Below are 144,179 nucleotides of genomic sequence, written 5' to 3'. Positions count from 1 at the left end.
TTTATTGGTGCGATTCATAAAAGTTCAGGGTTTTTAATATATTGTGGTGACCCACTCCTCTACGCAGTCCAGGTACAATTATTGGTGCGAATCATAAAAGTTCAGGGTTTTTAATATATATTGTGGTGACCCACTCCTCTACGCAGTCCAGAAAGATACCTTGTTGCAACGTTTTGGACTAATAACTATATTGTGAGGTGTTCAGAATACACTGTAAATTAGTGGAAATGCTTGTTATTGAATGTTATTGAGGTTAATAATAGCCTAGGAGTGAAAATAAGCCCAAAAACTTGATTTTTAAACTTTTTATGTTTTTTTCAAAAAAAATCCGAATCCAATACCTTAAATCCGAACCGAGACCTTTCGTCAAGTGTTTTGCGAGACAAATCCGAACCTCAAAAATAACGAAAATCCGGATCCAAAACACAAAACACGAGACCTCAAAAGTCGCCGGTGCACATCCCTAATCTCAATAACCACCAACCACAAATTGGCAACAGTGATAGAAATTTGAGAGTCAGAAAGCAGTGCTCTCTAGTTTGTTTCATGTGAAATAGCACCATATCTGTAATGTCTGCATCAGGTGCCAAAATAGGAAAAAAAACCAGTAAGTAATCTTTATAATCTATTAACCTCATGGCTTTAGTGCAACTGTAACTCCATTACCAAACTTTAAAACAACAAGCTCTCTGGACCAAAATGTGCTTTTAATTTGTGTATTTCTTTTTGTACGGCTTTCTGGCAGGAGATATTAAGACATTGCTACCGGGAATTTATATTCAAAAATAGCAATTCCTTTATGGGAACATCATGACCTATGACCTAGCATCGCTATCATTTCTGTTATTCTGTTCACCAGAAAATATAATATGCTATGATTGTACATTAACCCTTAAATTATTCCTTCCTTCAGATGTCAATCATTTTGTGGCACTTACATGTGATCTGGCAGCCACAGGACTACACAAAATAGCTCCACTGATTGGCTACACCAAAAAGAAGGCACTGGGCTTCCATTCCTGCCAGCATACAGTCTAGGCTGCTGGGAAGAGGGGAGAATAAATTCTTTATTCTATCTATTGTCAAACCTTTTTCTACTGAGAGAGATTCCTGTCAGACAACCAGGTTTAGTTCGACTTTGCATGTTGACTGTCAGTGATCAGACTGTAGGAATATATAATCTGTATAGTAAGAAGTGCTTCATAGTAGGGAGCTGATTACTAAGTTGTATTATTACCTTGATTGAGAGTTGTATTGAACTGTATATTGCATTTGTTACCTGCTAAGTTGTGCCAACAGTTAGTTTCAAATCTACTTTGCAATTACCCCTACCCTTTAATAAACGGATCATGGTGGTTTTAATTGTATGCTGTGTTGTGTTACATCTGAGATGTCTTTGTCAATTCAAAGGGGTCTCCCAATTCGACCCTGGAAAGGCAGGTTACCTACATCCGCACAGAGTGCAGTAGAGAAGGATCGGTGGAGGCACGGCTCCATCAAGAGTGAAAGCGAATAACGTGAACACAGAGAATCTGTAAAACCCTATCATGGAGTGTATTGAGGTGGTGCTATATACAAAAGTGAAGTAAATGGACTAGGCTTATACTGATGAGAACTGATCAATTTAGCCCTTTCTGTTACTCCTTTGTCCTTAAATTACTTTGTGGCACTGGTAAAAGTGCAGTTCATGCAAAAGTAGGACTACATTATAACAGGTGCAAGAGAGTATGATTGATAAGGTGTTTAGAACGTGCAACTGTCTACATTATAATAATCAAAACTGTGTTTTAGATCCTTTTCAATAGGGCCACAGCCAGAGATGGAGCACACTGGAACTTGTGCTGAGGGCACCAGTAACCCTGGCCCTGGAGGCTGCATTAACAATGGGGCTTTCTGGTGGCTGGCCCATCCCCAGGGACCAGCCACCCTATTAAAGTGCCATGGATCAGCCTTGGGATGATCCATTCACCTCCACATAAACTCCCTGCTGCTGGCTTCTGTTGCAGTGCACCAGGGGCAGTATATGCACTGCCTGCAATGATGCTCAGTAATTATGTGTGCTGAACTACTCTGATTGGGATCAGCACACACTTCTCTTAGCCTCAGTCTTGGAGGAGCTCAGCACATGTAGTTACTGAGTGCCGGGAAGGTACAGTGCATGTACCACCCCAGCTGCACTATGAGTCAGAAAAGAGGAGAATAGAGGAGATAAAGGGGGAGGATAGAGGAGAAAGGAGGGAGTGGATGAATTAGGAATTTTGTCTGCCACCTTTATCTAGATAGTTTTGTCTTTGAATATTTTTAACTTTTTTAAGTGTTATACAAATTATCACGCTCTCTTAATCACTCTTTTTGTTCACCTCTACATGTATTGTATTGTGGAATAGAGTAAAGATGCAGCAACATCATATAACATTACCCATCTGCAGCACCATTGATTATACTAAACATCTGCCATCAGCTGCGAGACCTGGGAGTAAATGTATCAAATAGTGATTTTTGCAAATTGCCAATATCCGGTGACTTTGCATGGGAAGTTTAAAGCGACAATAGCTTTAAAGGCAAGTTTTTCCCTTTAAAGCCAATCAATACTCACTAATCTTTCCATATGCACATATGACCCCCATTTGAGTCTTGTATTATTGTGAGTGTAATTCTGGTATTTCACGCATGTTGTTCTCAGGTTCTTAAAAATATGGGGAACATGTATCCTATACTATAAATTATACAGATATTATATGTCACAGAGGTGACCTGTGACAATATAAAGGCACAAGGCCACAGGCATCAATGGGTCTTGATGCCATTATTGGACAATCTCATTATCATTACCTAAACACCTACACACCAGGGGTGATCTGAAAGGTAGCTGAGGAGACGAGGGAATGGTGTCTCTTTTAAATGATTTTTTTTTATATGTAAAACCAGTAGTGATTTGTTTACATTTGGGAGTCTACATCATTCATGAATTTTAGCAACAATTTGGCCTTATCTTGACAAACATAATTCCTGGGGTTTCATACGACTTTAGTTCTGAGTGACTCACTGACATTCCTCTCTAGAAGTTAATTATGTCTGGGAATATTGCTTCTTCATGTATCTTGAGTTTAGACTGAAATAATGAATGTCTCACAACATCTCCTATTGTGTAAACACATCTAAATGTGTCCAATGTGTTCAAAAAATAAAAAACAGGTAATACCCCCAAAACACTTTCAACATCTTTATTGTGATAAGAGCAGGTTAGTAAGGTGCCAAAATAGGAGTGCTACGTTTGAAATACAGTATTAAGCCATGGAATAACTTAGCTCACATAGGCAAGACAACAATCAGATATAAGCTGACCCATAGGAGCTTACAGTCTAAATTCCCTAACATACATACGCACAGACCAAGGTCAATTTAATAGCAGCCAATTGAAAAAAAAAATTTGAGTGTGCGAGGGAACCAGAGCACATGGAGAATACCCATGCAAACACTGGGAGAACATACAAACTCCACACAGATAAGTCCATGGTCAGGAATTGAACTCATGACCCCAGTGCTGTGAGGCAGTAGTGCTAACCACTAACCACTAACCACTAAGCCACCATGCTGCCGTGTTGAGTTTTAAGATTGCATGAAACCATATGCATATAATTACCCACAAAAATTACCTGTAAGACATGATAGTTAGAGAAATAAGTGAGTTAATTGCTAAATAGAATAATTGTATGCAAGCACTTATCTGCTTCTAGCTCATTGCTATACCTTATTCTGAGGTCTCCTCTAGCCTCCAGCCCCATGCATTGGGTTGTATGTGCCACAGCAGTCTTCAGTCTCTTGCCCCTGTTGTGTTAGTTGGGTAACACTATTTAGGTATTAGGCTGTCTGTTAGAGAATGGGGGTTTAATTTATTAGATTGTCTGAGATAGGAATGAAAGGTTTCTACATTATATAAAGCAAGGCAATAGTTGTCAGTGCTTCTTTTTACCACTGCGAATCTGCATATGCAGTAACTACCTAATTAGAAATACAAGGTATTGGTTAATGATTTAATCATAACATTTAAGCTTGCAATTCAGTATCAAGTTCTCTCATTTTCTGAAAGTACCTAAACTCACATTTGTGCTGAAACTATCACTGAAATGTGGTTAACTCATGTAGACTGACCATAATACTTAGGAGGTTAAATGGAACAAGAGGGTAAGTTTTGAAATCCTCACCTAAATAACCCTTATATACTCAGTTGACAGCAGCTAAGACAACATATAGCATTATATAAAAACAAAATAGAGAGATACTTCATGATTTCAGTTGCATTTCACTGATGTTTAAAGCATAGATGTGAGTGTAGAAAATCTCAAAACATGAAGATGGTTGATATTGGGTTGCAATCTTAAATATTTTAATCAAATTATGAACCAATGCTTCATATTTCTATTGTGCTACATATGTGCAGATCCTCACTTGTAAGGATAATCTCTGTTATCTTATTTTGTATCCAAAATAGTTCATTTATATCTGCCGTGCAGCTGGGATCCTGAAAAATACAGGTATAAGAAACTCACAAAGAAACAGGTGGGTTAGCAAGTACAGTTTAACAAAGCAAGCGCTACAGCGACAAGAGCTGCCACTTTTGTGTCTGAAGTGCTTGGTTTGTTTGGGCCCCCACAAAACAAGCTAACAATGGGCTTAAGGCAGTTAAGCTAACAGTGCTGTCAATGAACTGTAAGACTGCAGCAAAAAGCTGGTTAGAGCAATGGCACAAACACACAGCAGTTTATATCACATCTAGGAAACATTGTCAGTGCCACACAGCAGTGTCAGAAAAGAAAAGTGGTGCAAGATGAAATTGTCCTTGGGCCCTCACACCCACCCTTATGTTGGATACTAAAAAGGACATGCACAGTTTAACAAACCAAGCACTTCAGCGACAAGGAGTGCCACTTTTGTGTCTGAAGTGCTTGGTTTGTTTGGGCCCCCCACAAAACATGCAAACAATGGGCTTAAGGCAGCTAACCTAACAGTGCTGTCAATAAACTCTACAGTGGCAAGATGTTGTTGTCATCATCCTTAGCCTCATCCTCACCCTCATCTGTGTGTACATCATTGTCACACAATATTAATTCGTCCCCGCAGAAATTCATAGTTACAGAAGTCTCTAACATAAATGTAAGAAACAAAAACTTTTACCTTGTTAAAGAAAAAAACACATTTTTAATAAAGGTGAAACTTTACTGTAGAAAAACATAAAATTGCCAACATGCCATTATACCCTAAATATTAATAAGCATTCCAGCATCAGCAAGCTTTCTTCTCTCAGCTAGCTCCCACCACCTGCAATCTACACTGGCACCTTCCTCACCCTCATCCTCACCCTCATCAGTGTGTACATTATCCTCACACAATACTAATTCATCCCCACTGTAATCAACCATTACAGAAGTTTCTGTACTCTGATGTAATTGCCGGTAAAAGCCTTCCTCATGCAATTTGTAGTTCATTTTGATGAACATCATCTTTTCTTCATTTGTAGAAAGTTGCCCCCTATGCCGATCGCTGACAAGGTTCCCGGCTGTGCTCAAATCTCTTTCAGAGTACACACTGGAGGGTGGACAGCTTAAGTATTGCAAAGAGAGTTCATGGGTCTCCAAATTGTTGTTGTTTTTTTCTTCCAGTATGTAAAGGGATCATCTGACATGTCTAATTGTACGCTGTCATTAAAATAATCCTCACCATTCTTTGGATGTTGATAAGATCAGGTGGAGTTACGGCAGAGGTGTCACGATTTTTGATCAATTCTTTTAGACCAGACCAAATATCAAAATGTTGTGCATCAGTCATCTGCATCACCACCGGGTCTCTTGGAAAAGCTTAGTTTTTTCCTAGCATCAGTAGCTTGAAAAACTGAAGGAGGTGACGCCTTCCTGTCACGTACCCCTACAGCTGTCAATTTGCTCACCAGGAGCTCATTGCAACTATTGTGATCTGGGGCAGTTGGAAAGAAAGAGAAGAAATATTATTATTATTATTATTATGGTAGTGTTGTTAACAGAGATAGAGAGATCAAGATGGGATGAGAATGAGGACGGAGGGAAAACAATGAGCTCGGTATTAGCAATGTTAATTTTGAGAAAGCGTGAAGACATCCAAGAGGAGATGGCAGATAGGCAGTCAGATACATGAGAGAGGAGGGGGAGATCAGGAGAGGAGTAGAGATGATATTGGAGACCGAAAGAGGTGATGAGATCAGCCAGGCCAGGCAGGTAGTGTACAGTGAGAAGGGTAGAGGTCCAAGAACCAAGCCCTGAGGAACTCCTACAGAGAGGGCAGAAGGGAGGGGAGGAGGAACCATAAATGGATACAGAGAAGGAGCGGTTGGCAAGGTAAGAGGAGAACCAAGCGAGGACAGAGCCAGAGAGGCTGAGAGAAGAAAGGGTGTGCAAAAGGAGGGGGTGATCAACAGTGTCGAAGGCTGCGGAGAGGTCGAGGAGGATGAGCAGAGAGAAGTGACCTTTAGATTTAGTTGAGAGAAGGTCGTTGGTAACTTTGACCAGGGCGGTTTCTGTAGAAGCCGGATTGGAGAGGTCCAGGAGGGAGATGTCAGAGAGGTGCCTAGTGAGGCAGTTGCAGACTATCCTCTCGAGTAATTTACAGGCATAAGGGAGAAGCGAGATGGGGTGGTAGTTAGCAAGAGGGGAGGGTTCAAGATTGAGTTTTTTGAGAATGGGAGCGATAAGGGCATGTTTAAAGGAAAATGGGACGATGCCAGTGGAGAGTGACAGTTTGAAGAGGTGAGCAAAAAAGGAGCATACAGTGGGGGAGAGGGAGAGAAGGAGGTGAAAGGGGATAGGATCCAGGTGACAGGTAGAAGGGGGAGAGGAAAGAATAAGGGAGTGGATTTCACCCAAGGTAGGACGGGAGTAGGACCATAGTGGGGTGTTAGAGGAAGGTGGAGGAATGAGAGAGGCAGGAGAGTGATCCAAGGAGGAGATGTCAGATCTGATAGCCTCAATTTTGGAGGAGAAGAAGGAAACAAAGTCAGTAGCAGAGAGGGATAGGAGGGGGGAGGGGAGAGGAGAAAGTTGGCAAAGAGGCGGCAAGGTTTGGAGGACTAAGAACAAATGAGGGACTTAAAGACAGATTGTTTGGTGAGGGAGAGGGCGGAGCTGTAGGAGGAGTGGATAAATTTGAAATGGAGGAAGTCAGTGTTACACTCAGGATATACTCAGTCTAGATTTGGCAGACCTAGCAAGGCGCGGAGTCTAACAGCTCCCTGGTTTTCACCAAGAACCACCGCAAGGTGGGATGGACTTAGCTGCGAGGGAACTGTGGAACTGCAGGTTGCAGCCCTTGGTTTGGCCCCTAGACATGAGCGGATAGGTGAAGCTGACAATACAAAGGAGTGGAAGTAGATACTTTGATGGTGCTGTGGTTTTCACTGGAGGATAGTTGAGAATAAGCTGGGCTGAGTAGGTGGAGAGCTAGATGCATCCCGATAAGGTGCACAGGATAGATGACTGTGGCTCTCTGGAGTGGACAGTGAGTAATCTGGTATACAAGCCAGTTTGATACACAGGTCAGATGACAGCGGTACTCGGGAGTTGAAAGGAGCGTGGTCTGGTATCCCAGCTGAGTCGGTACACAATTCAGATGGCCGCGGTACACAGGATTAAGCAGAAGAGGGGTCTGGTATACAAGCCGATTTGGTACACAGTTTAGATAGATGGCCGTGGTTCACGGGAATTAGCAGGAGAGTGGTCTAGTATACAAGCCGGTTCTGCACACAGTTCAGATGGCTGTGGTACACGGGATTTAGCAGGAGAGTGGTTTGGTATACAAGCCGGTTCGGTACACAGTTCAGATAGCCGTGGTACACGGGATTAAGCAGAAGAGTAGTCTGGTATACAAGCCAGTTCGGTACACAGTTCAGATGGCTGTGGTATGTGGGATTTAGCAGGAGCGTAGTCTAGTATAGGAGCCTGTTCAGTACACAGGTCAGGTGGCGGAGATACTCCGGATAGACAGCGGAAAGCACGCAGGTGTAGTAATTCAGGAAGCCGAAACACAGACGCCAGAACAGATTTCCACAGAGGACGCCAGGAACACAAGGACCTAGTCAGGAGGATTAACCTGTTGATTTGACACAGGTATGATGTCAGATCCTCCCTTTATTTTGGAATCCCCGCCACAAAATCACATGATGTTTTCCAACAGGGAGTCACATGAGCTCCTGTCCGCAAACCCGGAATAGCGGTTGACAGGTGCTGGAATGGAGACAGGTAAGTACTCTTACAGTCAACCAGGGAGCGAGATTTCCTCCAGAGGCATTCAGCAGCACGAGTGCACTTCTGAAGGAAGCGGGTGAATTTGGAGTGCCAGGGTTGGGGAGTAAGGTGGCGCTGACAAACAGAAGAGGCAGGGGCGACAGCATCCAGAGCGGTGGTGAGGGAGTGGTTATAGAGGGAGGTCACCTGGTGAGGGCATGCCAGGATGGGAAGAGGGGAAAGGAGAGTTTCGAGAGGACGAAAAAGAAGTATTGTCAAGAGTGTCAAGATTGCGCCTAGTGAGGGTAGTTGTAGGCAGGGTGGAGCAGGGGAGGAGAACAGGGTGAAGGAGAGGAGGTGGTGGTCAGAGAAAGGGAAGGGAGAGTTAGAAAAGTCATAGATCAAGATCACATTGATGAGAGAATACAAGATAAAGGGAGTGACCAAGAGAGTGGGTGGGGGAAGAGGTCCACTGAGTGAGACCAAAAGAGGAAGAAAGGGCGAGAAGTTTAGTAGAGGAAGGATCATTGGGGTTATCAATGTGGATGTTAGTCACCTAGTATGATGGAGGGAAGATCAGAGGAAAGTAGGGAAGCCAGGCTGCAAAATTGTCAAGAAAAAGAGAAGTTGGGCCAGGGGGCGGTAGATAACTGAGATACGGAGGTGGATGGGGGGAAGAGACAGATATAGTGAACTTCAAAGGAGGAGAAAGAGAGGAAGGGCACATTGGGAATGACCGAAATGTACAGTTAGGTGATAGGAGAAGGCCCACACTGAGCATTCGCAGGAAGCAGGCAGAGGAGCAGGAGTACGGATCAGACCAGGTGAGATCAGAAGTCCAGGGAGAAGCAGGCGAGTCCAGGGGAGAACCAGGTGAATTCAAGAGTCCGGGAGAGAAACAGGTGAGTCCAGGGAAGAGACAGGTGAGTCAAGGGGAAAAACAGGTGAGTCCAGGGGAGAAACAGGGAAGTCCAGGGAACCAGGGAATTCCAGGAGTCCTGGGGAGAAATCAGGTGACCAGGCTAACAGGGGGAGAGTCAGGTCCAGAGGTAACTGAGAGGAAGGGAAAGACTGGAAGTAAAATCAGGAGAGGGCAGCAGAAGATGGTCACAAGAAAGGGCCAAAGAAAGAGGGGAAGTAGGTAACAGGACATGGTAGTAATAGGTCAACTGGTGGTTGGAGGAATGAGGGGCAGGGATCCGGTGCACACATCCATGGTAGGAGAGTTGTAGTCCAACATCTCTTGGGTGCCTTGTCCACACTTAACCCAACTGCAAATACTCCCTTGGCATGTCCTCTGTTTCTGGAGACCATGCTCCCCTTCCCCACATATTCGAGTGAAAACTACCTAGGGGCCGGAAAACATTGGGGCTCCTTGTCCGGTTGTTTCTGGCAAAGATCCAATCTCCCCTCCCCCAAACACTCAAGGAACAACTGCTCAGTGGCAGGCAAATGTGGGGGCTCCATCAATTCTTTGCTGCTGGGGAATCCTCTGTCCCCCTCCCAAACCACATATGGGTGCCCCTGTATGTATGTTGGAGATCATCTCCCCTCTCCCGCTACCACAACCAACTGTTGCACTACTTCCCTCGCCTCTGGTGCATCAGGGTAGTGTGAATCCTCACTGGACCCAGACTTGTCCTCCTGGCAGCAAACCAGATGGTCCAGTGCAGGCCTCTGGTATGGGGTCCTGGGTCTCCAGATTTGGAGCTGGAGTGTGATGCTTCAAAGCTTCTGGGGCTGGTGAATCTTGCTGTTCTGGTGCCCTCTCAGACACCCACTCAGTCAATATCTCTTTGTCTGCCAATTTTGTATAGGGAAAGGTGTAGGAGTAGTTTTCCCAGGGCTCTATTGTAGTGGCCCCTGACAAGACAATTCTTTTATCCTCTCTCATTAATTCTGTCATAAAGTCTGTAATCATGATTTCTGTTGAGATCATATATTGAGCAAGTTTATGTTTCTCTTCTGTCACAATTGGGTACAGCTGTACATCATTTGCACTGGAGATCACACCAGCAATACCCTGTGTTACTTCATTAGATAAAACATTTTCAGATGCAACATGGGTGGATAACTGGCCTTTTCTGTAATTCTGTTCTAACTCCGACACAGTCTCAGGTGCCAATAACACCACCAAATTATCAGAAGATGCTACTACATGGTACTTACATGGTAGCTCTTTTCCATCCAATTCACCAAATGGAGGATTTCTCCTAATCCTTTCTGAGTAGTCAGAGGTACTACATTCTCACCAAGCAGTTCTTCTCCAGTCTCCCCCAAGATAGTAGCTTGGGCAACTGTGTATAATCCACTGGGAAGGACCTCCCCCTGATTAGCAGACTGATAAGCCATTTTTTTAGAGTGTGACAATAGCTATTGTAATTTACATTTTTCAGTATTCAATCGATACCACTGATCCTGCAACATTTCAGTGTCAGTAAGTCCTAGTCGCCATAACTCGTCCTCTGCTTCTTCAAAACTCTGTTGCAAACATTGCATTTGTTCCCAGAGAGGTATGTGGGGACCTAAAGTTTGCATTCATTTCCTATAGACACTAAAGGCATTGATGGGATTCTCCTTATCTTTTAAAAGACGTTTGAGGATATCCTGTGCGTGCAGTACAGGTAAGGTACACCCCAGATCTGGCATTTCACTATCAGCTCCTCCCTAATCATTGTCTCTAGTCTAGTGGATCTGTAGAATCTGCTAATGGGACAGATTCTATTAATACATTTGCAGGGGATTCATCAGGCATGTCCCTGTGCTGTAACAGTCCATTTCCATCTTGTTTGTACTGCTGATTATTGATGTAACTGGATATTTCCTTGGCCAGATTCTGCATAGCACAAATAACTTCATGTGTAAAATCATCCCATTCTGGTTCATCCTGAAAATTCCAGGCACTTGCTATCTCTTTCAATATTAGGAACACATCCAACAGTTTCTCCAATTTCTTTTATAGATTGTCTCCTTTCCACATAATAATTTTGGCACTCCTCATCCCAATAATTCAAAATATTCTGTATTGTGGTGGGGTGGTGTAACACATCCATATCCCCATCCAACAGACACTGCCACAGTCCTTAATCCCAGTAAACCTTTCTCTTGGTTGCACTGGACTGCTTCATCCCTTCCTTTAGGCACTTTTTAAACACTGGGCTGTGATCTGCTCTCTTGTTCCCAGAGCTCACACCCATTTTACTTCCAGGGATCACCTCATTGTGATTTCCCCTCTTTGAGACATGGTTTCACCTTTTGCTCTCCACTGGCGGGGTGTGCCTTCCCTTATCAAATTGGCACTTAGGTGGCATCTTCCCTCGCCTAAAGCCCAGAACACTTTCTACCTTAAAGCCTTCAGGAGTAAGTTCAGGATAATGTGGTAACTGGTTTCTAGTGCTAAATGCTTTGCAGAAACCTGGAATGTATCACAATAAAGTATCCCTGCAGCTCTACCCAGAGAGGACCTGGGACTGAGTGACCACACTGCTTGCCACCAAAAATGTGAAGATACCGGGCTTTCTGGCTCAATGCTACCCACTTCACTCTGGCTGGCCACCCACGGGTGCCTTCCTCACCAGGGAAACCTGCCCAGTACCTTCTAAGGTTCTTACTAGTCACTCAGGAAAATGCAGTTAGAAGAGTACAACAGTACATTTATTGTAATAAAAACAACACTAGAATATTATGTATACACAGTAAATAAATGCCAGGCAGATTTACCACATCATCTGTCCTTTACCCCACTAGCTTAAGGAGTTACAGTCACCTGGATGTCCTGACTTAAAGGCCCATGGATCTTTCTCAGCTGCATCTGTAGACTCTGGTAGAGAATGACAACTCAAAACCCAGACCTTGCACCTACCATGAATGAAGTCCCAGAAAGAACAAAACCTCCCCCCCTGGAGTGGCTTCTTATATCTAGGGTCAAATTTCCACAGTGCTTTCCCCTCCCTCGGCAAACCCCTTGGTCTCTCTCTTTAAACATTGGTAGGTCCTGGATCAGGGGATTGGAGGTGGGAGTGGAGATGAGGGGGTAAATGTATGAACATGCGGGTTCTTCAACACCCGCGTGTTCATCGTGTTCGGCGATTAAATTTCAAGTGGCGCTGCATTGTAAAGGAAACTGTATAAAGTAATACTTGCTTCCTCTTGCAATGGATTGTTTAACAGTCAATTGTTGCAAAATACTAGTAGTCTTCTTCTTGGTCTGCTTCTGGGATGAAGATCCACCCCAAGCAGCAGTAGCAGTGTGCCTAATGGTCAAGAAGTCTTCTGCAGAATTCTGGACATCTAGCATTAGCAACTTGGATGCAAGAGATATTGATGAGGAAGGTGCTGGCGGTGTAGATTGCAGGTGAGAGAAGGAAGCTAGCTGGTGCTGCACTGCTTGTTGTTATTTTTTTAGCATAAGTTTCAGATTTTCCAAAGAGCTTCCCATGAACCTTTTGAATGGTGTAGCATGGATAAGGTTCCTAGATGGTTAAGGTCCCTACCTATACTGACGGTGGTTTTACAACTGCTACAAATGACTAAACAACTGTTGTCAGGATTGGGTAAAAATAATTCCACACAAAAGAGGTGGATTTTTTGGTTTTATGACCAGGATGACAATGTCCTTTTTCTTATCACTGGCAAGAGCTGTTTCCACTGGTGCAGGACTTACACAAACAACATCATCCTCATCAATATACTCATTAGCGCCGTCGTCAGCTACACAAATATCCCCCTCATCCTGTTGCAAATACAAATTGGTATCCTCAATTTGTCTATCACCGGCTACATTATCTTGCACCACTTTTCTTTTCTGCCACTGCTATGTGGCAATGTTTCCTAGATGTGCTAAGAACTGCGGTGTGTTTGTGTCGTTGCTCTGTCGCTTAGCATCCAGCCAGCTCGCTGCAGTCTTTGGCCGACTGTGTATAAAAATAATATTGTGACCTTTGAGGTGGTCAAAATTGTCTGGAAATGACTAGAAATTAGTGTTATTGGGGTTAATAATAATGGAGGAACAAAAAAATAGCAAAATTATGTGATTTTAGCATATTTTAGGAATTTTTTGAAAAATACAGATCCAAACCCAAAACCAAAACACGCGAGGGCGGTTATGCCAAAACCAAAACACGAAGTTAATACAGATCCAAAACCAAAACCAGAATACTGGGGTCAGTATACATCTCTACTGCTAACTAAGCTGGGGCTGATATTGACTATGACAGAGGTATTACACACTCATCTTCTCCATGATATAGCTCAGACTGCCTTGCATTGGGAAAGGTTGACATTTTCTTTTAGGGGGGGGGGCACAGGAATTGCTGTCTGTTTTTATGCTTTGTTTTTTTCACTTAAAACAGTGCTCACACTGGTTTGTTTAAATTTGTGAATCCATGCATATCATTATTGGTTTCTGTGCCATGATGAATGAATTTTTATTCAAAATTTGGCTTAATCTCCAAATTCCTGGGTTTTCATAGACCAGTATTTCTGAATAATTCACTGCCGCCCTCTTGACAGCAAGAACTCAATGTATGAGAATATTGATTTTTATGTTTCTTGAGTTTAGACAGAGAAAAATGATGAATATCTCAACATGTCTATAGTCTGTTTTTTGTGAACACATATTAATATGTTCAGGGTGTTCACAAAGTAAAAAACAGAATAAGTATTGACGACTCCACCCTAACTGGCAATACAAAGATACGTCCAAAAACATTTAAATTTTTATTGTGAAAAGTGCAGACTAGCATTCTATTTTTATATCTAGGGGCATATTCAATTGTGAGCGTTACTCGCAAAAGTAACGTGACTTGCGCACTATTACCGTTATTACGGTAATAGTGCGCGTATTTACCATTATTACGGTACCTTTAACGCCGGCTTTCTGCTGCGAGCTGAAATCCGGCTTCAGAATTATCGTAATACTGGTAATACTTTTAACGTTGCGGGAAACTTGGACAATTGAATATGCCCCTTAAAATCTCAGTCTTTACTGCAGCTAAATATTGTACTGTAGTTTTGCAAACAGGGAAGTCACACATTATATGGTAACGAGGAGGCAGAGAAAAGACAGTGTTACATTTTGCGGTAAATGTAAGGTGGTTCTAGTGGGTACCAAAATAATTTTGAAATACTGTATGAAATGACTTTGCTCTAGACAAAAGCAATCATAAATAAGCCACCCTGCCAGAAGTCAGGATAGGTTGAGGCAGAGAGGATCCAATAAACAAACTGACCAGGTACCAAAGATGTAGTCAACCACAAAAGATCAGTTTTGAGATTGCATGACACCATATGCAGATAATTTGACTAACATTGCTGTGTGACTGGAACATACAGCTCACTAAGCACTTTTTACAATTGTAATCTGGACCATTATGCAATGCATAGAACTTAACCTCATGCATCAAACTCCCATAGTCCCATAGATTGTAAGCTTGCATGCAGGGCCGTCTTACCTCTCTGTCTGTCTGTTTTACCCAGTATTGTTTTATTACTAAGTTTGCTTCCAATTGTAAAGCGCTACAGAATTTGCTGGCGCTATATAAGTAAATGATGATATTAGCAGTGCTTCTTTTTGCCATTGCGAATCTGCATATATAGTATTTAACAAAATAGAAATACAAGGTATTGGTTAACATTTTAACATTTTAATGAAAACAAGTTTGCAACTCAGCATCAAGTTCCCTCATTGTTTGAAAGTACCTAAATTCACATCTATGTTTTAAATACCACTGAAATGCGGTTTACATCATGAGACAAACATCCCTACTTAGGTGGTTAAATGGAATAAGAAGACAATTTTTTCACGCCTATATAACCGTTATAGGCTCAGAGGTCAGCAGCTAAGACAACATATGGAATTAAATAAAAAAAAAAAAAAGAGAATCTACTTCATGATTTTAGCTATATTTCAGGAATGTTTAATGCATTGATGTGAGTGTAGGTACTCCCAAAAATGGCCTTTAATATTGGGTTGCATTCTTAAATGTTTTGATCAAATTTTGAACTAATACTTTATTGTGCTACATATGAACAAATCCTCACCGGTAAGGATAATCTCTGACAACTTTTTTTTGTATCCAAAATAGTTCATTCATATCTGCCGTGCAGCTGGGATCCTGAAAAATACAGGTATTGCCAAGCACTGGCTTATCTGCTTTTTCACTCTTCTCTTTTTTCTAAATCTTTTATCAGTTCATTTCTTTTTGGCAATTGAACAAGTCTCATATATGTGTGTCTATATATAGAGTTCTAATAAGCCCGTTCTGCTCGTTAGAAATCTTTGTTCTAATGTGCGTGGGAAACACCAATGAGGGTGGGGAACACCATTGAGAGTGGGGAACACCATTATTGGAACTCTTTGTGGATTTGCTGCATTATCCTGTGGAAATCTCCTTAAGTGCTGATGTAATCCTTCATATAAGCTTGTTATGTCTTTTTTAACTATGAAGATTATATTATGAAAAAAATGTTCTTGGTATAAACAATAACTGCACCATGAGCACTCTCCTGTGTTTTAATTGTATTTCCAAACCTCAGGTACATCATTTCGGGCACAGGGCTGGAAAAGAATCCTGTCAGGATTCGCTAGGATGAGCAGGATCCTTTTATTCTAACTGAGATTGGTGATACTTCACCCAGAGACGCGGAATATAACAAGGCAGAAGGTTTTCACCAGAGGTTCCCGCAAGGGAATTTGAGCTTTTCAGCTTCCACTCTGCAGGTCGCGGCCCTCTAGGGGAGTTCCAGTGAGCAGTGATAGAGAATCAGGTATAGAGAAGAAGGTAGGCACAGTTATCCACTAATGAGTAGGAGTGCTGAGCGATGCTCAGAGATAGTCCATAGAGAGATAGGAGAGGTGGTCCACAGGACTTACCACTAAGTAAGTGGAACCAATAAGCTATAGTCTGCGGAAGTACACTTGGAGCTAGATTTACTAAACTGCGGGTTTGAAAAAGTGGAGATGTTGCCTAAAGCAACCAATCAGATTCTAGCTGTCATTCTGTAGAATGCACTAAATAAATGATAACTAGAATCTGATTGGTTACTATAGGCAACACCTCCACTTTTTCAAACCCGTCGTTTAGTAAATATACCCCTTAGAGAGAAGACAGCGAAGATCTCCAGTAGTTACCACTAACGAGTGGAGCAGGTAATAGGTGATTTGCAGCAACACACTTAGAGAGATGGTAGCGATAATCTGTGGTAGTTACCACTAACGAGTTGAGCAGGTAATAGATGCTTTGCAGCAGCACACTTAGAGAGATGGTAGCGATAATCTGTGGTAGTTACCACTAACGAGTGGAGCAGGTAATAGGTGATTTGCAGCAGAGTGCATGAGCTGCATCCAGGCCAGGAGTCTGACGAGAGGAACCAGCACTAAGAGGTGCTGGGAGCAGCCTTATAAATGAGAGGCAACCAATGGATGAGCGGAGCAGATGAGCACAGGTGAGATGGTACCGGTGGTAATTGTAAAAACGATTACGAGTATGCCGACATGGACAAGCCCTTGAAAATTAAGCCGAAAACCTGAAAAACGAATGTAAAAAAATCAGACTTACCTTGAAAACGACACAAGTGCAGGCTGACGTCTTTCACTACAAATTTAAAACGGGAATGTCAGGTTAAGTGTTTAAACACTTAACCTTAGGAGTCCCGACATTGCCGCTTTTAATTTGTAGTGACGTCAGCCTGCACTGTCGATCAGTCCTTCAATCCGAAACACGGCATCGTTTTCAAGGTAAGTCTGGTTTTTTTACATTTGTTTTTTCAGGTTTTCAGCATCATTTTGTAGGCCTTGTCCATGTCGGCATAATCATAATAGTTACAACCCAGATGATCACCCGCACATGCGCAGAGCCGTTTGCCGACCTGATAGCCGGGGAAGAAAGCTGGGAATGATGAATGAATAGATGCTCAGGTTACTGGGTGGCAGCAGCGGGCGAGCGGCGTGTGATAGATCCAGTCAAACTCCAGTCCATCAAGGACTGCCCATTGGCGTCCTAGGCTCTCAATGATTCCTCGGGTTTTTAAACTACTACCGGCAGTTCATAAGAAATTACTCCACGATGGTAGCCCGTTAACAGGCCTCACCAGGAAAGGTAGCAGAATCCATACAGGCTTTCAATACACTAAATGAGACCTTCATCTCAGTCAGTAGCCTCAAACAAGGGCATACCATCACCTGCGAGATTGTCAGGAAACTTCATTTGTGACATATTCCATCTCCACAGCTGCATCATGGACATTACATCAGATAGGGACACTCCGTTCACATCCCAGTTCTGGAGGGCCTTCTGCACACAGACAGACATAGGTCTGAATTTTCATCGGCATATCACCTGTTGCCTAATGTTCAGATGGAGAGAGTGAACCAGAACTTTGAAACATTCTTGCACATGTACATCTCAGGCAACCAGTCTCCACACCATTGTTTGCACTCCATGGGTACCACCCCCAACTTCCTCCATGTAGGAGGCGTTTGAGTATTCAGTGAGAAGTTGTGATTTTTTTTATCTAAGGGAGAACGCACCAGAAGATATATGGATGCAATAGAAAAAGAGAATTTTCCTACCAGAATACACTGAAGTATTTGACACTGTAGGCAAAATGCTGATGGTACAGTTGAGTACAAGATGTTTTTGGGTTTGGTAATTGTGACGAAATGAGTGTGATAACCCTGTGAGCATTCGGTTTCTCATTTCTCACATAATGTGGATTATAGCAAGTACTTTTTATAGCCCATGCTTTTGTTCCCCAGCTCACCAGACTACAACTGCATTGTCCAATAACATGTGGCTAAGGAGACATTGTAGTTCAGTGTACATCTGTATATTGTGTATTGTATATTGAAGACTTGCAGTGAGGTTGCTATTCATTGTCTTTAAAGTGAAGCCAGGGGGATTATGGGTAGGGATCAGGTTGCCATGTGCTGGAGAAGGAAAACTAATTAGTGTCCATTGTTCACACCAGGCTAGTACAGACAGGCCTTCTAACAGGGGAGGTTCTCTGGAAGGACAGCTCTTCTTCACTGCCCTCTCCAACCCCCCTATTCCAGCACTGACCAATGGTTAAGTAGAATAGACCCAGGGGTTTGCCTAGGGAGAGGAAAACACTGTGGAAATTAGACCTGAGATATAAGGAGCCACTCCAAGGGTGGAAGGGTGTTCATTCTGGGATTTCATTCATGAAGGTGCAAGATCTACTAGTTTTGAATTGTCGTTTTCTAACTACAGTCTATATACATGCAGCTGAGAGGGATTCATGGGTCGTGAAGTCTGGACAGCAGGTGATTATATCTCCTTAAGCTATTGGTGTAAGGGACAGATAATGTGGTAAACCTGCCTGGCATTTATTTACTGTGTGTACATAATATTCTAGTGTTATTTGTATGACAATAAATATACTGTTGTATTTGTATAGCTGCATTTGCCTGAGTGACCATACGAATCCTAGAAGGTACTGGGTAGACTTCCCTGGCATCGGAAGGCACCCGTGGGTGGCCAGCCAGCGTGAAGTGGGTAGCATTGGACCAGATATGCCCGGTATCTTCACAGTAATGTGCAACGGAGTACATAGAGTTGGTAGCAATTTGCCTATGTGTTAAATGCCTAAGTGTTTTCTGCAGGGACAACCTCTCTTTGTATTTCATATATCTTTCGGTGTGTTCCTGCTTAGATATAAAATCATAAGTTCTCAAATTAAGGTTATCACCCCACCACATTTTTCAATCGATATCGCATTGATCCCATTTACATATAGTTAGCTCTACCCACCTCCCACTTTGCTCCAGGAAAGCTATCTCCACCCTTTGCTCACCATTGCCACCCTCTTGTAAGCCCGACCTTGCCTTTCTATGCTCCCCATCCCCCTTGACTTGCCCCCTTGACCCATTCTCTCTCATCTCCTCCGCTCCCTTTTTCTCACTGCCCACTCAACTTACCCAACTCCTTAACACATCCCTCTCCTCTGGCACCTTCCCCCCCTTTTTGAAGTATGCACTTGGCCTCCTCATAATCAAAAGCCATCCCTTGACCCTGCCTTTCTCTCTAATAATCTCCCTCCTTTCCCTTGCCTCCATTTTTCTGACATAGGTTGTTTACAACCATGTCTCCTCCTTTTTCTCCTCTCATTCCCGACTGACACTTGACCCACTTCAAACTGAATTTCGTTTCCTCCACTGCACTGAAACTGCCCTTACTAAAGTCACTAACGATCTTCTCCCTGCACTTCACCCTTCTCATCCTTCTTGACCTCTCTGCTGCCTTTGATATCATTGACCACCTCCATCTTTTGCAAACTCTCCAATCTTTAGGCCTCTATAGCACTGTTGTCTCCTGGTTTTCCTCCTATCTCATCAACCACTCCTTTTCAGTCTCCACACCCGACATCACCTCACCCCTCTTCCCTTACCTGTCAGAGTTCTCCAAGGATCTGTTCTTCCTCTACATCATCCTGATCACCTCTTCCCAATCCTGCTTCCAGGACTTTGCCCGGGCTGCTAGTTATCTGTGGGACGATCACCCACACCCTGTGAAGTTAGCCTCTACTCTCCAAGGCTTCGAGCATGCCCTTAAAACTAATTTTTTTATTCAATCCTATCAACCATTCTCCTAATTCCTTTTCCTCTGCAACCACCTCAACTCCTCCACATAGTGCTTCCCTATTTTTGTGTTCCCCTTCCCTTTAGGAAATAAGCTACACCAGCAGGGTCCACTTTCCTAGAGTTTTTCTTTGACTGTTGCATCACCCTCTGTACCTTTAGGCCTTCTTCCCTAGTCCTGTTTTTTGAGCCCTGGTCTTTATATAATTAGGTTTAGTTTAATAATGTATTAAATAATGTATTAAGGATTGTTGCTATCTTTGTATTGTGTACTACTGTAAATTTAATGTACAGCACTGCAGACCTTTTGTGGCACCTTATAAATAAAATATGATAATAATAGCAATAAAATGACTAATTAACACCTCTAGCACTCACTGTGATCAGTGTAAAGGATTGTTCCAAGACATATTTAAAACAAATTGAAAATGTGTTTATCCTAAAAGCCTGCTTGGTTTAGTCTTATTTATGGCTTAAAATAATCATATGATTGAGGAGATATAGATGCTATTTGTTTACATGTGTCAATTTGGAGTGTACCTACAAGTGCCATTTTCCACTGAAGTGCAACATGAAGGCATGTAATGGGTCCCATTAGATGCTGTGCATTCCTCACAGCAAATAACGGGGGGTGTACGAATTTCCGACACTGTAACTTGCAATGACAGAAAAACAGACGCGAGAATGCCGTTATGTACAGTATTGTGACAGCTAGATTGTAGACGCAATGAAAAACAGATGCAAAATATGCCTACACATAATATGCCGACATGAAGACATTGGGCTCGATTCATTAAGGAAAGTAAAGCAAAAAATTTGTAATTTTGCACCTTGCTAAAACCATGTTGCATTGGAGGGTGAGCTAAACTTAAAATGTGTGAACAGATTTATAGTTTGGGTAGGGCATATCCTAGATCAACTTTAAATTTCAGTATAAAATATGAGGTTTTCAAGTACTTGTGTGCTAGATGAAAAATCAGCCAGTATTTAACCTAAGTACAAAATAATAAATTAATTTGCACCTCTTGCATTGTAACATGGTTTTTTGTCCAGGAAAAATCGTACTTATTTTTTTTTTTTTATACTTACTTTCCGTAATGAATCAGGCCCATTACCTACAAAACCAAAATCACAACACAACAAATGACTTTCATCAATACCATCAATATTACCGACAGAAGAGAAATGTATACACAGCAAATGCCTACAATCAATAATACCGACATTACAGAAATGTCTACACAGAAAATTCCAACATATACTGTATATTCACAATAAGACCAAAATCTTGACACAATAAGTGCCTACAATCAATATTACCGATACTACATAAATGCTGACACATAAAAAGCCTACTTAAATATATACCCTACAAAGTAAAAATGTCTACATATAAAATTTAGAATCTAACAATCAATAAAACAGAAATAACAACTTTTTATATTGCTAAACTTGAAAAGCCAACACACTTTCCATCAAAATAGGTTAATGAAAATGTCAATAGTAAAATAAATAACAGTAATTGTTATGTAATTCCATATGTACCCGATTTCTTCATTTTATATTTGTCTTATTACACAGTACAGTCTATTTAACGGTTAAAATGTTGTTTGTTTCTTATTAACATTATATGGCCTTTGCGGCCTAATTGTTAAAAGTTTCTGACCATGTTTTTAATTAGTGTATGTTGTAATTTATTCTCTACCTGGGTTTGTTGCTATCCTTTTATGCCTGACTCCAAAACCATTCCTCCAGTTATTATGTCTGTAATTTTAATTATACCTAGGCTGTGCTGTTGTGTCAATTAGTGTTATTGTGTTAGACCTTAATCTTTGGGCTGTGAGGAAGTGATGTTAATAACCAATATTTTATGTACACTGCAGTGGTGTATGATGTACAATTGTCAATGTGTATTGTGATCCTGATGGTAATTAATTACATTTTATTGATGCCTTAGAATATCATTGTATTCAACATTTAAAGTATGTTATTTGTTTGTTTTATTTTGTCCACCATTCTTTAAAATATGTTCGCTCTAACATTATTGTTCAATATTGTTATATACTTGTTACTTAGATTTTTTTTACCCAAGTTGTACACCTAAACAAAGTATGATATAAAATATATACAGTATATATATATATATATATATATATATATATATATATATATATATATAAATATATAATGTATGCATTGCACAGACACATTTTATAGTATATGTATGAATTTATTAATAATATTTTCATGGTTAATAATGCTTGCTTTAATTCACTAAATGTAGGATTCATGCATGTCAACATCGAATCCATTGATTTGGAAGTTACATTTTGTCTATACCATGCTTCTTTTTCACTGTGTTGAGAATACAAAAAAGGAAAGTATTACTATATGTAACTATATTCTAAATATTAACAATATTCAAAACCTCACTAGTAATATAATTTGCATGTTCAATCAAATCCCTTAATTATCCCTAACTTTTAATTGCAACACAAACCTTTTATGACATTTCATTACCATATCTTTTAAAGGATAAACACTTTTTTTTTTTTTTAAAACAAAAGGCCTTAAGCCATCACTCCACTATATGCTAGTTATATTCATGAACAGTAGTGATGGACCCCGTGTTGTCTTTGTATTTGTTGTCTGTATAAAATATTTTACAATAAGTATGTTATTCTTCTTCTTTAGACATTGCATCCTATAAGAAAAAATTTTTTTTTTCTGGAGCTGTAATTTCAGGCATAATAATTGAAATGTAAAAAAAAATACATACAATGTAAGTTGACCCAAAAATAATAACTACTTTTTAACTGCAAATCTAATACATAAACACAAGGTCCTAATCAATTTAATGGTAAAACTCGTGTGTGTGTGTGTGTGTGTGTGTGTGTGTGTGTGTGTGTATGTGTGTGTGTGTGTGTGTTACCCCGCGTGGTGTTATTTAAAGTAATACGTTGAAGTTGAACCTTAGCAGTATTAGATAGTTCTCTTTCAGGTTTCAACACTTCGGATTTTCTATGCACCAAAGAGATAAGGAGGTTTATCCACAGAAATTTAAGATGTCACAAGTGTATTCTGAACTAATTTCCTTTTATTAATAAGAATCACTCCCAAATTAATTTTAGAAGGGCACAATTACTTCTAAACAATATCTTATCAATTTGACTCTATTTACATTTGGCAAACCTTTAAATTCACCATATTAATAACACTAATATCTTTTTGGAATTCTATATCTATGGATGTCTATTAGTGTTATATTAATAACACTAATATCTTTTTGGAATACTATATCTATGGATGTCTATTAGTGTTATATTAATAACACTAATATCTTTTTGGAATTCTATGTCTATGGATAGATGAATTTGTCAATACAACTATAAAACCCACATTATATATTTCAATAACTATTTGTAGTAGTGATGCACGTGGTTGGGGCCCATACGTTTCTTTTTAACGCCAAATAAATGGGTGATCTTTTGGAATACACAGTCTCTTTCTTTTTACTAAGAATACATTTTCTGTTATTTACTTCAAAAACAGCTTATATTTTTATCCTCTTGGACTTTATGAATAGTCACTTTATTAAGTAGTTGCAGATCTTTACAAGAAGAGGTTGGCAAAACACTGTTTCCGTAGTTTTCCTGAAAAAACGGATTATTTTTTACAGTAATTCAAGTAAGCAGTTCAAGTAAATAGGGCTCAGAAAAATGTGTCTAAATAACTGCTGATGTTTTCAGTTGCAGTGCTGTAATGGTGGGAGTTATGCTGAACTGTGTCTGTTTAATTATTATTTTACAACTCCAACTTGTCTCTCTCCTATCACACTGTCCTCAGTACATAGACACAGTCTCTATTGTGTGTGTTTACAGACCTCCCTATTTCTTAGTAGTTTTCAGCACTTTACTTTTTACTCAAGCCTCTCATTTCTCACTTCTTCCACTTTCTTCACTTTTTATCTGCTTATATATCACTTTGTCCGATTTCCATTCTGTCCCTATCTTTTTGCTCTCAGTGTAACCAGATACATTGATCTCTCTCCCCGGTCCTGAGTATCACACTCCTCTCTCTCTGTCACTCCCGGCAACCACCAACAACTCCCAACTTTCACTTCTCCCTACAGGAATTATTATTATTATAAAAAATAATGTAATCTTTATAAACACGACAATTAACAAATGTAGCCACATCTAATTAGGCAGGCAGATGAGCATAGCCATGAGTACACACATATATATTTACATATAGATACACCCCAGATAACTCAAGTTTTGGGGTATCACTTGTGTATTCAGTAATCCTTTTATGAAAATGACAAAAAACTTCCTCCTTTGCATCTTATTTTCTTCCCTATATTCCAAAAAATCAGAACAAAGAATTTAGCATAGAAATAGCCTCAGTAAATCAGTTATTGCCATCCAGGGTATTTTATAGATCCATTTGATTGTTCAAATTCTCATTGGCCTCAAGTAATTATTATTATGCACCCTCCTCTACTTACCATATGTAACACCCCTTTTCCTAGGATTAAGGCGTGCATGAGTATGGGTGTGTGTGGGTGTGTTTCAGTTCCTGGCCCACTAATTTATCTTTATTCTCGGTGCACAGTGCCTCCACCTTGGTCTTCAGACAGTAAGCTCTTCACTGCGTAATGCCCTTGTTCAGTGACACCAGAGGGAGACCAAGAAATCTCCCCCTCCCCCCTTAATCTTTACCCCAGGCTTGAATACAGAAAATAGACACCACTTTGTAGATAGCTTTAGAAACCATATCAGCACGTTTATTTCTAGGCTAGTTTTTTTTGGTTTTTTTTGTAAGTTTGCATAACGAGTGCACATTTAAAATAGTATATCGGCTCACAGGTAAATTAAACAACAGATTAAACTTCAGCTTATCACATAATAACACAGTTTATATAATATCCTGAAGACTAACTTCAGAGGTACCTTTGCATCTGAACATTATTCTAGCGAGCAGTTTACACTAAACAGTAACATGTAAAAACACGGCAGTTCAAACCAATAGGACTTTCACATATAAATATGACTGTCCAATATATAACAATATGCAGCACACATCATAAAGTACATTTGGTATTTGTGTCTATAGGCTCAGATTTCTCCAATGCTTGTCACATGTAGGAGAACTCCAGCCTTCATAACAAAGCATAACAATACCGGAATCTTATAACTAATTTCCTATATGACTCAGTCCATAAGTTTGGCTAAATATTCCTAAACTTACCCTTTAAAATGTAACTCAGTCCTGGAACAAGAGTATATGTCACTAATCTTCGGGACTTTGCACCTGGCTCCTGACTAACTAAGCTAATATGTACATTGGGCTCAGTCTTTCTAGTAAAACAGAATGTATAATAAAACTAAATTGGTACTTGTCAATATATTGCTTCAGATCCAGTTTCAGGCAATCTCCTCAGGATCGGGGTAAACAGGTATTTAAAGTGGTGTGACAGATATCTTATCTCTTGTTTGTCAGCTATAATAATGTACTTTGTTTTGCTTCTGACAATCTGATTTCTTTTTCCCATTCTGTTATTACCACTCCTCTGTCCGTTCCCTTGCTTGTCACTTTCTTCTTCTCCTCCTCACTTCCAGCCTCCTCTCTCTCTGGCCCTATTTCTCTAGACCGACCGCTCTTTTTTCTTCAGAGACTCACAGGATTTTTTCTGCTGACAACATTACAGGGTCCTTCCCTGACTGACCCACAGGTTTTCCCCGCTGACAGGGACCAACTGACACACTGCAGCTGCCAGTTTTAAAGTCATTCCTCTCCCCTGTCACTTTTTCCTCGCTCCCTTGGTCTCAGTGATGTGAACATGCATATTTTTAAAGTTGACTATTATATGAAATGTAGGAAGCTGGAATATATATTACATTTGTTTTTTGATGGAATTTAAGTATATGTATGCCTTTAACAGTTTGATAAACTATCTATTGTGCCTTTGATATTTGATTGGTCCACGATAGTATTTAATAGACAGCATCTGATATCTAACACACCCCCTGATTAAGTCATTATAGATGGCGAAATGCGTTGGGTCCTATCACAGCAAAGCATTGTATCTAGTCACGCCTACTGGCGTCACGGAATTCCCTCTGCCGCCCAGTCAAGCCGCGGCCAGTGAGTCGTGTTTGAACAGTGCTTCACGTGGGCTGGGAGTTTGTTTCCTGACGGAAGGACGCCACAAAGATACCTTTTGAGGAACTGTTATCCATTTCCAAATGTGAGTGCAGTTTTATGTTTTTAAAAAAAATAAATATTTTTAAACTTACTACACTATATGCTGCTTCTCCCTCGCCTTTCTTTGTTTCTCTTCTTATTTCATATATGCATGTTGATGCTAATCAAGGGAGAAGGAGTAGTTATATAGAGACTATTGATACCATCGGAAATACATGTGGAATGCAGGTTGTGTTTCTTGGACTGATTACATTATGGTAGGGATTTATCCCTAGAATCTAGACATTGGCACTGATACATGAAGCATTGATGATTTGAATATACAAGTGTGCATTTTATGTGTACAGAGGGAAATTCATATTCATGTGACCATGTGTTTATGTGTTTATCTACCATCAGATATTACATAACCACACTTTTGTATCCCTTTCGTATCCCACCCTAACCCCCTTGCGTCTAGTCCCATCTTTTTTCTTCAGCTGTCAACATTGCACATGGTCAGACATTGCTCAAAGTACGTAATACATTTGTTACAAAGATGTAGTAAAAGATTGTAGCAGGGCTGAGAGAGAAAGAAAAGAGAGCAATAAAAACTATTAAGATTTTGAAAAATGACATGAGTACAAAATTATTTTGAATAGCATTGACAAGAATAATTAGAATTTATAGATACTTACGTTTAGACCTTGTGATTAATTCACTTGTCTGCTGTCTGTATCTTGTGAGTTGAAGAGGTTATCTTCAGATACAGCCAGTAAACAGCCTTGACTTTAATCTCAATAGTCTGCAAATAGATAAAAAAATATTTAGAAAAATACAATGAAGTAGACATGGAGAGAAGAGAACAACAAGTGAGAGACAGGATTTTGTCTGCATGAGAAAAAACCAGTGGCGACACACACAGTAAAAGTTGGAAAACAAGACATGGAGAGCAATATGTGTGGTGCAAAGTGTACTTACCTGATGTAGTGCAGTCAGGCAGCGCTTTAAGTGCAAGCGCTGACACTTCTGTCTTCAATGATGCAAGCTGTGGCTCTTCTGTCCTTCAAGATGAGGGATGGTTGGTGGCTGGATGAAGGTGAACATGATACCTAGAAAGTGAGAGTGGGAGAAAATTGTTATGAGAGACAGCATTTTTCTTGCATGAAAAAATAGCCAGAGTGGGGACACACACAATAAAAGTTGGAAAAAAAAGACATGGAGAGTGGGAGAGAAGTATGTACAGTGAAAAGTGCACTTACTGATGTGGTGCAGTCACGCAGGGCAGTAGGCTCATCTGTCTATAATCATGTTGCAGTTCCTCTGTGGATGTTGTCTGGTCTTCACCCTCAATTCCATCTGTTTGTGTTGATGCTTCTGAGTTTTGTACCAGAGCTGGGTGGGATGGCGTCGGAGGACTCTGTTGGACATTTCTTCGCATGATATCATTTATGATTAGTTGTAGACTTGTGGAGTCTGCAAGGCTCGCAGCTGACGCCTGTTGCTGTGTGATCAAGAATCAGTCAAAATAGCCCACATTTGATGCTGTGCCAGCTGTACATTCCTGAGTGCTGCTGAATGCTCCATTTGACGCATTCCCTGGGTCAAAAGTGTCTGGGCAAAGAAATTCTGATTGGCCAAAATTTGTCTTTGATTGTCCATAAGCATGTGAATCACAGAGGAACGAGTGACTGGCTCCTGTTCACTTGTATTATGACTACCTCCTTCCTCACATTGTATTGGTTCAGGTGAGATGCTTTCAACTTCAAATTATGATGGAAGAGTGTTCCCCAGTTCTGTTCTTGCCTCTGGATTTTCCGTGACCTCAATTGTGGCTGTGTTCATCTCTTCAGGTTGCACAGTGTCCTGTACCTAAATCGTGGCTGTGTCGAATTCAGGTTGCATGGTGTCCTGTGCCTCAATTGTTGCTGTATGTGTTTCCATTTCCACTCTACTTTTAATGTCAGTGTAAAAAGAAAGCTATCAAGTATTTGCGTCCTACATGAAAAAACAGCCAGTATTTTCCTTATGTGCAAAATAATAAACTCATTTGCACCCCTTGCATTGCAACATGGTTTTGCCAAGGTTCAAAGTTACTTATTTTGTTGCTTTACTTTCCTTAATGAATCAAACCCATAATGTTTATCTATGGTGACATAACAAAAGCTGACTAAAAAACATGGACTATTTTTTAAGAATTTTTTGTTTTAGAAAGCTGTAAAAAATAATTAGGGATTGGTATTTAAAATGCATCAAGCCAATAAATGGTAGGAGTGAAATTACAAATATAAGACATAAATTGGAAAAAATAGTGTATTACAGAGCTGCAATACATATTACACTGTGATTTGAGTAAATAACCAGTAACTAAGAATTTCATGTACAGTGTACATGGCCATGAAACTATAGATATGGGTGCATTAATACAAAAGTGACTGTAAGTATAGGTTTTGCAATTCAAATTTTTAAAGTAAACATAACATTTTCTATGAACAATGTTAACAATGTGGGGGGAAATAAGTTAAAACGATTTAATGTACTTGGTCCCTCGCCAGGATCTTCTGCTTCGTTGGAATCCTGGCCACCCACCCTCATGTCCTGTTTCTCTTCTTCCTTGGAAATGGCAGTTACTGCTGCAGCTGGAATGACTTCAGCCCCCTGGACCACTTCTTCTTCTTCCCTGGAGTCTTGAACTCGTCGCTCTTCCTCGGTCGGGTCCTGTGGGGAGACACTACGCCTATGCTCCCTAGACATACTGGATGATAAAGAAGTACAGAAAAAAAATAAAGTTTTGCTTTAAAAAAACAGTTGTTGGTGTAGAGAATCCAGTCGCAAATCAAGGACAATCCAAAAGAAGACTGTACAGCAGGGTAAGGCAAATTCAGGAACCAGAAATCGGGTTAGCAAAGCCAGATCCATCACAATAACCAGCAAGCTAAGTAAAATCGTAGAAATGGCAGCATGCAAATTCGTGTCTAACTGTATAGGAGCTGCTCTGAGACGCGAAATGTATCAATATTATGCTAACCGCTGCCATCTGATAGAATAGCATTAATATATTCATATTTCAATTACATGAGCAGTGTGTTTGGACGACAACTGTCTTGTCATTTATTTGAACATTTCTGACTTTATTAAAATGACAGTTGTATGGAATGTTCTAGAAAACAGTATTAATTAAAAGAAATTGATCAAATTGAAGTTATATGAAAACAAATAAAATATAGTATTGCTATGTTGAGAATTTTATGTGGGTTTAATATTAATTGCTTGTAAGTTACTTGATATCATTAAAAATGTGGGGGTTCTATGAAAAATGGCCACCATGTTTGTTTTGGCTGATGTGACACATCTGCATACTGTTAAAACATTAGTAGTCACAAATGTGGGTACACAATTTCAAAATATAGACCATTGGAAGGCTATACATTCAATAAACAACTTTAGACTGGGAGGTACACATTCTAAATTGGGGCACGATCAGTGTAAGTATATTAGTTAACATTAAAGTTTGGCGATTGCCTACATTATTACATGTTTGTCGGAATTTTTTTTTATTTTTATCAGTATAGATGTTTTAACGGTGACAGAATTTTATATGTCAGGATTTTATCTATGTCATCTTTAAATATATTATAATTATATGTGTAGTTATTTTTGGTATGTAATTTTTAAACAGATGTAGGTATTTTTTGTTGTAGACTTTTTATATGTTATATGTTGATTGTTTGGTGTTCTAGGAATTATATATATCGCGATTTTATGTATGTCTACTTTATGAACATTTCGAGATTTATCTTGTCGGTATGTATTGTATCCAGGTTTTACATGTGTAAGGATTACATGTGGCGGCACGTATTACTGTCACTGATTTCATAATGTCTGCATTTTTGCTGTCGGTATATCTTTCACGTCTGCTTTTCAGCATTCGGTATTGCCGTGTCTGTATTTTTGGAATCTGCATTTTCAGTTTCGGAAATATGACTACCACCGCAAATAACATCCCTAAAAAAGACTCTTCTTATTTCAGTATATTCGCTCCTCAAGATTAAATATTGTTTTGTGCTTGGTAAATAACCGTGGGTGTATCTCTTAAAAATGTTGCTTTATATAATATAAATAAATGTCAAGATAGCTCTGTACGCAAGAAATAATTCAGAAGTTACTAATTGAACACTGTCATATTTCTGTGAAGGTCAATCACACTCTCCCACTTGGATCAAAAATGTGGGCAGTATGCTACAGCAGCGTTTATTTTCCTCCCTTTACAAATTGTGCTTCGTCTTTCATTTAATGACAAATGAACAATTACCTTTATCTCACAATACACATGTTGCACAGGGGTGACCAAGTCGGTAAAAACTGTGATTATAGAAGAGTGGTATCAGTGATTACTATATATTACACATATATTATTTTCACATATGTGCACATTAGATAATTTTAAACAGTAATTGCAATATTTGGATTTAGTGCCATGCAGAAACATTTTTTTTAATAAATCCCCATCTCACCAATGATGCCCAATGGGGCAGGGACTGATGTGAGTGAGTTCTCTGTACAGCGCTGCGGAATTAGTGGCGCTATATAAATAAATGATGATGATGATGAAGTGGTTTTTATTATGGACACCAGAGTTGACCCAAAAAGAGCTTTCCCATCCAACTCTGCTATGGGACTCAGAAGTAGGGACTGCTCTGTACTTCCTCTACTGACATTTCTCCTGTGCTAGACCATTCCTAACACTCTAATTGATGCATAACAAAGCTACTCACCAAACAGAGATCTAGGAGCTCCTGGCACATCTGGCACTATTCACACTTCACCACTGAGAATTCTGGGAGCTCCTGATACTCTGTTTGGAGGGAGACTGGTGTTATTCACCAATCAAAGTCCTGGGAACGTTCTAGTGGTTATGACCGCTTCCCAGCAAACAGAGAAACCTGAGGTAATGGGGGAGAGGTGGGAACCTATTGCTATCAAAGATCTGGGGTCTGCATTGCATTGCCAGCAGAGTGTTTTAGAGTTAAGAGAGGGCGCATCCTAGGTTAACTCTTATTTGCAGTGTTTATATAAATCTACTAGTATCTGTGTGCTACTTTCAAAAGTAGGCAATCAATTAGCCTCTCTTGCATCACAATATGCTTTGTCTAGGTGCAAATTTGCACCCTTTAACTGGATTTGCTAATAACTCAAAATCTAAACTCTAAGGGGAGTATTCAATGGTTTAGTTTCCCCGCAGCATTAAAATGGTAACGGTATTACGGTAATAGTAAGCTGAAATCCAGCAAGAAAATTAACGTAATACCAGTATTTATGCGCACTATTACCGTAATGACGGTAATAGTGGCCGAGCCGCAAGATTTTTGGCTATAACGCCAACAATTGAATATGCCCCTAAATCTAATTGAAGCCCATAGAGTCTATGTGACATACTTTCATTGCTATTAGAGTGCTCTCTATATTGTACAGTGGTAATTAAGATACTGTACTCACTATGTGGATGAAGAATAATGGTATGGGCTGTTTTTGAGGGTTTGGGCTAGGCCCCCTTTCTCCAGTGTCGAAGTCGTATAATTGGATGAACGAAAGTATATTGGTTAATATTGTTTTATCATGCGATTGCACTCAGTATGCCACGCTACACGTGGCATACTGCGATCGCATGGTAAAATACGCACGCACACACTCGCACTACAACATTTAGTTATTTATATATTTCATATTTATAATGATTCCAATCCACAGTGATTTATGAGCAGATAGTATTTAGTTTATTATTAGTTTATATATTATGATTATATGTACACTTTAGTGTTATTTAAGGTTCAAGTTATAGGAATGTGTCATGTCTGGTATCATTTTAATCCCCTATTCATCAGCAGTTGTCCGGTTCTTTTGCCAAAAAGATCGCACATTGCATACTCTAGTTAGTGATGTTAGGGAATAAATACTTAAAGTTACACTGACTGTAATATGTAAATAGACTAGCTTAAACTGGTTTCTGGGCGGGAGAATCTTCTGGAATGTTGACCCTCAGCCCTAGAGGGGGTTGTTTGAACTAGCCTATGACCTGTTTACACTGGACCCACCTGAAGTTAGGACCTATAGAAGCAAGCCACGTCATCTGCATTGTTCTCTCTGTAACACTGAGTGTATATAATATAGCTGTACTCCCACTGGCTTCAGTCTACTCTGACCACAGTATTCTGGAGTGAAATACTGTTCGCTGGTGCCAGTGGGAGCGCGGTATGTATTTATCTTTTCATATTGGCTGTACTGTATTATCATCATGTATTGAATTGTTAAAATTGCATCTGCTAAAATAAATTACTTTGTGTGTTGGAAACACAACACAATCGCTTGGGCAATGCTTATTTGAAAACGATAGAATTACTTTAATACCAGTGAAGGGCTCTTTGACTAAAGATTGTGCTACCTAAGTCAAGGGTACCAATGATTTTTGTCAGTGTCATTTCCACACAGTATTAAATTCAGAATCAAAGACAAAGCTTCTTTACTAGTGACAGAGAAAGAATTCTAGAGACCAAATTCTATTGTTAAAATCAACTTATGTTTAGAGGAAATTGTGAGTTATTTGAAAAATGTGCAAAGGGGCAATATTTCTGGCCATGACTGTATGTAATTTGTTTTGTATTATGTTATGACCCCCTCAATGTACAGCATTGTTTTTTTGTCAACACTTTATAAATAAAAAGATAATAATAATAATAATGGGCCTGAGTCATTATGGAAAGTAAGGCAAAAAAGGAGCAAACAATGTTACAATGCAAGGGGTGCAAATTAGTTTATTATTTTGCATGTAAATAAACTACTGGCTGTTTTTTCATCTAGCACACAAATACTTGCTAGCTTTAGTTTTACATTGAAATTTAAAGTTTATCTAGGAGAGACATACCCTACCCCAACAATAAATCTGTCCTCACATTTTAAATTTACCTCCCCCTCCAATGCAACATGGCTTTGCCCAGGTGCAAAGTTACTCCTTTTTTATGCTTTACTCTCCTTAATGACTCAGGCCCAATATCTCTATCTGGTGAAGCACTTCCTGTGCATGTGTGGTCTGAAATAAAAGACATGAAATATATGATATATAAATTTTACACAAGTTGGAACCTATCTCAGAGATTGGTCCAGTTCTGGTGTTTAGGCGCCCATTACAGGTGCTTTTGGTGGTGGACTGGGTTCAGCATGGGCACTCTGGCTGGATAACGGCTACACAAACACATACACAGCAAGCTGCAATGTGCTTTGTGTTCTGACACCTTTCTATCATAGCCAGCATAAACTTTTTCAGCAATTTGTGCTACAGTAGCTCTTCTGTGGGATTGAACAAAATAACCTAGCCTTCGCTCCCTACCTCCTCACACTCATCAATGGCGCCCATGACTCTGTCGTAGTATGTATGACTGCATACCTGAAACACCCCTTTAATTGACTGAGCAACCTGTCAATTTCTTATAGGTGTTCCTTAATGATTTGGGCCCGATTCATTAAGGAACATACTTGCTGGTATGGGCCGTATTTTGCATTAATTGCTTTGAGCATGCCCAGAAATTGACTATACACCAGTAAACACAAGAACATCCAATACATCTTCGAACGCAAAGTACACTTCCATCAGCCTGCAATTCCATGGGCAGAATGGGGTGAGAAAGGGGTGTAGGCATGTGGTCCATGTATAGAAAGGGAGTGCCAATCTTGAGTGCTCCAATTCAAGCTTTGGGCACCTCTAAGGTGTTTTTCAGTCGTATCATTTGCACCAGCTACAGGTCCGGTGTAAGTGCCAAGTGATAATGATGACTATCGCGTATGTACAGTAAACATCAATAACATCAGGATAAATGTATTTCATGGAAGAAAAAGAGAAGAAAACGTTTTTTCATTAATGACTATATTATTAACAGGTGACAATATTTGAATATTTTTTTTCCAGTTCATTCTCCTGGGATTTCATATTGCACATATGCATTCTACATATCCTGCAGTGCATTGTGTCTGTCTCAATACGGCAAGTGCCGTATATGCAGAGCGCACCTAGAACCACATTCAACAAGAGAGCTTTCTTCAGATCCGCTTCTAGTTGAATGCTGGAATTACGTGTGTTTTTAAAAAAACGCACAATACGTTCATTTTGTGTGTCTTTATGAATCAGGCCCACTCCAAATAAGTTGCTCTTCCCACCTTCTTTACTATTGTAGATACCTGTGCTCAATCAACTGATGTTTAAAAACATCTAACTTAATAATTAATATGCAATATGAAAATAAATGGATAGTTTTGGATTAGAGAATTTTGTTGTAGGATCTGTGTATGTGATGAATGTGTATTTGATGTATATGGAATATATATGTTATGTCTAATATGCAAGAAGGGTTACTAGATCATCCTTGAATAGTTAGATACATATAATGTACACATGCTTCATGCCTGTGAACTAATCCACTACAGCCATGCAGCATGAATTTTATCTGGAGATGGAACTGGACACCTAAATACAAAATTTGTATTGCAGAATTTCCCTTAACAGGATATTGAACCTGATACAAGGGAATTTCCACTGAAACTTTGGCAGGATGTGTGAACTATCAAAGAGAGAAAAGGAAACCTCTTATGAGGGAATTTATTTTAACCTCATATAAACAAGTGTTACAATTAAGCACGCAATGTGTGTTTAATGCTTTGAAATAATTTTCTTTAATTTTTACACATGGTACACATAACATTGTTTATGTAATTTGAAAATGTTTAAAAATAAAATTACAAGCAATCTTTAGGATAGGGTGTTGAAATATCTTTATTTTTTTTAAAACTTTTTATTTGTAACAAGAGAGATATAACACAGTCATAGTTAAAATGTAAAGTACAATAAATGGGAAGAAAAAAGAAAGTTGGGTTATAGAAAATAGACTGTATACATATTGACAAGAGACGGAAGTTGATCGGAAGTTCAGGGCTTGTTAAAAGTCTATGGACAAATGAAATGACCTAACGGTAGCATGAAGTGAGTCTAAATCATAAAACCTAGGGGTAAATGTATTAACATGCGGGTTCATCAACATCCGCGAGTTCAGCGTCTTCGGCGATTAAATTTAAAACGGCGCTGCATTGTAAAGGGAAGTTTCCCTTTACATGGACCCGCATGTTAATACATTTACCCCCTAGTTGGGGTAGTGACTAATGATTGAAAAACTGCTGAGGTTTTTGAAAGCTTTTCTGGGTGGGTGGGGGAATAAACAAAAAGAGGGGGAAGGGGAAGGCAGGTCACTAGATGATAACTACACAAGGGGATGGAGAATCGGAAAGAGGGAAAAGGGAAGGGTAGTTGTCATAGCAACATGGTGGTAATATTGGGAGAGAGGTCCTGAATGAACATTAGAAATGTCCTTAAATTGGAGTTGTGTAGTAAAATGTTTGACGGTAAAAAGAAAGAAGTTAGACGGTGCCTGGTGGGTTAACAGTGTTGTGTTGTCACCAGGGATCCCAGACTTTATGAAAGGCTACAATGGTAACATGAAGGAGGCTTGTGATGTACTCCATGGAAGCGGCATGCCATATTTTGTTTATAACTGCAGTTTTGGAGGGCTGTACAGCTTTCTTTCAATCGCTAGAAATTTGTAGTTTAGCTGCATTGCATATATGACAAATTCATTTATCAGAGGATTTGCCTACAGAGCTAATTGGTTGACACAGCAATATGGGCAATGGGTCTTTAGGTAGACGGACGCCAGTAACCAGGGCAATAAGGCCTTACATATTGTCCCAAAATTGGGATATGATAGGGCAGTCCCACCATATATGTGAAACGGTGCCTCTGTGCCCATATTCACGCCAACAGAGATCGTATACCCGGGGCTAGATGGTGCGTAGGTTTGCAGGGACCATATACCATCTGGTATATATCTTGAATATGTTTTCACCTGTTGGTAGAGGACTGTGCAACACGTTGACGAATGAGTGACCATCCCTATTTATCAATCCGAGCCCCAAGGTCTCGTTCCCATGTCTGTTTAAAAGTTTCCACAGGTAGGAAGGAGGCAGACTATAGCAAGAGAGCTATATAATATTGAAATATAGCCTCAACGTCCGGGATCGTAAATACAGTGACATTCTAATGGTGTTGGGGGTCTAAGCCTGCATGATAACGTTCGGACCTGGATGAAACATTTTAGTTGGATATAGTAGAAATGCAAATTGTATTTCGTGCACCGGTCCGCAAAGAATTGTGGGGCAGTTTCCCCATGTGTTGAAAATGTTTTAATATCACATAATTGATATTTTATTCTGATTTTAAAAACATTTCTTAGCTGTTTAATCACAATAAATGTATTGTCTGTTGGCAATCACAATTATATAATAGGTACAATGTGGTGGAAATATGAGAATATAATGATATAAATGTCCTGTAAGTCTTAACTAAATGGCTGTGTATTATGAGGTTACAACTGTGCAATACATGGTTTTTTTGCACAGTTAATTGGCGTTATTGAGCGGTTAGTGCCTCCTCCTGAATCTATACTACACTGAGGGTTCTATGCATCAAACTACGGTGAGACATTAAAATAGAGAAAACAGCGGTTTTCTCCGTTAATTGGCCTTCACAGAATGCATCAAGGGCTTATTGCAAGAGAAATCAATATATGGATCGCTAAATAGTGATGCATATTTAGTGACACTGCAATTTTTTACTGCATAGTCCCCTTAGGATAAATACTTGACATATAAGTACCAAGGATGATTCAGAAATCCCCTCCTATAACTCCCTTGTAGTATTTAATCAGAAAAATTCATGCAGACAAACTGAAAATATGTGTTATTTTATATTATAGCAATGCAAAGTATTAATTGCATAATAACAACAGTGGTGAATATCATACAGGACATCCCAATATGAATGTATTCAATGTGTTCAGAAATCATGTAGTTTACATAATTTGACTAATCTTCTGGATCATATCATATTACTCCCTAAATCACTCATTTATAACTAGTCAACCCTAGACTTACACATGACAAATTTGATTGTTTCGCTACTAATACTTTTCCTTTATGAACCATTACTTTAAAACATAAAATGAAAATATATATATACTGTTACAGTATATTTACATAGTATATATCTATATTTCTATATCTACAGCTACATCCTCAAAAAGTCTTTGCCTCACTGTGCGTGCAGAGATGCACTCACACTTGCCTGATGCAATTCCTGCTCTGGTGAGATTGGGCTCACTCACAATTGTGAGTGCAGGGCTCCAGACTGAAAAACATTTTGAAAATGCAGTTCAAGAGAATTTTAAAAATAATTATGAGGTTATGGGGCAGATTTAATTAGCCGCAATGGTCTTTACAGGAAATCTCCACTGATTTTTCCTCGCATCGAGTAGAGGTATAAGGAAAAATGAGCGGGTATTTTACCGTTACTACGCGCAAGTGCATTGAAGGAGGAGTAAGTGATTATTTACTATGGTAATCCTGTGCCTTTTTTTTTTATAATGATTACAATGTTACTTTTGGTGTAAGTACTGTTAGTGCATAATTCACTGTTAATGATGATATCATCATCATCTATTTATATAGCGCTCATAGTTTGTTTAGGGAGGGCCTAGCAGTGATTAAACGGTATTTTTTTGAATTTGTACTAATAAGTGTAGGGTCTAATATATACACCCTTATAGAAGAGCTGCTTTGGTCATTTTTATTAATCTACAGGTCTTTACAGACTTTTTTTTTTCATTTGCACTAATAAGTGTAGGGTCTAATATACACCCAAAGACGAGTGCTCCATTACTAACAGTCAAGAGGAAGACAAGCAGGCTTGTCTGTAGAATGTGCAGGCAAATTCAACAGTGTTACATTGAATAAACAGACACATCGGGGGAGAAGGAGAAGAGGGAGACAGAAAATTAATCACCTTCCTCTTACTCAGGACTGTCATTGGTGTTATAGTCTTTTAGTAGGCTGTGGATCAGCCTGCGACAGTCCTGGATGGTCATCTTCTCCCTTTTCAAGATGAGGCGATTCCTGGCAAGCCAAATAGCGTCCTTAAAGCAGTTCATTAGGCTCCAGGCCTCCTGGATTGCCCGAATGATGTGAGTCCCAGGAAATAATCCATAAAATACTGAATGGTATGAAAGGCAAGTTCTGGGCACACTGTCCTTATGTTCATGTTCCAAGGCATCCAACAGTGCCTGTGCAGTGGGGCATATCGGCACAGGTTCCTGTGATGTTATTGCATTAGATATGCTTAATGTTTGTAGACACTCCCTTATATGTTTAAGCTTGGATCTTTAGTGATGGTCCCTAAGACCATGGGGAATGCTGGGAAGTGGGGGTGGGGGCAGTGTGCAATGTACCTAAGTCTGCAAATGGCTGAATAAAGAGCTCAGCAGTGCCCACCCATGCTTCAGTGTCCTGATGAACTGATTACAAGTAAATTAACAAAACATGGTGTCAGAAGAAGTTTTAACTGGACTGCTAGAGCTCAGAGTGTGAAAGGATCCTGCAGAAGTCTGTAAAGCTGTGACACGCAGTGTCTGAATATCTGCCTCGTGCTCTGGTCACATCAAACAGTGAGTAACTATGGATAGGCTGTCTCCTCCAGCAGGCATGCTCATGTCTGGCAACTTGTCCGAAAACTGGAAAAGATTTAAACAAAGGTTTAATATATATCTTGCTGCATGTGGAGCTGATGCAATGGAGGATAAAACAAAGTCATCCATCTTCCTCCATGTGATAGGAGAGGATGTGCTGGACATTTATAACAGTTTTCAGTTTGCTGAAGGGCAGAATATGGTGCTATCTTCTATAATGCAAAAGTTTGAAGATTACTTTGTGCCAAGGAAAAATGTGACATATGAAAGATATAAGTTTTTCACCTGTGTTCAGAAGTCTGGAGAAGGATTTGATCAGTATGTTACAGAACTGCAATCACTCAGCAAAACCTGTGAATTTGGTGATTTAAAGGACTCACTGATTAGAGATCGTATTGTCTGTGGAATACCTGATAATGGACTCAGAGAAAGATTGCTGAGAGAGCAAGACCTAACACTAGACAAGGCAATGACTATGTGCAGATCTGCAGAAATGACCAGACTACAAGCCAAACAGTTAGACAAGGAATCTGTTACTACTGTACATGTGGTGAAGAAAACAGAGCCAAGCAAACCACCATTCTCTAAAATGAAGCAGTCTAAAATGCAATCTAATAGGAAAATCTGCAGTAGATGTGGAAATACTCACAATCCTAAAATGTGCCCTGCTTATGGTAAAACCTGCATGAAATGTGGTGGACTTAATCACTTTGCCAAATGCTGTAGAACCAATAGTGAAACAAACAAAGTGCATGTCGTTGAACAAGCTACGTCTGAAGATTTTTTTGTGAATTGTATTGAACTTTGCAGTACAGACAAGAAAGAATGGATTGTTCCTTTAACAGTGAACGAGATTGTCATTCCCTTTAAGCTTGATACTGGTGCGCAGGTGAATTTGATATCGTTTCAAGACTATAAGACTTTTAGAGTAAAACCTAAAATTCATCCAGCCAATGTGAAAGTTACAGGCTACACTGGGGAGGAAATTCCTGTGAAAGGTACATGCCTAGTGACCCTGAGCTACAAAGGACAAAAGTTCAAAACATCTCTACTGATTGTGGATAAAGATGTACAACCGATTCTAGGATTAAGTTCATGTGAGAAGCTTAACTTGATAAAGAAAGTTTTCATGGTGACATCACAAGTAGAAGATAAATGCAAATCAGTGTTTACAGAATACAGAGACATGTTTGAAGGTTTAGGTTGTCTGCCTGGTGAGCATAAGATAAATCTAGACACGCAAGTTCCTCCAGTGATACACCCTTGTAGAAAAGTGCCATTTGCGCTGAGAGAAAAACTAAAACAGGAGTTAAACCGCATGGAAGCTTTGGGTGTGATACAGAAAGTTGATGAGCCTACTGAATGGGTGAGCTCCTTAGTAATTGTTGAAAAGAAAAATGGACAACTCAGAATATGTCTGGATCCAAGAGATTTAAATAAGGCTATTAAAAGAGAACATTTCAAACTACCAACCAGAGATGAAATCATGTCACAATTTGCGGGAGCAAAATGGTTCAGTAAATTGGATGCATCTTCAGGATTCTGGCAGATGAAGCTAGATGAAGCCAGCTCAATGCTGTGTACATTTAATGCCCCAGAAGGTCGATACAGATTCCTTCGACTACCATATGGGATATTGTCTGCTCCAGAAGTATATCACAAAAGGATACACATGATTTTTGAACACATTCCAGGTGTTGAAACAATGATGGATGACATTATTGTCTGGGGATCTACAAAAGAAGAACATGATTCTAGACTGAGACAAGTAATGGAACTTATCAAGAAAGTGAATCTAAAGCTGAACAAGGACAAATGTGAATTTGGTGTGAAAACACTTACCTTTATGGGTGACGTGGTCTCGGAGGAAGGTGTGAAGCCTGACCCGAGGAAAATATCAGCCATAATAAACATGGAATGTCCTAACAACAAAGACGACGTGAGAAGATTCCTAGGAATGATTACTTACTTAGGAAAGTTTATTTCTCAACTCTCCGAACAAACAGCACCTCTAAGATGGTTGTTGGACAAAAATAATGAGTGGATGTGGTCACATGAACAAGAAGAAAGTTGGCAAAACTTGAAACGGACCATCACAGAGCAACTGGTACTAAGATTCTTTGATCCTACAAAAAGAATAAGAATTTCAACAGATGCCTCGCAATTTGGCCTAGGCTCAGTGTTGTTACAAGAACATGAGGATACATGGCAACCGGTAATCTATGCATCAAGAGCATTGACAAGTGCTGAAACAAGATATGCTCAGATAGAAAAAGAACTTCTAGCAATCACATATGCATGTGAGCGATTTCATCAATTTGTGTATGGTGAAGCGTTTACAGTGGAAACTGACCACAAGCCATTGGTAGCTATCATGGCTAAATCGTTACATGACTGTCCCATGAGAATTCAACGAATGCTTATAAGACTACAGAAATATGATGTCCAATTGCTGTACTGTCCTGGTAAATACATGTATATTGCTGACACACTTTCCCGTGCTGTGGACAAAAGTGAAGGTTCCGAAAGTCTGATGGATAAAGAGATAGACGCATATGTTAATTTGATTGTAGCTTCTCTACCTGTGTCTCTTGCAAGACAAGAACAGATAAGAAAAGAAACAGAGACAGACATCACAATGAAAGTGTTACAAGACATCATTCTGAAAGGATGGCCAGCAGAAAAAAATGCGTGCCCACTGTCTATTCATGATTATTGGATGTACCGCACTGACCTTACGGTTGTCAATGGTATTATTTACAAAGGCAATAGAATTGTTATACCTGCACGACTAAGAAAAATTATGCTGTGCAAGATACATGAAGGCCACTTAGGAGAAGAGAAATGTAAACGGAGGGCGCGTGAAGTGATGTATTGGCCAAGAATGGACCAGGACATAGCACAGACAACAGCTACATGTGAACTGTGTCTTATGTACAGACCAAAGCAACAAGTCGAGCTGCTGAGTCCTCAAGCAGTGCCAGAGAGACCATACCAGAAGGTAGGCGCAGATTTGTTTGATTGTATTGGAAAAACGCACATTGTCGTGACTGATTATTATTCTAATTACCCTGAGGTGCAGACTCTACCTACAACTACGAATAAAGCCGTAATCAGTTGCATGAAGTCAATCTTTGCAAGGCATGGAGTTCCTATGGAAGTGTTCACCGACAATGGACCTCAGTTTTCCAGCGCTGAATTTAGACAATTTGCTGAAGAGTGGGAATTTGTCCATACAACATCGAGTCCCCACTATCCACAGTCAAATGGGTTGGTGGAAAGTTCAGTAAAAACTGTAAAGAGTCTAATGAAAAAAGCACAAGATGGCAAAGAAGATTTCTACAAAAGTCTTTTAATCTACCGCAGTACACCTTTACAGAATGGACTCTCTCCTGCACAAATGCTGATGGGAAGGAGGATTAGAGCAAATCTTCCGATAAGTGATGAACTACTTAATACGCATAACTCAGCATTGGTGAGACTGAGTAAGGTACGTCAACAGGAGAAACAGAAACTGTACCATGATAGGCGAGCAAAAGGCTTATCTGATCTAAGATCAGGTGACCAAGTCCGTCTCCGAGATCATGAGAAAGGCATTTGGATGCAGAAAGGTATTGTGCAAGCACAAGTAGCACCAAGATCTTATATTGTACGTACAGATTGTGGAACAGAAGTAAGAAGAAATTGGGTCGATTTAAGATCTCAACCCAACCATAGTGATGGCAACACGACTGAAGAATACCCTTCATCTGACATGTATGATGGACTTGATAATGGTGAACAAACCATGATGGAAGAAAGGTCCAACATGGTTGACGAAACACAGACTTTGTGTGAAAGACCCAAAAGAGAAATACGCAGACCTGAGAGACTCATTGAAACGTGTTAGATGATGTTCTTAATGTTATATCGTTGAATTGTTATACTGAAGGATACAGGGCTAATCTTTAAATAAAAGATGTGATGTTATTGCATTAGATATGCTTAATGTTTGTAGACACTCCCTTATATGTTTAAGCTTGGATCTTTAGTGATGGTCCCTAAGACCATGGGGAATGCTGGGAAGTGGGGGTGGGGGCAGTGTGCAATGTACCTAAGTCTGCAAATGGCTGAATAAAGAGCTCAGCAGTGCCCACGTATACTTCAGTGTCCTGATGAACTGATTACAAGTAAATTAACAAAACAGTTCCGGTAGTGCATGAATGTCCTGAGAGGCAGACATCCCTGGATAGCCATTCATGCAATGTCTTTGTGTCTATTAGTCAGCTCTCCCACACGTGTTTTGTTGTGTTTGCAATCAGCACTTTACATGAAAGGTACCTAACTAGATTATAATTTTGTGGGAATTGTGGCTGATTCGAAGCTCACTGATGAACTGGCTTTTTGCTATGAATTTCAATGGCTCTTTTTAGTGCATTGTCTGGCACCCAACTTTATGTTGGCAATGTCCGGGAGCTCCTAGAGGGCTGGAGGGGTATACGGGAGGAGGGGGCGGGCTTCAAGAATTGCGTCATTTTGACCGCGCCCCCAGTGACGTAATGCCTGTTTTGAGGTTTTTTTACAGTTGTAAAAAGACCCAAAACAGGCATTACGCCACTGGGCCGAAATGGCGCAATTCACCAAGACCCGCCCACTCTGCCCATACATACCAGCTCTAATCTAGATGCGGGAGAATTGCCAGCTCTCCCGGGATTCCAGGAGACCTACCCAGAATTCGTCAGTCTCCCGGACATTCCGGGATAGTTGGCATGTATGCTTTTACTGTATTATTAGTTGGTTGCTAAACTGTATTCGATCAAAGGACAATACTAGACAATACAAGACTAGACAATAATTTTCTTCCTGCTTTATGATGGTGGAATACAGATTTGTGTTATGTACAATGGTCCTGATTCATTAAGGAAAGTAAAGCAAAAAAAAGTAACTTTGCACCTTGGCAAAACCATGTTGCGTTGGAGGGGGATGTACATTTAAAATGTGATAGCAGATGTATAGTTGGGGTAAGGGATGTCCTATATCAACTATAAATTCCTGTGTAAACATAAAGCTATCAAGTATTTGTGCGCTACCTGAAAAATCAGCCAGCATTTAACTTATGTGTAAAATAATAAAGTAATTTGCACCCCTTGCATTGTACATGGTTTGTACAGAAGAAAACTTACTCCTTTTTTTGCCTTAGTTTTCTTAATGAATCAGGTCCAATTTCTTTATTGAAGAATAGATTACTTCCCTGACGCTCCACCACTCTAGAAATTATCTGTCACTCTTCAAATGTACTCTTATACAATATTTTAATTAAAAACACATATAGATGTAATCCAATTTCTTTATTATCTACCTCTCCATGAAGCAAACTTCATATGTGTGTTGATGATAATGATGATGATGATGATGATGATGATGATATGTGTTCAGGGCTCAAGATTGAACATTTTGAAAATGCAGTTCAAGAGAATTTTAAAAATGCATATGCGGTTATGGGGCAGATTCAAATAGCCGCGATGTTCCACTGGATTTTTACAGGAAATCGCCACTGATTTCTCCTCGCATCTAGTAGAGGTACGAGGATATTTTACCGTTACTACACGCAATTGCGTTGTAAGAGAGGAATAAGTGGTTATTTACTATGGTAATCCTGTGCCTTTTTTATAATGATGACAATGTTACTTTTGGTGTAAGTACTGTTAGTGCATAATTCACTGTTAATGATGATATCATCATCATCATCATCTATTTATGTAGCGCCACTAAGTCCGCAGCACTGTACAGAGAACACACTCACATCAGTCCCTGATATAATGTTACCCTACTTTCCACTAAGTACAGCATTATAGAAAACATACTACCATATAATTGGAATTAATACAATATTACAAAATGACTGACATGTCGGAAACAAGAAAAAAATAGTCTACTTTCTTTGTATTTCAGTTATTTTTAGATCGCAAAAGGAAATGACCTCAGGATGTGGCATTATAGTCTTACACAACAATGTAGACTTCCATTGTACTAAATTGTATTGGTACAAAACCAACATGAAAGCTGCTTATTTTCCTTATTTACCACTAAAGAGGAACACACCCTTTCACTAGGACTTGTTCCATAAATGCCTAATAAATATTATAGACCAGTGGGTCCCAAACAGTGTGCCAGGTCTCGCGGTGATCTTACAGGGGTGCCGCGGCCAGGGCCGGTGGTAAGCAAGGCGGGGGACTACTTGGTAATAATTTTGGCTTAGGGATGCCTTGAAAAAATTATGGAGACCCTAAGGGTGCCTTGAACTGAGAAAGTTTGGGATCCACTGTTATAGACACATATACGATGTCTTCTTGATATATTCTGTGATGATCTTATCAGGGAGAAAACACTCTATACTAACAGGATCAACATACTTACACCATTTCTTTTGAAAAAAAAGTGTTGATATCCAAGATCAGATTGAAGTTGAACAGCACGTCAGGCTGTGTTTGTGATGATGCCAACTGCGCTGCAAGTACAGAAGGTTTTTAGGAATGGTTGATGCACTGAACTAGCATCCAGGTTTCAGTTTATTAATAAATGGAGAAGTGTGTGTGAATTACTTTTTAGTAATTCTTATATGATATATTTAGTTTATTTCTTTATGTCGTTTAACAGAAAATCAAGTCAGACAAAACCTAGTCAAATGCACTCTTGATTCACTATTATGAAGTTCTTATTTCTCTCTATCTCTATATACTGTTTCATATGTAGTCAGTTCAGACAGAACCTAAATAGCTTCTTATTATAGCTATATCTTTATGTGTTATTTTATTTGAGGCCAGGTCAGATAGAAGCTGGTTGATTGTGTCACAAATTCACTGTTATAAAGTCTCTTCCCAGTGATTTTAGGTATGTATTAGCTGGATCGTTGCTTCACACTCTTCCTCTACCCCTGTGTCACTGGATCACGCTATGGAGTTGATTTACTAAAAATTGTGTTTGGCAAATGGTTATTTATCTCCACAATTTTCCGTGGGTTTAGTGTGATAAACCGTCACATTTACTGTTGGGCGGTTTGAATCTTCAATGGAAAACTGTTGTCAATGTGCGGTGGTTTGTAGATGGCAATTATGGGTCCAAATTTGTGATGCCGTGAATGCAATGGGGCCCTTAAAGGAGTCTGTGCCTCACTGTAGGAAACACTTCTCAGTGATAAAGTTGAGACTAGCTCCAAAAAATATGACAAAGGAAAAAAAGGGGAATACCGTCGCACTAGTAGCCTGGAGTTAATATCCCCACTATTAGAATATACTTTGCAATTATAAAATACTATTATAGCATATATAATGAAATCTATATAATTGGGGGTGCGACCTTAAACTTATAGGAATGAACAATAAGAAAGAAAAAGAAGTTAGTTATCAAAGGTGCTTATTCAGGACTCTTTCTTATTATAAACAGGAGACTGAAAGAAAAGATGGCTGAGGAGAGATACAGCGGGTACAGACAGTGGGCCACCTGTTCGTGTGGATTACACATCATATGAGGAGGAGCTGCGTCAAATCCTTCTCCCTGTAATAATTGAAGGGGTAAATGTGCACCACACAGCTGCCCCTCCACTATAACAGCAATCTGCTGAGTGTTTTAAAAATATAACACTTTTTTTTCTCATGTACCATGAGAAAAAATTTATTTTTTTTCTTTTTACAGCAACATTTTTAAATGCTGCTAGGTACACCTTGTGCCGAAAGCACTTTTCTGCACTGCTGCCACAGAGTTTGCATGTTTTCAAAATCATTTATTTATCTAAAACATTTGTCATTTAACAAAGGATAAGTCCTCCTTCGTCAATCAGTCATGCCAGCCAGGAAGTGCAAGCTAGTGTGTAACCTGATGGTACAAAATATAATCCTTAGGATGTGTTCAAGTAGCCCATTCTTTGTGTCATCTGCATTTGCACACAGTGGCGGATCCAGGGGGGGGGGGGGCGATCGGGGCATTCGCCCCCCCCTAGCAGCAAAAAACTAGGCCCCAGCCGCTGATTAAAACGGGAGGGGCGGGGCTAAGCGCAAGCGGGGGGCGGGGCTAAATGTGGGCCAGCCAATCAGAGTGGTCCCAGCCGGCGATCACAATGGGAGGGGCGGGGCCAATCGCAGGCGGAAGGCGGGGTTAACGCAGGCCAGCCAATCAGAGCAAAGGAGGGGCGTGATTATGCAAAATCGCCCCCCCTAAACATAAAGTCTAGATCCGCCCCTGTTTGCACATAACAAAGAAATACAAAGTAGACACACTGGGAAAGGGGGTATTACATTAACAACTTATATATAACGTAGTTTGCAATTAATCGTTCTCTAATCTGCCTCCCGCTCTGTAGTCAGAGCCAGATGGTACACGGGCACCTACTTGTTCATTGTCTACTGTAATAGTCAATGGGCTATGTTGTTAGAGCGGTTGAGACGAAACATTTGCTCTACCTCCTGATCAGACAGGGAATCCAGGTTCAAACGCATAAAAAAAAAATGAATGAATGTAAAAACACGTGCTGTGCATGGTATGCGTGGCCTCCGCAGGATCTGGGGCTGGTATTCATCCTCATCCTCCTCCCTCCTTTCTGTCTCCACCACATGCAGTAGCATGAAGTCACCATTACCAAACAAGCCCACACCTGCAAACACATTTCTGGCCCTCTTTATAGGCATCATGAATAACTGGAGGTCAATTAAATGTTATTTCTTCATTTTAGCCTCTTACGGCCAACTCTTTTGTGTTAGCTGTTGTGATGGCGGTTTTGCAGCTAATTGGCTAACCTCAGCTTTGTACATATGGCTGTTTGTATGGTCATCAATGTAAAAATCTGGATGCCAATCTGTAAAGTGGTGGTTTTTAAAAAAGTTGTTTCTGCCCATTTTAATGCCCGTTAGTAAATGTGGGGGTTTTGACAGCAGAGAAAACCGCCATCATCCGGCAGTTTAAACAAACCAAGCCCTTTTTATTTCAGGCAAACTGACTTTCTATACACCGTTTCAAATACAGGGTTAAGAGTACCACTTGCTAGGCCAGAACAGGGAGCTCCTGTACATCTGTAAACTGACATTCCAGCTTGCACATGCACACTGGAACTGGAAGCCTGGGCCAGATTTTCTAAAGAAAATAATTATTATACAATAAAACAATTTAAAAAAAAAAGAAAAAATAGAATAAAATATTGTTTTTTAAAAAAGGAAAGAGTGATTTATTTTAATAATAGGGAATTTTTCCATTGCTGCCCTCCGCAGGCTAACTTCATCCTGAGATGGCATTAGCAAATGGAGAATAGCGACATTACTTGTAAATAGGTTTCTCCATCCATTTCCTAGGAAATCACAGGAGGCCAACAAGTACAGATGGGTTCTTACCACAACACAGATGGTAAATAGACGTGGGAAAAATCACAATCCCTTATAGATGACTCCCCAGGGTGCCGGCTCGTGCTGAAAGAGTCTTCGGTAACAAACAGCTCTGTCCCACACGTCCGCTCTCCACCACCTTTTTTAACACGTTTCAATTAGAATAATGTTTATCAAGGCTCGGAGAGAGTATCCGAGAAAAGGTATATAAACAGTTCTAAACCAATCATGAGACGGAGCTTGTTGGCTATACCTTCTGATGTTACTAATGGTGTTCAGCAGTTTTAATGTGGATGTTAAGCCACAGCGCTTAAACAGGTTGTTTATTTAAAGATGCTAACAACAGATGAATGCAGTTACTCACAGTTGCTTGTAGTACAGTAGTATTCAGCAGTAACAACAATTGCAGCCATCAGGCAATACAGATATTTGCAGTACACACTTGTATGTAGATATGCTGGTATGCAGATGTAGCCTTGTAATATGCTTATACACTCTTATGCAGATGATACAGGTAGGTTTTCACAGCAGTGCAGTTTATTGTGGTGCAGACTCTCCTATTATGAGTGTAAATATAGTGGCGAGCCTCAGGTCACTGTAATAATGCTTTTGGGGCCTTATATTATTTGTGGCACGCAGCTACTAATGCTGCAACTTGTCTCTTCTGTTTAGGCTTAGGAGGAGACAGGAAGTGTATTGGAAGTGTGGCGTGAAAAGCCGAATTTCCGATTCGGGAGGTCTGGGCATGCACAGTAGCGCAAATCAGACATTGGAGTCCTGCCCCACTTCCTGTCTCCTCCTAAACCACCGGGGAAAGCAGGATTGCAGGGCCGTAACTAGGGCTGTGTGATAGGGGCGACTATACACCAAGGAGACGGAGCATTAGTGCTCCTATACACCAAGGAGACGGAGCGTTAGTGCTCCTATACACCAAGGAGATGGAGCGTTAGCGCTCCCATACACCAAAGGAGCTCAGGTGTGACACATAGTCAATCAAAATCCACTCCCAGCGAAACACAATTTCAAATCCGTTCTACATGTCATGATGTTACGTTTCCTTCCGTAAAGAGCGGCATCTATATCTGATGCTGAACTTATTCAATTAATCATAACCGAAACAAAATAAAAACCTAAACATATATATTATTATACAGCACTACCGTGTCACATAACCATGATGTTATACTTGCTCAATTAAACCATTTTTTGCAGTGTAACTGAACTAAAATTACTTTGCGCTGTGTTATCTTCTGTAGCAAATAGTTTAATAGTGCTGTAAATTTTACTTCTATTCGAACCAAATGTTTCATATGATTTCTTAAAATCTTAAACGGAACCAGATTCCCACCTCTTTCTATGCATACGCTGAGAACTGTCATTACTCTATAATATCTTCTTGTAAATATTGGTTTTTAAAGATAACAGGATTTTTTTAATGCAAGAATCTTTTACTTAATATTTCACTTCATTAAAACAACACTAAATTCCAGCATATATTGTGTAACATATAAAACACTTTGTACTTCATAAAACCTAAATCTAAATCTGTATAATATTTGTATCATTTTTTTACCCATCATCTTAGTATGTAACTGTGTACCAAACATTCAAAAAAATTTCAGATATATAACTATATTGTTAACCTACATTAGTTACTAGCCAATACAATACTGTATTCCCAGCATCCAAAAAGATGTAACAATGTTGTAAACCTGCATTTGTTAATAACTAATACATAGAATATTTCCTCTCAATAACACTGACACTCATTGTACACCATTACACTCATACATGTTCTTCAATTTGCGCCTTTAAGATTTTTTGGATAAAACTTAAACAATTTGCATTATTGGTATTTCTATACTCACAGATGAAATATTTAGACAATGCTTTGTATATATTTATTAACTTAGTACCATTTATATCTAAAGAAACCATTTTATTTCAAAATCATTATTAAACCCCATGGGAACTAACGTACCCATGGAATAAATCAATTACATTTCCGCTTGTGCCAAAACTGTATTTATATTCTTTTTTCTCCAATCTCCTGTGACTTTTTTTGAAACCCCAAAAATGATGTTATTTAATTTACATCACAATTAAGTACCTTTTTACAGTGTGCAGATGATGAGTGCAACTCATATCCTTCCTTGATATTTCTCATATGCTCACTCCATCTATCTTTTAATCTTCTTGAGGTTCTAACAATATATTGCTTTTTACATTCACACTCCACTATACAGATACAGTTTTTTGAGTTGCACGTCATAAATAATCTGATATGTATGTCCTGTAGAGAAAAATGTCATTTCCTGGGCCTTAGTTAGATTACTCTTGATATTTCTACAAGCTATACAAGATCCACAATGATAAAAAAAACCTTTAGATTTGATATAATCTCCCTTTTAAGGTTTATATATATTACTTCTCACTAAATGGTTTCTTAAAATTAGCTGCCTTCCTGTAAATAAATGGTGGGGTTTTTGGTATTACATCATGCAAGACCGGATCTCTAATTAGCAATGACCATAGCGGTGAAGAACGGACATTTGGGACAGAGGTGTTTCTTACCCCAAGACTCGGGGAGCACAAGCCGGCACCCTGGGGGGGGGTCATCTATAAGGGATTGTGTTTTTTTCACGCCTATTTACCATCTGTGTTCTGGTATAAACCCATCTGTACTTCTGATGGATACTTTGTAAGAAGTGTGTATCAGTGTGTTTTTAATCCAGTGTTTTGTACTGTTAGTAAAATAAAATTGTGATTTTACATTATTCCATGTTTAAATGGTAAAAGGTACAGATTCCATTTCTTAATGGTAAAGGAACAAAAGCACTTTATAGACACACATGAATTTAAGGATTAAAGTAATTAATGACACTAATATATATGTATAGCAAATCACACAGATTTTAAACCAGTTAACATGGGACATGCTGCACTATGATACGTTTTTCATCTTTTTCATATATGATACAGGATCCACAAGATGGAGAATTTCTTCTTGAAAGCACTTTGGGAAAAAAATATGTGACATACTAGTTCTGTATTCTACCTGCTTTTTGCTTTAATATAGTTCTGAACAGTAATGGGGTTAAACATTCTGGACTTGATTTAGGGTTAAATTTCCAGTGTGTTAGCAACCAATCAGATGCTAGCTATCATTCATTTAGTAGAGTCTACAAAATAATAGCTAGAATCTGATTGGTTGCTATAGCCAACATCTCCACTTTTCAAACCTGCCAAAAACTCGCAGCTTGATAAATTTAACCCTTAGAGTTTCACATAAAAATGTAACTCAATTTTACGTGATAATTTTATATTTATCTTAAGATAGATGCAAATTAAAATCCAGTGTATAGATGCTGCCTGAGTAAATATTTGGCAGTCGTGAACTTAATAATGACAAATGCCATATCTGTAGTGTTAAAAAAACATGGAAAAGTGCAGTGTGCGGTTCACCTATGTTAATGTGGACCAGCTCCAGCCTGGTTAGCACTCGATTGAGGCCCATGGGGGAATCTGGGCTGCAAAAATAATACCAGGGTAATACTTGTAAGTAGACATGCTCACTGACCCCCGTGAAGTGGTTTTGGTTTTGAATATGGATTAGCTTTGTGTTTTTGTTTTGGCAAAACCATCCTCGTGTGTTTTGGTTTTTGATCCTACATTATTATTAACCTCACGAACACTAATTTCAAGTCATTTGCAGTCAATTTTGACCACCTCACAGGTCACAATTATTATTTTTATACACTTTCGGACAAATACTGCAGCGACCTGGCTGGATGCTAAGCGACAGAGAAATGACTCAAACACAAACGGCAGTTCCTAGCACATCTAGGACACATTGGCACACAGCAGTGGCAGAAAAGAAAAGTGGTGCAAGATGGAATTGCCCTTGGGCCTTCCCACCCTTATGTTGGATCTTAAAAAGGACATGCACACTTTAACAAACCAAGCACTTCAGCCACAAAACTGCCACTCCTTGTGGCTGAAGTGCTTGGTTGTTTGGGCCACCACAAAACAAGGTAACAATGACTTTAAGCCACCTAAGGTAACAGTGGTGTTAATGAACTCTACTGTGGTAAGATTTTGTTGTCATCATCCTCAGCCTCATCCTCACCCTCATCAGTGTGTACATGATCCTCACACATTATTAATTCATCACCGCTGGAATCCATTACAGAAGTCTCAGTATTTTGATGTAATTGGCGAGAAAGACCTTCCTCGTGGAACTTGAAGTTCATTTTTACGAACATTATATTTTCCACATTTTGAGGAAGTAGCCTCCTATGCCAATCGCTGACAAGGTTCCCGGCTGTGCTAAAAACGCTTTCCGAGTACACACTGAAGGGTGGGCAGCTTAGGCAGTGCAAAGCAAGTTGGTATATGAGTCTCCAAATTCCCTTTTTTTCCTCCCAGTATGTAAAGGGACTGTCTGATATGTCTATTTCTATTCTGTCGTGAAAATATTCCTCCACCATCCTTTAGATGTTGATAGTAGGATCAGGTGGGGTTACGGCAGAGGTTTCACGTTTTTTGGTCAATTCTTTTAGACCAGACCAAGGGGTAAATGTATCATACTCCGGTTTCTTCAACTCGTGGGAGTTCGGCGAGGTGACAGCTAAAATTTAAAGCGGCGTTGCCTTGTAAAGGCAAGTTTCCCTTTACAAGGCAGCGCCGCTTTAAACTTTAGCTGTCATCTCGCCGAATTCCTGTGAGTTGAAGAAACCGGAGTATAATACATTTACCCCAAAATGTCAAAATGTGGTGCAGAGTCATCTGCATCATCCCTGGGTCTCTTGGGAAAGCTAAGTTTTTTCCTAGCATCAGTTGAGTGAGAAACTGAAGGAGGAGACACCGTCCTGTCACGTAACACTTGAGCTGTCATCTTGCTCACCAGGAGCTCTTTGCATCTCTTCCGATCTGGGTCAGTTGGAAACAAAGAGAAGACATAGGTCTTAAAAAGAGGATCAAGCACAGTCGCCAAAATATAGTGATCCGATTTCAAGATTTTGATAACTCTTGGATCCTGGCGAAGTGAATAAAGTACTTGATATACAAGTCCGACATACTTAGCGGAATTCCTTTGTTTCATCTCCTCCTTCAGTTTCTCAAGCTGCTTTTCCAAATGTCTCATTAACGGAATAACTTGACTCAAACTCGTAGTGTCTGAACTCACTTCACAGGTGACTACTTCAAATGGTTTCAGCACCTTGCACAACACGGAAAGAATTCTCCACTGCGCTTGACTAAAATACATCATCATCATCAGTTATTTATATAGCACCACTAATTCAGAAGAAAAGCCTGCAAGGACTAGTATATTTGTATTTCAGAAATGACAATTAGCACTGGAGATTTCTTTAACACTGCTTCCACCCTTCTCTTTCAATTGTTAAAGTTTGCCTGCCCAACTGCTCTACACTCTATCCTACCCCTTCTGTATACCTCTCTCAAATGGCGCCAGATCGCCGTGGAGGGCGGTTTTTATATAGTCCAAAACTCCCGAGATCCGAGATCCAACAACGTCATGATGATGTTTTGCCTCATTTTGGAATCCGAAAAAGCACGGAAGTACTGAGCTGACTCGACTCGGTACTCAGATCCCCTAAGTTCGGGTGTGTTCAGTTTCCGAGGACCCGAGCCTGAGCATCTCTACTTGTAAATAACAAAAATATTAAATACTGCAGTGGAACTACAAATCCCAGCAAGCCATGACAGCCATTGACTGCTTGGGCATGCTGATGTTGTTGAAACTACATGTGCTAGTGGCAACCATGGCATGCTAGAGGTTGTGGAACTACAGCATAAAGGTGTGAAATAAAAAGCCCACACAATTTTGAAAACATTTAAACAAAAAAACCCAAAAAGAAGCAACTGGCACTAAAGTTCTAGTAAATTTGTATATTATCACAGACACAGTATATACAGTAGTGTTCTATCAAGAAATCAGTATATTCTTAGTTCTCTTGTAGTCATATCTTGCTTGGCGGGGGACCATACTTCCTCATCAGGATGGCTGCTCTCTTTCAGTCTCTCCTGGTTGTTCAACCAAGAATATAAAATCTGTAAAAAATAAAAGTAAAGTTGTGCCTCCTAGTGCAATACTGCCACTCTATGTAGCCTTATTCGGATCACGATAGAAAATTGTGTACCATGTAGATGATCAGATTTCGCTCATCTGTATATTATGATAATCCACCGTTTCTCTTAAACCTCTCTATTTCATATACCAAAGGATGTTTAACATAAAATCAACAGAGAAGAAATCGACAATAGTGCAGTATTGCTTTTATTTCCCATAAACCACGGTAATAATGTGGGTTAATACCGGAAAATCTCTTTCCACAGCATAACTCCAGCAACAGTTTGTGACTGTCCACTTTATACACCATAATTCCGTGAAAAACCACTCTGATCTTTATATATAATTCCACCACTGATGTAAATACAGATTGCCTAGTTACCAACAATCATATCTTAGTATGCATTTCTCCTCTCATTAAAGATTTCTTTAGACTCCAAACTTCTGTAGTATGCTCAACTGCACGTACTTGTGAACTCCAAATATAGCATAGAGTGATACCCTTAAAACTCTTTTAATTCCTACAAAATATAAAAATATTGCATGTACAACAAGTAAACTTTAAGTATAGACTTATCTGGTCATAGGATTAACATATGTTTCTCTGGAAAAATATGAAGACTCCTTGAAGCTTTATGATCCATATATCCAATATTCAATAGAGGGATAGAGCTAAAAACTTGTCCCTTCTTTTTGGAACTACCTCAGGGGGTAATAAATTATTTACCTCCTGAAGTCCCAAAAAGAAGGGATAACATTTTTCTATCTTGATCCGAATAAGAGTGGAAGTATTATACTTGGAGGCGTTTCTTTATCTTTTCTTGTGTTGTTTACCTTTTTAATTAGACTCATAAGGGAATATTTGTCCCTGAAGTGGTCCATAGGTGAATTACCAGACTGCATCTCCAGGGGACATCTTACACTTATGGACATCATTAATGTATTGATACTGCATTTCCCCATTGTGCCTCCAGGGGCGGGCACATATATATCTACCCCTTGGGGGCCCTGCAGTGGCAGCAAGTGCCTGTCAGGTGCCGTACCCGCACATACGATAGGTGTCGGGGACAGTCGCCTTCGCTGCTGCCCAGGCGTTCTGTTGCCAAGCAACAGGACACTACTTACGGTTCATTGCATCTCCATTGCAAGGCAATGGATACACCACCCACGTCCACCAATGAAAGGCAGTCAGTATGTATTTAAATCTGACTCTGGCACCACTAGGGTGCCAGATTATCTAGGTCCCTAGACTCCAGCACTTGTTTGTTTCCTAAGAATAGCTCATATATTGTATTCTGACCCCGGATCTCCATCTGGACCCATTCTGATTCTCTGGTTTTGACCTTTGACTTCCTGACGCTTCTCCTGCCTACTCCTTTGGTACCTGATTTGCCCGCTCGGTTTGACCTTTGGATTGCACAACTAGGCTAGTTCACTTATACCTCTCTGGTACCTAACTGGGAGGGCCGCGACCTGCACGTCTCTGCAGCGAACCCTAAACTCCCTAGCGGGGGTCCCTGGTGAAGACCTGAAGCGTGTTTAGACTCCGTGCCTCCTAGCTTAGCAGCGCCAATACCGGCAGGTAAGGCCATCAGAGCAAATCTGTTCGTGAAAGTGCCCAAAATTATTCTCCAGGTGCAGAGACTGCAAGTGCAAGTTACATTGTACTCTAAATTTGGCTGGATTGTTTTGCACATAGCCAGTACAAAAAGCAAAATTTTAGATGCTACAATTCTAAACATGGCCCCAGTGCCCTATTTCTCGAGAGTATGATCTTTTTGTATGAATGGCTGCCCAGTGCTATCAAGTATGTTGTTAGAACTATGGACATGATAATTGAGATGCTCTGAGATTGCATACTAATAGTATATGGCCTCAAAGAGCTCTAGTTTAAGAGTGTGTAAAAAAATATATATTATTCTAACCATTTTCAGTCTATTACACTATTGGGCATTGCATCTGGAACTTTTCTGTTGACAAACCAAGTTTTTTCAGGTTTTGGCAGCATCTATGGATTCGGCCTCGGCACAGAATTGTTGAATCTGTCCAATTTGGCTATTTCTGCATATGACCAAATTGGATGCAACATAATCTGTTTAAAATTGAGCCCTATATCTGGCAGACTATACACTGCTGGCTAACTTCAACCAACCTCCTTCCAGTAGGACTTTCCAGAGAATTGAACTTCTAATAGTAATTAACAGGGGCTGGAAGAAGAGCAGTTTAACAGTTGTCACTTCCTTTTCTACACATCTTTTCATTCCATCTGCAGCACTTTTGTGCCAAACTTTAAATGGATAGGGAACCCTAGCTGAATCATAGTAAGGGCCGTGTGGCTGGGGGACTGGACAGCAACGAGACATACCTGGCAGAAAGACAATTCTTTCTTTTTCTATGAAAAAAAGCATAGCATTGTTTCTCTTATGATTCTAGTATCAACAGATTAACACACTTTGATGAATACTAAAAAATTGGTGAAAGTAAAATATACCTAATTTGTTTTATACTTACCTTGGATAAGACACAGTAGTTTGATGGTTTGCTAGCTCTGTCCTTATCTTTTTTAACTATTTGCTCGCTCACTTTTTCTATGTGCCTAATTCTGTCTTCCTGTTTCAAAAATGCTTGACTTTTTCTCCCCATGGATTCTGATGTGTCCCTGAATAGGGACTCAGGAAATTGTATACCTATATTGTTGTCAACTGTTCCGAATTTCCGGGATTTAAAGATTTATCCCTGGAATTTGCTATACCTGGAATTGTTCATTTTAGTATTGATCAAATGTTCAATAAATTGTTTATCCATGGTACATGCAATGCTTATCATCTATTCTTACTTCTAGTTTTAGACTTTAACATATATTGAAAATAACTATTAAAAAGCAAAAAAAATACAGTATTATAACTAAAAGTAAATATGGCATGATGGGAAATGCTCCAAGGTCAGCCAAGACAGTCTTGAGAATGACCTGAGTGAATGCACCAACTGAGCAAGTTGATAAGTATCTGATAATGCCGGCAACTATGCAAAAGCCATGACTCAGACCAGCTTCCACCTAAGAAACATAGTAAATCTAATGTCCTTTATGTGGAAGAACAGCATTGTACTGTTATCCTAAAATACATACTAGTTCTGTGTACTTAAAACATCTGATGTATTAATAGTACACAGATCACATCCTGTTTTACATTCCATTGTGACACATCCAGTCTCACAGCAAGAGATATTTATACTTACCTTACAGTAGAACAATTATGCAATGCTAACATATAAAGCATATCATGGGAATGGCCTCAAGCAAATTGCTCTAAATCTTTGTTTCCATTACTCTTTGCAGAAATTTTCTCTGGAAACAGGAACTTAATTGTGGAGGATAAAGCATAAATGAAATGAATCTACAAATACAAGATAATTGGGCGCTACAAAAATTTATTTAGAAAAAATAAAAGGTAGCCTAGAGAGTCTATCTTGCAAACCAAAAAATTCTGCCATAGTAGCACAGCTGCCCAAAGTGTTAAAAATAAATGAAATGAATAATAATGTGTGGGTTGAACTAATGTTTAAGGTGTGGTGTGCAATGCTGTAGCTAAAGGGCACAATATGCAAAACTTGAGACACCCTACCCCATTGTTACAGTGTGCTCTTTGTGCCTAAGCCGCCCCACCCACCTCATTCTGCTGCCTCTCAGAAATATGCTGGGAGCTGTCCACAGAGATTAATAGGAGTGCATGTAACAAACACTTATGTTGGTTTGCACAACATGATTCCTACTATGTCGATTCTGGCTAGAGGGCATGATTTAGAGTTAGGTGGAAATTTTGACAGATACAAAATTTGCAGTCAAGCAAACCCTGTCATTCTGTAAAGGGTGCAAATACAAACTAGGCAAACGTTACATACGCTTACATGCTGCACAAACATACTGGCCAGCTCTATTCTTACACTGCATTTTAGAGCTGGGACAGGCCGTGCCCCGTTCACAACTCTAAATCTGGTTATGTATTTTGTATTTTCACCCATGCAGCACAAAATGCTTTTTTGTCTAGATGCAGATTTTAAACCAAGTTGAAGTATTTGCTTCTAACTCTAAATCATACTTGCCAACTTCAAGAAGTTGGCGTCCAGGAGCTGCCTGAGAAAGGTGGGCGGGCGGAGGGCGGGGCTCAGCGAATTCTGTCATTTTAGAGCAGGGGCAGGGCCAAAATGACGCACGTGATTCCCTGAGAATTGCATTTTTTGGCTCTAATTATGCCCACTTCACTAGGAATGGGGCAGATGTAGGAGACTGCCATACTCTCCCAGGTGTCCTGGAGACCTACTCTGAATTCGGGAATCTCCCGGATATTCCGGAAGAGTTGGCAAGTATGCTCTAAATCAGCCTCAGCGCAAGTAACCAGTTTCCAGGTTACATGGATACCTATTAATGTCTGTGGATAGTGCTCAGCAATGTAAACTTCATTCTGGATTTTGGAACTACCCCCATAAAACCTACTGTGCAACCTTTTGCAGGTCCAGATGGAAACATGCAAAATTAAAGAATAAAAAGATAATTTCTGCACCCTACTATTGCTTTAGGAACATCCCCTTAATTAGTAACATTGTTCTGTTTTCTCTTAATAAAACTGCTCAATTTATTCTCGCCCATCTTAATCATGAGCGCAAAGGGCATTGAGAAAGTCAGTAGGAAATGTGCCATTTTTGTGTGTTTTTACTCAGCAGGTGCTCCTATTTTCATTAGTAAAATATATGTATCATGTTGCATAAAGCCAGACGTATTTGCACAAAAACAAGTGCAGATGGCAGTTGCACTGGGTAAGACACACGTTTGCCTTTTCATAAATGACAATTATTGTGTTTTACTGAGATTTCATTCCCACAGTTCCTATCTTTTTTTAAAAAATGGATTTTAGCATGTACACATTTACGCAATCAAACATAACATATGTAAATACAGAAGTAACAGTTATAAAAATCCAGAGGTATATAAATCACGGCATGATTAAAATATAATTTCATGTAGAAAAACAAAGGGAGAACTCAAACAATGTACATATGGTATGAGGTAGAGTATGAATGGAGGTGGCAGAAGGGGGCAGCTGTCAAGGACCTAATTGACCAATCATAACACTTACAGCATACTGGGCACTGATAAGTCATGATGCATGTATCAATGTTTTCATATTTTGTTAAATTTCTGAACTGAATATGTGACAGGGATTTCAGTGGGTTTATTCGACAACATATCAACAGGATCATTACACATTCTGGAACCTATTATGCTTTTGATCCAATATGGAAAATATTTTGGCAATGTTGGATTTTGAGATAAGTCCACCATATGTGTTCAAAGGTTCTCCCTTGGCTACATTGTCTCAAGCAAAGTTGACATTATAATGAACATATTTGATAAAGTCTTAAGAGCCCAAAGTAACATCTGCTATTTTGTACATGTTTTCCCTTATGGTTATACTGCTAGAACATTTTGAATATCTGATATTCTCCCAATCCTCTTTGTTGATGAAGTGGTAAGGACTTTTACCAAGACATTTTGTCTATCTCAGCATGTGGTGTTGATGGGAAGAGTATTGAATGATAAAAATAAGAGATGTCCCCTTTTTTCTGTGGAAAATTAGGACATAGAAGTTTGCAGTTAGGCAACTCCAAACCTTTGTATAGGTTACCCTAAGCAAAATTTCTCAGTTACAAAAATGGGTAGAATTGAGAGCTGGCGAGGAAGCCTTTATCTTGTACTTCTGTGAAGGATACGAGTTTGAGATTATTGCTTAGGTGAACAAGTGGGTTCATCATCATCATCATCAATTTATTTATATAGCGCCACTAATTCCGCAGCGCTGTACAGAGAACTCACTCACATCAGTCCTTGCCCCTTTGGAGCTTACAGTCTAAATTTCCTAACATACACACACACACAGACTGAGAGAGACTAAGGGCAATTTAATATCAGCCAATTAACCTTCCAGTATGTTTTTAGAATGTTGGAGGAAACCGGAGCACCCGGACGAAACTCACGCAAACACGGGGAGAACATACAGACTACACACAGATAAGGCCATGGTCGGGAATCACACTCATGACCCCAGTGCTGTGAGGCAGAAGTGCTAACCACTAAGCCACCATGCTGCCCACTCGGTTGATGTCTAATTCAGTCCAGGTGTAGTAAAGGTCCTTGGAAAGAGTAAGAAGATTCCACAATTATGAAAGTTTGTTAAATAAGATGGGTAAGGAAATTAGCATTCTTGTTATGGTGAGTAATTCATCATCAGCAAAGATATTTTGTAGTGTGACTTTTTTATTTCTACTCCTAAAGTGTCTGTGGTGAGTCTGACTTGTCTGCTAGGGGTTGGATAGTTCAGCAGGAAAAGGTGAATCCATAACTACTGCCAGTGATTCTTACCTGACGTAATTTGGTTTATCTTTATTAAGGGGTGGTGATGCAGCAGTTGAAAGGTTTTAATGAATTCACCCTGAAAAACAGATATCTTCAGGGTTAATAGTATAAATGGCCAGTAAATCCTGTTGAAAGCTTTCTCTGTGTCTAATGCTAGAACACTGGAGGGGATTTTATGTTTGTTTAGATAATGAATTAAGTTTATTGTGCAACAGGTTTTATCCAAAGCCTGTTAGTAGGATAAAGCCTACATGACTATTGCCAGGAATATGTTCGCTAAGACATTTGGAGCCTGAAGTCAGTGTTCAGGAAGGAAACGTGACAGTAGATGGTGCAGTTTGTAAGGTACTTGTTTATTTTTGTATTAAGATAATCTTAGTTCGGGTGATGTCAACAAGGAACAGTTCTCCATTTATAACGCTATAAAAGAGAGACTGTCCAAATTAGGGAGTGGAACATTTGCATATATTTAGTAGTAGACCATAGGGTACCCATCTGAGCATGGTGCCTTTGATGATCTTCTGGCCTTATAGAATGATGTTAATTTTGTCATCTTTTTATGCAAGAAATTGACTGAAAATTGATCAGGGGAGTTTGCAGGAATCTAAGATTGTATACAGCTCATTACATTCTGCTATAGTGGTGTTCTCTTGTATATATTATATAAGGATTCATAGTATAACCTAAATATCTCAATGAATTATTATATTCATAATGGTTCCCTACTTGCTTATCTCATGAAGTCTGCATTGTTTAGGAGTATATGAGCTTTGAGACTCTCGGTAATTAGTGTGTCAAATTTACTTTTGTCATAAAATTTTTGATTTAGTCAAAGTATTATTTATTAACATATCATTAGGTTCACTTCTAGCTTTAATGAGCTTCTGATATATACTTGGAGAGCACTAGTTTATGTGACTGTACCAAGGGTTGTATTTTTGAGGTACAGTAGATTACTAATCAGTATAATTACAATCAGTAGGAATACTTACAATTTTCCAATGTGCTGTATTAATATTTCTCTCTAGTACACATATTTATCCTTTTATTCTAATATGCTCTACGAACATATTACACTATATTACATTCTGGATTTTTTGAAGCTAGAGAGCACTTTGATGTTCAAGTTCCTCATATGGTCACATTTCCATTGAACAGGATGTCCCTGCCTTGAACTTCTGTATTCCTCATATAACTGCTCTTTTGATCTATCTTTTGATATGTGGTTAAAAGTTGCATCACTGTTTGAAACTTTTTTCAGTTATATATACACTACACTATGTTTGCTCTTTTGTCTTTTTTGGTTTATACCAATACATGAGATAACTAACATGGACTATTTTACCGGTAAACTTAAAATATATATATTTATGCATAAATTTAATACGGGAAAGGGGTTGTCCCATAGTGCTGGGGTATAAGGCTCAAAATAAATTACTAAATATTATTATTAGGGCAACCTATGTGATAAATTCTAATGAGAGCTGCATAAAGACTAAGCAGAATCATAAGCGGAATCATGTTCCAGGATCCATTTGATGCTAGCTTGCAGTCCCGCACTGCAAACAACAAATTCCACTAATAGTGGGAACACATGATTCAACCACTCCCTCATTGTAATTTTGTTTGACCTACTAGGTACTCCTGGTGGCCAATCAGCAAGGAGGCTAAACGAAACTATTCCACTTTCAAGCCACTATCACTGACGCTATACAAGACAAGTTTGACAACAATACCACTTCAGATTCACCAGAAATCAGCTATGAGAAAAATAATTATTAATTATGCTTCTCAGCATAAGTACACACAAACTAAACTGATTGATAATATATATAAATAAATCCATTCATTGGAACAGTCATGTAAACTAATACAAGTGCCTATCAAATGCTCATAAATGCTTGAGGTGAACCTAATAAAACCTGAAAAAATATTTACTCGGCTAAACCAGAAATTTTATACAAAAAGTGAAGTCTCACATACTAATAGCAATAGGTAACCCAGAATACACAATGAAAAAGTTTCTCACTGTAAACAGTTATGACTTGTGGTCCATCGGCTTCTGAGTGAAAAAATGGCTATGTTTTCACAGTCACACCTCTAATTGCTGTCATTCATTGAAGGGATGAATAGACAGTCCCAATTTTTTTACTAGGATTCAGATATAAATAACGATGTGCAAATAAGTCCTAATTAGCAATATTATATCATTATATGATCATAAAGTCAGCAGCTTACAGAACCTCAAGGTTATGCAAGCTGTAACCTTAATTGGAAGGTGCTGTAACCTTAATTGGAAGATTTCTGGAAGGGGCATCAACAACCACTCTGATTGTATCAAACAGTCTGAGAAGTAAAAGGAGAGTGAAATGCGGCTGTGTGGATTTACAAGACTAGCTCCAGATGACAGCTGTCAAAAAACTGTTCGCAATGACAAACAATCTCGGGGTAAATGTATGAACCTCCGGATTCTTCAACTCCGGCGAGTTCAGCGTCTTCAGCGCTTAAATTTAAAGCGGCGCTGCATTGTAAAGGGAGGTTTCCCTTTACAATGCAGCACCGCTTTAAATTTAAGCGCTGAAGACGCTGAACTCGCCGGAGTTGAAGAATCCGGAGGTTCATACATTTACCCCCTCATGTTCTGTAATCAGCACTCTGCTAAGAACAGCAATTTAGCTAGTCACCTCACCTCGACTACCGCACAGCCTTCTTTACTCTGCAATCAGCCCTTCAGTAAAAACATCAAAACAATCAGAACAATTAATCCCACCTGTTTGGAACCTTTTATAAAGTCCCTAAGTTAAACCAAAACATTTTTGTCCTGAATTTCTCTGCTTATGCTTTGAAGAAGACTTGTTTTGCTTGACTGTATATCACGATTCTACCTTCTCCAATCCTTCAACCTCAGCCCCCGGTATTTTACCTTCTCCAATCTCTTGACTTTGGCATTCTTTACTAATAATCCTTTGACCTCAGCTTGAACCTCACTATCTGTCCTCTCAGCACTAAGAAGCTTGGCCGGATGTGGTGTGTCTCTGCTATCAACCTCAGCCAAATGGTTCTTTCCTGGGTAGACTTCGTTGTCAACCGTGGCACACTAAAGTAACACAAAATCTACAAAAACTTTCTCGTAAAGCTGAACATCACTGGCGTAAATCTTGTACCTCTAATGATTTCAGCACATATACTGCTATCTAACACTCCTGTGGAAGTGCTCTGGACACTCTAAACAAACATACTTCCAATCTCTCATCTATGCTCAGGCTTCTAACCCCAAATGCCTTTTTAACACATTTAAATCTCTTCTCAATCCTCCCACCCCAAACCCTTCTTCTACCATCAGTGCCCGGGATCTTGCTTCCTATTTCAAGGACAAGATTGATAAGCTCAGACTTGAAATGGTATCATCTCTCTCGACTAGCAATCAGCTCAATTCCTTCCCAGCATCCTCTGACACCCTCTCTTCATTTGATCCCACAAATAAAGAGGAAGTTTCTACTCTCTTCTTATCTTCCTACTCTACCTCCTGTTCTCTTGATCCCATACCCTCACAAATTGGTATATCTTTGTCTCGTGTGCTCATTCCACCTCTGCCTAAAATCTGTAATCTATCTCTCTCTACTGGTATCTTTCCATCACTATTCAAGCATGCAGTGATTACTCCTATTCTGAAAAAACAAAATTCTGACCAAAACTATCTCTCAAATTAAGGTCCTATCTTTCAGCTCCCATTCCCCTCCAATCTTCTCGAGAGAATTGTCTGCACTCGCCTCACACATTTCCTTTCTGCAAACAACCTATTGGATCCTCTTCAATCAGGCTTTCGCTCTCAACACTCCATAGAGACTGCGCTGACCAGCTAAAAAGCTGATCACAGCTAAAACTAAAGATGATTACTCTCTTCTAATTCTCCTGGATCTCTCTGCTGCATTCAACACTGTTGACCACTCTCTCCTCATACAGAAGCTACAATCCCTAGGTATTCAAGGCACTGTTCTATCCTGGTTCTCATCCTATGTATCTAATCGCTCTTTCAGTGTTAAGTTCTCTAGAACAACCTCCACTCCGCTTCCTTTATCAGTTGGAGTACCACAAGGCTCAGTCCTAGGTCCTCTGCTATTCTCTATCTACACCACTTCTCTTAGAAAACGAATAAAGTCCTTTGGATTTCAATATTATCTCTATGCGGATGATACACAAATTTATCTATCCTCTCCTGATCTCTCACCATCTGTGTTGTGATGTCACTGACTGTCTTTCTGCCATTTCATCTTGGATGTCCTCTCGCCAACTCAAACTCAATCTTTCAAAAACAGAATTAATAATTTTCCCATCCAACAATAGAAGCTTCCTGCCTGACATTTCTATTTCAATTGACAACATGACCATAAATACCACCCCACAAGCTCGCTGCCTAGGTGTAATCCTTGACTCGCAACTATCCTTTGTTCCCCACATCGATTCTATATTTACATCATGCTGCATACATCTAAAAAACATTTCCAGAATACGTACATATCTCACACAAGACACTGAAAAACCTTTATTTCATGCACTCCCAAAATCAGACTCGAGCTCCTTCAATCTATTTTGCACGCAGCGGCTAGATTGATTTTCCTTGCAAATTGTTTTACTTCTGCTGAGTCACTTTCTCAGTCTCTTCATTTCCAAATAATCTAATATAAAATTCTTCTACTAACATACAAGGCCAAAAACAAAATTGCACCAACATACATCTACTCACTTGTCTCAAAATATCTCCCAACTCGACACCTACACGAGATCTGCGTCTCTCTTACACTCTCATCACTTCCTCCCATTCTCAGTTACAGGACTTTTTTTGGGTTGCACCCACTTTGTGGAATTCACACCCTCATACCACAAGACTTTCCTCTAGTCTTTAAACCTTCAAGTCTTCTCTGAAAACCCACCTCTTCAGACAAGCTTATATTATGTCACAAGATTCAGCATACCCAGGAGCGATTGCAGGTGGCGCAAAGTAAAGTTACATTGCCAAAGTATACTCTGTACTAATGCCCTCAAGTCCGTTAACCTAGCTTGTGAAAAATTGCATTCTATACAAATGATAGCAATTTTTATGCCCACAAACTCATTAAGGAATTTAGGTGTTATATCTTCCTATGTTAATTGGACCCCAAAATGCTTCACCAGCTGCTCCATTGAACTCAGCAGTACCGTACATACTAAAGAGTTCCTATACTATGAGTCCCTTGAGCCCATGAACAGAAAGTCGTACAGACAGTGGATAACCAATTTGATCCCTGTTTCTCATTCTAACAAGTAGTTATATGCTTCAAAAAGGCACATGATATTGAACAGCCCACAGGCAAAAATGTGTCCACATAACTATTTTCCTCTCCCACACCTCCTAACAAGTGAAAATATTTCAGATGAGTTATGAGCAAACTAATATGTTTATTTTATATTACTGGCTAAAGCCACTAGTGCTCTGTGCCTCAGGCAGATGCTGTAGTTGCAAATTACTGTCTAAGAATACTCCTTGCCTTCCATCTATGCATAACCCCGCTATGAACCTTATCCCATTACATCGTCACCTGCTTATTCCTACTTCAGTCATGTTCAACAAATCTTTGCTTAATTTAGGGTTTTCTTTTGTACTTTTTACTCCTGAAAGCTCTTGAACCACTTTACAGCATGTGTGACCCCCAATGCTTGGTAAAAAAAAAAAGGAGCCCCAGTCACACAAATACTTGATAGCTTATTTGTACACTGCAATTGAAAGTTGATATTTGTGTGCTACATGAAAAAACAGACAGTATTTAACTTATGTGCAAAACGAAATCCTAATTTGCACCCCTTGCATCGTAACATGGTTTTGTCCAGGAGACTGAAATAAGAAGTTTCTCAAGTTAAGATCCTTAATGAATCAGGCCCCAGTACCTCAAACTGGTGTGGAAAAGTCCTTGTCAGGACTCTTGAGCAATAAACTATCACTGCTTGAAGATTCTGCCTGCGACTATTACCTGCTGTATCCTGTGACCAACAGTCAAGAGCTTACACTCTAATCCGTTCCCCGTGTGTGTCCTGTGTTGAACCCAACGTTTCTGTGTCAACACTCTGTCTGCTACCCAGCAGTCGCGACCAGGGTCATTCCTGTGTTGGAGCCAAGTACACTTCTGCCTGAAAGGTGTTCCTGGATTATTCGACCAGAGTTCAATTAAAAACAGCTCATTGAAGGTGACGGAAACGCTCTCTGATGATGTCAGAACGGCAGAGAGGAAGAGATGACGAATTGGCCAGACGCAGAAGTCAGAGAGCTACTGGCTGTCAGAGGGGAGGATGAGATAAAAAAAAACAAATTACAGGCACAGTGAAAGATGCAGCTATATATGAAAACATTGCAAAGATACTGACCGACCAGGGGATCAAGCGCTCACAACAGCAAGCTGTCAACAAGCTCAAAGCCCTCAGAAAGCAATACAGCAAAGTGCATGACAACAGCAAAAAGAAAAGTGGCAATAGCTGTAAGGAGTGGCCATATTATAATTTGTGCAATGTTGTATTTGGAAACTCAGCCCTATCCAGCCCCATTTGTCTTTCTTCATCAAGTTGTACTAACAGTAATATAACCCCTGAAAGCAGCCGCGCGGGCTCATGATTCATCAGTTAATGAAGACCTAGGGAATAGTACAGAAGAAGCAGTGGACCAGACTGATACACAGCCTTTGCGTTCCAACAGTAAATCAACTCCTTTTGGGACCTATGTTGTAATAATTGCTTCACTGCTGCACTTATTTGTGATACGTTTTGCCACAGATATTTTCAATCGTAATGGAAATATCCACGTTCTATGTAGTAAGTGTTATCAGCGTTAGCAGCTGTCCATGCAAGCTACCTTCCCCGCATTTTGGATGACTGGTATGTGACTCTGCGTATTCCTCCTTAGCCTTACTGTGGATTTTTATGTGTTATTACAATTATTATTATTCATTTTACTTTTGGTTTCATTTTTTATAGTCTATACTGTTCCAACAAGGAAAAAGAAGAACACAAAGATGGAACAAGCCACAAAAGCAATGTCTACCATATTGGTGAAGTAGCTGAGGGACATGGATTCTACATTGCAGGGGTAAGAAGACGCCAGTCTGTAGAGGTTCTTGTATAATGAACAGGAGCAGCAAACTAATTTTATGGCTCAACTAATGACTATGCATGAGCATATCAGCAGAGAAAATAGTAGAGTCAGATGTCTTTCCTAGATCATTTGATTACTAGAGTGCAAGGCCCACACCACATCCACACCCTTCCCAACACTATTCTGTGGGAAATTATTCAAATTACAGTGGAGGTCCAATTTATTTTTAACCCACCACAATAAACACTCCTCCCAACCCTGATGTAAAGATGTACAGGCAGTTGCAATAGTTTTATCAGGTTTCCTGTTATAATTGTATTTTATAAAAATATTGTTGATTTGTGATTGCGTAAATCATGAAAAATGTTTTGTTGTTGAACAACGTTTTTTTAGTTAACACAAGGTACAGAAGCTACTGTGTACGCTACCATATTTACAGTTAAACACATTACTGTTCATGGGTTTCAAGTTAATTTTTTTTATTAGAAATTGTCTACACCAATGTGAAATGCAATTTTGCACAGGTGTGACTTGATAGCAATAAATAAAGCACTGCAAATACTAATCAATGTGTCTTAACAATCATTCCCAATGCCATCTATGTGTCTAGAATTTCTGTGATGTTGGCAGTAATAATGCTCCAGATGAGTTCAGCACTGTTAGGTCGCTCTCCCTCATAGGTGACTACATCTACCTGACTGTCGGGCAGTTCAGGCTCCTCTATATTCCACTCTGGAAGAAACGGTTCTTTTCATCATCATCAGTTATTTATATAGGGCCACTAATTCCGCAGCGCTGTACAGTGAACTCATTCACATTATTCCCTGCCCCATTGGACCTTACAGTCTAAATTCCCTAACACACACACACACAGACAGAGAGACTAGGGTCAATTTTGATAGCAGTCAATTAACCTACTAATATGTTTTTGGAGTGTGGGAGGAAACCGGAGCACCCGGAGGAAACCCACGCAAACACGGGGAGACCATACAAACTCCACACAGATAAGGCCATGGTCGGGAATCGAACTCATGACCCCAGTGCTGTGAGGCAGAAGTGCTAACCACTAGCCCACTGTACTGTTCTTTTTGCATTTCACAAATATTATGCAAAATGCAACAAGCAGCAACTACATCTGGCATTAGGTTGATGTCAACGTCCTTTTAGTCCTCCAAATGCATTTTCAACCACCACCAGGGCAGAGCTGAGGGTATGGGAAAAGCGCATCTGTTCAGGCGAAAGTTGATGCTTGTTGTATCTTTTCATTACCCATCGTCTTAATGGATATGCAGCATCGCCAATTATGTGCACAGGGATCTCCACTTCCTGGACTATTTTGGATTTCTGAAAAACAATAAAATAGAGTTAATGAAACAGTAGAGTAGGTTTACATATGTGTCCGTTCAAAATATGCAATATGCAATCCTAACAGTTAAATCATAAAACTGGTTCGACTTAAAATAATATATCAAACAAAATTGCTAACAATTTCATGACCAACACTGTAGTTTAAATATTAGTTAAAAAATACTGTACTTTACATTTCATACCGATTTTATTTTAAAAATACAATCTTACCTCTCTAGGGAAAAGCCAGCCATCATGTTGCTCCTCTGCAATTTGTTCTGAATTTGAAAGCACTCTGACATCGTGTGCCCGACCAGGCCAGCCAATATCAACATCTGTGAAACTGAAAAGAATACCTTTTAATATACATATATACATATATAACAATAGAGAAGATTCATTTTGTATTATCTATTTTTTAACCAAAACATCAAGAATATATGATGCTTACCAGAAATTGTGGTCAACTACAGACTGTAGAATAATTGAATGCCAGCCTTTTCAGTTGTAGTAGTCTGCTGGGTTATCTCTTGGGGCAATAATTGGGATGTGTGTACCATCTATGGCTCCAGCACACTGTGGATATCCATCTTGCTTGAAACATTTTATGGTGTCATCTAGGCACTGTCCATGTGGCATGCAGATGAACCGATGGTACAGGGTTTTCACCAATGCTGCAGTCACTTTGTGAACTAGAGTGCAAACAGTGTACAGCCCTACACCAAACAAACAAGAAATTGTGCGGTATTCTCCCGGGGTTGCATACCACCACAACACAATGGCTAGTCCCTCTACTTGGTTCAATGTTTTTCTGTAGTTCTAATAAATGAATTTCTTGGAAAAAATTAAATATAAAAAGCACTTTTTTTAAACTGTTTTAACATTAATTCCTTTATTATTAACAGGTAACAATAATGCAAGATTTTTTTCCCCTGTGCATTCCCTTTTGCAAATTTATAATCCACATAGGTATTGGACACATCCTGCTGCATCCAGTGTAGTAGAGCACAGCAGACCTGTCCTCGATTTTAAAAGCATGCTCATCTTAAATTCCTTGTCTTGCTGAATTCAGGCAAGCGCAAAGCCTAAATTAGAGATGCTCAGGCTCGGTTCCCCGAGAACCGAACACACCCGAACTTAGCATATCTGAGTATCAAGCCGGCTCGGCTCGGTACTTTTGCGCGCCCTCGGAATTGAAAACAAGGCAAAACGTCATCGGGTCTCGGGAGCGTTGGATTCTATAAGTACCGCCCTCCACAGCGATCTAGCGCCATTTCACAGAGGGACACAGAAGGGGTAGCACAGTTCTTCGCAGTCTCTAGTGCAGCTGGGCAGCGTCATAGGTAGAAAAGAAAGAGGAGGGGTCTTCAAAGTCTCCAGTGACATTCAGGAGAGCTCCATTGCTCCATTGCTATTTGTCATTGCTGAAATAGAAATAATAGGTCTGGCAGGCTTGATCTTCTAAATATGCAGTGACATTGTACTGTGTTATATAGGTAACATACAAAGAGGAGAGCTCCATTGCTAATTGTCATAGCTGAAATACAAGTAATAGGTCTGGCAGGCTTGGTCTACTAAATCTGCAGTCACATTGTACTGTGTTATATAGGTAAAACACAAACAGGAGAGCTCCATTGCTCCATTGCTAATTGTCATTGCTGAAATAGAAATAACAGGTCTGGCAGGCTTGGTCTTCTAAAAGTGCATGAAAATAATATTGTGACCTGTGAGGTGGTCAAAATTGACTGCAAATGACTTAAAATGTGTTATTGAGGTTAATAATAATGTAGGGGGGGGAAGCAAAAATATATAATTTTAGCAAAAAAAAAAAATAGGGATTTTAGAAAAAAAAAATTGGGATTCAAAGCCAAAACCAAAATACGCAAGGGCAGTTTTGCCAAAACCAAAACACAAAGTTAATCCAGATCCAAAACCAAAACCAGAACACGGGGGTCAGTGAACATCTCTAGCCTAAATACGTGTGTATAATATTGAATACGGGTTGCGCTCAGAACACGTGCCTTGATGGACCAGGCCCCATATGTGATTACCAGGCTCTTGCACCAGGCATCATCAATGATGGCACTCTTTGAATTGAAGCAGTAGGTATCATCTTAGCTTTTACATTCCATAAGTATTAATTATTCTAGAATATGATGTGTGCTTACTAAATATTCCTTTGTAATGAAGGAAAACAATTGTGTACTGAGAATGATAGGACAAGACAAGTGATTGTCACATATTAATTTAGCTAAGACCAGTGCAAAATATATTCTGAAGAAGACTACTAAGGTAAAATATTATATTGCTCACTGTAAATTCCTTTTTTCTCAAAAACTAAAATTCCGTACGTGCCTCAGACCATGCAGACATACCATGACTGTACAGTCATACAGTAAAGCACTGTGTATTTTCCCAGAAAAATGCATATTAAACTTTCAAAATCACTTCCACCTACTCTCTGTACTCCCTGACACTGACTCTTGTTGAAAAGTTAAAAATAATGTATTAGGCCAGTGGTTCCCAAACTGTGTGCTGCGGCTCCCTGGGGTGCAGCGTCGATCTCACAGGGGTGCCACAGCCTAGGCCGGTGGTAAGCAAGGCAGGGGACTACTTGGTAATTATTCTGACTTAGGGGTGCCTTGAAAAAATTATGGAGACCCTAAGGGTGCCTTGAACTGAGAAAGTTTGGAATCCAGTGTATTAGGCTGTTTTACAGAAATGGTGAGAGTTGCTATTGCTTTATCCTAGGGCTAGGGCTGGAGCTGGCTTTGGGGGCACCATGTGCTCCTTGGAAGTGGCACATTCCTTCCAACCTTGGCAGGTCAGAGGTGGCGGAGACATCTTCTTCTCCTCAGACTGGGAGTATGGCGTTTGGCTGTGACATCATAGTCATGCAACACACTCCCATCCCATAACTGACATGGAGCTACAACAACTGACAGCTTAACATGTAAGAAACTGCCAGCTGCTGCTACTTACTGGGTATGCATGGGAAGAGGTATTACACTGGGTTGAAACAGTGGGTAAAGTAGAAGGTGGATAGCCCTACTCGAGGTATTGGTTAGCATGATCCATCTGTCCGTTCACTTGGGTGATACTCAGAAGAGAATGTAAGGGTTTAGGATATTTGTATAGTCTTTACTGGTTTGCTGGATTCCAATGTGTTAGGAACTTACCTTGTTCCCGTTCCGCTGCGCTGTCAGCGGGAGCTGACAGCGGTGTCCATCTCTTCAGCGCTTCTTCTGTTAGCGCTGCCGCACTTCCGGGTTCTCTCTGCTGCTGATCATGTGACTCCTGGGCGGGGAATTCAAACTCCTATATCTCCCCTGCTCTGACACGCTGCCTGTGTCAGAGCAATGTGTTTCCTGTTCCTGGCTACAGTTCCTGTGTCCTGACTCCTGTGAACCTGCTCCCTGTTAACCCCTCTATTCCTCCTACTCCTGTGTACCTACCTGGCTGTGACCTGACTATTCTTTGGATTATCCCTGGCACTACGCAACTGGACTATCTTCTGTGTACCGACTCGGCTGTGTTACCAACTATTCTCTGGATCTCCCTCTGGCATCGCATACCTGATACCTTCTGTGTACCGACTCGGCTGTGTTACCAACTATTCTCTGGATCTCCCTCTGGCACCGTATAACTGATGCCTTCTGTGTACCGACTCGGCTGTGTTACCAACTATTCTCTGGACCCTGCCACGCACCCATTGCCTCCGTGCATCTACCGGTTACTGTTCCAGACCTACAACGCCTGGAATTAACGGTTAGTGCCTGTACTTGCACCGCATTGTCTATTTTCTTGTCTGCCTGCCATCACTTAGAACTTTCTCCCTTACGTCAGTAGGCTAATCTGGGGGCCGCGACCTGCGGTTCTTCGGCAGCTAAGTCCACACTACCTTGCGGTGGTTCTTGGTGAAAACCGGAAGGCCGTTAGACTCCGCGCCCTAGGTAAGCCTGTGCTAATACTGACTAAGGCATCAAAATCGTAACACAATGGCAGGAACAGCTCAAAGTGAAAAAGGTGTACCTATAGGTATAGCGGATGAGCCTGGAGATGCAAGTATAGCAAATTCCATGAAACTCCAGAGTGTTGCAGAGCCAGAGAGGAAGTCATCTGAGAGTCAGGGGTTAAGAAAAGCTAGTCATCCAAGCATGAGAGGTCAATAGATAGAGATGTAACACAGGAGTCACAGCATGCGAAAGCGGCCAGGGTTGCATAGGATTCAGAATGCTTGTTCACAGAGACAAGACTCATTAAACTGACAATGTGCTGATCACAGGAAGCTGCCTATACATGGCTGAACAAGTGGTAAAAAGCAACTTATTATCAGGAGCAGGTCTTTAGGCCATTCCCTGATGCAGGTCTGCACAGAAAAAATTAAAAGGATGCAGCAGGTTGCTAACTGAACCTGTAACTCACTGTGCAGATGCTACACTCCTGCAACCCAGAGTTGGCAGCTCAAACACCAGAATCCTCCTGGGCATTGACATGAAAATCCATGTGCCTGTATCAGGAAGACAGTCCTGCCATTTCAGAGAAGAGCTGTAATCTTAAATAGTGACCCACTATATGCTAACTCTGAAACCTTCAGGGAATATGAAACTCACACAGCAGGGCAAGTCCAGTATTGTACAAACAGAGCACCTAACAGAAAAGTCGAGTAAAAATCCAATCCGCCCAGCCTCTAAAACATAGCAGTGAAGAGGACCATTTGGTGAAGATCTGGGAGAGTTGGAGGGATAACAGCAGTTTTTCCAAGGCCGTGAAATGGACTTGCTTGGTAAAGCAATCCACTGCCACCAGAATGGTGTTGGCTTTTGGACCTGAGTAGATCAGTGATGAAATCAATGGAAACATAGATCCATGGCCTCTGTGGAATAGGCATTGGCATCACGAGCCAGGAGGACAGGGTCTGTGGCACATTGGCTCATGCACAGGTATTGCAACATTGGGCTCAATGTGCCTGTGGAGTTTCAAACTCTTCACCCCCTGAATATGTTGTATTTTCTTATGGTTGGTAAGTATAGAAAGTGGGAATCTGCCTCCCTCCCGAAGGTGCCTCCATTCAGTTTATCACCTTCAAACAGAAGATACAGGATTGAAGGACATCTATGTTGTCAGTCTGAGAGAGCACCATTCCTGCTTCACTCTTGGATGCAGCAACTTCGAGGAAATAAGCCAAAGTGGAGTTGAGTACCAGAGAATGGATGCTGAGGCAAAGAGACGTTTCAAGGTGTTATAAGCCTGTTGTGCCTGAGAAGTCCATGTGTCCTTGGGAGTCCCTTGTTTAGTCAAAGCAGTTATAGAGCTAAAACATCTTTAGTAGTTGTTCCATGAAACTCCGGATTGTTTTGATCCCACTGGGAGCTGGCCAATCAAGCACAGTGGAGAGTTTTTCTATTCCATTTTTATGACCTGTGCTGAAATGATGTGCCCCAGGAATCTACCTCTGGACTGGTTTAAGAAACACTTCTTCATCTTGAGAAACAGTTGATTATCCAGGAATCTGTGCAATACCTCTCTCACATGGAGATGAGTTCTTCAAGCGTGCAGTAATAATAAGGATATCAATCAGGTATGTGAGGACTGAAGTCTCCAGTAGGCAATTCACATATGCTTGAATGATTGCTGTGGCATTGCACAGGCCAAAAACATGACCTGGTATTCGTAATGCCCATCATTTCATTTTTATCCCTCATGGGCACAGATCAGGTTGCAAGTCCATCGCAGGTCCAGTTTGATGAATAACATGGCCTGACAGAGCCTCTTGAAGATTCTCAGGGATGAATGGGAGGGGGGGACCGATTGTTGACTGCGATTTTGTTGAGAACCTAACTGTTGATGTAGGGAACTATCCTTCTTTACCACAAAAAAGAACCCCAAATGGATCAGGGACCTGAACTGCGTTATGAATTTTTGCTCCAAATTCCCCTGAATGTAGATGGCCTTGTCCCTTCAGGCTCAGACAGAGGTTATTTCCTGCCACTTGGTGGCATAGTGCCAGGCAGCAGGTTGATTGGGCAGTCCCATTCTTTATGAGGTAGGAGTGCTTTTGCCGGCTGAAACCTTGATACTCCTCAGCAGACCTTCTGGTCCAGACTCAGTAGCTCATACTATTGCCATTTCACTGCTTGTATTTAAGTGTTCTGGAATTACTTACCCCACTCCCGCATCTGTTTAGCTCTCCAATTGATAACTGGGTTGTGCATGTACAATCAGTGATAACACCGAATGATTGGGCTCTTCAGGTTGTGATTGGTGATGAATGAGATCTGCTCCCAATGACTGGAATTGACACATATCAGCACTAGGATAGTCTTGTCTGGTAGCGACACTTGTGTTATGGGTCGCACATCCAGAGGATCTATGGCCATTGGCCTTATATGCTGAACCAAGGATCCATCTTGTGGACAAAGTCCAAATCTATTACATACACCATGGCTCTGGAATCCAAGAAGGTCACAGTGTCTATGGAACAGGTTCCCCAGTAGAGGATGATGGTCAGCTTAAATTGAAGAAGGAACATGGAGAAAGAATGACCTGATGCTCGCTGGGATTGCCTCCTGTACTGGAAAGTAAAATTACTTTCCAGATGAGTCAGATCTTTCTAATTCTAGGCACTCTTTCTTCCAGTAGCCTTGGTGGCTACAGTATAAATATCAACCCATCTGTCAGTGGTAAGTTCTCTCGACCAGGCAAAGAAAACTTCCCTAGCTACATGTGCGCCTCAAAGCTCTCAACTGGCAGAGTACAAATAATCCATGTTTAGTGAGCTAATTGGAGATGGTTAGAAGCTGTATCTTTATGCTGAAGCTGGCACTCATTAATGTGGGTGATGAGCAGAATGCAAATGGCAATGAGTTCCCTCATGGAGGTGGGAAGATCCCAGCAACTCAGCTCATCTTTATTGGAGTCTGACATTCCTCTCTGAAAGGAGGCGAGCAGCAAAATGTTGTTCCACCAGGTCTCTGATACGAATTTGTTGCCATGCTGGGTGACTTAGTGATCAGAAAACAGGTAAAGATATAGCAAATTCCTACAACTTTTTGTAAAAAAATCTAAATATATAAAACTATAGAAAGTAAAAAAAAAAAGAAAAAGGTGCCTCCTAGTGCAATATTTCCAATTTTAATTGCCTTATACAATGCTATATACTGACGTACCATAAAAATATTAAATAATGCTCATCTGTAAGACAATGGTCCACTGTTATTCTTATATCTCTGCTCCACAAGCCAGACGAAGATCATATAAAACAGATATAGGAAATAAAACAATAGTGCAATATTGCTTTTTTTAACAACTCCCAAGTGTTTAAACCACACTCAAGTAGTGAACTAGAACCATGAAGTATTCTTTTATATCATGTTTCCAAAAATAATCATCTGTGGATATCCTTTCACACCACCATGATGGACCTCTCAAATGTTTACCTGTGATATATATGTATAAAAAAAAACCTACGTGCCAACTTTTATAGCAAAGTGTGCCTATCTCCTCTCAATCAGGATCTTTATACACGTCAGACCTCTCCTTCAGTACATATGGTATTGAACCCATTAACCAAAAAATATATAGAAACAAAAAACAAAGTGTAGTGCCCGTTAAACATATACATTTATTCCAATACAATCTAAAAATATTGCAGGTACATCACGAAAACTTGAGATGTAAAGATATCTATGCCTAGGTGGTAGTCTGGAACAGCATGAAGATGTGTAACAGCTCTGCAGTCACATAAATGCAATATCAGACAGAGGGATAGTATGTCATATATAAGAGTAACAGTGGACCATCGCCATACAGATGAGCATTATTTAATATTTTTATGGTACACAAGCATATAGAATTGAATAAAGCAATTCAGATTAGAAATATTGCACTAGGAGGCACCTTTTACATCTTTTTACTTTTTAGATTTTATATTTCTTGCTAAACAAACACGACAAATTGAAAAAGAGCAGCCGTCCTGACATAAGGGAGTATGTGGATTATTAAGTCAAAAACGCAGAAGAATTAAGGACATATCACTTTTAGAAAATCTTTATTGTGTATTGGATTGTAGAAATTTTTAGAATTTGAGCACTGACTGCTTGTGTTTTGTTAAAATTTATATAAAGGTATAAATCTAAATCCTTAAATCACTGTTAAGAATAATTTTTTTAATCATTCATTAATTATCAAAAACACCAATTTTTTAAATGCTATAAAAAACAATTAGTGCCAGTATAAGCCCACTAATAAATATATTAAAGCGACATTAAAGTAGACACATTCTTGAGACCACCATTTTAAATCTAAAATAGCACAAATATAATATATTAATGGTTTAATTTAATAAATCTCTAGCTGTTATGGCACACTCCAAGTTTTAATCTTGGCTGTTAATAACGTTTATCTCTGTTGTTTCATATGATAACCTAACAGATTTGCAATTGATAAACGTTTTCTTATCTGAAATAAGAAAAAAGAGATATTTAGCAAGATATTTAAAATAATCCTGTGTTATTCATAATAATAAGAGTCCAAACTAGCCGATTAGGAAGTTTCTTTGCTTTGCTTATTATAACCAGACCAGGGACCCAGAGAGAATATATTACTATTATAAGTTGTAAGCAACTCCAATCATCACAAATGCTTAATAACAGGTCCAAAGTGAGGGTGTTACGGAAGTGCTACGAAATTTACTGGTGCTATATAAATAAATGTTGATGATGATAAATAAATATTGATGATGAGAGTGGAGACATTGTAGAGGTATTTGTATACAGGTATCATCCAATCCTATAGTCTCTTGTTCAAGCGGGTAACAATGGTGGTCTCATAAATTAGATATACCAGCACGTATAAATAATAATCCTATTTGTTTCATTATGGCAAGCACCACTTCTTCAGAGGTAAAGAGGGTATTGATATTGCTTGATTTTTTTTTATATACAAGTACTTTATATTTAAATATTATCCACAGCTGCGCAAAGATCACAACAGTGATTCACGGATATAGCACTTTACAGAATTAATGAAATCCATTATGAAAAAGTTCTTAAATAAAAAAGAATACCAAATTTTTAAGAATCTTTGTAGACTACTATCTGATTTATTTCAAACTTGTTAAAAGCCCATCAAAAAGACGGAAAAAATAGTAAGATCATGTAGGACCCTTTTTTGGCAAGGGTTAAATTCCTATGTTATGAATATTTCTTTATATACCACATTTTTATGTGTAAATACTCTCAGAGTCTTTTACCAATTTCCCCTGTTCCATGCCACCAATAATTTTGATTTTCACGTTGGCAGATAGATCTACTCTGGATATTGCCACATAAAATTAACCGTGACTAAAAACAGGATCAGATCAATATATGCCAAGTTATCGGTTATTACGAGCCATGTCATTGTAATAAAATAATCTGGCTTTCCGTATTTGTGAACAATGCCCATTGCATCTTGGTCATTTTGCGCCATATTTCTTGGGCTACCTTGGAATGAAGAAGGAAGGATGACAGATTTCCCAGAGAGCAAACCTCTTGCTGCTGCTTTACTATGCAAGTGAACCATAAGGCCAACATTTTTTCCTGTTCTCTATTGTTTCTGATTTTGGCATATATAATTAAGACAACTGGCTTCAGTTTACAAGTAACCATCTATTGAATACTGTTTATGGATTGATAGTCTATAACTGTAATATTGCAATTGTGTTACTTATGCTCGTGTATATATATATATATATATATATATATATATATATATATATATATATATATATTGTGGCAAAGAGGCATATTTGTCACATTTCCCCTATAAGGAAATAGGTAAAAACACAGCTACTCTGCAGCACAGGCTGCAGGCAGGGTTAGATTTTTGTAACAATGGCAGAGAAAAATTAGGTGTATATAGAGGCACTCCTTTTATAGACAGATTAAGAATTAACTTTTATTAATCTCTATTAAAAACAAGATGAGGACAATTTAGAGTGAAATATAAACAAAAAGACAAAGAGGGGGATAATAAAACAGTGCATAGGTGATTAAAAATACAACTAGTGTTGTATTGCTCCACAACTGTCCTATTGTGTGAGCTGATCGAGATTGTTCATAAGGCTTAATATATCTTAACACCAAATTGGAATAAAGCCAGGTATGGTCTTTAGATACAAAATAAAACCTAGCGAGCTGTCACAGTATTAATCTCTGTTCTCGACAGAGATATTTGTATGCTCGTTCAGGGTGACAGGAGTCTATACTGTTGTTTGAATGAACAATCGTGACCTAGTAAGCTCCGTGAGAAGAAAGAGAAATTCAATGTTGGCAAATAGCCCAACTTTTCATATTAAGGATACTGCCAATAGAGGGAAAATAATAATAAGAGGCCGCGTTCCCTTAGAAACTGCAATCGCAGGATTTTGTGATATACCCTTCCTATAGTAATCTGGGGAGCAATTGCAGGATTAGTTAATAGAACAGAGTGGAGCGAGACGCCGACGCGCGTTTCGCTCATAGCTTTTTCAAGGCTGAGGGTTAGATTTTCCCTGGGATCCTCTTTCAGCATATACACACACAGGTGTTCCAAGTGGGTGTAATTGGTTTATTTTGCTGTGACTTGTTTGTAGTGCTTCGGTGGAGGATAAAGACACTGTTTGTATTTGTGGGCGAGGCCACCGATGCCAGTAAGTGGCCGGATAGTAGTCAGGGAACTATTGTTTAGCCAGATGTAGGTGGTGGGAGATTTTGTGATACTTTGGCTGGATATGACTGCTGTACCATCCCTGAAACTGTTTAGCCATCCTGACAACTGCTAATAAACATTGAAATGGTTCAGCAAACCTGTGTGAGGCTCCAGTGAATACAGTACTTTATTACAATATATATTTACAAAATTTGTTTCTGTGCTTTGTGCCTATATTCATAGAGGTGAGGAGGAGCTTTAGCCTTTTATATATATATAGATATATTTATATATATATATATATATATATATATATATATATATATATATATATATATATATAAATCTGTATGAGATATGGCACATGCAATTTCATGGTGGCATGCATATATATTTACTCTGCATGAGTAATAAATATTATTACTAAAAATGTGAATTTATAGAGCCTTAGCAAATTACACTAATTTAACATAAAACATAAACATAAGTGATGTTGCATGGGCAAACACAAGATTTCTAGAGGGTTTTTTTTACACTATGCAATCAGAGTGGGCTTGAGCAAAATGCAAGGGGTGTGGCTATAATTTTAGACAGTGCTTGGTTACTCTCCATCTCTTTCCATCCCCTTCAAATAAAGGGCAGTGCTACATGCACTACTGTTGGGTGCATAAAGTTCCCTCTTCATGAACAGAGCAGTGTGAAGTGGGACATGTCTCCCATCTGTCCCTACACTCTGGTCAAAGTCCTAACTTAGGAGGACAGTCACCCAAAATCGGGACTGCCCCACTAAAATCAGGACTGTTGGTAGACTGTAATGCTCTCTCTTACTTGTTCTTGCAGCTTTTTCTGCAGTGTGATGTTTATATCTTAAGCTCAGTTGCTGCTTGTCTGGACTCTGGAATTTTGGGTCCCTGTTTGGAAAACTGTAATATGAAAAGCGTAGCAATGAACACTGTAGTCTGTAGGCATCCATTCCCCTAACAGCTCAGACAATAAAAAGAAAAACACCCATGTTTAATAATTAGGCCTCCCTCCCTGCAACCAGCCTCAACATTATATTAAAAGCACTGACATTTAATTGGTAGACCTATAACCCTCCCACTGAGCCCCAACATTAAATCAGTAGCATTCAGAATGAATAAATAGGACCATTTTTACCCAACATGCTGTAACATTAAAGTAATAGAATTCACATTTAATAAATATACCTATTTTCCCCTAAACAGCCCCAATACAAAATAATCAATATTTACAGCATTCCCTATTTAATAAACTGTAGAAACCCATCTCTAAGCATCTTAAATTAAATTAAAATGTAATTACTAAATAAATTTATTAACAGAATTCAATAACTGTTTTAGACACTACATTACATGTAGAAATTTTAACAACTATATTATCAATCGCTATATTAAAGGAACTAAAGAATTTCTTTATACACTGCAATATATGTATAAGTTCTTCCATCGAAGTTGCATTGGCTGGGCATGCTCCCTGCAAGACACGCTGATAAACTGTATGTGGCTGCAAATAACCGTCACAGTTCCCAGACCACCCAGCAGGTCATATGTTGCAGGTCACCAATCAGGCCTGCAAATAACTGTCACAGTTTCCAGACCACCCAGCAGGTCACATGTTGCAGGTCACCCAGCAGGCCTGCAAATAACTGTCACAGTTTCCAGACCACCCAGCAGGTCACATGTTCCAGTTCACCCAGCAGGTGCACAGGGAGTGTTCACTAACTATTACAGTTTACAGAGCAACCAGCAGGTGCACAGGTGTATTGCCAACTGTCACATTTTTTAGAGGACAATGGAAATCCATAGTTGTAAGTGACGGGCAGACGTTTTATAAAATAACTCAGAAATGATGCAACTGATTATAAAGGCAATATTTTGTGCAAGTCTACAGACCCAGACCTTTAATGTGGTATATGACGTGCCCAGCTCTGACAATGGCATCAAAGAAATAAGTAACTCATAGAAGTCGTACTTATGCTTTTCATATATAGATAGCCTTTTCTCCTCAGATGCTGCCCATATTCAATTAATAGCATTCAAGACATCAGAATTAAATAGTATTAAATATTAAATTAATGGACACTAACTTGACCCCTACTATTAAATTAAATAGGTTCTATTGAAGCAAAGGCAAATACAGTGATCCTATCTAGTGGATAGGTTCAGGATAATCATAATAGGGGTGAGGGTGGTGATGGAGATTTAAATGGGAAAGGTACAATGTACTGAACAACTTTTAAGCATGTTTCACCTTGAAACTCACACTGGCTCTCACAAGTGCTCCTTAAATAAGATGCAGAGAAGTAGAAAGCAACGAGATTAGCGGCAACAACCTGTTTACACTTCATAAGAGCGCTGCTCATTTGCCTTTATCAGCAAGAGCGATAAAAACTAAAATTTGCACTACAGCTTGTTCTCGTGGGGCAACGTATATGTCAGATCAGTGGTGTACAATCCACATGTGCTTTAATGTCAGCTGAGGAAGGTGGAGTGAAGGAACAGAGTTAAGTTCTGCATGCAATAAGGTGGCTGGTCCCGGGGGAGGGTCCAGCCTCTCCATCAATTCATCCATGCCTTGTCTGGAGGGGGGCAACTGGATCCCCCCTCCCCCTAAGTGCACACCTGTGCTGCTATTTTTAGCCTCTCCAGACTCCAGACTGCACATGCAAGATGAGGTGGGTTTGGGGTCATTGGAAACCCTGAACCTGTTTAAATGCTTTTGCCAACATTAAAGTACAGTAGTAAAAGCATGTTTTTTAATGTCTGTGGGTCAGGTTGCATGTAACCACTGCAATTATGCTAATGTGCAGGATAAGTGAGGAGGTATCAGGAGTGTAACTACTGTATGGATAGCTGTGGGTCCTGGCAGTGAGGGGAGGTGAGGGGTGTGCAATTGCTCCAGTAGCCCCCTGGCTACATCCAATATTTGTGTGTGTGTGTTCCAGACTTCAGTATTTGGAAATCAACTTAGTGTTATCAGAAAACTAAATCTGTTTTATATTGTAAACCACTTGTGGTTTGTATGACTTTTATATAAGTATAAGAGCCAAGGAAAAGAGAGTATATGTAGAGGCACTCCGGGGTATTTTAATTAAAATAACTTGTTTTTATTGATATGCATTAAAAGATATCAGTACAGCTTGCGAAAGTATAAAAACAGTGCTGAGTGAAAAATAAAATGCAGATTTAAACTGCAAAATCGCTGTGTTCTCATTCCATAATACAAAATTTAATTGACATAATATTGTTATTTGTATGTTGATATTTTAATTATTGTGCTGATTACATAACACCTTGTTGGCTCGTTGGCTAATAATATTAGAATATATTAATGCCTAATAGCTCAATATCTCTATGTGGAGTGTCAGGCAGTGATAAAACTGAAACAATGTCAATTGGTATTGTATGTCTTATATTATTGACACACATCTATACCACTCCTATAACTAATGAGTCCAAATTAAGGTGTAGTATTGTCAGATAGTTGATTGTGATAATGATTCTATCTAGGATCCTCTAATATCACTATATCACTGAAGTACAGATAGCGTGATTAGTTAGCATATAATAATGCCATCAAACGGCTGACCATTATCTGATAGTGATATCTTATAACAGGTTGATAGTCGACAGATTTTATGTCGACACAGACATTTGCTGACTAGAAAACATTAAGGGATCTATTTATTGAGATAGTGCTGTGACAAATCACAGCGATGCATAATGAAACAGCTGTTATTTACCATGCCGGGGGCTGCTCTGGGAGCCCCAGCGAAGTCCCCCCTCCTCCACAAGTTTTTCTTGCTCTTTCCCAGCAGCCTAATGCAGCTGGTGAATGGAGGAAGTGCTCTGCGTATGGGCATAGCACTTCCATGGGTGAGCGATAACTTTGTAGTCCCCATATTGAAATATGTGGTCTGCGTTAAGCAACGTTAAATGAGATATGGCAGGAGAAAGCTATGAATTTTCCTGCGTTAACCCCTTCGGAAATTATGCAGTGGCCATTTTACTGATTTATTGCTGTTTTCTCCGTTTTTATGGCAGATTGCAGTTTAGTAAATAGACCTCTAAGTTGTAATATATAATGTCACTCTTCCAGTGATTTTAATGCCCCTGCAGCGCCACCACACGGAGTGCCAGCTGCTGACTTGAAGGAAATGCTGCTAGCATGGGATGCGGCTGGCTGCTGCTCTCCCATGACAGTGGTAAGCTGGGAGTGAGGATACTGGCTATGATGTCACAGTCAAGCACAACACTCCCAGTCTGAGGAGCCATGGATGCTGATCCCAAATTGTGTCTGCCAAGGCAAGAAGCTGCAGGGGCAGAGGTGCTGCTTACGAGTAGGGGAAGGGGGAGATTGTACTTGCACTGATCTTGGTTCCTAAATGTAAATTTCCTCCTTCCACAGGAGCTAGCTACATGGGTGGCCTTTAGCAATACTGTACCCTTATCAAAGTTTATGCTTGTGGATAAATACATTGCTAGTCCACGGCACAAAACAAGCACCTTTGCCTTGTGTTTATTTTTTTATAGATCACATTTAGATTGCAAGCTCAAGTGAGCAGAGCCCTCTTAGGGCTAGATTTACTAAGCTGCGGGTTTGAAAAAGTGGGGATGTTGCCTATAGCAACCAATCAGATTCTAGGTGTCATTTTGTAGAAGCTACTAAATAAATGAAAGCTAGAATCTGATTGGTTGCTATAGGCAACATCCCCACTTTTTCAAACCCGCAGCTTAGTAAATCTAGCCCTTAATGCCTTTTTCCATGTATATTCCTGTACTGTTAATATGTTACAGTATGTCCAGCAAGACAGCTGCTCTATTTGAGTCGCCAGCACACCCTCAAGTCATGAGCATGTATGATGATCTCGCATACACAGATGAGACCTCCCAGCTCTGCTCTACGTAGTGCAGAGTGGAGGCCACAGGGGGTGAGAATTGACATTGCTGGACTCCAACCCGTACCCAAATGTCACACTGCTCCGTCCCTGTTAATATCTTTAACATTAAAATTAGGATTTTATTCAGACTGCGCTATCAATGTTAGATTTTCCAAAACTATATGGGAGGTACACTTTCAAATCTCTGTAATGTCATATTGAGTTTATAAAAAATGACTCTACAAAATGAGTCTACAAAAAGATACATGGCATTTAACTGAGCACAATACTTGTTAGAAATCCCTGTGTAATTATAATACACATGTATCTTTATAATGAACTCTTTTGTGAGCTCATTTTTAAAAGGAACTTTTCTGTCTTAAACCTGCTATATTCAATATGGTTAGTCACCAGGCGCGGGCTGGGAGAGGCGTGGCCGGGGGGCACACAGGCGGCCGCATCGCATGAAAAGGGATGCGGCCGCGTCATTGATGACGCGCCCGCATCCCCTGTCATGTGATGCGGCCGCCTGTGCGCTGACGCGGCCGCATCTGATGTCATCAGATGCGGCCGCGGGGGAAAGTATTGTATTTTGCATCCGGGGGGGGGGGGGGGGGGGCGGCCGGCCAGCCTACCCCCCGGCCCTAATAGCAACCTGACCGAGCAGCCCGGGGGGCCGCTGCCCCCTGCCCCCCGGGCCAGTCTGCCCCTGTTAGTCACGCTAAATATATTTGCTCCCGATTTCATTGGAAATCAGCTTAGTGTTATTAGGAAAACCACATGAGTTTTATATTGTAAACCTCTTTTGCATTGTACAAGTTTAACATAAGTCAGATGGATTTTATGTTGACTCAGACACATGCTGCCTACAAAACAATTTCATTGCGATACATAATACGTAACTGAATACAGCTTTATCCAGTAGACATGAGGGGCCACTTGCTGTGTATTACAGGCTAACTTCCGAAAAGAACAAATATGCAGCCTACAACAAAGTGAGGCCAGAGATGACACATTTGCGTTCACATACACGGCTGGGCAACACCTCTTGTATACTCTAGCAGTATGTAGAGACATGTGCAGAGAAAACAGCCACTACTTTATTCAAAAGCCAACATCAGTACTCATCTGTTATAGCAAAATTAGCAAAATAGTATTTGAATGCATGCAAATAAGTCTCTTGAAAAGTATAAGGGACTTCGGAAACACTAACCCATTCCCTTCCCTAAAACGTTCACACATTGCCTTAAACTGGGACAGTTGTGAGTAATGTTATGTGCAGTATTATGCATGAGATAGCATTACCTGTCTCAATTGGGTGGAGTCACTGCATATAGATGGTATACTATATATGGTATGGTATAGTATGGTATACTATACTATATGTACTACAGGACATAAAGAACGTGTTATTTCTTAATATATTAAATAAAATACATACCCCAAAAATTGTTATAACTCACTTTGGATTTGAAAAATGTTTTTTTTCGTGCTCTGTTCTTTATATGAAATTCACTATATGGTCTTCCCAGTTTAAATATCGATTACAAATCATACAAACTTTCATGTTCTCACTTGCCACACCTGGGAGCATCTACACCAGATTCGATGATTCAGATTCAGATTCGTCCCCGCTGCTCAATTGCGATTGCAGCTGCAATCGCAATTGAGAAGCGGGGACGCCAGGTTCTCGTGGGGGCCTCCAGGTAAGCTCCACCCACTGGTGAAAGGGTGTGTGGCCTTACAGTAGCCGGGCCTACCGGTGGTTTAATCGGTTGTCCGCTGGGCCAGTCCGACACTGGTGTAGTATGGAATAGGATATCATTAGCAGTGAATAAGATTTTGAACTGACTGTAAAAATGTCACTGTCTATTTGGATAAATACAAAAACATGGTGACAAGAAATGATGTAGTATAAATAGAATAACTGTGTATGTACCACAGAAAACATGTAAACTGTACCTAAAGTGTAAATGTTCTATTACCCCTTTTTCACAATGCTTGCAATGTATAGGAAACCTTAAAAAATATGTTTTCTTATTTTTATTAGATAAATATTTTAGAATTATGACAATCAATAAAAATGATAATTAGTACTGTACAGCAATTAGCAAATAAAGTAGTCTAATTTTGCACAAAATACTGTATATTGAACTTTTTGGGACATGCAGGTAAAGTAAATGCCTTTCTCATATACATGGGGAAAAACATGCTTAGCTGAAATTTTGTGACACATCTACATGCGTTGTAGTTGTACCAACATAATTTATTGTATTGGTAGCATACGTTAACACATGAGAAATTGGTGAGAGGTATTCTATAACAATTTAAACGGGGCATTCTAACATTTTAATAGGGGTTTTCTAACATTTTAGATGCAAAGTGGGAACAAGCCCATAAGAAACCATTCAATCCAGTGGTTCCCAAACTTTTGCAGTTCGCGGCACTCTTAGAGTCTTCATAATTTTTTTAAGACACCCCTCCAAAATAATTACTGAGCAGTCCTGTTTTAGAAGTAGCTGGGTCAAAAAATTGTATTAAGTATTTAGGTCAGAACAGAAATACTTATTTAGTTGTATGCAAAAATGTCCCCTCTGCCCCCAGACACTCTGCCCCCTCTGCATCTAGACACTCTGCCCTCTCTCACGCTGTCCCCTCTGCCCTCTCTCACGCTGTCCCCCTCTTCTCTCATGCTGTGTTCCCCTCCACTGCCCAGGGCCGTCTCTTCCATTGGGCACGATGGGCAGGTGCCCGGGGGCCCTGCAGGCAAGAGGGGCCCATCCGAATCCTAAAAAATACTTACCTTGCGGTCACATCAGCGGTGATCCAGCTCCCTCCCTGGTCCATTCTTCCATGCTGTGCTCGCAGTGAATGCAACCACAGCACGGAAGAGGGCAGAAGAGACTCAGTGGCGCGGAAAAAAGAAGAGGATCGGACTTAAGGTAAGTTAAGGGGGTCCCTATATATATATATATATATATATATATGTAAAAAAAAAAGTGATTATATAAATTATATGATAATATATAATTTTTTTACATACATATATATTTTTTTACACACACACACACACTATATATATATATATATATATTATTTTTTTTAGGGGCCCGGTACACTGCATTGCCCGGGGGCCCATAAAGTTGTTAAGGTGGCCCTGTCACTGCCCCTCTCACGCTGTCCTCCTCCACTGCCCCTCTCACGCTGTCCTCCTTCTCTGTCACGCTGTGTCCACCTCCACTGCCCCTCTCACGCTGTGTCCCCCTCCACTGCCCCTCTCATGCTGTCCTCCTTCTCTGTCACGCTGTCCCCCTCCTTTCTCATGCTGTGTCCACCTCCACTGCCCCTCTCACGCTGTGTCCCCCTCCACTGCCCCTCTCATGCTGTCCTCCTTCTCTGTCATGCTGTCCCTCTCTGCCGCGCGCCAGCCATAGAACAATCAAACAACACAGAGAACCCCTGTGACAGCGCCGCGGCACCCCTTGGATCCGCGGCGCACACTTTGGGAACCGCCGTTTCAATAGATTTTAAATGTAGTTTAGTGGCTGAAAAGAGCATTAACAGTGGATAGGTGTGAATGAACCCTAAATGGTTGGGTCACCTATTTCTTGAGACTTTTTTTTTAATTTATTTAATATATAATATATGTACATAATTAGACAGGAAGAATAACTTGTGCCTATGTTCATAATAATAATAATAATAATAATAATAATAGCAACAGATCATAAAATAAAACTATATTTTCCATATTTTTTCTGCAATTATGCTTAATCATAATTTTGTCTTAACTAATAGCTTTGAAACTTCTTATGATGCTTATACATAACATTTCACTGTCATTTTGGAAAACCCACAGACCTTCCACTTTTGTTGTCTGAGACTAAAGTGACCTTTTTTAGAACATATATCTATGGGGGAAAGAGGAAATCGAAACTGTAAAAGAGTAGGAGTCTGAAGATAAAAAATCATAGCATTTGTAGTTCAAAGGGTTTTTAAATGAAAGTCTGTATGAATCATGTGTAAACAGCGAGCTCCCCATCACAGCTTCCCCTGATATGCCTGTTTCTTGTGCATAGTTGAGGAGTTAATTACTTTTTTATTTTTTTATCTTGTTTTATAAATAAGCTACAGTAATAGCAGCTTGCTAAAATGAAATCAGGTACTGTATGTCAAAGTAATGACACTGAGTAGTGGGTACTGCAGAATTACAATGACAAAAAATGCAATGATATCTCAAGCCACCAATGAACTGATAATGCACTGCAGATAATAAAAATACATTTAGTCACATGAAAAACCTCATATAAAACTGATATATCGCTATTCAATAGACAATAACAACATCACTATACAGGCTGAAGTATGGAAAAAAACCATAAAGGTATATAGGTGCACCTAAATTGATATAAAGTTCCTCTTATACGGTTCTTCCAAAAATCGAACAGAATATTCATAACAAATCCAATAAAGTGTCTGGAAAGTTCATACCAAACAGTCTCAATAAATTGGATAGGAGACAATGATGACAGTTTAACAATCCTGAGCTGTCACGGCTGATAATGAGTGAAGCAAGGAATAACAGTCAAAACTGGAAGATCATCCGCAGGGTATAACTTAGGAAACAATCGCTTACCATATTCCTGGATATAACGGTATAGCGTCCAATCTGTATCTTTCCGATAGTTCTATGAGCACTTGATATTTGGTGTTACTGTAAGAAGTTCCCCCGAAAGCATTTACCCTGGTTCTCCAGTTCCCGTTCCTCAGTGGGTTCCGAAAGAAAGCACTATGGCGCTTACTCGAAGGTAAAAATCAGCTGCCGATATAGCGATGTTAGGCAGTATAACACTTCACATAGATATATCAGACACTTATATCAGCACTGTATGTAACCTATTTAATTGTAGGTAGCGATCACACAAAAAAGTAGATAACTTTCTGACGCGTTTCATTGTCAGCAGACAACTTCATCAGAGATATAATCCAAATCCCTTCTAAGGGGTCGCAGAATTACTGTAGTACATTGGGTTCTTGACAAAGAGATATATAGCTAAACTTTCCCAATAATAGGACCTTTTGGCTTTGCCAATAAACTGTGGTAAAAGGGGTTTATTTGGCCAGATGGTGCAAAAATACCTCACATATCACCATAGTGCCTGCTTTTGCGCTGTGCATGCTGCCTTACAAAGCATTGCCTACTTCACTGATTAGACTTCCCTGCCAAGGTCTCTGTATGACAAATTGTCACAAATAAATGGTAAATCCTGACTTTTTATGTTCAATACAATGAGACCGTGCTCTAAAGTCTAATTGGACCCGGAGGGAGGAAAACGGGGCCTCATGCTGGATCTCAAGTGTTCTTTCAGCCCATGGAAGCCCAGTTGAATCAAACTAGTGGGGAAATGCAATTTGTGGCCTAGTGTGTAGGATTTTCCCACTAGTTTGGCCCAACCGTGCCTCCTTAGACAGAAATCACCTAGGCGTTCCAGAGTGCAGTGCATCTATTTAGCATAGGACAGGTGTGCAATGTCTCTGTGGTGACTTAAGCAATGGCAGAGTCAGACTGATTGGAATTAAAAAGTCAGACAGACCGGCCCGAACAGCCGTTAGACTGAGCGGCCCGGGTGCCCGCTGCCCCCCAGTCCAGCCCGTCCCTGGGGACAGATCAGAATCATAGCTAGAATGTACTTCCATGTAAGGGACAGATCAGAATCATAGCCAGAATGTCCTTCCATGTAAGGGACAGATCAGAATCATAACCAAAATGTCCTTTCATGTAAGGGACAGGAAAAGAATAAGGTAAGGGGTCAAGCAATGATTTGAAGTAAACCAATCTACATAGAATAATAACAAGTAGAATTATAGTCACCTATCTCTCTAAGAGCACACATATTGGGCCTCGTGTAGAGCTGGACACAAATTATGCATACAACATAAGCGTAAATTGTGTCTTGCAGTTTACTCTGCATTTAGAGCCACACGTATCTTAAGATACATGCGAACATTTTAGTAAGAAAAGCTTAAACTGTATGGCACACTTGAGTATTTTTTGCAGGCACGATCCTCCTAGGGCATTCAGCCCTGTGTTGACCGGCCTAGGGCTCATTTTAGAAAATACATATATTTTTACACAAAATGCAAGGTCCGTGCTGATGATCATCATTATCAGCACAGATATTGCACAAGGGGGAAGCACCCGCAACAACTATGTATTCCTACTTCCTACTCTACATAGTAAGTAAGACCAATCATAACGCCCTTACTGCACTATGCCTATGCTAAGCATAGAGAGGCGCAAAAGGGAGGAATTCTTTCTGTTGTGCATATGCAGTAGTAAATGCCCATTTTGCGCTTCCGTATCGGATTTATGTTCAGTTATATCTAATGCATCTAACAAATGGCATTTATATCTTATGCAAATCAGACATTGGGTCTGATTCATTAAGGAAAGTAAAGCAAAAAAAATGAGTAACTTTGCACCTTGCCAAAACCACGTTGCATTGGTGGAGGAGGCAAATTTAAAATGTGAAGACAGATTTATAGTTGCGCTAAGGCATATCGTAGATCAACTTTAAATTCAGTGTACAAATAAAGCTACCAAGCATATGTGTGCTACATAAAAAAAGAGCCAGTATTGATCTTATCTGCAAACTAATTTTCACCCTTTGTATTGTAACATGGTTTTGTACAGGAGAAAGCTTTAATGAATTAGGCCCATTGTATTTTATTAATTTGCAGTATGTCTACCAATAACCTTTGTATGTTATACATTTGTTGTGCACAACTACAAATACAACTGACATGTGATATGTGGTACACATAGAAAAATAAACTTTGTATATTATATGTGTGCTGTGTGTACAATAAAAGTGTCACTTTAAATGTAAATATGTTTGGATATTGGTATTCATGCTTTTGTAAGCAAAGATTACGGGTCCTTCTGCTCTGTTTTTGACTTGTTTTACGATTTTAAACATCAATAGTATTTGTAAAATGTCTAACATTGTTGTAAGTGTACTGAAAAAGATACACTGATAATCCGTTTTTTTAAAGTGAAAACTTTTCTCAATCAGATTCCGCATGCAACACACCATACCTCACTGAGGGGGAAGCACAGTATGGGTGATACAAATAATAAATTGCGGCTTATCGCACCTACACAAAGAGTGTTATGGAATGAGTTCCACTCAGCTGGTCAGGGAGTTTTCTTTGGAAATAATAAGATGAAGAACAAGACTATTGTGGTGGAAAGGTTCATAGGCTCTTAGGGCCTCATTAAGTCTTAATCCGGTTCTGTTTACAGTTGGATGTAAGTCCATTTGGGCCAGGTACAAATGAGACTTGTGTAAAATTTGTCACACTGCTCATGCACAAAGCTGGCGCCCATATTTTGAGATGAGCAAATTTTGTACTTGTACCCACTTGCAGTAGGTACAAGGTCCCTTTGGCCTGGTGTAAGAGTCCCAGTTAATGATGATGATGGACTCATTTTTGCACCAGACAAAACTATACGCTAGATTTAAACGTTCACATATCTTAATATTCTATTTGTGTATGTATAGTGACTAAGGGGCACATTTATCATTCATCGGCAAAAATGAGAATTAGTTATCAATCCTTATCGCATGGATAAGGATTGATCTATTTCTCAAATTTATTAAAAAACGGATCACAGAAACAGCAGTTCCGAAAAACTGCTGTTTCTGTGATAAAAAAAAATCATACTTTCCCCCCTCTTCAGGACGCGCTGTCTCAGGATCTCCTCCAGGTCCTCTTCGTTCCTCTTCATTCTTCAATTGCGCATGTGCAGTTCGATCATGTGATCCCTCCACACATGCGCTGTCCAGCTCTGCTCTTCGGAGCAGAGCTGACAGCATTGGATTTTTTCAATTATGATAATGTACGCCAGTTTCAGCCAGAGCAGTCACCATACTGTTGAATGATGACTGCTCACAAAAACGATCAGGAGTGCAAAGCAGCAGATATCCATGATATCTGCTGCGATGGACCTTTAATAAATTTGCGGAGGGCACATCGGGACCTGATTTCCATGGTAAGTGCACGATAGTGCACTACCATGATTTCTTAAATATGCCCCTATGAGAGCACAAAACCAGGACTACATTAACAGGCAGCTTGACTTGCACCACAGGTAGATCAATGCTTGCTAACGTGGATGGTACAAAGCTAGGGATTAGCAAACCGCAAAAATGCAGGGGAACAAAGTTTATGGTGGAATATAGAAGTTGAACAGTCAGGCTATGCATTTGAGTCCTATTGAATAAGCAGAGCCACCTGCTGGAGGGATCACATAATGCAGGAGAGTTGATCCAACAGTTTTACACCAACTGTGTAAAAATGGTAAACTAAAACTCATTAGTCAGTAAGATGTAATCTGGAGAAAACAGGGTAAAATGCAAATGTCCTAATATTTTACTTCTCTCTATATTGACCTCTTACCTGTCTGATGTTTAATTGTGAATGTAAGATAGATTTTTGGGGGATTGTAGATGGACCAGATAGTTTTGCTTTAATTAGACATTTCACACCCACTTGCCATGTATGCCCTTTAGACCCATACGTGCCAATAAATAATCCCATATACTCCTCTTACCCTCACATGACACATATTTAATTAGAGCTGTGATCATAGGTGAATCTCTACAGTGCATAATGTAGAGAGTCAGAGTTAAAGCCAATGAGGGAAGGATCTGTGAGTTGCAGATGAAGGCTCGGTGGGACAGATGGCTTGAACCCCTAGTGTCAGCTATTGCCCATCACTGCCTTATTGGGAGTAAACAATTGCACAAAAGCTATCATGTGACATTGCAACTAAAAAAAGTTTTAAGGCTGATTTGCCTTTATGGTTGATGCACAAGCAAATACAATGAGGAATAAAATTGTATGGTGTTGCTTACAAGGCCCACTATTAACATATGTTTGTAGGACATTCACAGACATATGGCACTGTTCAATTGGCAACTTTTGAATTAATAAAACATTTATGTGTTAAGGTTAGTGAATAGTCCCCAACAACATTATGCCAACTCTGTTTTGGGGGTTAGCTCTAGTTTAAGGAAGCTGTATTTCCGAAGATAATTTCTACAAGAATAGTACATATTTTCATTAATCACCACTTCATCGCACCATACATTTCTATCATCATAGCTATAATAAACAGTATAACAAATAAAAAACTAAAGTGCCACACATTCAAGCCCAGTTGTTTTGTATGAAAAAGTGAAATTTTGGGGGGAATTCAATTGGCCTTACTTTTCAAGGCCAATTATTACTGTAATAGTGCGCGTAAATACCGTTATTACGGTAGTTTTAACGCCGGCTTTTTGCTCGCAAGCAGGGTCAACATTACCGTAATAACGGTAATACGATTAACACGCCGGTAATTCGGGGGGAATGAATTTCCCCCTTTGACTGTCATTTAAAATGTTTATTAACTTTCTTACTATAATTGTTTTATTATTTTACTATAATATCTATATAAAATAGGACTTACTTGTCAGTATCTCCATTGTCACATTGCACACTGGGAGTGGGATAGAATCCCGGCAATGCATTACCTCCTCGTGACTGTGTGAATATCCTGGACTCATTCAAATCAATAATTGTCTGCCTGATCATAGAGATGCTCAGAGCCCTATCTGCATCTTTTCGATGACCGTGACAATTGTGGAGGTTTGGGGTGGAAGAGAAAGCAATGTTCCAAGGACAAGCAGGAAAAGTTATGTGGTAAATGGGGGATCTTTGGGCATAAGTGTGATCTCTGTGAACAGGTAGTCAATTGTCTGAGCAATGCAAAGCCTGTAAATATTACAGCCTCAGGTTGAGCCTGCATTTTTTGGGCAATGGAGGGGGTGCAAGCAGATTAAATGTGCCCAGCTCAGATTTTGCTACCAGGCCCACTGGTTTCAAATTACACCACTGAGTTCAGGCAAATATTATATGAAAACACAGGGCTCAAAAAAGAACACTGTTGTCAGTGCTTATCCTTACCAGTGTAAATCTGTATACATATCAATATAAAGCACATTAAAAACAGGAGGTATTGGTTCATATTTTGATCAAAACATTTAAGCTCGCAATCCATCATATGTAAGCGCCGGAATTCCTGGGTTCAGGTACGTAGGCTCTCGGTGCCCATGTGTCATTAGCATTAGAGTTGTTTAATGTATATTTCACGGTCTCCTTCAAGGCATCTTTCTGCTCCCTCTTTTTCTTCAAGAACAGGATTAGTTTGGGGTTTATTTATTTTTGCTATATTTAGCTGATAGAATTCGGGAAATATTGTTTTTTATATTCATATGACCTCACAGATTAGTTAGAACAGTTTAAACTGTTCCCTCATCATCCTCTAGGGAAACAAAAGCAATTTCCCATTGGAGAGAATAATACAAATAGAAGAATGTAAGTTTCTATTTTTGGCGTGCAGACATGCATCTGAGTCTACCCTAACCTAAATAATAAATTAGCCCTCTAGGAACCAAGCCAAGCGCCAGCCTGTGTAAATAAACTCCCAGAATTCCAGGTCTGACACTGGAATCATCTAACTTTACAGGAAGCTTGCAGTCATTCCAACAAAAGACAAGTTTGATTCCAGTAATGTCATTGTCAGTAAAAAAAAAAAACACATAAAGAAAAGTTTTTATTACGAGAAAGGCTAAAGTCTTAACAATGTTAAGATACTAAATTACACAGTAAATTCATTATTCTAATCTGGTCAGTATAGCATTGATTAAGCCAAGTTCTTTAGAAACCAGCATTGTTAGTTCTGGGAATACAGCACATTCTATAGAATTATGTAATCTTCACATGTTCTTAATAATTTATTGTACCCTTACTACATAATCGATAATGTATCGATATTCCTGAATACCCCCAAATCTCTCCTCCTCTGATCATTTTTGAAACAGCATTTAATCCATTTAACATAACTCTGAAATGATTGTGATTTCATAAAAGCATATACAGTAGACATTAGTTTTGATCTGTTGCCTCTGTAGCACTGCCAATGTTTAATTATACCCAGTGGAGCCTTCTGCTTTTTTTTTTGGGGGGGGGGGGGGGAGGTCTTGATAGCTGGGCAAACTGATTAAATTAGATGCAAATATTATGCTACTGTTCAACCTGTCTAAAAGCTTCTCAGCAACAAGCACCTGCTCTGCAGCCATTTACTTGTCTCTTTGTGCACTGTGTCTGTAGGGCTCACATATAATTTATAAGGTGGGTATGCCCATTTTGACACTTGGTAACATGACCGTGATGGGCCTCCTGACAGACACACACTACATATATACTTGATCTCATTTCTATGCATTGCCTGTTATAGTTTTAATGGATTCTTCTAGCCGTGATCTTGTTAGCCTGCTGAATTTGTGCTCTCACTGCTCTTCTGGTTCCCTATCTTCTTCTTCCAGTTCCCCCAGCCAGTGGCGCCTCTTCTCCAGTTCAGCGCGTTACTTGCTTGATGAGGCCTTGACTTCAGTCCCCAGTGTCTATCTTCTTTCTTCATGCTCCTGCGCCTTTATCATATTATCATTGCGCTCCTGCTCCGCCATCCTTCTTCCTGTGCTTCCTGCTACTTTGTGAACAGACCCGTCCAGGGGGCGGGGTTTAGCAATGTAGCAAGCCATGATTGTCTCATCGCAACATCAAATTTAAATAGTCAGCAGTGAGCCCTATCTGGCCATTGATTGGTTGAAAGCAATGTGTAGAGGAACCCGACTTACCTGCGCTGGAACAGAGGTCTGGTAAATAGAATCCTCTTCTTTTCTTTGCCTGCTGGCCATCGCTGTCCTCTGTTTGGCTCCTTTACTTTGCTCTCTTCATTGGCATCGCTCCCAGGATGCTCCGGGGGCACTCATCTACATCATTATGTCACATCTGTAACATTAAGAAAAAAGTTGCAGCTTTCCATAATTAGTAGAGCAATTCTGCAACGATAAATGTTTTTTTTATTACTGTGGTATTACTATAACTCCAGCATCGCAGTACACTGGGGACGATGGGCCAATTCTGCAGGCCTCTCTGTTTTTCTGGGCCCTGGGTGGTCCCCCCATTTCACCCTATTATAACCCGATACTGTCAGTTGGTATTGCATTTGCATGGAGATGCTAAATACAAGAATATTCAAAACCTGTTATATACATTTTAAAATGCTATTTAAAAACTTTAAATGCTTTTTACATGATAGAAAACATCAGTAGCAAATAAAAATAATAATACACTCTGACCAAAACATGCCTTGTTTGGTCTACAGATTACAATGATATCATATGACTGAATGTATTTCGTATCCCTCATAGGCATGTAATTTATGATGTAGGTGTAACAATGGCATGTTTGGTTTCATAATGGTAACACCTGTCAGGGAATGTAACAGCTATATCTAAAATGTAACCCATGTTACCTTATTATTGATTTGTTTGGACTGAGTATTGTGTTACTACTAGTCAGGTAGGGAACAGGTGGGGAGACCTGAAGATTATTGTATAATACCCTTTTGCGGGACTGTGACATAATAATAAAAAACATTTCCAGAATTCGCACATATCTCACACAAGACACTGCAAAAACCTTAATTCATGCACTTATCATCTCCCGCATTGACTATTGCAATTCCCTCCTTACTGGTCTTCCCCAAAACAGACTCAAACCCCTACAATCTATTTTGCACGATGCGTAAAGATTGATTTTCCTTGCAAATCGTTATTCCTCTGTTGAATCACTCTGTATGTCTCTACACTGGTTACCTGTTTTCTACCGAATCCAATATAAAATACTTTTATTAGCCTACAAGGCCATCAAGAAAGCTGCACCAACATACATCTCCTCTCTTGTCTCAAAATATCTCCCAACTCGCTTCTCCATTCTGCACAAGATCTGCGTCTCTAATCCACCCTCATTACATCCTCCCATTCCCGGTTACAGGACTTTTTTCGGGCTGCACCCACTCTATGGCATTCTCTCCCTAGTACAATAAGACTCTCCTCTGGTCTACAAACTTTCAAGCGTTTTCTGAAAAGCCACCTCTTCAGACAAGCTTATAATATTCCTCAACCACCCTCTTAACCTCACTACCTTACCCTAGTGCCACCCGTTACACAATTTCACACAAGACAACTACCTCCTGACCAACATTGTTGTGTGACAGGATCATTTAGCTTATGAGTCACTTTTACCTTTGCAGCCTGGCTGGGCCGAAATGCAAAATGTATACTTAGCCTTAGCCTCATGTGTCAAACTCCCATTGTCCCATAGGTTGTAAGCTTGCGAGCAGGGCCTTCTCACCTCTTTGTCTGTTTTACCCAGTTTGTTTATTAGTTTACTATGTTTGTCTCCAATTGTAAAGCACTACGGAATATGTTGGCACTATATAAATAAATGATGATGATGATGATGAAGTGTAGGGACAGATAGTTAGGGGACAGAGATTGAAACTGAGAAAAACTGCACCAGCATCATCTGCTATCTGTGGGAAAACCTATAACGGAATATCGAGGAGATAGCTTTTATTAAAGTGACTTTATGCTTATGCCTAAGAAGAAGAGAGGGAGCAGTATGATGTAAATTGTATTCTGCATTCATGTTAAATAGGAGGAAAGATGGACAAGGGAGCGAGTTTTATCAAATCACCTGAGAAAGAGGAGTGATCTGTATTTGAACTACCTATTAACAATGACTGCAGGATTGTATACCTTTTTCTAATATTCACTTATATTTGTGTGATATATGTTAGCAAAGTTATAGTAACTGTGACAGAGGTTAGTGTATGTTACTAGTTGTAGTTATCACGTTTAGAGAGAAATTACAAGACAGTCATTAGAAGGGATAGAGGTACCACTCAGTGGTATAAAATTAGTTGGGCCTGTGTAAATTGTGTATTGGATATTAGTAAGTATTCTTCTCAAGTTACCCTTAACTATTGTTTGAGCCAATGAGATATACTTTTGATATAAAAAATCTACAAAAATGTTTAGGAGTTCACGCCTCACTAATAAACATATTGGTGTGACTTCTAAAGACCAGTGTGTAGTAATATTTTCTTTGTGTGGGCCTATGGTCCAGTGTAGGGGGGGTGGAGGGTTCTTTGGTCTGTCTCTCTGGTGTTGCTAACTTCAGGACCCTACCCCATGAAGAGCCTACAGTACTTAGACTAAAATGGAGACGCTGTGATACACTGAATACACGGTAAAGATTCTATTCACAGACAGGACACACAAAGATTGGTACACACTAGAGATGTTCACTGACCCCCATGGTTTTTTTTTTGTTTTGGTTTTGGATCTGTATTAAGTTTGTGTTTTGGTTTTGGCAAAACCGCTCTCGCGCATTGTGGTTTTGAATCTGTTTTTTTTTTAGAAAAATTGCTATAATATCACATAATTTTGCTATTATTTTGGTCCTACATTATTATTATTAACCTCAATAACATTAACTTCCAGTCATTTCCAGTCAATTTTGACTACCTCACAGGTCACAAAATTATTTTCATACACTTTCAGACAAACACTGCAGCAAGCTGACTGGATGCTAAGTAACGACACAAACACATGGAAGTTCATAGCACATCTAGGAAACATTGCCACACAGCAGTGGCAGAAAAGAAAAGTGTGCAAGATGGAATTGTCCTTGGGCTCTCCCTCCCACCCACCCTTATATAAGATATTAAAAAGGACATATACAGTTTAACAAACCAAGCACTCTAGCAGCAAGAAATGCCACTTTTGTGGCTGAAATGCTTGGTTTGTTTGGGCACCCATTCCCATTAATGAACTAATTGGGCAAAACTTATGCCAGGGCTTTACGTCACGCTAGGTGACGTCAGACCCAGAAGTGTGAGAGTGTGTGTTCACACAGCGCAATTCTAATATGTATTACTAGTCGGTCTGACTGTCAAATTATGAGATACCACAGGGAAATGAAAGGATACCAAACATACTAAACGATTGCCAGAAGGCATGTGCTTCCTAACCTCTAAGATGATCGCCTGTACTATATTAAGTGGTAACAACCATGTTAGTTGATGTTTTATAACCTGCCTTGTATACTGAGTATAGCTGTCAAATTTAACATTCCCAGGTTACTAATGAGACACACCATAAGCTAAGGTTCATTTATCTGTACCATTTTTCCCTGACAAGCAATACAACCACTTAAATAACAATACTTATTGTTTCCAATGCAGGAACATAGGCCTTGTCACTTAGTTTGATACAGAGGGAATAATATGAAAGGATAAGCATTTAACTAAGGACAGTGGTTATAGTCAGTACTCTGGGGATAAGCAGAGATTTCTCTGTATTTGTTCCTTTCAGGCACCTGCTATGAACCTATAAATTGTTGGAGCAACTTCCACTTCTGTATTGTTTGTTTGAAAGGCATGTTGATATCAGTAGCTGATGGGGAGTGCTGGTGCTGTATTGTCATTTGTAGGCTTCTGGGATACCTCTTGGTAAGTTAGCTCTCAATTTAAAAACACATATGTGTATGGCCTAATGTAGGGACTCTCACTGCTTAGAGTTAGGACCACCCTATTAGCAGAAGCGCTGTGGAGTGGCCAGCGGCTTTCCATACATATGCAAATGTGTTCAATTCAGACTTCTGCCTTTTTATGTACAGGTAGAAATGGCAGCTCCTTTGCTGGTTATAACAGTGTGGTTAGGGATTTTTTCTGTATAGTTGCCAGCAACTAGCAGAGTGTACGGGCGGCTATTAGGTGTGATGTGACTCAATGTGTAGAGACAGGTGAGTGGGAAAGTGATAAACATATGGCAGGTGCACACAAATTACAATTCAGGTCATGTGTGCTGGCAGTCTTTACACAACATTCTTCATCTTTTTCTTACTACTGATATTTCATCTATCTCAAATTCCATGCAGATGGAGCTAAGCTGTTTTTCACAAAATTAGTGATCATGTGACGGATGCACTACACATGGTTTGCATCATTCACATCTTAGTGTGTCCCATTACCATTCACATTATAGTAGAGGGGATGAGGTTATTGTGGCGCAATCCGATGTGTCTTTCTTGCTTCAGTAGTCACTAAATTCCTTTAAGTGATTAAAACAAACTTGTTCCATCTGTATAAGTAAGGTAATAATAATAACAAAAATAATTTAGAAATGAAAAGTCTAATTTTACTGCCAGGACTTTAAATGGTGTATATCTTGTATTGTGTGAAATATTTAGATGAATTATTTGAAGATGCTGCTTCATAATCAAAATGATCTCATGCAGACCACTGAAACTGGTCAATATTTTATTGGCTACAAATTAAGTCAGTTTGACACCACAGCATTTCCAATAGTATATGTGCATTCAGTCTTACAACTTGAAATAAACACACTAATTTTGCAGAGTCTCTCTACCATAGGTGCAGCGGGTCCAGCTGCTATGGAGACCACAGCTGAGGACGGCCCACCTCCATCAGCAGCAGCTATTTATATATATAGCACCAGTAATTCTTCCCTGTCTGCTTCATTTATATGTGAGTATTTCATCCTTGGGTGATACTGTTATGGGCCATGGTTGTTTGATAAGCTTCTAGAATCAGACTGGTAGAGATCTTCATCTATATCAGACGCTTTTCCCATAGAACTGGTTTGTACGCAGGTACTCGAGTGCCCCCAGAACTTATCTCTATAGTAGTAGAAGCTTATCAGAACAAACCGTAGCACCAGGTAGAGATAAACCGGAATACTGGAGGCACATACCAGAGAAAGTTCAAGGTCACGGGTCAGATGCGAGCAGGATAACTGAGGGATAGGCAAATATTTCAGGAAAAGTAGCGATCACGGGTAATCCAGAAACAGGCTGAAATCAAGTGGCCAGGGCCGCCATTAGGGAGGTACGGGGTGTACTGTTGTACTGGGCCCGGGCTCACCAGGGGGCCCGGTACAACAGCTCAGCACAGACTTTCCTGGGGCCCGCCGCTGGTCTCCACTATTCTGTCTTCAGCCTGGCTGTCATCGTGACAGCCAGGCACCAGGATCCGATCGCAGGGGTGGAGGACATGATCGCAGGGGGAATGAATCCTCCACCCCTGCGATCGGATCCTGGTGCCTGGCTGTCACGATGACAGCCAGGCTGAAGACAGAATAGCGGAGACCAGCGGCGGGCCCCCAGGTAAGTATGTGTTGTTCATGGGGGGGAGGGGCGCTCATGGGGGGGGGCGCTCATGGGGGGGGCCCGGGTTGCCCGTACTGGGCCCGAATTTTTCTGAAGGCGGCCCTGCAAGTGACACAAGAGTTCAAGCATGGTCCAGAGACAAGCCATAGGGTCACAACAGGGAATCAATACAAAGTAGCAGAGGCTACACAGAAACAGGGGAGCTGGTCAACAATGTGTCTAGACACAGAAAATGCTATAAATACCAAATCTGGCCAATAAGATAGCAGGGGCACAGAGGACAGTTTGCCCATGCTCTCTGATGTTGGGATGCAGCGCTAAGCAGAGAGCGTCCCAGCCATTGCCTTGGTGATGGCCGGGACGAAACAGAAAGTGATGTCCCGGTCGTTGTGGTGATGGGCAGCCAGATAGTTAAACTGAGTTGTGACGGCTCAGGCACCACCACGACTCATAACAGATACATGGGGGCCCTTGCTAAATTTTTGCTATGGGGCCCACAAATGCCTACTTACGCTCCTGAGTGGAAGGTTGCTAAAGAGAGGGTAAGCCATTCAACAATGTATAAGAAACACCTGTTAATTTTTTTTATATTGATCAGAGCTATATCAGGCCAGAATAGCAGCTTTAATTTCATTCCATCAGACAGGACAGTTTCAAAAGCTCAAGCAGATAGATTTCACCATCCCATGATGTGTGTAGGCATAAAGAGTATGCCCAACAACACTATATATCACATTACTTTTTTGACCAATCTGTTCAATCGTTGCTGCAGGTGGGGTGGTCAAGAGTATATCACTCATCCATGTGCTTGATTTTTTTGGCTGAGATTTTGTGTGGTTTAGTTAAAACATACATTCTGCATGCTCATATCACTATAATTGTTATACCCGTCAGATTCAGGTATAAGAGTGAAAGGATATGCCAGCATTTTTAATTAATGTATTGGTTTAGAGCCACAGTTCATTGATCGAGATATCATTTATGACTAGTAAGTGCTCGCAAGCATTTAAATCATTCAAATATGAATGAAAAGTTATTTATATTCTTAAATAGTCCTGTGATATGTAGCCTTCTAAACAGAGCTCATAGAATTATTAAAGATGTCTTTGTCCATATGGCAAATTGTAACACAGAAGTTGTAGAGCTATTATCTATTGTATAACCAGGAAAATGTCATCTGAGACAGAAATTATGTTGATTTTCTTTCCTTTTTCCCATTTTTTCAGTTTGGCAGTTTTGCTGATAGTACAAGTTGTATGTTAATGTCAACACTATGGACAGCCCTGGGAGCATGGGTTTGATGTGAATGATTAACTATTTTCTGAAATGTGCTACATAATATGTAGGCACTATTTAAAAAACTGTGAATAAACTAAACTACTGACATAGCTTGGGGTTGATGATCGAGAGAGTGAAAGTCAAATAATTGGATGAAATAAACTAAATTGATTAATATTGTTTTACCGTGGGATTGCGCTTAGTACGCCACGTGTAGTGACGCAATTGCACGGATTAATAACACACACATTTACATTCACAGTTACACTTGTAAATAGCACACATTTATTAAAGTTCCAAACCACATTTATTTATTAGTAAAATGTATTAGAGATTATTTATACATACATGATATTATATTAAAGGTATCTAAGGCTCAGGATATAGGAAATGTACCATGTTTAGTGACATTTTTACTTCTTAAGGACACCCTCCTCACAGGGGCTTCTCCCTATATGGGAACTTCTAGTCCGATATTAGAAAAAATTGATAACTTCCTCAAAGTGATGAAACAAACCTTTGATCCAAAGCAAAAAGTTACTGCTGAAAAGGCATTATTGAAATTACGTCAGAGGAGACGTTCAATTGTAGAATATACTGCAGATTTTCAAAGGTGGGTTCTTGATACTACATTGAATTCTGAGGTGTAGTTGTCTGTCTACCGAAAGGGATTTTTTGAGATCCTTAAGGATGAATTAGCCCAAGCAGAGACACCCACTGATCTTGAATTTTTTATCAACCATTGCATTCGCATTGATTGATTGAGAAACAACAAGAAAAGAGAAAGAGGGCCTTAACCTGGACATATCCATTATCAGGAACCCACAACATTAAACTATTATGGGAATTCTGAGGTCAAAACCACTATTTGAGTATGAACTTATGCAAGTAGACACACTTCACAAAAGTAGTTTCAATGAGAGAAGGAAGCAATTACATCAAGAGAACTTGTGTCTTTATTGTGGAAAACCAGGAAATAATGTCTCAAATTGTCCAGGAAGACCTCAGAAGACATTGGCCACCTTAGCAGAGGAAGACTCTTCAGATCCGGAGTCTGTGATTTCCGATATTCCTCAGCATTTGAATGCAATTATTCTTTGTCTCTCCTCCTTCACATCAACTGGCAAAAAAAAAGGGAATAATAACTCGCATTTCTCAATGCCAATTCCAGATCAGTGCACAATGGATTTCCAGTACAGCAAAGGTGGACTCTGGTGCAAATGGCAATTTTATGGACATTATGTTTGCTAAAAGAAACAAGACTCATTTTAGAGATAAACAGATACCTGTGTTAATGGAAACCATGGATGGCTCTCCTTTGAACTCCGGTCCACTTATTCATGAGACTGGACCTCTGGACCTCATAATTGAGCCAAATCATGATGAGACTCTAACTTTCTTACTGATCTCTTCTCCCCAGTTTACTATTATTTTGGGAATTCCTTGGTTGGCTGAAAATAATCCATTCATTAATTGAAAATCAAAGACCCTTTTGTTTTCACAAGAAACTCATGCTCCCGAGACTAAACCTGAACCCTCTGTTGAAGAGATGAGTGAGTTCTATATTTCCCCTCTTCATGTACTGGAGCAGCTACCTCCACAATGTAAAGACTTTTCTGATGTGTGTAGTACGAAGAATGCTGACAAGATACCACCTCCGAGACCCTATGTTTGCCCGGTGGATTTATTACTTGGGGCCGCCATACCCTTTGGACACAGTTATCCATTAGCTGAACCTGAGTGAAAGGTTCTCAAGAATAATGTGGATGAAAGTTTAGATAAAGATGATATTCGTCCCTCCACGTCTCCAGCAGATGCACCTATTTTTTGTGTGAAAAAGGATGGTTCATTATGACCATGTATTGATTATAGAGCATTAAATAATGTTACAATCAAGAACCGTTACCCACTCCCACTTATTTTAGAATCATTGGAGAAGCATCGCTCAGCAAGAATTTTCACAAAATTAGATCTACGAGGAGCATATAATTTAATTCGCATATGATCTGGTGATGATTGGAAGACTGCCTTTCAAAGTTAATATGGACATTTTGAACAATTGGTGATGCTGTTTGGACTGTTACATGCCCCTGCTACATTACAACATTTTATGAATGACATTTTATGAAGGGCATGGTGCGCTTGCTCAGTTTGATCGGATGGCCAAATATGTAGGGACCAAAGAAGAAAATAATCTGTTGATATCACTCTCTAAGTCTGTGGTTTCAACAGATTCAGGAGCATTATGGCTTTGCAAGTTGTTCTGGCATTCACGGTTCTCCAAATCTTCCAGCTTATCCTTAAATAAATCGTTTTCATGTAAGAGATGTTTAAGTTATGGCCAGCATAATTTTGGAATTTGAGAGTGGAGTCCACTTTGCCTTCCAATATCGTGGTCCGCTTTGATAAAGCTGTAAGTTCAGATTTCAAATCTCCAGCAGCTTTTTGCAGATCATCTAAAAAATTTTATATATTATATCTCGAAGATCTGCAAAGTCAGCTTTAGTAGAGGGTACGGTAGAGGGTCCCAGCTTGTGGTCAGTGAAGGCCCGAGATGGTGATGGTGTTGGAGAGGAAGAAGTGGTTTTCTCCTGTCTGGAAAAGTGTTGCATGATTTCTATAGCTGGACCTTTGTGCCCTTTGCCTGGGGATTTCTGCATAATGGTTTAGATATAGTTCAATATGTTGCAGGAAAATGATAGTAATGAGCTGGGCGGGTGAGAAAAGGTTAATGTTTATTCAGCCAGCATGGCGGACTGGAAATATACAGAATAGTGAATGTGATTTTAAATACTTTTGTGTCAAAAAAGACAAAAGTATTATAGGAGTGATACCTTTATTGGCTAACCAAAATAAATGATTATATTTGCTAGCTTTCAGAGCACAGAGGCCTCTTCATCAGGCAAGTTTACAAATGAATGACTGAGGAAAAGGCACAACATTTAAGAGGTGTAACATCAAGAAATTTGTACAGGGAGGGAGGGAGGGTAATACATCATTAAGATAAGCTAAAGTAATAAAAGGAAGGTTTTGGTTACGGATGGAAGAGTAAAAGTCCTAGAAGTTCAAAAATCTGGAGTTGCTCTGCTGTGGGGTGTCAAGTGTGTCCATGTAGTAGGTCATAACTCCAAGTGTTATACTGAGTCCTTGAGTTAATGACTGGAATGTTCTTATCAGTTTGAATTCCCATATTTTTCTCTCCAAATCATTTTTAGAAAGACATTTTAGTATTAAGACTTTTAAATCTGTCATACTGTGTCCTGGTCCAGAGAAGTGTTTACCCACGGCGGTGTCCAGAGATTTCCTTATCGTGTGTCTGTGTAGATTCATCCTGGATTGCAGTTTCTGCTTGGTCTCTTCAATGTATATTCCCTCAGGGCACCTTGTACACTCTATCATGTATACCACACTGGAGGATGTACATGAGAATGTGTTCATCATTTTATAGTCCCGTTACATGCTCGGTATGTGGACTGCGTTTGATGGTAGGGCATGGGTGCATGTTTTGCATTTTTTGTTTTTGCAAGGAAAGGTGCCAGTCTCTGCTGGTGCTGAGAGGGCACTTCTAACGAGTATCAGGCAAGTTTACAAATGAATGACTGAGGAAAAGGCACAACATTTAAGAGCTGTTACATGTCTCATTTAGAGTTCAGAATAAATCCAACTCTAAAGTGCAATCTTGTGCTGCAGGAAGGGGCGGACGCACCTAAATTGTGCAAACAAATTTAAAATTGGGAGGGAGACAGATCCTTGATCAACTCTAATTCTGAATCGAAGCTGTCCAGTATCTGTGTGCTACATGCCAAAAACGTGCAGTAGCTTTCCTGCATGTAAAAAGAATGCATTTGCACCCTTTGCTTTGTAGTATGGCTTGTCCAGGTGCACGATTGCACCCTTTAGCTGTTATATGTTATACCGGCAACTAGAGATGCTCAGGCTAGGTTTTCTGAAAACCAAGCCTTCCGAACTTAGAGGATCCGAGTAGGCTTGCAAGCCGGCTCGTCCTCGGATCTTAATCGAGACAAAACGTCATTGTTGCGTTGACGGATCTCGGGGTAGCAGTGTTCTTGTCACTCTCCAGTGACATTGCTCAGTGCCATTGCTCACACAGAGGCAAAGGTAGCAGTGTTCTTGTCACTCTCCAGTGCCATTGCTCAGTGCCATTGCTCATACAGAAACAGGAAGGGTTGCAGTGTTCTTGTCACTTGACAAAAATTGACTGGAAATGTTTGGAAATTAATGTTATTGAGGTTCATAATAATGTAGGGATAAAAAAAGAGCCACATTATGTGATTTTAGCAAAAAAATAGGGATTTTAGAAAAAAATCGTGATCCAAGACCAAAACACACGAGGGTGGTTTTGCCAAAAACAAAACCAAAGCCAAAACACAAAGTTAATCTAGATCCAAAACCAAATCCAAAACCAAAACAAGGCAGTCAGTGAACATCTCTACCGGCAACGTGATTTATTTGCTTTTGCTAGGGCAACCCAGGAAACTAACACAAAGTGAATTCTCAGACCACATGAGTCACCAGGAATAAAATTGTTGGTACAGGGATCCAAACAGGAAAGAAAGGAGAGAGAAAATAAGGTAACATTTTCTTAAAAAAATTGAAGCTGAATTCTTCACATCAACTAGTGCAGATGGTCTTTAGGCACTCTTTAAAAGGCTTTCTTTACTCCCCAATATCCCACAGCCAAAAAGCTCTACCAGGGTACAAATGTTGGCAATGTCTGAAAGAAGAAATTGCATGGATCGTGAATTCCAGAGTATCCATAAACCCCCCAATATTGGTGAAACCCAAGATTTCTGAGAAGTCTCCAAAGGTGGGACATTGGCTTGGACCTTGAAATGTGCTAGACAGACTAGTATGTGTACTTATCCAAGAGGAGAAGTATCGTAGCCACAGAATTTATGCAGTTCCTAACTGACCCTTAATATCTTGTACATAAGCAAATCATATGCACAAGCTGAGCTGGCTTCTAATTGATTTTACTATGTGAGGGGTTATTTTGAGTTATGTTCAACAGATTGAAGTATCCCTTTAATCTACCTAAGGCAACCATTGAAGCACGCGTAACAAAGAGTTTGAACTAGGATGCTGACAATCACTAATCTATACCTTCTAGTTATCCTAATGTAAATAAATGTCATTGGCTGTCAAGAATACCTGCCACTTTCACGTTGCAAATCTGTATTACTACAGCTCTGAAACATACTAACAAATAGTTTTTGACTTTCAGTTCCCCATTAAATAAACAACATTTATGTTTTGTTTTTACACCAATCTGTGCCCCCCCCCCCCACACAGGTGCCAGCCACCCTACACTGCTGCCCCCCCATTTCAGCAGAGCTCCATTGCCCCAATATCCACCCTGTCCCTTATGTTTTAAATATAGTTATTCTACCAGTAATTGTGTGCAGCAACTATTTACTAACCCTCAGCGGAAGAACAGATACATATAAAATATGTAAGAAAGAAAATTAAAATAATCCATCAAGAACTTAAAAGGCATGTCTAAACTGCGGTCTATGTGTCCTCCCGAGTAATCCAGTCTTGGATAGAAGCCTTTTTTTCTTTTTGAAATGTGACAACATTAGATTTTAACAGATTGTGCTTTTATATTTCCTAAGAAATGATGACAACTTTGGCATGGATGTATGGTATGTTGCTGATTTGGAGATACTACTATCAATAATTCTCAATATTCTCTTGGTGTCAACCTTGAAATGTGCTAGACAGACAAGTAGGTGCACTTGCCCAAAAAGAGAAGTATCATGGGCTCAGCTTTCTTGCAGTTCCAAACGGATCCTTAATAACTTGCACTTAAGCAAATCATACGCACAAGCTGAGCTGACTTCTAATTGATTTTACTATTTGAGGGGTTATTTTGAGTTATGTTTAACAGATTGAAGTATCCCTTTCTTCTACCCAAGGCAACCCTTGGAGCACACATACCATAGAGTTGGAACTAGGATGTTTACAATTACTGATCTATATGTCCCTATTCCAAAGTAAACTCTAAGGCTGGGAACAAACTACAGAAGATTTCTACCGATGCGACATCTTTAACGATTTTACCAACGACAGAAAAAAAAAGTCCCTATCAGTATGTCGATTCATGTGCACACACTAAACACGTTTTACAAGATTTACCTTCAGATCTGTGCTCTTTATCTGTCATAACCATTGGCTGAAAACATCATAGCTCTGCACACTCCATAGAGATCTATGGACACTGCTGGTCCTGAGTACATACACACTGCAGAACTGGAAAACCATCCTTCCATCAATGAATGACATTTTTAGTCTAGTATAAAAATCAAATGCAACAATACGATGAGCCTTGGAACTATAGTTGTTCATCATTGCAGCGTACACACTAATGCGATATCAGGCCAAACAGTCATTTATCGCTTCATTGGCCCGATATCCATCTGAAAACACTGTAGTGTGTGCCCAGCCTAAGTTATCTTAATGTAAATAAAGGTGTTATAAATTAACTGCAGCTAATTCTACATAAATGCCATTTGATTTCAAGAATACCTGCCACTCTCACTTTGCAAAACAGTATTACTACAGCTCTGAAACATGCAAACAAATAGTTTTTGACTTTTAGTTCCCCATTAAATAATCAACATTTCATATTTTGTTTTTTACACCAATCTGTGCCCCCCCCCCCCCCCCACAGCTGCCAGCCACCCTAAACTGCTGCCCCCCATTTCAGCAGAGCTCCATTGCCCCAATATCCACCCTGTCCCTTATTTATCAAATATAGTTATTCTTCCAGTAATTGAAGTAATCATGGAAGTTATATGCTGATAGATGTGTGTGGCTACTGTTTCCTAACCCTCAGCGGAAGAACAGATACACATAAAATATGTAAGAAAGAAAATTAAAATAATCCATCAAGAACTTAAAAGGCATGTCTAAACTGGAGTCTATGTGTCCTCTCGACTAATCAAGTCTTGGATAGAAGCCTTTTTTCTTTTTAAAATGTGGGAACAATAGAGTTTAACAGATTGTGTTTTTATATTTCCTAAGAAATGATGACAACTTTGGCATGGATGTATGGTATGTTGATAATTTGGAGAGACTGCTAGCAATAATTCTCATTATTCTCTTGGTGTCAACCTTGAAATGTGTTAGACAGACAAGTAGGTGCACTTGCCCAAAAGGAGAATTACTATGGGCTCAGCTTTCTTGGAGTTCCAAACTGACCCTTAATATCTTGCACATAAGCAAATCATATGCACAAGCTGAGCTGACTTCTGATTTTCTATGTGAGGGGTTATTTTGAGTTATGTTTAACAGATTGAAGTATCCCTTTCTTCTACCTAAGGCAATCCTTGGAGTACAGGTGTCATAGAGTTGAAACTAGGATGTTTACAATTACTGATCTATATCTCCTAATTCCAAAGTAAACTCTAAGTCTGGGAACAAACTACAGAAAAGTTCTCCCGACGCGACATCTTTAACAATTTTACCAACGACAGAAAAAAAAATACCTATCAGCATTCAAATTCATGTGAACTCACTATACACGTTTTACAAGATGTACCTTCAGATCTTTGTTCTTCATCTGACATAACCATCGGCTGAAAAGATCATAGCTCTGCCGACTCCGTAAAGATCTATGGACACTGCTGGACGTGAGTGCATACACACTGCAGAACTGGAACGCCATTGTTCCATTGTTGAATTACATTTTTAGGCAGGTTTGAAAATCAAATGAAACAATACGATGTGCTATGGAATGATAATTGTCATTATTCTCTAACCATTATATTGTTAGAATGATAATTATGTAAATTGGATTACTACCTGGATTACATTTTACCAAAAAGGTTTAAAAGAAGATTTCAAATGTGTTTGACTAGGGCAGGCTTGGCTAACCTTTGGCACTCCAGGGGGTAAATGTATCAAGCTGAGAGTTTTCTGGCGGGTTTGAAAAGTGGAGATGTTGCCTGTAGCAACCAATCAGATTCTAGCTATCATTTTGTAGAATGTACTAAATAAATGATAGCTAGAATCTGATTGTTTTTTCAAACCTGCCGGAAAACTCTCAGCTTGATACATTTACCCCCAGGTGTTGTGAAACTACAAGCCCCAGCATGCTTTGCCAATATATAGCAGCTTATTGCTGGATGGGTATGCTGGGACTTGTAGTTTCAGTGGAGTGCCACAGGGTAGCCAAGCCTGAACTAGGGTCTGAACTAGAAGATTTTTGTCACTTGTGAGATAATGTATCAATCTTATATACACAATCAGAAATTCTACAGTGAAGGACCTCAGTTAACCTTGATATCTGATATTTCTACTTATAATCTATAAATCATCACTTGAGCACTTGGCCTGCTGCCTTGTGCCTTCATATGGTAACAGAACTCATTGAGTTATTATACCTTTTAATCTAAAGAAGGGGTGTGAGGAAACGGGGTACTACTGGACTGAGAACTATGTAATCATCACCCGTTTCTCACGGTTTATTGTACTTTTTAATCCTTGGCCCAGTCTAAGTATATACACCAGAGCATTGGTGTATTATGTGTATTATTATTTCATGTTATTAGACACATTTTGCCCATACTATTACCTGTGATATTGTATGTAGTATAAATAGAAACAATATTGCCATACTGTGTGAAAATATCAGAACAACAGCAGTCATTTTGCTTGTGGTAGCTAATGTAATTACCATTTGTCTCAAATGTGTATTGTATGGGGTGCAGCTGAGATGAGGTTTGTTATCAGAACAATGTCTGAGTTAACTAGCTGGCAGCCCATGTTAATTAGCTAGGTCAACAGATAACCTGAGAGGTAATGAGGTTAGAACTTCTACTCATATGCAATGTGCCTCCACAGTAATATATTGGTTGAAATAGCATGGGGAAATGTATCAATATGTGTCAATATAAATGTAATTGTATCAAAAGGTATCACAGACTTATATTGTGTAACCCTGCTGATATCATGTGTCAAAAGTCTTATTGTTCCATGTAAGCATGCAGTGTCATTCCTTGATGTACTATTGTAACCCCATGTGTAGTGTATCCAGCCAAAACAGCTAATTGAGTCAAGCCATTCTATTGTCTAATCAAGGTAACAGGGACAGTATGTCTAGCAGCTAAATTGTTGACTGGGAGGCCCCTTCTGTAAAGAGGAGGTTGGAGACATTTGACCCTATTTCCTGGGTACAGAGAAAATAATATAGGGCGAGGAGAATGCCAGGGGGGATGCTAGTTTGGAGGATCCTGGTGTAGAAGACATCAGTGAAAAGGACTCTGGGCCAGGAACTGTGGTGCCGCTGGAGGGAACCCTACCAGGACAGGGTTGGTGTGAGCTAGTAACCCAGGCTAGGAGACACCATAACTGTTTTGCTAAACGGTAGTGGTAATATTGCGGGAGGATAAGACCCTGAAAGGGACAGAGATTATGACTTTGGAGTGCTGACTGCAGGAGGCTGCTGGAGGATACGTGCTACCATTTACCCTGTAACTTGTGAACGTCTTGTGGTGTTGTGCTGTCGTAATAAAGTCTTATTTTGGATATATCTTGGTCTACCCGAGTGAGTTGAATCCCACAGAGGGTAACTTCCATCCCAGCTAAGGGTGGTATCCTCACATTTGGTGGCAAGCAGTGGGATCACTCGGCCCGGTGTTGCAAGAACCGGGAAGGCTGCAAGGGACGCAAGCGGTTGCAGTCCAAGGGCCTTGTAGGTACAGCACAGCACGGGCTACACAGCACCCAAAGGAAGCCTATCAGAGGAGTTGCAAGAAACGTGAGACATGATCAAGTATAACTCCCTAAAACTGGATGAACTCCGGGGATTATGCCAGACAAGGGAAATTGCTACTACCCAGGATGACTTCAGGCCACAACTAGTGGAAAAACTATGCAAATGGGACCTGTGCCTACTCGATAATGCGGGCAGGATGAAAATAGCAGAGGTCCCAGCAGTGGAAGGCACCCAAGTTGGGACTTATGTTGCAGAAATCCTGAAAGCCAAGGAGTTGTATGAGGACCAGGAGCAGCCAGTAAGGATTCAGGAGATTGCAGCTACAATACAAACATCCCCCACCCCAGGCCAGTCAGCAGTGCACAGTGGAAGCTATGACTATGGTCAGCTTCGTCAAGAGCTGCAGCACGTCCTCAGTCAGTGGATCCGGAGAAAAGGACTTGAGCTGGTAAAAGCAGGGCTGACTGAGATATTTCCCAGCCTTCAGGATTGGGTGGCAAAGTGTAACCCACAGTCCTGGGATAAAGCAGAAAAGGGGCAGAGTGAAGGCCAAAGGCGACCCAGCAGTCAAGGACAAGCAATACCACACTTGGGACAAGTCGGGAAGTGGTGCCTTCGATGTGAATACTGGGGACATCTTCAACAGCAGTGTGTCACTCACCGGACTGTGAGTGCTTCTTCCCGGACATTTAGGAACCGTGGCCGTCCTCCATCCTGAGGGACTGCGCATGCGCAGCCCTTTCTATACCTCCAGTGTATGTTCCTTTAACTTAATTGGCAGATCAGGCAACCTCCCTATATTAAGCACCTGTGGTCAACACCACGTTGCCTGATCTTGGAGTCTCATTCCCCATGAGTCTCTGAAGGTGTTCCTGTGTTTCCTTGTTTATTCAGCCCTGCTGATTCCTGTGGTTTCCAAACCACTTCTACCTCTGTGGTTTCCAAACCACTTCTGCTACTGTGGTTCCCATACCACTTCTACCATCTACTGTATCATCGTGACTGTGAGCTGATTCCTATCCGCTGCCTCCGTGCACTACAGTCTTCTAATCACTTCAACTCTACCATGTATCATTGGGACTGTTAGCTGATGCCTATCCGCTGCCTCCGTGCATTACAGGCTTCAACCACATCCACTCACCTGTTCATGATTGTGACTGCCAGCTGATTCCTATCCGCTGCCTCCGTGCACTACAGGCTTCAACCTGCAACTCGTCTGTGTTTCATCATCGTGACTGTTTGGCTGATTCCTATCCGCTGCCTCCGTGCACTACAGTCTTCAACCTGCAACCCGTCTGTGTTTCATCGTGACTGTTTAGCTGATTCCTATCCGCTGCCTCTGTGCGCTTCAGTCTTCAGTCCTTGTCTACTCTACCGTGTTTCCTTGAGTCTGCTGCCACTATTGCTACCCGCTACTCTCCGTGATCATCTGTTCCAGTTCAACTCTGCTCCGGTGTCCCATCGTTACTGCACCTGCTGGTTGCTATTGGTTACCTCCGTGTTCCCGCAGAGACCCGCTGCTGTTACTTCTCAGCGCTACTCATCCATCTACTGCTGATCCGCTCTCCACGCCTTCCTGTGTTATCCTGCTGGCCTCCTGCCCTTCAGGTATCTCTGCACTCCTGTCTGACTGCCTTCTCCTGAACCACGGTATGCATACTTCCCATTGACTGTGCTGTGTATTGCATACCTTGCTGGACTGTGTTGGTTCTCCTCTGGAGTGTACTATCCGCTGAGTCTATTGCCATCATTGACTGTGTTGGTTCTCCTCTGGAGTGTACTATCTGCTGACTCTACTGCCATCATTGACTGTGTTATCTTATGCCGGATTACTTCAAGAGACTTTCTATATTGGCAGTGTTGTTCAGTCATTTATACATTTATATTGTGCATATTACTGTGGATCAAAGTCAAGGTGCCCGTGTATATATTGTGTTGCAGTCTCTCCCCGTGCACCTCCTCACATATATATTCAGTAGTACAACTTGCTAGTGGCAGACCACTGACTCCTGTTTACAGTTTCACCTGTTCCAGTATCCTCTCACATAGCAGTGGTACAACTTGCTAACGCAGACCACTGACTCCCCGGATACCTCCACTTGGATTCCATTCCTTCACTCAGACAGCGGTACAACTTGCTATCCGCAGACCGCTGACTCTCATCACCTCCTCGTTTCTGTTGGACATTCCTCCTCACTATAGCAGTGGTACAACTTGCTACCGCAGACCACTGACTACCTTCACGTGTCCTTTGTCCATACAGTTCCTCGTGTATTACTACCTCCATATTGCCAGTGCTGCTAGTCATAGACTTTCCTGAGCATCTCATCATCTGCTTTTCCTGTTCCGTGATCACCCTGCTACCAGAGTACCATATTACCACCTATACTGCTCTGGTAAGCCTATCACCTGGTGATCCCTGGGTAAAGACTCCTAGTGCCCGTGACAGTAAGATCAGGCCATGACAGACCCAGATACGGAACCTACTGCTAAAGAGATGCTGCAGCATCTGGTCAGCCGTGTGGAGCAACAGGATGCTCGCCAACAGCTGTTACTTCAATGTTACCAATCGTTAACCTCCCAAGGAACATCTGGACAGACTGTTACAGCTAGTATTGAAGCTCCTGTGCTTTCCTCCGTTTCCCCAGTGCCATCCCAGGTGTCTACAGCTCCTACGCTTCACCTGCCTACTCCGTCAAAATATGACGGGGACCCCAAAACTTGTAGAGGTTTCCTTAACCAATGTTCAGTCCATTTTGAACTCCAACCTCAAAATTTTTCTACCCATCGTTCCAGAGTGGCCTATCTTATCTCATTGTTTTCTGGACAAGCCCTGGCTTGGGCCTCCCCTCTGTGGGAAAGAAACGATCCAATTCTACAAGATAGTGCCAAATTCATTTCCACGTTCCGAAGTGTGTTCGATGAACCAGGTCGTGTGACCTCCGCTGCTTCCAGCATTCTTCGTTTGCGACAAGGCTCCCATACAGTAGGACAGTATGTCATTCAATTTAGGATCTTAGCCTCTGAACTTCAGTGGAACACTGAAGCATTAGTTGCCGCCTTCTGGCAGGGGCTCTCCGATAAAATTAAAGATGCACTGACTACCCAAGAGCTTCCTTCGTCACTAGAAGATTTGATCTCTCTTTGCCATCGTGTAGACATGAGATTTCGTGAAAGAGAATCTGAGAAAACAACTTCTGCTAAAGCACCTCTTCGTTTAAACCCTCAATTTCGTCCAGTTTCACCTTCTGTGATTCCCATGGAGATAGGACGTTCCAAATTATCTTTAGAAGAGAGGAAACGAAGAGTAAAGAATAGACTCTGTATCTATTGTGCTGATTCCACACATATGCTCAGTTCTTGCCCTAAGAAATCGGGAAATGCCAGGCCCTAACTAGTTCTGGAGAGGTGAAGTTAGGGTCCCTGGAGTCCTCTCCATTGTCTATGAAATCTAAAGTCTGCGCTTTCGATGTTACGATTTCCTTTGCTACCAAATCCTTTGAGTCACAGGCATTGATTGATTCCGGAGCAGCAGGAAATTTCATTTCTAAATTACTAGTGAATCAATGGTCCCTACCAGTGATCACTTTAAAAACACCCATTACTGTGACGGCTATAGATGGATCACGTCTCATCAATGGTCTCATCACCCAGAGTACGTCTCCAGTAACCCTTCAGATTGGTGTACTACACCATGAAGAAATTTCGTTTTTAATTCTTCCTGTTACGACAAGTCCGATTGTCTTAGGCCTTCCATGGCTTCAATGTCACTCTCCCCAGATTGACTGGCGCACCCCTCAAGTTACGTCTTGGGGGCCTGAATGTCACCATCGTTGTCTCTCTCAAGTTATTCCTCTTAAAGTACAGCAATCTTCCATCTCATCTTCCTCCCCGGGACTCCCTCCTCAGTATGCTTCATTTGCCGATGTGTTTGATAAAGCTCAGTCTGAACGTCTTCCTCCTCATCGTTCTTGGGATTGTCCGATCGACCTTCTACCTGGCAAGACTCCTCCCAGGGGTCGGGTCTATCCTCTCTCGTTACCTGAAACTCAAGCCACATCTGAGTACATACAGGAGAATCTCCAGCGTGGGTTCATTCGACCTTCCACCTCTCCCGCTGGAGCTGGGTTCTTCTTCGTCAAAAAGAAGGATGGATCATTACGCCCTTGTATAGATTTTCGTGGACTCAACGCCATTACTATCAAGAATCGGTATCCCATTCCGCTGATCACTGAGCTATTTGATCGCATCAAGGGAGCTCGGATATTTACTAAGTTGGATCTTCGTGGTGCCTACAATTTAATTAGAATCCGTTCCGGTGACGAATGGAAGACCGCGTTTAACACCAGAGATGGGCATTACGAATATTTAGTAATGCCCTTCGGGCTGTGTAATGCCCCCGCGGTTTTCCAGGGTTTCATCAATGAGATCTTTCGGGACTTATTATATGTATGTGTCGTTGTCTACCTGGACGACATATTGATCTTCTCACAGGACCTGCCTTCTCATCACCAACATGTGGCAGAGGTCCTCTCCAGACTACGGAAAAACTCGTTGTTCTGTAAATTGGAAAAATGTTCATTCGAGTTACCCCAGATTCCATTCTTGGGGTATATAGTTTCCGGAGTTGGCCTGAAGATGGATCCAGACAAAGTAAATGCTGTACTACATTGGCCTCAGCCAACTACTCTTCGTGCCATCCAGCGTTTTTTAGGTTTTGCCAATTACTATAGACGCTTCATTCAAGACTTCTCATCCATTGCATCTCCCATTGTGGCCTTAACTCGGAAAGGGGCTAATGCTAAGCAATGGTCATCTGAGGCTCTCCAAGCCTTTCAAATCCTCAAAGAGTCCTTTTCGTCTGCTCCCATTCTGCGACAACCTGATGTGACACTCCCCTTCTTCCTAGAAGTAGATGCCTCTAATGTGGGCTTAGGAGCTATTCTCTCCCAACGCTCGGAGCAACAAAAATTACATCCTTGTGCCTTCTACTCTCGGGGTCTTCTGCCCGCAGAGAAAAACTATACTATCGGGGACAAGGAGTTGCTGGCCATCAAAGCTGCATTAGAGGAATGGAGATACTTGTTGGAAGGAGCTCGCCATCCGGTGACGATCTTCACGGATCATAAGAACTTGTCATATTTGCAATCTGCTCAATGCTTGAACCCTCGTCAAGCAAGATGGTCTCTTTTCTTTTCCCGTTTTGAATTAATTATAACCTTCAAACCAGCTGCTAAGAACAAGAAAGCTGACGCTCTATCTCGAGCTTTTGTGACGTCCTCTGATGTAGAAGAGGTTCCCAACCATGCTATTCTAGATCCCAAATGTATTTCTCTGGCTGCTTCATCCACCAAAATGCTACCATTTGGGAAGACCCTCGTGCCTCCTACTCTGAGGAGGAAAATCCTTTCGTGGTTCCATGCCTCTCGTTTTTCTGGACACGCCGGTGAACATAAGACCTTTGAGATTCTCTCTCGTAGTTACTGGTGGCCTTCAATGAGGAGAGACGTCAAAGAGTTTATTGCTTCCTGTGATTTATGTTCTCAGTTCAAATCCTCCCGCAGAACTCCAGCAGGGTTGCTGCGACCACTACCCATTCCGTCCAAGCCTTGGACCCATATTAGTATGGATTTCGTTACTGATTTGCCACCAAGTAAGAATCACAATACTATTTGGGTAGTGGTAGACAGATTTTCGAAGATGGCTCATTTCGTCCCTCTGTCCGGTTTACCTTCCTCGTCTACTCTGGCTGAACATTTCATTAAAGAAATCTTCCGCATCCATGGATGTCCGTCTGAGATTGTGTCAGATAGAGGAGTACAATTCGTTTCCAGATTCTGGCGGGCCCTTTGTAAAACCTTGGGCATACGATTAGCACTCTCATCGTCTTACCATCCGCAATCTAACGGACAAACGGAACGAGTCAATCAAGATCTTGAGACTTTTATTAGGATGTTCTCTTCAGCCAACCAAGACAACTGGGTAGAATTGCTCCCTTGGGCTGAATTCGCCCATAACAACATGTACCATGAGTCATCATCCAAAACTCCATTCTTTGTGGTCTACGGTCACCATCCGTCTTTTCCGGAATTTCCTGCCCTCCCGCCCACCCAAGTTCCTGCTGTGGAGACTGCTTGTCAGACCTTCAAAAATATCTGGTCTCAGGTCAAAACCTGTTTAAAGAAGACATCTAACAAATATAAGTCTTTCGCAGATAAGAAGAGGCGGGCTATTCCACCACTAAAAATTGGAGATCGTGTCTGGTTATCTACCAAAAATATTCGTTTGAAGGTTCCATCTATGAAATTCGCCCCTCGTTTTATTGGTCCATATAGGATCATTCAAGTTATCAATCCAGTATGTGTTAAACTTCTTCTTCCTAAGAATCTTCGGATCTCCAATGCCTTCCATGTGTCCTTGCTCAAACCTCTCATCATCAACCGTTTCTCGACTCCTTCCTCAGCACCGCAGCCAGTTCAAGTTCATCAGGAGGAGGATTTCGAGATTACTGAGGTATTGGATGCAAAAATTTCGCGAGGAGTCCTCCGTTTCCTCGTTCATTGGAAGGGCTTTGGTCCTGAAGAGCGTTCATGGATCAAAGCTGAAGATCTTAATGCTCCTGCCCTTCTGAAGAAGTTTTATTCCAAAAATCCGGACAAGCCCGGTTCCAGGCGTTCTGTGCCCACCTTTAAAAGGGGGGGTACTGTCACTCACCGGACTGTGAGTGCTTCTTCCCGGACATTTAGGAACCGTGGCCGTCCTCCATCCTGAGGGACTGCGCATGCGCAGCCCTTTCTATACCTCCAGTGTATGTTCCTTTAACTTAATTGGCAGATCAGGCAACCTCCCTATATTAAGCACCTGTGGTCAACACCACGTTGCCTGATCTTGGAGTCTCATTCCCCATGAGTCTCTGAAGGTGTTCCTGTGTTTCCTTGTTTATTCAGCCCTGCTGATTCCTGTGGTTTCCAAACCACTTCTACCTCTGTGGTTTCCAAACCACTTCTGCTACTGTGGTTCCCATACCACTTCTACCATCTACTGTATCATCGTGACTGTGAGCTGATTCCTATCCGCTGCCTCCGTGCACTACAGTCTTCTAATCACTTCAACTCTACCATGTATCATTGGGACTGTTAGCTGATGCCTATCCGCTGCCTCCGTGCATTACAGGCTTCAACCACATCCACTCACCTGTTCATGATTGTGACTGCCAGCTGATTCCTATCCGCTGCCTCCGTGCACTACAGGCTTCAACCTGCAACTCGTCTGTGTTTCATCATCGTGACTGTTTGGCTGATTCCTATCCGCTGCCTCCGTGCACTACAGTCTTCAACCTGCAACCCGTCTGTGTTTCATCGTGACTGTTTAGCTGATTCCTATCCGCTGCCTCTGTGCGCTTCAGTCTTCAGTCCTTGTCTACTCTACCGTGTTTCCTTGAGTCTGCTGCCACTATTGCTACCCGCTACTCTCCGTGATCATCTGTTCCAGTTCAACTCTGCTCCGGTGTCCCATCGTTACTGCACCTGCTGGTTGCTATTGGTTACCTCCGTGTTCCCGCAGAGACCCGCTGCTGTTACTTCTCAGCGCTACTCATCCATCTACTGCTGATCCGCTCTCCACGCCTTCCTGTGTTATCCTGCTGGCCTCCTGCCCTTCAGGTATCTCTGCACTCCTGTCTGACTGCCTTCTCCTGAACCACGGTATGCATACTTCCCATTGACTGTGCTGTGTATTGCATACCTTGCTGGACTGTGTTGGTTCTCCTCTGGAGTGTACTATCCGCTGAGTCTATTGCCATCATTGACTGTGTTGGTTCTCCTCTGGAGTGTACTATCTGCTGACTCTACTGCCATCATTGACTGTGTTATCTTATGCCGGATTACTTCAAGAGACTTTCTATATTGGCAGTGTTGTTCAGTCATTTATACATTTATATTGTGCATATTACTGTGGATCAAAGTCAAGGTGCCCGTGTATATATTGTGTTGCAGTCTCTCCCCGTGCACCTCCTCACATATATATTCAGTAGTACAACTTGCTAGTGGCAGACCACTGACTCCTGTTTACAGTTTCACCTGTTCCAGTATCCTCTCACATAGCAGTGGTACAACTTGCTAACGCAGACCACTGACTCCCCGGATACCTCCACTTGGATTCCATTCCTTCACTCAGACAGCGGTACAACTTGCTATCCGCAGACCGCTGACTCTCATCACCTCCTCGTTTCTGTTGGACATTCCTCCTCACTATAGCAGTGGTACAACTTGCTACCGCAGACCACTGACTACCTTCACGTGTCCTTTGTCCATACAGTTCCTCGTGTATTACTACCTCCATATTGCCAGTGCTGCTAGTCATAGACTTTCCTGAGCATCTCATCATCTGCTTTTCCTGTTCCGTGATCACCCTGCTACCAGAGTACCATATTACCACCTATACTGCTCTGGTAAGCCTATCACCTGGTGATCCCTGGGTAAAGACTCCTAGTGCCCGTGACACAGTGTCCCAGGAAAGGAGGTCAATTAGACCAATTCCCTCCCACGGGGGTTGTTGGCAGGAGCCACCCCCGGAAAAACAAACACTACCACCCTGATGCGCCAGAGGCGAGGGGGGTAAAGGCCACTTGCAATGCTGTGGCTGACATGAGGCAAACAACAGGAGGACGCCTTTACAGGCACTTGAAACCTGTATGGGTGGATGGCAGAAAAGCCCAAGGATTTAGAGACTGTGGGGCAGCCATCACCCTGGTACGCCCCGAGTTGGTGGATTCCAGAAGAATTATCCCCAACAAGTACTTTAAAATTAGGATGGAGGATGGACGATGGGCAGAGATTCCAACAGCCCAAGTCCAGTTGCATTGGGGCCATTGTAACAACCTGGTAGAAGTTGGAGTTATGGCAGGAATGTCCAATGAGGTGATTTTGGGCAATGATTTGGGGCAAGACCTCAGGAATTATTTTGTTGAAAAAGCCCATAGAAAGGTGAGCCCCAGGCAGAGGAAGAACAACCACTTCTACACGCCAGTAACTAACGGGTATCAGCAACCTTTCTTTACCATCTCCGGGCCTCTGAGGGTGAGTAGCCAAGACCATCCTGAGGGGGGGTTAGTCCTGGGGGAGGAGGATAAATCTAGACTGCAAGAAGCCCAGCTACTAGATCCAGATCTAGAAGGGATGCGGGCACTAGCAGATATGTCGTATAAGACTGGGGTGGTAGAGGATTGTGCTTGGTTGGATGGGTTACTGTATACGGTGTCCAGCCCAAATCATAAGTACAGGTTGGTAGTCCCACCCGAATATCGGGATCGGTTTATAGCTCAGGCCCATGGGGAAGGGGGTACCGATCACAGAGGAAAAAGGAGAACACGAGCCAGGCTCAGACAGCAGTTCATGTGGTTAGGTTTAGCGAGGGATGTAGACCGCTACATAGCCAACTGTGCAGACTGCAAGAATATGTTAGGGCATGGCTGCAACAGTGACATTCGGACACAGGAGGGGAAAAGGCAGCATAAAAAGCAGGACATTGATGATTGCGTGATGTTACTCTCAGTAGTCCCTGCAGGAGATAGTGTGCAGCAGGATTCCTGCAAGAACCCTGTGCATAAGCGGGTGCAGACTGGGGAAATGAGTAATCCCAGTGCAGAAGGGAACTGGGAAAGGGGGAGGCGTAGCCAGACAGGACCCCAGACAACCAGGGAAAGGCAGTCGGTAAGGCTCTTAGACAGCAGGGCTCAGAGTAGCTACTGGAGCAGGAGACCGAGACTTCCCGCAGAGGTTCTGGGAATTGATAGGTGCTGGCGGCTACAAGAATATAACAAGGTGCAGCAAGTGAACGCTGGAGGCTGCGCACAGCCCAGCAGGAAATTGGTTCATCTTGTGGGAAACCACATAAAACCTGCAGTAGTGTCTGCAGAAGAGACTGGGGCTCAAGTTTAAAAAGTAGGGGAGGAATGTGAGGAAACGGGGTACTACTGGACTGAGAACTATGTAATCATCACCCGTTTCTCACGGTTTATTGTACTTTTTAATCCTTGGCCCAGTCTAAGTATATACACCAGAGCATTGGTGTATTATGTGTATTATTATTTCATGTTATTAGACACATTTTGCCCATACTATTACCTGTGATATTGTATGTAGTATAAATAGAAACAATATTGCCATACTGTGTGAAAATATCAGAACAACAGCAGTCATTTTGCTTGTGGTAGCTAATGTAATTACCATTTGTCTCAAATGTGTATTGTATGGGGTGCAGCTGAGATGAGGTTTGTTATCAGAACAATGTCTGAGTTAACTAGCTGGCAGCCCATGTTAATTAGCTAGGTCAACAGATAACCTGAGAGGTAATGAGGTTAGAACTTCTACTCATATGCAATGTGCCTCCACAGTAATATATTGGTTGAAATAGCATGGGGAAATGTATCAATATGTGTCAATATAAATGTAATTGTATCAAAAGGTATCACAGACTTATATTGTGTAACCCTGCTGATATCATGTGTCAAAAGTCTTATTGTTCCATGTAAGCATGCAGTGTCATTCCTTGATGTACTATTGTAACCCCATGTGTAGTGTATCCAGCCAAAACAGCTAATTGAGTCAAGCCATTCTATTGTCTAATCAAGGTAACAGGGACAGTATGTCTAGCAGCTAAATTGTTGACTGGGAGGCCCCTTCTGTAAAGAGGAGGTTGGAGACATTTGACCCTATTTCCTGGGTACAGAGAAAATAATATAGGGCGAGGAGAATGCCAGGGGGGATGCTAGTTTGGAGGATCCTGGTGTAGAAGACATCAGTGAAAAGGACTCTGGGCCAGGAACTGTGGTGCCGCTGGAGGGAACCCTACCAGGACAGGGTTGGTGTGAGCTAGTAACCCAGGCTAGGAGACACCATAACTGTTTTGCTAAACGGTAGTGGTAATATTGCGGGAGGATAAGACCCTGAAAGGGACAGAGATTATGACTTTGGAGTGCTGACTGCAGGAGGCTGCTGGAGGATACGTGCTACCATTTACCCTGTAACTTGTGAACGTCTTGTGGTGTTGTGCTGTCGTAATAAAGTCTTATTTTGGATATATCTTGGTCTACCCGAGTGAGTTGAATCCCACAGAGGGTAACTTCCATCCCAGCTAAGGGTGGTATCCTCACAAGGGGGTATATTATTGTACAGGCCCGGCCAACCTGTGGCTCTCCACAAGTAGTGAAACTACAAATCCCAGCATACTTTGAAATGTATAGGGTGGCTATCTGCTGGCAAAGCATGATGGGGCTTGTAGTTTCACAATACCCGGAGAGCCACAGGTTGGCCAGGCCTGTAATTGTATACATAATTAGCTTTTTAATATTGCTATAGTTCCTCACCAGTAGTGGGATAGCTGGGAACAAAATTACATGCAAACATGGTCAAGAGGATCAGTTGTTGTTGTACAAACACCAGAATGGGAAAAAACGTGATCTTAGTGACTTTGACTGTGGAGTCATTATTGGTACCAGACAGGGTGGTTTGAGTATCTCAAAAACTGCTGATCTTTTGAGATTTTCATGCACAACAGTCTCTACAGTTCACAGAAAATGGTGCACAAAACAAAAACCATCTAGAGCAGGGGTGTCCAACCTTTTAGCTTCCCTGGGCCACATTGGAAGACGACGAATTTTTTGGGGCCGCACATAAGATACACTAACAATAACGATAGCTGATCATCCAAAAAACCATAGAAAACATAGTTAACATATATATATTGAATTACTGTACTGTTTCACCCTGTATAGTCTACTGTTTGTACTATGTACGGCGCTACGGAAATCTTGTGGCGCCTAACAAATAAATGATAATAATAAATAATAATTATAATATATATGAGAAAAAAAGTGATATATATATATATATATATATATATATATATATATATATCACTTCTTTTTCAAATCTCCCTTTACTTACCTTTCAATCGCCCTGTTCAAAAAATCCTCTCTAGTTGTTATACTATAATCACTTTTTGTATTGTTTCGATGCAATATCAATAAAGTGCATTTAAGCCAGGCATTGTATATCAGGGTGCCCTGACCAGGCCTGTGGTACCTGACATATACGTCACTGTGACCCCAAATTGTGACCTGCTTTGCTAATTACACCACTATGTTAGTTAAGGGATAACAACTTATAATGGGCCAAAGAGAATAATATATAATGCCCCATTAGTATTACAAGTAGAAGTATGTAGCAGGGAGATAAGGTCCATGATGCTCCAGGACCAGGTGACTTTAATTCACTGGTCAGCGTCCCTTGAAATAATAAAAAAAATCCCCCTTAACTTACCTATTAATCGGCTTGTTCTCCTGTCCTCTTCTCTTCTCCAATTCTGTGCTGCTGATTATTCTTCTCGCGCGGGTGTCTCCTCTGTGCTGCGGTTCGCAATGGATGTTGGGAATGATGACATCATGCCCGACATTCACTGCGAGCACCGCACCGAGGAGGAGACAAGGGAGGGATCCAGAGTACCAGCTGACGTGACCGCGTGACCGCAAGGTAAGTATTTTCTTTTATTTTTTTTGCAGGATTTTTTTTTCCATTAACAGTGCTGCCCCCTTGCCACAACCAAAACTCCTTCTGGGCCACATTTACAGGCATGCTGGGCCACATGTGGCCCGCGGGCCGCGGGTTGGGCAACCCTGTTATAAATAGACCTAGCAGCTGCCATTTTTTTCATTATGTGGTGGGAGTTCCTGCATAGAGGAGCTAGTCTGCCTCATTTCAATCTGGTTTATTATGTTGCCAAGCATGTTCCAGAGGATTATTTGGGTTTGTCAAGCTGCAAGGATAGCAACGGACCTTTGGATTAATTTTAGGAACTTAAAGCTTACAAGATTTGAATCCTTTAAAGCAGTGGTGTCCAATTTCAGTCCTCAATGGCTACCAACAGTTCATTAACTCACCTGTGCATGATTTCTTTAATTATGCACAGGTGAGTTAATCTATTGGCTGGGTCAGTAATTATCCCACCCGTTTCTACAGACAGAAATCCTGAAAACATGAACTGTTGGTAGCTCTTGAAGCTCTTGAAGACTGAACTTGGAAACCTCTGCCTTAAAACTTACAAGACTTGGATCACTTACAGATGAACAACACAGATGTTGGTAATTATTACTGTGTTATTTTATTTTTCATTAAATTGAGTGGAAAAACAAGGAGTGTGGTTTATTGAAATTTGGATTGGTACAATACACAACACTGCGTGCCCTATGTGACAGGACATGTTGGCACTTGTGGCTACAAGCACCAGCATGCCTAAACTGTTAATGGCAGCCTGGGCTTTCTGGTACCTGTAGTGCACCAACACAAAATAGTGTCTATATTAATAAAACATTTACCCCACTCCCGCAGCCCACGGGTGTGGGATGAGCCCTAGTGCTTTCAGCAAGGGGAAAAAGACTCCGTAGGCTGTCTACACCAGTGCTGACCAGCCTGGGGCCTGTTTGTCATTATGATAAGGGGAACCTCACGCTGCTGGTTCCCCTGCTATAGTGCCAACACCTCCAGCTGGCACAACCTAGTGCTGGTTGTAGTAAAATCAGGGGGTCCATGCTTTTTGTTCCCTTAGTTTTGCTACTACCAGCAGAAATAGGATTAAAATCTGTTTGGGGGGAGCTGTTTTTTAAAATTTATTTATTTACTTATTTTAACACTGTATAGTGCTGGTGGGCCTGGCAGAGTAGGAATCCTAGCTGGAGCAGGAGATATGACAGAACTTGGACGTGCCTGCATGGAAACGCTCTTACTGTACATTGCCTGCGTGAATCCGCCCATTCCCCACCCCGTTCACTTCCCTAAAACGTGGGCTGTACTAAGTGTTTTTTCACTCCTACATCATCCTGTTCTGAGCATGTGCAGACTGATTTTGCGGAGGATACGCAAAAAAAACTGAATTTTCGTTCCTTAGTGACTCAGGCCATGAGTGAATATTTGTCTGTATATCCACTAGAACCCAGGAACTATTTTATGAATGCTGTCAAGTTGACAGTAGGTATGTTGTATGTTTAGTAAATTAAAAGGCTTACAGTATTTTTTTTATAAATTGGTGGGTACTGTATATTTATTGAGTTACACAGGTTACACGTATATTTTAAAAAATGTAGTTGAAAGGTGTAGTTCATGATGGCAAATATGAGTGCATATTGTGTTCTGCCATCAGGGGCAGGCGGGCATGTGCCCCTCAGGCCAGTCCCATAGTGGGATACCTTGGGCTAGGTCACTGGGCAACCTTCTTCTTTTTTTTTTTCCTTTAAAATAGGCTGTTGAACTGAGTCTTGCCCCCCCAGGCCAAATTTTGCCAGCTCTCCCCTGTCTGCCATACAGTAAGTAGCTTTCAGGAGATGACAATGTTAATATATGCAATGCAGTGAGGGCTTTCTTATAATTAGCGATCACATGTTAAGTTATAGCAACCATCATTACACTCATTCTAAGAATTGTGTGTAGAAAAATGCAAATTACTTCTGTTCATTTTCTCTTTTAGGCAAGCACAAGAATCTGTAACAAGGCATTCTTAGCCAGAACAATGGTATAGTCATAATGGGGGTATAGGGCTTAGGTGTAGGCATTATTGCCAACATTTTTAATTCATGTTCAGAAGTACTTAACTGTTGGGCACATGCAACTAAATCTTCATATGAAACATATGGGCACTATACCTCAACAATAGAAAATGTATGTATATACTCTTCAATAAATCAAATTTTTAAAGAATTGCAGTACAACAAAATGTAATTTGTATCTGGCATACAGTATAACATCTTACAGCTAGTCAACATTAAAAAGCAAGGAAATTCAAGATACAATCTTCAGGTCCTGTGAGGTTCCTCACCCCTATCAGACACTTTTCACAGTTTTGTAAAGAAGCTGATAATCATTCTTCTGGTGGTGCTGAGTAATTGCAGCCACTATGACCAAGAACATGATGGATGAAGGAACACACCAGAAAAGTCCTGCACTATGTAAACTGTGGTTTGATGTTTCCCGGGGACTTGTCAGATAAACTACATGTAGTAATGGTAAAATAGAATTGGGTAATGAATAAGCAGTTATTAGAGTTAGTCAATTCAGCAGACTTTCATTTCAGTTAGGAAGATCCCCACAACATATTTTATAAAGAACTGGTAACTTACCACCTTTTATTGTGTTACCTATCTCAATATTCATGGGAGGGGGGAATTAAACCATAACAAGACTAAGCAAAAAATAATTATATATTACTGATCACTATGCATTTTCCTGTACTAACACAGGTACAGAGTGCTCTATTGTTATAGAAAGGTAGATATTGAAAACAGGAACAAAAGAAAACATTACACATTATGCACAGAGCCACTGTGTGTGTTTGTGTATAATATAAAGCATTGTTTCTTATGCATTTGTGTTTAGGCAGGTTACAAACATGTACTGCGGTGTTGTAGAAATAAACAAAAACTGTTTTGTTTTGTGTAGGTTAAGGTGAACTGCACATTAATATATACATGTGGATTCACACATCAGTGTAATATCAGATACACATCTAAATGCTACACTGCATAGAAAACAGAAACACAATATAAATAAATATGATTACAGCATCAATGAAAAATTAGTTTTGTTTTTTTAAATAAGTCAACGTGGAGGGCTATAGCGTGGATATTTACCAATTTTCCTTGATTTGTTTGTTCAGGCTGCTATTAATTATTGCTTTTTTATGCAGTGCATTTAGCATGCAGTAGCCAGATTAATTTTCTTTCAAATCGTTCTTCCTCTTACTCTGTCAGTCTCTACATCGGTTGCCTATTTTTTACAGAATCCAATATGAAATTCTTCTACTAACATACAAGGCCATCAACAAAACTGCACCGACACACATCTCCTCACTTGTCTCAAAAAATCTACCAATGCGACAACTCCGTTCTGCGTTTCTCATCCACTCTCATTACATCCTCCCATTCCTGTTTACAGGACTTTTTTTTGCGCTGCACCCACTCTGTGGAATTCCATCCCTCGCACAACAAGACTTTCCTCTGGTATACAAACATTCAATTGTTTTCTGAAAACCCACCTCTTCAGGCAAGTTTATAATATTCCTCAATCACAATCTTAACCTCACTAGGTTACCCTATTGCCACCCTTTACACAGATAACACAAGACAACAAGCGTCTGACCCAGACCAACATTGTTTTGTGACTGGATCACATAGCATACAAATCACTTTTTTATTCTTTGCAATCTGGCTGGACCAATATGCAGTGTGTAGATTTAACCTCATGTATCTGACAACCATTGACCGATAGATTGTAAGCTTGCGAGCAGAGCCATCTTACATCTTTGTCTGTTTTATCCAGTATTGTTTATTACTGTGTTTTTACCCAATTGTAAAGTGCTACGGAATTTGCTGGTGTTATATAAATAAATGATGATAATGATGGCAATTTTGCACAGTGTCATGTGACTACAATGGCAGCCACAGTCACACTGCACATGATATAGTGAGCAAGGAGGATTTGGAACATCACTCTGAGCTCTGTCTGCTTTGTGTACTGTAAAATACTCCCTTTCTCGCCCCCACAGCCCTCACATGACATGCTGAGAGCTGTCTGTGTAACTGAAGCCATATTTTTTGCAAACCTCTTGAAAGATTTTGAAAAGGAGATGATTTGTAGAATAACGCATGCTTACAAGGAACGAAACTTGCTCTCGAAAAAGAAAAAAAAACTTCTATGTGGGATTGCCGATTTAAAAAACAAAAACAAACAAGAAACCAAGAAGGAGGAATGAAAGTTTTCATGTTTCTTTGGAAACATGTCTCTCAAGCAGCTGTTTTTTGGCCTCTCTGCTAGCTCCGTTCAGGATAATCCAAATGTTTTCTACAGAATTTGAGGAAATGTCAGCAGGCCACAGATTTGCGTGGTAGAGATTGGCAGGTAGTGAGGATAGTTTCAAAATTAATTTGCAAATGCATGAAATGTTACATTTTTAAAAATCATGTTCTGCTGTGTACCTTTAGGAAGATAATTGTCTATATATATATATATATATATATATATATATATATATATATATATTTAAAAAAAAAAAATACTACTTGAAAACAGAAAAATAAACTGTTTATTATAGGTTACATCAGCTTTTTCCAATGTACCAGTGGAATTATTCATGTTGATTTCTTTTTAACAATTTATTTTATTTTTTGTTAACCTCAATAATTAATTATCAACATGTAAATTCAAGTAGGTTTAAATATTCTTACATCATTATCATTGTATGCTGTGCAGAGATGCTTTTTAATTCCCCTCATCTCACCAAACGTGTTCATAGCATAATTTCCCCTCTCCCCCGCCTTACTTTGCGATCATGTGACTACCAAGGAGATTCGTGACTGTCTCTTTAGTCAACTGAGTAAATTGCAAATATACTATATATTCATTATACCCAGAGCTTGGATTCAGTCAGGAACTTCAGGCCTTACTGGTCATATGGTTATCCAGTCAGGTAGAACTAAATGTTATAACTGGTAGTGTCAAATAGTAGATATGTGTAATCCTTCATAGAGATTGAACGATTTATAAAACAAATACATAAAAATACTAAAGAACAACAAGAAAAATATAAGTTATAATATAATATAAGTTTGTCAGCGCATGGAACACTACCATAAAAGTTAATAATCTTTTCTGGTTTTCTTTTTCTTTATAGACCATAAGTGTGTCCCTATTCATCTTTTCCACATTTTGAAATGCCTCTTTCACAAGGTGTTCGTCATAGTTTTTTTCTGTGAATCTTTCCACCAGATTCTCCCCCTGTCGGACATATTCCTTCAGGTTCGAAGAGTTCCTTCGAATTCTTATAAATTGTCTTTTGGGTATATTTTCAATCCAAAGTGGATGGTGATTGCTATTGGCCGGTAAAAAATTGTTGCAATCTACAGGCTTAATAAAGGTGCGTGACATAATGTTGCCCTCTTTTATGTACATTTCCAAATCTAAAAATTGGACTTCCTGTGTGCTAGTGTTAGCAGTGAACTCCAAATTGACCTCATTTTGCTTACTATGATTAAGAAAGTGGTCCAATGCGGACTGTTCCCCATTCTGGAAATCCTTTTGTACCCTTCTCATAATCAAGATTAGTCTGTCGTCTGCATACCATCCTCAGTCTAATGGGCAAACTGAAAGGGTTAACCAGTCCTTAGAACAGTTCTTACGGTGTTATACTCCAGAATTTCATGACAACTGGTCCTCCTTGTTACCCTGGGCGGAGTTTGCCTACAATAACTCATCTCATTCGTCTACTTAAACCTCCCCGTTCTACTGTAATTTTGGTTTTCATCCCAGGTCCAATTCTTTACATTCCCTCAAATCTGCTCGTATCCCGGAGATTCGTTCCACAGCCGCTAATCTCAAGGTCATCTGGACTAAAGTGCAATCCTCTTTAAGGCGGGCCTCATTCTCTGCAAAAAAAAATTTGGATCGCCACCGTACCACCTGCTCCTTCAAAGTGGGCCAAAAAGTGTGGCTTTCAACACGGAATATTAGGCTCAGACAGCCTTGTAAGAAACTGGGGCCTAAATTCATCGGTCCGTTCATTATTATCAAGCAGATTAATTCCGTAGCATTTAGATTGAAAATTCCTGGGTCTTTGAGAATCCCCAAAACGTTCCATTGCTACCTGTTCAAACCTGTACTTTACCCAAGTCAATCCCAGCTTCCAAGTTCATATGGACGGAATCGGAACAGACCTAAAAGATTTGTTATTCAGATGATTCTTGATTCTAAGAAGGTACAGGGCCAGGTGCACTTCCTGGTACAATGGAAGAATCGAGGTGTGGAAGAGCGGTCTTGAGTTCCGCGAAGACAACTCCATGCCACTAGACATCTTAAAGAATTCTTCAAGAAATTCCCTAAGAAACCTGAGTGTCGGGGTTCCTTAACCCCTCCTCAAGGGGGGGGTACTGTCACGAGCCGCAGTGGTACTCACAGCCGCCGCGGCTCGCTTACTGTGCCCTCTGGCGTCCTGGCCGTCCCCTTGACAACCGGGACATCATTTACGGTTCCTGCCCGGCCGTTGCCAAGGCCGGACGCTTCTGCTGTAGCGCTGCGTCCCGGCGGTGCTAGTAGCCGGGCGCATCCGCGCAAAGTAATACAGCCTGTGGGCTGATTAATCTAATCATTTCAGGGGGCTGTGTAGGATTCAGAGCTAGGCTCTGATTGGTGGCCTTTTGTATTTAAGGCAGTGAGGTCTGCAGCCTCACTGCCGGTTATAGCTTCTTGTTACCAGTTTACTGACCTGCTCTGCCCTTTGTCCCTGTACTGTGGATACTCTGTTGGATTGCCTGTGTATGACCCATTGCCTGGATTTGGACCCTGCCTGTGTTTCTAGTGACCCCGACCTCTGGCGTGTTTACCGACTTTCCTGTTTGCTCGGGACCCTTGACTTTGGCTTGTTTATTAGATTTGCTGTCTGCTGCCAGCCCTTGACCCTTGCCTGGACTTCACTCCGCTTACCTGGGTTCTCCCCAGCCGGTACGCACTTCACGACCCTCTGTCAGTCTGCGGCCAAGTCTGTCCCCACCACTAGGGGCTCCAGTGAACACCTGACTGGCAGAGCAGACTCCGGGTTGTGCTGTATCGGCTAAAGGGGTTCCTAACACATGGTTGATACATGTAAAAAGTGATTTAACATCACAAGTATCTAAAATGTATGATCCTTCTCAATGTATTCCTTGAAGGACTTGTACAATTTGGGTCGTGTCCTTTAAGTAACTTTTTTGTGTTAGCACAATCTTCTGTAAAAATTTGTCGATGTAATGAGAAAGGTTCGAAGTAATGGATTTAATACCTAATATTATTGGACGTCCTGGAGATTAAGTAAATCTTTATGAATATTTTGGAGTTGAGAAAAGACCGGTATCCTGGGGTCTTTTTTGTACAAAAAATGTAATTCATTTTTAGTTAATATTCCCATATCAAAGCCTTCCTCTAAATGTTCTAATAATCGTTTGTTATATTCTTTGGTGGGATCATTTAGTAATATTTTATAAGTGGCAGAATCATTTAGAAGGTTAGTTGCGTCTTCCAAATATTTTACTTTGTCCAATACCATTATTCCACCACCTTTTTCAGCAGGTTTTTATTACTATCTTAGTGTTGTTTTTTCAACTTTTTTCAGGCTAAGTTTTCTAGTATATTTATGAAGGTCAATATATGTTTCAAATTTATTGAACTTACAATGTGGGGACAATTTCAAACCTTTATTTAATACCTCAATCTGATTGTCAGTGAGTGTAGCTTGGCTGAGATTGAAGATTCCTTCTGTTTTTACTGGCAAGTCCTTCTTTTTTCTCTGTTGCACCCCTATAACTCCTCTCTTTGTGGGGATTTTCTTCTTTTTCTTTTTCCACTTTCTTCCTTCTCCATATATTGATTTTGGCCTGGGAATAAAATTTGTTCTAAAAAATCTTCCCCTTGATTCTCCATATTACTAGTTGAGGCTTGTATATAGCTCAATTCTCTATTTTGTTTTTGGTCAATTTCTAAAATCAATTTCCTCATTATCTGCTGAGGTCCTTTGCTTTATTTATACCTTGAGTAAATGCAATGTTATGATTTTCTACTTTGCCATGGAATGTCTTTTAGATGATTGGAAAGTAAAATTTCTTCTATCACAGGATTTGTATTCTCTATATGTCCTATGTGGAGTTTCTTTTATAAGAGGTTCTTTCTTCTTGAACATTTGTGTAACTGACACCTTATGGTTAATAAATGTCTCTTCTTCTCTAGACTCTCTCTTATTTCTGTCTGTATTCTCTATAAGATTTATATATTCAATTAGGAATTCTGTTTATTGAAGTATATAGAAAATAATATGCATGCATAACTTTGTATTTTGTGAATCATTTATTTTTTAACTTTACTATAGTTAATGAAATGAATTTCCTTCCCGTAACCCCGCTAATGAAGACAGTTTCTTTACAAATGTGCTATTATTGAGGTATTTTCCTGGTTCGGGTCTCTCGCCTCTATTACGGTCGAAGTTGGTGACACTCTCGCAGATGACAGAAGTAGAGCAGTCACCAATGAAGACCATCTCACAAGAAAACCTCTGGGGCATCATGATAGTATGACCAAATAAATATATTTGCATCAACAGTTCTAATAATAGATTGACACTTATTGAAGAACCTATTTTTTAATCAAGAAAGTGTATTATTTAATGACTGCAGGTATAAAGATTTCCAGGGTATTGCAGAGTTTCCTTAGGAATCCCCAACAGCGCAACATTTTGAACTGCTCCATTCAAATGTGTGTTGGTCACTTAGTTGATGTCAGTTGCAATTGATGTGGTAGGTATAGAACATAAAAAAAATTCACATATTATCCTTGGTCATTGTCTACGTTTCTGACCAGTGTGAGTGCAGGTGCAAAGTAATCCATGTTTTTTTTTCTATATGGTGTAGGCACCGTGCTGTTTGGTGTGCACCAGACTCCAACAGGTGATACACAAGGAGCAGCTGCCTACACATTCTTTAGCAAATAGAGATGTACAAGCAAATGTGAATTCTGAGACTTTCAGGAAAAATTAACTGATATCAGACTGGGGCTGAATTAGACATAACAGGGGTGGGCTTCATCTAAAATTGGACACAGATGAGCTCAGTGTGAAGGTAATATATCCCTGTTAAAAATAGCATATTTATGCGCATCTGTTGAGTCCAGCTCGAAAACAGTAGCATTTGTGTTAGGTGTACTTCAGACATAACAAGTGTATATACTTAAACCATACCATAGTATAGAGGAAGTGTAGAGATAGCATACAGATTTGGCTCCACAGTGTTAGTATTAAATGCTAAAGTCACTTTATGAACTGTGTACATGAACTGTGTACATAAAGAAAAAATTTCCATATAAAATGTAATTAAATGCAAATTAAATTAAATTACACTAAAATGTTTTCCCCTTTAAAAACCCATTGGCCTGCTGTAGCCCAAATGGAAATGACAAATAAGTAATTTGAATAGACAAACACAACTTTATATACTAAATCCCTCTCAGGTCGATGCATAATTAGGCATTCAGATGTGGCTTGATAGTGCCACTGATAGTCACCATCATCATTCTGGATCGTTGCACCAGCCCTCCAACATTCGCAATACGTTTCGAAAAGGCGTATCAGCCCTCATCTAATTGAGTCGCAATTACATTAATACGCCCCCGTCTTCCTCCCCCATTCCATATCTCCAGGCATAATTAGACATAAGTTCTAGATACACAAATATATATATACAGGCACATGCAAATGAATTTTTGGTGCACATGAGCAGTACAAAAATGCGTATCTTACCCCAACTCTAAATAATTCCCTCAATGTCCATTCACTACTGCTTCTACTGTGAAATCAATGAAATATACAATATTGTATCAAGACTCTTTGTTACCTGTTGTTAGAGTATACACTGGCAAACAAATTGTCCCAAAGCATGATTACTTACAGGAGAAAATCTAAAGCAAATTGGTTGAAAACTATAGTAATATATAAATGTGGAACTCAAAAATGTATTTTATCAAACAATCAAAATAATTTGCAGACAGAAATAACACATAAATGCTATGATAAATAACTATATAAATTGCAATACAACCAATGTAATTTACCTTTTGAAATGTGAATGTAGTCACTCTGACGCCATATTTAGCACCAGCCATCCTTACGCGTAAAATATGTTTTGTGATGCAGGGTCCGGTGGCTGAAATTTAGGAAAGTCAATGTGTATCAAGCCAAGTGACATATTCCTGCAGTATAAAAACAGCTAAATACTTCCTTCTGAGGTTCCTCTTGGACCTCAAAATTTTAGTCAAAGAGTGAGTAAAACATGGACTTATATTATCTCAAAAAGATAGTGATTCAGCGAATTAATTAAAATGTGTAAAGTGTAGTGGGTTAAAAACTGGACTGTGGAATGATCTCATTGTTACAGTATATGTCCAAATAATACAATATAATATGTCATCAAATTAGAAATCAGTCTAGGTTAATTGTAACTGAGGTATCCTCCTTGGCATTTACTGATTAAAGAGCTGCTCTGTAATCAAGAAATCGTGGGATAACTGTGAGTTTTTATATTGGTTAACCCAAGTTTAATATTGGACAAATTAGTATCATATCAGACTGAGACAACTGTGTATCACAAATTTGTATAGCACCGATAAGGGAGCTATAGATTATACCCATTCGCTTATAGATATGTCTGCTAAAAATTAAACACAGAATTTTCTTCGAGTCACAGACTAGTTTTGTCCCATAATTAGCGAGTCACTGAGTGGTGGGTAGTCATGAGAAACTTACTATCCCTCGCAGCTGTGCCGCATACCGATACTGTATGAAAGCTCTGTAATTTCCTGAGGTTATTCACATTCAATGATAGATATACCAAAAAGTTCAGTGACTGAGCTGTCTGACATGGAGATTGAATCCTTAAGTTATGCAAAAGTAGTTTTTCACTATCCATCGTGGACCAATGCCACATTGTAAACCTACACTAGTAACATATCATTTTAGCCATTTCTGACACCTATATCTACGTTTTATTTACATAGACATAGAAACTGAGGACACATGATCCCCAGCATACATGCTCACTTCGCGTTAGGTTTCTATATGCTTTGTCGGTAAGATGGGTTGGCCACCGAACTGAACTCGAAAGCATTCTGCATATAGACACCATACTAATTCCTCCCCATTGATAAACATGTCGCTTCTCATATGGAGATAACAAAACATGTACTAGCCTGTAGTGAGTCCATTTTCCATTTTCCACTGCAAAAACATAAAATCCTGTCAGCCAATTTGAAAAGGATTTATAAGCCTCCACCCTGATACCCTTCATTAAGGATGTAATAGCCTACTTAGCCATGTCAATATCATGCGCCTCAAGCTGTGTGGCCGCATTCTTTGTTAAACTTGCTGTTTTCCAGCCAAATAGGTGAGTGTGTAATGGCCTTCTCAATTTTTAAGGACCCTAGCAGAATCTGAAGTGATGTCAATGGTATTAACTATGACCTGTCATGTGTTGTGTATGAAAATGCAGTGGGTGTGTCATACTCACCAGAGGCACATGCCATCTGTCCAACTTCCATAAGGTCTTCCAGCTACTGTACGCCATGCTGAAAGGCATTGTCCCTCAGCGACTGCACCACTCGATCCACTGTGAAGCCCTGGGGCATTATTCGAAAGTCTTCAAGACCCAGTTGAATCTGCTGTACTAAAGTGTAAAATATGTTAATACCTGTCAACGTGACCTTCTGGAAGATCTGAGAGCTTCATAGCAGATTTCGGGCAACCTGAGAACGCCCAGTGGCAGGCCATCCTAGCGTAAAACACAGGGGTGGGGGCTGCAAAGCCCCGGGGGCTTTGTTATGTCAAAAGATGTATGACATGGGGTGAGTGCTGGCAATGGGAGACATGCGTGAGGAAGACTGGGTACAAGGAGGCAGGGGGAGGACGTAAGATGGCCCCCTTGCCTGTGTGCTTGACAGTGGGGGATGTTGGTTAAAGGGCATGGTAACTGGTTGCACTGGTGGGGGGTACATTATGTGGGTGAGAGGGAAGAGGGAAAGGTGGCTGGGGCTAATGAAAGGGCACTTGGGGTGTGGAGGACAACACCCCCATGTGGTGCAGTGGAATGGGGGACATGGGTGTGGGTGATGCAGGCTGGTTAAAAGAGGTAAGGGGGAGAGATGGACGCCCTCCCTGAGTGCTTGCAATCAGCAGTGGGCGAGTCCCCCTACCGCTGATTTTACATAATGTCACTGTGGCACAGGCAGGGGAGGTGCTGCCTGTGTCTCTGCTGAGGAGCCATCGCGAGCGGAGTGAGTAGATGGGGATCGCCCTCCTCTGCTCACACCTATAGAGGCACACTATTTTGGCCCTGTGAGTGAGCAGTGAGACTGCTTGCTTTGGGGCACAAGGACTAAGACCATACTTAATATATTTATACATATATATATATATATATATATATATATATATATATATATATATATATATATATATATATACACAACAAAACAAGTGGGAGGGGGCGCCAAATAGTATAATACTGTATATAATAGTACAGAAAGGTGTGCCTGAGGTCAGGATTTTAAAACACCAAGTGGTTGTAGACACTCAGATGATAATGGTGAATCAGCAGAAAGAAAGATCGAAAAACACTCTGGAACACCAACACCGTACCAATATAATGTGCGTACCAGATAGACAATCTTTAAAGCTTATCTGTAGGTATAAACGGACTCTTCACGGATCAAATTGGACCATATCTCCCCTTGAATATAGCAGATGCTTCACACAGCATTTAAGGGATCCGGACCTGACACTTCATTTACACTCAGTAACATTCAGGATTATAGGAAGAAGAAAACTCACATAGTGTAATGTGTATAGCAACACATTTATTACATAAATACTGCAGATGTGCACTTACATAAAAAATCTTAAAATTAGCTTATCTGGGTATCTTTAGTTGTGACCATCCTGTACACAACGCTCTCTGTGACAAAGCGGTTAAGTCCAAATCAATGGGAGCACACCACCACGCAGCAGGAGTAAAGTCAGCTAAATCGCTGGAAACACAGTCCTCAACGCGTATATAAATATATACATATAGATATGTATAGATAGATAGATAGATAGATAGATACCTCTGCCGATCAGCACTAATCCAGTGACTTTGTCACTATCTGTATATATATATATATAGATATATACATATATATATATATATATATATATACACACATACAGCGCACTCTCCAAACACATAACTAATGCTGTGCCGACTACTTTTCTATATTAAAAACAGGGAATGTTAGTTCCACATATTGCGATAAATATTAAGCTGACCAAATCACGCCAAAGTCTTCCCATTCTGGTTAGTCCTAGCATGATCAAATGCTATGCTTTTTATCTGGGCTGAAGGCTTACCTGCACTCAGCTTTTAAAGGCAAGTTTTTCCCAATCACTACCAGCCATGAGAGACCTGGGACTTACCTGACACAAGTTGGAATGGGAACTCTTGCACCCCAGTCTGTACATGGAGAGCGCAGAGGATCTTTGGGGTATATTTACTAAACTGCGGGTTTGAAAAAGTGGAGATATTGCCTATAGCAACCAATCAGATTCTAGCTGTCATTGTGTAGAATGCAAATATATATATATATATATATATATATATATATATATATATATACTCCCACACTCTAAAAACATACTAGTAGGTTAATTGGCTGCTATCAAAATTTACCCTAGTCTCTGTCTGTCTGTTTGTGTGTGTATGTTAGGGAATTTAGACTGTAAGCAATGGGGCAGGGACTCATGTGAATGAGTTCACTGTACAGCGCTGCGGAATCAGTGGCGCTATATAAATAAATGGTGAGGATGATATATATTCCATACCCGTACTTCTCCATTACTGTACTGTCAGTGCTCCCCCCATCAAGTTGCCATAAATACGTTTCTCTTGAATCTTCTCTTATATTTACTTGAACACTTAAGCTGCGGGAGGATGTTTACTCTTCATACAGTATTAAAGTTTGACATCATTACAGAATGACTCATACTTCTCTAGAATTCAGAAGCCTTCTATAAAATGAATGACCATTGGATAAAGACAACAGTACAGCTGAGTCATTGTATTAAATAGTATCACAGATGCTGATTTTATGGTTTTAACTACCATACTTGCCAACTTTTAAAAAGAAACTCACAATTGCACTAGTGTATTCTCTATTTGCAGCACACCCTATGCAAACACAATGCCTACAAAACATGCTCTAATGACTAGATATGACAATAAAACAATTCTATTTCACTCAATAAATATACATGGCAACTACACCTTCACAACATGACCAAAGATCTGTCAAGTCCAGGGAGTAAATTTATTAAGCTGCGAGTTTCCATCGGGTTTGAAAAGTGGAGATGTTGTCTATAGCAACCAATCAGCTTCTATCTATCATTTTGTAGAATTTATTAAATAAATGATAGCTAGAATCTGATTGGTTGCCATGGGCAACAACTCCACTTTTCAAACCTGCCGGAAACTCGTAGCTTGATAAATTTAACCCCAGGAGTCATCCGACTCACCTACCTGTTTCCAGGTCTTAAAATTTTCACCCAGATCTCCTGGGTTTTTTCAGATCTGGAAAAGGAGTCAAATTTCTCACACCTTCCCTTAAATATAATAATAGTAATAATAATATTAAAAATAATTTTATTTATATAGCACTATTCTCCAAATTAGGCCTGCAAGCGCTTTACACTTAACATATACAAAACACATCATACAGTAAACATAGAATATTTGATATGGAGACAAAAGACGAAGACATATTCAGTAAGGATGTAAGTTAGGTACAAGGTAAGCAAAGGGATGGCAGCCATTTTGGGCATACTCAGCTTATGCCTGAAGGAGCATAAGGTGCAAATTTCTTACGAAATTGGACAAGATGGACATGAGACAGGGGTTGAGCAGCCAGCTTGGGTGCACTCAAGTTATGCATTTATGGCTTGAGTCATTAAGGAGAGTAAAGCAAGAAAAAAGAAATTAACTTTGCACCTTGGCAAAACAATGTTTCTTTGGAGGGGGAGATAAATTTAAAATGTGGGGACAGATTTATAGTTGGGGTAAGGCATGTCCTAGATCAACTTTAAATTTCAGTGTAAAAATAAAACTATCAAGTATTTGTGCGCTACATGAAAAAGCAGTCAGTATTTTCCTTACGGGCAAAATAATAAACTAATTTCCACCCCTTGCATTGTAACATGGTTTTGTCCAGGACCAAATTAACTCTTCTTTTTTTTTGCTTTGCTCTCCTTAATAACTCAGGCCCTTAGGGCATATGTGACAGGATTACTTATGATACAGATGATGCACAGACATGAGACAGAGGGTAGAGATGATCCTATATTTTCAATCTTACAATCTAGCGAGGGAAGGAAGTGGTTGGCAGGCAAGTCAAATCAAAACTAATAACAAGTACAGGTAACAAGAATATCCAGGCAGTCAGCTGACAACCATAGTCAGAGACACTGGGAAAGGTCAGAGCAGGCTGCAGATTTCAGTAGTCAAGAATCGAAGCAAAATATCAGAGCTGAGATCAGCACAAGCTGGGTTAGTACAGAGAAAAATCAGACAAGTCACACAAAACAGACGAGGAATGAATGATCGAATCAGCCTTAGTGAAATAGAGACAAAGCACCAATCAGAAAGGTTCCTAAGCTATCATGTGTTAGTACCAGGAATGAGTTTCTAAAGAACCCATTCGGAAGCAGCTGCTAAAGCCATAAGGTGGAATCCAAGGCGAGCTGGCCCGGGGGACAGGGGGGCAGCGCCCCCCCGGGCCACTCAAATGATGGGGGAAAACCTACTGGACATATCTTATCTCTGGTAACTTATAATTTGTGGGTGACATATGCAGGGCCATTATGTGAACCATTAGGTAAACCTAGCCAGTTGTCTAGAGCACCAATAATTATGCTCTGCCTAAATAACTTAATGAGTGACATAATGTCACTCATTCAGTGTGTTTAATGCCCTCAAGGAACCCCCACATGGAGTGCTGACCACTCTCATGAAGGTGTAGCAGTCATTAGTTTCTTACATGTGAAGGTGCAACTTACTGTTTTTCCTTGTCTGTGATGGGCTGGGAGTGTGGCACTTGGCTATGAAGTCACAGCCAAGCGCCACACTCCCAATCCCAGTAGGATAGGATGCTGCCCCCACTCAAGACATTAGGGAGTTAAAGAGGCAATAAACAAGGTTACATTTTTGTATTTTTCACTATTGTTATATATATCTATTTTTGTTAACCAGGAAACCTTTAGAACATAAAAGCGACTCTGACTGGTCTATGCCATTTATATTACTATTAGATTTGATGGAAACTGCATCTATTAGTAACTGCAATAAGAGGTACGTTAAAAGCCATGTCAATATTGATCTAATAAATATTGATCTAGTAAAGCCTTGAATGGGTAAGCTGATTCAGTTTACCCATGGAATCTACCATTCTTGGCTGCCAGAATAAACCCCCAGTGATTTCCTTAGACAATATGGATGCACTACAGTGCTTTCTCATTGTACAAACATCATTCAGCACCCCATTGATGCATGTGACAGCTGTCATTGGCATAATGATGATATTTAAACATGTCAGTCTTCAGTATGGCACCAACTGATGGGACATTTATAAAAGCTGGTTTGCATGATGGGGTAAAATAAGATGATATTCACATGCCTTTGGATAGTTTACATAACTTTTCTGTACTAATGCAGCAGCTGGGGTCCCTGGGAGACAAAACAACTGAGGTGGAGAGGTTGCTTATCATCCAGGTGTGGAGCAATCGGCGGGCACTTCTTCCGGCAGCAGCCTGTGAACCGTCATCTGCTGCTTCCAGATTGGCATCTCTTCACTTTATCAAATTTGATGACACTGTTGGAGATATTGATGGATATTTTCAGGTGTTTGAAATGTCTTGTACAGTGTCAGACTGGGGTATGAAGGGTCCACCGGGGGACTGCAACGCTTGGGGCCCACCAGAGGGGCTGTGGCCAGCCATCATAAAGGCGAGACCAAACACTAGGGAAGAGTGGCCAGCCCACAAAGGACTGCCAGCACCATAGTGTTGTATATAAAGAGTGCAGTGTGTATATAAAGAGTACACAGTCTTGACCTGCCCTTTAGATTGGGCAGAACATTCACCAAATATCGGGATTGTCCCACTAGAATCAGAAAATTTGACAGACTGTCCTGACAGACTGTCCTATCTGTTCTTGTCACCACCTGTGGCTGCTGGTTTCTTTAGTTGCGGCTTGTCTGGATCCTGGAATGTTGGGGGCCCTATTTGGAAAAAAAATGGGTACATTTAGAAAATTCCAACCAGCCCCGGAGTTAAATCAATAGCACCCAAGATTAATACTTAGGCCTTCCACCAGCCCCAACATTAAAATAATAGTATTCCCATTTAATAAATATCCCTCCTCCAAACAAGCACAGCAATAAATTAATAGCATTTGCGTATAATAAATATACCTATTTCCCGCAACCGTCACTGCCATTAAATAATTCATAGTCACATTTAATAAATAGACCTCATGCTCCTCAAACTTAGCCCCATATTCAATTAATAGCCCACAAACCACGCCATTTTAAACTAATAGTCCCAACTATAAAATTACATTTCCCCAATATCACCCCACAAACAAAATAGCACCCATTAGTTAGCCACCACCTACCTCACACACATTACATTGCCACAAGCCCGCTGTGCCATCACACACACATTACTGTGCCCCTTCATCGCCATACTGTGCCTCCTTATGATCACACTGCGCCTTCCATGCTGCTTTTGCTCCCCCCTTCTCCTGGCCCCCCTTTATCACACTCTGCCATGCCTGCTTTGGACCCCCTTCACACTCTGCCATGCAGCTTTGGCCCCCTTCACACTCTGCCATGCAGCTTTGCCCCCCCTTCACACTCTGCCATGCTGCCTTGGCCCCCCTTCTCCCTCTTTCATGCCATGCTGCTTTGGCCCCCCTTCTCCCTCTTTCATGCATGCTGCCGTGGCCCCCCTTCTCCTTCTTTCATGTCTGCTGCCTTGGCCCACCTTCTCCCTCTTTCATGCCTGCTGCCTTGGCCCCCCTTCTCCATCTTTCATGCCTGCTGCCTTGGGCACGCACTTACCTGTGCAAAGCTCCAGCATCCTTCATTCTTGCTCGTCTGGGCGGCTGGATAACAGGACCTCCTCCTCCATGGGCATTGCCGTCTCTTCATTCCCCTGCTGAAATTGAAAAACACACTAGGGGCTAGATTTACTAAACTGCGGGTTTAAAAAAGTGGAGATGTTGCCCATAGCAACCAATCAGATTCTAGCTGTCATTTATTTAGTACATTCTATAAAATGACAGCTAGAATCTGATTGGTTGCTATAGGCAACATCTCCCTTTGTTCAAACCCGCAGTTTAGTAAATATACCCCTAGGTGTGGTCTTCAAAATCTGCAGTCCCATAATGTACAGTGTTATATAGGTAACACACAAAGAGGAGAGCTCCATTGTTCCATTGCTAATTGTCATTGCTGAAATAGAATTAATAGAGCAGGCTTGGTCTTCTAAATCTGCAGTCCCATAATGTACAGTGTTATATAGGTAACACACAAAGAGGAGAGCTCCATTGCTCCATTTCTAAATGTCATTGCTGAAATATAAATACTAGGGCTGGCAGTCTTTTCTTCTGAATTTGCAGTCAAATTGTACGGTTTTATATAGGTTACACATAAAGAGAAGAGCTCCATTGCTAATTGTCATTGCTGAAATACAAATACTAGGGCTGGCAGGCTTTTTTCTGACTTTGCAGTCAAATTGTACAGAGTTATATAGGTTACACACAAAGAGAAGAGCTC

This window comes from Mixophyes fleayi, chromosome 6, assembly GCF_038048845.1.
Source record: "Mixophyes fleayi isolate aMixFle1 chromosome 6, aMixFle1.hap1, whole genome shotgun sequence".
In the NCBI taxonomy this organism is placed as follows: domain Eukaryota; kingdom Metazoa; phylum Chordata; class Amphibia; order Anura; family Limnodynastidae; genus Mixophyes; species Mixophyes fleayi.
The sequence above is the reverse complement of the archived record's forward strand: the minus strand, read 5'-3'. Positions refer to the sequence as shown.